The sequence below is a fragment of the Xiphophorus couchianus genome, chromosome 19 (assembly GCF_001444195.1).
Source record: "Xiphophorus couchianus chromosome 19, X_couchianus-1.0, whole genome shotgun sequence".
Taxonomy (NCBI): Eukaryota; Metazoa; Chordata; class Actinopteri; order Cyprinodontiformes; family Poeciliidae; genus Xiphophorus; species Xiphophorus couchianus.
This window is the reverse complement of record NC_040246.1, coordinates 8,447,745-8,552,500: the sequence shown is the minus strand read 5'-3', so window position 1 is coordinate 8,552,500 and position 104,756 is coordinate 8,447,745. Positions and strand designations below refer to the sequence as shown.

The following is a 104,756-nucleotide window of genomic DNA, read 5'->3' as shown; positions in this document are numbered from 1 at the left end:
AGAAAGATTTGCAGCTTTGATAAAAAAAAAAAATAAATCCCATCCTTGTGCTGAAGACATTAAATCATTGCAAAACAGGAGTTATGCCAGGAGATTCAGAAATGACAAAGATGAGTTGAACACCCCTTTGGCAGGGAATGGATTTGTAATCCAAGATTCCTTCATTGGGCAAAGATTCACTTTAATCCCAGCTGAAGGCAAAATACAGTTATTGGAAACTTTTCACCTCATCATAACCATGTTCAAGGAACACATAAAAGCTCCACTCGGCAATACAGACTCCTCAGCATTCCTCCTCAACAAAGGGGCTCGTCTTACCTTATGGTCTACTTATTGAATCCTTTGCCGCTCTGTGGTAGATATGCTATATGTAGTGAACAATGTAACATTGTTGTGAAGGTGCGCAGGTACTCTACCCTTGGGCTACTCTGTGAAGGAGCCTGATTTGAGTGACAGACAGTTTCTATGGGGGTAAGTAATAAAGTCAGTTTCAGAAGCAGTGCAGCAGCCTATCTGCCTTTCACCTCCTGCGTGGCTGCACAGAAATACAAGACATTCTCCTTCATTGTAGTCTGTGAGGCGGAAATAAATCTTTCTGGTTATAAGAGCATTTTATTAACAATAGATTGCAGTTAAGGTAGAAAGTAGTACCATAACAGCAATTTTCTTGCAATTTCAACCAAAATAAAAAGAAAAAAAATATTTGTTGTCAATTAAAAGTGCGTCAATTATAGTCTTCTACTTTCTGTTTTAGGAGGATGGGCATAGACTTTGCTTGATGTGATACAGTAATGGCATGCATGTGGAAAAATACACGCAGGCATGCTCTGACACACAGATGTACTCATCTCATCTTCTGTGTCCTGCATCTGGAAGTTGCTCCATGAAAAGTGGCTTCTTCCTGCTCTCGCTGGAAACATTTTCCAAGCAGTGGTATACGCTTCTTCTGGGAGCTGGCCTACATCCAGGAACACTCAGGCTTCACAGCTGTCTTACAGCACTTAAACGCAGCATATGGTACCCAAGTACCATTGTTTCACCACTAAAGACCATGTTTTTTTATCAAGGATGTGAGCCCATTTAATGTCAGCTTTACTTGGAGAGACGAAAGAAGTTCAGAAAAACAAGCTGGACCGCTGTGTGAAAGAGTGAAGTGATTTTTTTATTTTTTTATTTTTATTTTTTCTCAGACCATCACTAATTCTGGCAGTGATGACATTTTGATTCTCAGTCTGTGAGTTTGTGAAACAACACCATCTGTGTGCTTTCCTCTAATTAGGGTAATAGCCACAAATATTGCTGCAACAGTTCCTCATGACAAGCTGTTACATGCCAATGTGTGAAGACTTTTCTGGGTTTGATAGACGCAAGTTAGCAATTACACTGATGTAACTGGACAGCAATGTTGCATTTTGATGGCAAACAGGAGACCTCATATCAGTCTCATTTGGCTTTTTTTCCCCTTGAAGCAAATCATGTTGTTACATTATTTTAATTGCATTTTTATCTTTTATTTCTATACTTTCTGCGTCCATTTCTTCAGGGTCATGTGTCATAAAAAGATTTTAAAAAATAAGAATAACCTCCTTTTCTGAAAACAATAAAACCTTCGTGCTTTATTTGATGAGTGCATGACTGCAATTATCGAACTTCACCTGAAGTGCAACATGCTTCACACTACATCAAAAACAGAATCGTCTTCATCAAGCAAAGGCTGACAAAACGTTTCATTTCGGGACGTGCGGTGCATATCGTTATCTTCTCAATCTCCTCACTTCATTTTCTTTCGTACCATTTGAACCCAAAATCTGACATTAACAAATGGAAGTTAATTTGCCTCCCTCCGAAGCCGTTCTAATCAGTCTAAAGGTTAATGTTTCTGCTAATTTATAAATGCAGGATTGCTGTCAGCGTGAGGGGGGAAATGGTTTTGAAAAGGCTGACATTGTAAATTAAGCCTGTCAGATTGTCTCTCTGCGCCGACGGATCATAAGATGCCGCAGTCTATGATGTCAGACAGGCAGGCAAACAGCCCAGGGGGACAGACCTTGCTCCTTCACTTCCAAACACTGGAATCCCAGGAAATGTGTAGCTTTGGAGAGTTGGATGGATGAACAGCCATGGAGATGGTCTAATCTCTGTGGGCTTCACTTGATGGTCAGAACTGTGTGTGATGTTAGTGTATGATGGCATTGCTATTAATTTGGCAAGACAAACAGAGGCGGATCATTCAGATGAAGATGTCATGCTCTGCCAGTGCAGTGCATCATCGGAGTCAGTCAGTGTGTTCATGCTTGACGTTTACCTGCGTTCTTTTTGCTGTGTCATTGAAGTCAATGCCACCTTTTGGGGTTCTTGTTCAACTCAACCTCAAATCATATTTATTGCCTGAATAATCTGTTAATTTTGTGTAAGCAGAAAAATTAAAAATATTAATTACATTAAAAGCTCGAGTTTTACTCGGATTTGTCGTACAGTTGCATTTAGTTTCATTAGTTTACTTGAAATTGAAAATAAAAGAGAAAGAGACAGAAAAATATAGTCACAACATAATCAACAAACATTTACAGCTTAACAATTTAATTTTATGTACTAAATGGGGTGGGAAGGGTTTTAAGCTCATTACATCCAAACTCAGTACTCCAAAATCTAAGCTACTCTTGTTTCGTCATGTCGATGGATCCATCAGTATCCATTGATATTAGTCGTCTTTAACTTATGTCTTTCTCCAAAGTTAGCATCTATTTTTTCTTTTGTTTTTTTATCAATCTACTATGGTTTTGTGTACTTTTTAGCAGCTATTTGGATGTGTTCCAGAAGTTTGTTAAGTTTTTTTCTTGATTTCTGGAGTATTTAGCAAAGGTGACATATAGATGTCTCCCTGATTTGTGACTAGGTAACAGGTTCCTGCATTTATATCTTCCTCTTGGAGTCAACTCACACTGCAAAGATTAAAAATGGTGATGCCTCTATTTTCACATTACCAGTCTGAATATGAAGTGAAGACTTTCACCTAATGAATTACACAAGTTAAATCTCCTTTCTTTTGGTTATGAAACTGTTCATTTATATGACATCACTCATTTTTGTTTTAATATTCCTCTGATTGCCTACAACTACCCAAGCTCCTTTTCTCTGAAATCTCTTTATCGGTGGTGAGGATCACAGAGCATTTAAGGATAAGCACACCTGAGCAAATCAGATATTAGAGGCTTGTAACAAAGTTAGCAGAAAACATGTAAGCATCATTTGAGTCCTGTTGGTACATTATAGCCTTTAAATTATGGATTATCATAATTGGGGTAATTGGGGATTATCATAATTTCTGGGGTACAAACCCAGAAAAGAAAAAAGAAATGTTATTCTCCAGATCAAAAAATAAAAGTCATGACAAATATATCAATGTCCTACATATCTGTGGTTATCCGTGAAACTTTAAAAAAAAAAACTTTTTTCTCCACAGAAGCAGATTTTACTCAATTAAAATCCCTAAATCTCTTAATATAGCACAAATGACCAAAAGCAACTCTACAACAGACTCTTGTGCTCAAATTTCTCAAGCAATTGCAGCAGCTGCAAAGTCACCTACCCTACATTAAATAATGTACAGTGGTAGTGATTTCTGGAGTCTGCTATATGGACTAAAATGGTACAACACCTGATAGTTTCTCAAGTTTTCACCAAATGAAAAGCAAAAACAGCCGATATAAAGAACTCTTCTTCTGCCATTTGTGAGTTATTTCTCAAGGTGTCTGCTTTCCCTACAAACACTTTCCTTGTACAGTTTGGAAATAAATGAGTCATCAGTCTCTCCCTATTGCAAGTTTTAGGTTTGCTTGAGGTATGCATGCTCCTCTTAACAGTCAACTACATATTTTTAGTTCATTTTTTTGTCTCCTACAACCTACACTTGTCTAATTGTGTCTTTGAGATGACATTCTGGGCTGTCTGTCTGTCCCTGACGGGCTTGGCTGTGATGACCCCATGCTGAGGCTCCCAGGCCTCACTATTACAGCCTGAGGTGGTTCACCAGGGTGACCTATAGCTGTTCGGAAGAGAAAAAATGTTTATGCATTCAGACACACTTGTCCAGTTTCATGCACACTCAATCCCATACAGTCTTTACATTGAGCCACCGGTCAATTTATTGTTCAGAACTCATGCCTCAGATGAAAATTCAGTTAAAAGGAGCTTGGAAATAAAATACAACACAAAAGTTTTTCTTCTTCTCTAATCATAATGAAATGATCATAGCTGTATGATGTAATAAGCGTGACCCGATTATACAAGAGGATCATGAAGTTCAGCGCGGATGGCGTTTTCCTCTTAATAAATCATTTTCTCCATAACAGCAAGTGCACACACCTGCGTACACACATCTGGTCAGCCATTTACTCTGCTCCACTCTCGCGGCTCCACCCAGTGTAGAACAAGAAGTGCATGACGGTGCTCTCTTGGACATGAGGATTTAATAGGTGACCCTGTGCTGCACGCTGGGTCCCCTGCTGCCTGGGCTCATCCAGCCATAAAATGAGGCACAGGCAGGGCCTGGCTGGTAATGAGAACTGGCATTTTGCTCAGGATAACCTCGGGAAAATCGCTTCTATAAATACCTACTATAAATAAAGGTGCACCTCGGCCCAAGACTGCATAAAGGCTCCTCTCTCTGAAAAGGTCATCTGTTGCCCCAACTCTGCCACAACTCACCACACTCTTGTTTTCCTCTTTCTGTCTAAAATCCTGATTGTCTTCTTTCCTGCTACCTTTGAAAACTTCTTTGTGGGTTTGGCCGCAAGAAGTCTCTTTTTATCATTAAACAATTTAAATAATTATTATCTTAAAATGGACAAGGAGGGTAGTAGTAGCCAAGAAGCTTGTGGTAATTGTGGAGGAGCTTCTGAAATTCACAGCTCAGGTGGGAGATTTACATTTGCTAGGCCCTGTGTGCAGTGTACCTTCTTCTTAAAACATGTTAGAAGCACATATGTCAAAACATGCATCCTTTATTGAGCAACAGGAAAGAAATTATATCTAGAGTATAAAAAGAAATAGCAGGTAAAAGTGATACCTGGCAAACAATCTCAGGGAATTTTGTAAGAAAAAGAAAAACATGCTGGAGACTGAACAGTTTCCTGGGTTTGATACACTTGCACTGTGTTAATTACCCCCCTAAAGGCTTGTGTGAGTCTCTTTGTGTGTGTCGACACCATGGCCATGTCTCATTTGTCAGTGCCACGCCTAATCTGCTGGCTTTAATTGTACCCACTGTGCTCTCTGCTACCCACATTGAGCTGAAAATGTGTGCCATGTTTTCCAATGTAAATGTGATCTGCTTACTGATGATGAACTAAAATACTGAAAAATCTAAATGCACGTCGTTATAGCCGTTTAATGGAAGGTGGTTTAAATCAAGAAGATCACTCTATCTTAGTGTTTTTTTTATCTTTAAAACGTAATCATAAACTTTAGAGTTGGGTAGGACTGGTAAAAAAAAAATCCTCGGTTATGTCTAAGTGAGGGTGAAACTACACAAATATACTTTGCTGTATAATTAAATTCAATAATCTGACGCATTAAACTAAGCTTCCCTTTTTCATCCTCACTGTGGGAGCTTTCACTACACAGAGGGAGCCACGTACCCTCTCTGCAGGCCAGGTCACCACTTAAACTTCGCTTAGCCCCAATCCTGCTGCTTGTGGGTAACTTAAACTGATTAGCCTCGACCTTAAAGGACCAACTGACCTCCCATTGCATCCAGCACAACTCACTGATCAATAATCATATTGATCCAACTCTCTCCCCCCCCATGCTGGATCAAGAGCCAATGTTTTCATTGATTTTGCCAAATTAGGGAAGACTAAAGGTTTCCAAATCAGTTTAGATCCAACCTGCCAATGGGATATGACAGTAAGCTGCATGAGGATTAGCTCTGATGAGTGTTAACTGTGGAAATGATACAGCATGACTGTAGTGATCGGTAGCTAATCAAGTTATGCAGTATGTTAATGGAGTCATGCGTGCCCTTTAAATGCATAAGGTTATACCAATTGATCCAGCAAGCTGAACTCAACTTTAGAACAAAGGCCTTTCAATTCACTTATGAGTTATGGCTATACATAAACTGTAAATCCCAGTGCTTTGACAAGTTGCGCTAAATGTGATGATTTTCTTTGTTGGTGTGGAATCTTGGGAATACATCCTTCAGGCAAGTATTCCAAATAAATTCATCAAATTCAGCTTCCTCATATTAATTTATGATATAGATAATTCACAATTATTTCTTTGAAAGTTTCTTTAAATATTGCTATAACAGGAACTGACAGATGAATTGAAATGTATCTCCTCTGTTAGTGGGTGGAATATATTCTTACTTGAAAATTGTGTCATTGGTTTTAATGTGTCTAAAAAATTTATACATTTAAAAAACTGAAAGAATTTGAGGGAGTTTGACAAGGTGATGACTGAATGACTGGGTGTGCTTGTGAAACACCGGGATTCTTATAGCATATTAGTCTGTTGTGTGTGCTGCAGACACACACAACAGTCAGGAGACAAATGCTGGTCTTAATTCTCTGTGTTTGTAAGAGTCTGCACTGCGTAACTGCCAAGCTCTTGCATTTATGGAGAAATGTAATGTTTTTATGCAAAACGTAACTAAAATTTTACAAAAGCTGTAAATTTTACCCTTTACAGGTTTGTTTTTTCACATCAAAAGGGTTTTTAAATATCACTTGAGGGATCTGGACACAGTTAATCTTCATCATTTGAAAAATATATTTGGCATGCTCAGAATTCTCTGAAAAATAGCTTCAATACTCATAAACACACTCATTCTAAAGTAGTCATGCATGGCACTGCATAGCACTTAAACTTTAGAATGCTACAACAAGAACCTAATTTAATTAGTTTACTAACACCCCATCATTTATAATAAAAACAATACAGCAAAATTCTATTTAAATAAGATAGGCATAATTCATTTGTTGATGTGTGAACTTTTTCACTTCACACCAATTGCAATCTATTCCTTGTTTCAAATTCCATTGTTTTAGTTACTGAACTTGTGTCTGACAACATCTGCTTCACTGCATTTAGAGTTTGCGCACACTATATTTTCAATGCACACCATATCTTTTATTAAGCCAAGGCGAAGCATGCTTCCATCCCCATTAAATATTGATGTCCTGAGTGGGACAAAATGAGTGAATAAGTCATGAAAGGCTGACAACACAACACCAAAGGAAACAGAGACCGTACGTACATTTGCAATGTGTGATGTGTGAATGTTACCACAGAGAGTAAAAAGCAAGGGAGACAGAGGCACAGAATGAACGGAATGGATTGTAAGGTAAAATTATTTGTTGTCCAAATAAAAGCAGGTTTTAGGAAGGGGAAGTCACATTAAGGTCTTCAAGCCGTAGCGAACTAAGTGCCGGGCAAGCACTTCCTTTCTTAACCATTTTTTTCTGTTCAAATATTTCTCTAAGGGCTATAAAAATGGTTGCTTCTTTTCCGGAGTTTCTGAGGATGTCATTTTGTGGACATCATTCTTTTGGGTCAATGAGTTAATCCAAAAAATATGTGCTGCCAGAACCTTGCTGGTTATCTGGATGGGTATTATGTGTTAAGCTCAGCATGACTAATTCTCTCCGGGATGACCCTCTGCCAGGAAAGAGAGGTCTGATTGGCAAACTCACACATTATCACCGCAGTCATCTAATCCCCCTTTTTCTCTTATCCTTCCACATTATAATTCCAGGATTTCTTCGCAAGATCTAAAATTTGTAAGGCTTTAAGCACTGTATGCTTTCAAGATAAATTTGCACAGATGCATCGAACAAGTATTTACTTCCGTTAAATTTTGTGATTGTGTCTTATAGCCAATGATAACTCAAAATTCAAGTTATTTGAAAAATAAATATGGATTCTGTGCGGGGTTTGGGTCAGATGAGTCTGCTGGCTAATCAAGTGAAGTGATCACCAATACCATTAACCAGGTATTGGTGACTTTTGCAGTGTGGTCAGGTGCCAAGTCCAGTTGAAAAATTTATTCAGCATCTCTAAATTTTAGAGTATAACAAGTACTCTAAAATTTCCAGGTAGAGAGTAGTGCTGACTTTGAACTTGTAAATAGTTGATCAACACAAGTAGATTACGTGGGTCTCAAATAATCACTGACAATGGAAAATTGATGCTGTTAATCCCGTTGCCTGTGTAAGGTTTTCTACCACAATGTATCCTTCCACTCAACGTTCCAGTAATAAGCTTCTTCTAGCTTTTTTGTAGTGCACTGGGCTTGTGGAAGGTGGCAGTGACCGTCTGCTGGACAATGGTCAAGTCAGCAACCTTCCTCATGATTGTGTAGGCCATAAAATGACCCTAGCATGACATTTCTCAACTTAAGATCTACTGAAATATTCATATTTTCTGAAAAAAACTGAATTTGTGATGTTATCTGTAAGCCAATAAATGCTTCATATGCTCTTTCATGTCACAAGTCATTTAAAATGCTATCAGCTGCTATTATAATACACAATGTCATGATGTTTTAGCCTCTCCTCAGTATCCCTTCACATTTTCCAATTTGACCATTTTCAGCTCTTCTTGACACCCAAAAGAGAACTAAGCTGAAAGCCATTTAAGGTGTTCATACAAGGTCTATACCTCCACACAATAGCCTGCCCAAAGCAAAGTGTTTGTGCCTTTTTAGACCTTTTTGGAAGAAGAATTCATGGACCTGTCAAGAATACCACAAGGGTTGAATGTGGTCATTTATACAATGCCGACTGAAGCACAAAAAAACACGTAAGAGAAGTCATTTTGGTGCTGTCAGAGGGTTTTGTGGCTCTAAAAGGCTGTAGTGATGTGCTCTGACACTTAGGGTCTTGTATGGTGCTTTTAACAGCTCTGCATGGGCACTCTCAGCATCACACACTGCAGAGCAAGACAAAAACATACCTGTCACTTACCTACGCTTAACCATATTCCTGCATGCCAACAGAGTTTTTTCTGCGACTTTGTGAAATTTTTTTATGTATGATTATTTTTTTCTTCTGTGGAGCAAAAAAAGTTCTATTTTTTTATGTTTTGCAGAGAGGTTGGGCTTTGTTCTAAAAAATAAAAACTGCAATTGCAAAGCCTTGTATATGTTGTGTTTAACTTAAAAGAAAGAAACAAAAAAAAACCATGAGATTTTACTCCAATCGGGTTTGCTTTCTCTTCTGTCTCAGTGATGTGTCCTTCATGTGAAGCCGCTGCCTTGCAGGAAGGTCGCAGTGTTCAAAACAAACAAGGCAGAGGACAAAAGAGAGAGAGACAATCCTCCATTATGCCCCCATGATTTCCTTTCCTCTTTCTTTCCCTTCCCCTTATCCTCCTCTACCTTTATTTTCTGCCCTATTAACAACTGTTACTACAGCTTTAATTATGCCCCTGTGATCTCCGAGAGTGGCGGGCACGTGTCATCCCCTTCCCAGGGGAGCCTGGGTAATTACCAGCATCCATCCGAGAGCCGCGGCTCCTGTTCCTTGGCTCACCGCGGTGATAATCACGCCGCCTCTTCAAACATCTGCTCCTCGGGCGAGAAGTCCGAGGGCCCTAAGCCTGTCACGCCATTCCTTCCTGTGTCAGACTTGACCTCTGACCCCACTCGTGGTTCAATAGGGCTAAATTGTTTACTCCTAGACACAGAGAAATAATCAACTAAAATCCCATCAGATAGTATAACAGTGAAGGATTTTTTTTTGTGAAAATGTTCTCTGCACTACTGCTCTGTTGGGCCAGGTCTTGTTTGACTGTGTATAGAAAGGGCTGGTGTAATCTTTTTAGCTGTTGTTGTCCTTCAAGTAAAGAACAACTTTACGTGATTAGTGAAGCTCCAAGAGATGTTTCTGGAAGGAAGTTCTTTCGAAGAAAAGAACATGCATTCAAAACAAAGCTGGTCTCAACTCAGATTGCTAGAACAGGCCATGCATGCCAGATAAATGGAATGAATTTATTGGGTTCTTGATGCCTCTTGTCCAGCCTGTAGAGAGACCAATGGAACCAAGAGTCAGTGTTTTCTTTGATGATGACATATTTGTACAATAACATTTTTATATTTTGTGGCCTCCCTCCAGAATATGAAATTATCTAAAGGTTGAGAATGAGCAAATAGTAGAAAATCCTATGAAGGCACCTGGAATGTATTGCCGGTTAATCAGCTTCTCTATAATTGATAGAAGCTCTAAATTAAGAGGACCGAAACTGGATCAAAAGGTGCTTCAAGTAAAAGATTAGTTAACAGGTAAGCACAACTAAATGATCAGATTATTGAAAACATTTTGTCATTTTGTTATACTTTCCCTCTAACAGATGTGTTTGTTTTGAGTTGAATGGTAGAGGATGTAGGACAAATTAAAGGTGGAGAAAAAATATTCAACTTGTTCTCATCAACCAACAGTGGTGTGTATAGCTTTTGTTCTTTTGTGTTTTTTTTCATTACCTGTGAACTAAAAGTATAAAATACTGATGTAACATAAATTTCATAGTCTAGGCTTCTTAGATATGACTGAAACACACATAAGCGGAAAAAAGTGCAATTGTTGAGTTGTGGTTTTGATTGTTATTGTTCAGTCTCTTTTTCACTTTGCATTAGCCTCTTAGTAAGTCCAGTGACAATATTTTGTATTAGAAACTGCGACTGTAAAATAGCGTCTAATTCCAAGCATATCTTCTCATAACGCTTTCTCTGATCAGCGGCGGTTTGCAGTTTTCTGCCAAGTTTTCATGGGAATAGAAAAGGCCTACTCACAGAGCACGAGTCAAAGTTAAGGAGCAATCAGAACACAAATCCTCTGAGAATACAAAACCATTTCCCCCCCTTCTCACTGAGGAAGCCCTGCAGAAAGTTTCCCCCCTTCCTACAAACTTTTTCCATAATAGCAGCTCTTAGATATTTCTGACCACATTACTGCAGAAGGAAAAGTGGAAGGATTAACCAGCGTTGCCTCAGGTAAATGTAGCTACCAACTCCAAATGAAGATATATTGCGTTCTAGCAGCAGATGAGGTGGCAAAATATAAAGAAGCGAGGAGGCTTAAATAATGAAACGCTTTCTGATCAAAGGAATGGGAAAAGTGATGTATTTAAGCAGGTCAGACTCTTTAAAAGCTGTTTTATTTATGCGCTTTTTAAAAGAAAGTCATAGTCAATATTTGGCAGCTGTGACATTAACGAGCACCATTTTATAAGGGAGGGGGATTCATAAATATGCATAAAGATATTAGTGGGGTGTTAACAGTAAGCACCTGTCTACTTAAGCATGACAGAAGCTCTGTGAGTGACTTTACAGACCCCCCCTCCTTAGGAAGCCACATGTGTCCTTTGCTTAACGTCGCCCCTCTCTGCCTGTGACAGTCCTGCACACAATCCACATAGAAGAAAAAGAAAAAATATGTAAAAAGAGTTCATTTTCTAAGATGACAACCAGAGATGGTGAAAGCTCAAGGTTAGAGTTACCGGCTGGCACATGAACCAGCCTGCCCGCCTGTTTTCCGTTTGCTTTCTGTGAATAATGACTGTATGCACAGAGTGAAATTAATAAAGCCTTTTTTGTATCTTTTCTCTCATCTCGGCATGTGTGGAATAGTATAGCATCTGTCAAATTGACTTCTAAATCCAAAGTGCCACAAGTCAAAGGGCTTTTGAATTTCTTTTTCATGTTCTGGCAGCAAGAGGTGAAAAGCTGTCAGGGTTTTAGTTTGACAAACAAGTTACTCTCTGCAGATAAAATCAGAAAGAGCTTTGTTGGCTACGTTTGTGCCCACAAACAATAAATTCAGTTCAGCTGTGCCGTACAGGCTAAATAAAAGTATATATATATATATATATATATATATATATATATATATATATATATATATATATATAGTCCAGAAACAATCATTTGTGGACAAACAAATGTAACAAACATTGATCTGTTGAATGTTTTGTGGTGATTTTTTCATCTTTCTGTGGCAGTGTTACAGCGCCACTGATGACAGAGTTTTCTTAAATTGCTAGTGAAAGTTTATCGTGTTCATCTTCATGTGGACAAGGTCTTTGATTAGTGTGCTAGCTGACCATGAGGCAGAGAATTCACGTCTACCTTTTGAATAAAGCTACTATTAAAGAGTTACTATTTAATTTAGTTTGTGTTACTTAACCCGACATGTGTCTACTGACATCTTATGTGTTTGATTTTGATTAATTTGAGGTTTAAAATATTTAGCAGGTTGTTACAAGTAGATTCTCCTTGCTGCCATTGTTTCGCAGCTTTTGATTTTGTTAAAGTTCATTGGAGAATATAATTTGAACAGCAATCAACTTAGTTGTTCAATGTTCATTTTTGGCATAGTTCATAGTTGTTTTTTTACTTTTGTGTTGGGTAGTATGTTAGGTAGGAGCAAGACAATTATTTGTATTATTAATTGATGTAATTGTTATACCACTATAATGTTTGGCTTTTTGCACTGTTTTACTTTTACATTGAATAGTTATTCTGAATAGAAATGTTTGATATGTTCTGGATCTCAAAAGTGCTTCACCCAATGCAACTTTGAAGACACCTTAGCTTAAAGGCTCATAAAAGTATTTTTGCATAAACCATTAAAATAATGTTTTTGACATTGCAGTTGAGATTAGTCCTCTAGGACAAACTAATCTTCATTTATAATGAAGAAAGGTGACAAGACTTATACTGTAGGTTAGTCATACACTGTTGAAAAAACAACAAACTGAACTGTGCATTTAAAGTTACACCACAGTGACTAATCTGTTGACAAGAAATAGTGAAAGCAAAAAAAAAAAGAAAAAAAATCAAAGAAAGTGAAGGAGGAACACAAACAGAGGAGGTGATGACCAGAATGACTCAACATCTGTGTCAGAACCTGCTGAAAGCACCTCATGCATCTTTAACTGTCAGACACTGTAGGATGCCAGCCTCAGACTGAGGCAGGACAAAAGGTGCTGTTGTTTACCACTTTGTTTCTTCCCTCCTGCTCTCCTTTTACCCTCCCATACCCTATTTGCCTCAACAGGAGGCAGAACCCCCCCTCCTGTGTCAGTCAGGCAGGTGCTGCGCCGCTGATCTGAATGTGACGGCAGGGAGATGTGAGTGTGGGTGGGTTTTTGTGGAGCATGAGGGCTGCGGTGGGTCAGAACCCAACAAGCTGTGCAGGGAGGCTGTGCCATGTCTGTCTCTTCTTTCTTTCTTTCTTTTTTTTTTTTGTTTTCCAGGGCACCAGGTGGTTCAATGCCTGCTTCCACCTGCTCACCTAAAATGCCACTCCACCTCTCCTGGACAACAATATCTTGCCAAGAAAATTATTTACTAAGGGTAGGCGCTGAGGCGAACATGTGGGGGACAAAAAAGCTTAGTAAACATGTTTCATTTTGATTGCCACCTGACCTTACAGCTGATTTCTAATGTGCCTTTAAGATAACTTTGAAGAGATTAAAACCAATATTAAAGGCAGAAAAAGCGTCAATGTTATACTTTTTTCTTTCACTTGTTCTTTCCTTCCTCTTCAGCTATCCGCTCTATTTGCTTTTTCCTGTGTTTTGTGCGCTTAAAGGCAGAAAAATGTGAACCTTGTGAACCACCTGGGACCACTAAGAGACAACTTTTTTCCAACTTCTGGCTAACCTTCATGTTTGATCAATAATCCTCAGTGGAGGTTTCCTTTTTGCAGTTTGTTTCTGTTCTCCTGCTTGGCTTTCTGCTTACATCACAGCTAAGATGATGAAACTGATCAAACTTGAAGCTCTAAACCCAACAAGGACTACATCAATTCAGCAAGGAAAACAGTAATAAACCGAAAAGAGATTTCTTTTTGGTAGTAAACTACCAACCCACAGTAAAGTTGTGTGTTAAAATATAAATCTGTGTACAGTTGTAAGTGTAGCGCCTTATCTTGAATTTGTGTTCATTTTGTCACGGCATAACCGCCAATGTTTTAGTGGTACTTTTTAAAGTGATGGGCCAACACAAAGTAGTGTATATTTATGAAATTGGTGCAGAATGATTGCAAACACTTTTTGAAATGCAAATGAATAGAAACTGTGGCAGCTTTTGAATTCAGTTCCTTGAATTAAAATTTGTGAGTCTTTGCAATATGAACGTCTTTGATGACTTTGCAATTCTAACATACAAGAAATGTATTTTGATCTAAGTCGTCCCATTGTAACTCTCGCTGTATATTTAGGATTTGTCTTGCTGAAATGTAAACCCCTGTCTCAGTATTAAGACCTTTACAACCTCTAACAGGTTTTCTTCCAGGATTGTCTCATATGCTGCTCCAATTTTCTTTGAATTATCTCTGATTACTGATGAAGACCAACATCCCCATGCTATGATGTTAAGCCCCTCCGTCCACCTGAGTTGAGTGTAGGCCAGAAAGTGACATTTTGGTGTCATTGAAACAAAATATCCTCCTCTAAATATTTACTGTCCAGATTTAGCTTTTATTCCAACACGTCTTTCTTTTTCCCACTCTTCCGTACAGGCCAGATCTGTCACATATACAGAACTACTGGGAGATTTAGGGGCACCAGAAAAAGCAAATGCATGTCACGCTTTCCGTGTTTTTATCTGTAAACAAATTCATAAGCCATCTATAATTTACATTTTTAAATTTGTAATTACACACAGCTTTATCTTTGTCGTTCATACAAAATCCCAGTGAAATACATAGAAATTGTTGGTTGTGACAAAAAGTGAAATATCTACAGAACTATGAACACTTTGTTGGACCCCCTCTTTACTGCCAGCTATTTGATACCTAGCAAAAAAAAACAACAAAAAAAACATTTTACTGGAAGATGGATGGACCCCGGCTGCTTTGACAGAGGTCAATGATTTCCCTTCCCGTGTCCGCTGAGAAGTAAACACCAGGACACAGGCAGCCATTTCAGCTCAGTGTCTGGACCCCACGAGCACTGTTGTTAAGCTCAAGATCCCTATCTTGGTGAAGAAGAATGAACAACTCCCCTCCTCCTCCTCCTCACCAACCCGTCCTCTGTCCTGCTACTTTCATTATGCATTTTTTTTGTTTATGCTTGGGCGCAACTGTGGCTGCTCCTGATGGTTTGAGGTCAGGCGTGACTGGCCACGGGTTACTCTAAATAAATACACAAGGACTAGCCAGGAAGGAGCGGGTAGGCTCCGCTTGCTGCCGAATCACCCTTGATTAATCAGCTGGTAGATTCAGGGTGACTTTTTGTGTACACTCACCACCGCCACCATTCCTTCCCCCCATCTGAGCACCGGCTCCAAAGCCATGAAAGGTGATGGAATCGGGGCAGAGCATGCTGTGGCAATCCAGACAGCCGAGCAGATGGAGCATTGCAGCAGGGCCTTGCTCTGCAAAACACATACATATCTAATTTAGTCACACATGCTGGATATATGCACAAATGCACAACACAGTCCAGTAACCCTTCTGACCAACTACTTCAGCTTGTGCTCTCTGAACCAACTGACATAGTAGTTTAGTTTTAAGGCCTCAGTAGCGCCTGAGACACATGGCGTGCCATCACGCATTATGGAGCAGATATAGTATTACTTAAGTCGTTATTTTTAGTTCTTGCACAACTATTAATACTTTTTTATTTTTGTTAAATTATAACCCTCAGCTTAAATATGCATTTTTGGGGGCGGACTGGGTGTGCTAGTCTGACACAAAGCAAGACATCATTGAGAGGTGGGAGGAAAATTATACAAGATTTTTAAAATATGTTTTTGCAAAAGCAACTTTGCAAGCTGTTCAATGCATGCATTCAGGTCCTTGAATCGATGCTTTTCATAACTACCTTTTCCTGTGTCCTTGGATATCTGGAGACTGATAGTTCTGTCCAGTTTATGCACATTTGCTCTGTCTGATTCAATGGATTGAACCGCATTTTTCAAGTCTTGCCACAGATTCTCACCCAGATTCTGGTCTGAACTTTGAACATGGTATTTGAACTTGTATTTTGATCTGCAGTTGTGCTAAAAAAAGATACAGGAAAGAGGTATTTTTACCCTGGGTAATATTTACTGTGTCACCTTCCGTGTGCCTCTTTCTTTTCTCTTTGCAGCTCACGACAGCTTTGAAGACTCACATCAGGCCATGAGATCAACCATTAAAGCATCACTTATTTTATAAGCTTGAGATTAATAAAAGGAGATCAGCAGATATTGTTGTTTATAATTATTTGCTTAAATTAATACTTGAAGATCTTCAGTTGGACAAATGGTGGAGCAAGGACTTCTCAGAGAGAGGGCAGCATCTTAATTGGAATCTAATCCAGAGTAATGTCATTGTGGCTTCATAATCTTGTTCATCAAAAGACTCATTTAAACCAAATTCCAGGACAATTAAATAGTGGCGGTTTCTTGGCCTACCCTCAAAGAACACAATGCTCTCAGGGAGATACTAGTACATTTCATCATACTAGAAAATGTCCACCTTTGGCTACTTTTTGGTGAAGAGCTTCTGTCTAAAAGTAAAAGCAAATCCATGCAAATGTATTCCTAAAAAAAAATGTGCGTTGTTTTCTTTTCACTCCACAGCTGTGCAGTACTTTGAGTTAGTCTATCACATAAAAATCGCCATAAAACACTCTGAAGTTTGAGGGTGTAACATGATAAAATGTGAAAAAGTTCAAGGCGCAGGAATAATGATGTGCTGTTTGCTCAGCAAATAATGACTGTACAGCAGAAACTGTGAGAGGGTTTCCCCGGAGTTGATCTGATTTGAAACACCAGTATAAACAAAAGCTTTACACACACAGCTGGCTACAAGCTATAAAGCATCAATCTCCACAGTTCCTTGTCCAACTCGCGCCTCGTTTTCACCTCGCCATCCTTCTACTCCATCAAACCCACCTCACAATGTACGCACCATCTCCTCCTAACCCTCACCTTGGCTGCCATCATTAGGGGTGGAGCTGTTCTCTCACTTGTCAGCTCCACTACACCATGGATCAGTAGAGCTTCAGGCAGACTGAGCAGACCCCTGTCACGAATGTTGACCCTCTACCCTCGCCTTGGCTCCTCTGCTTTGCCCCTCACTGCTCTTAGCACCCCTCTTCCCCCCTTTCCACTGCCCTGGCCTTCAGGCTCACACAGCTGACGTCCAAGCATCCAGCCTGCTTCCCCAGCGCTCCTACCATGGTTCCACCTCTCAGCCCTGACTTAAGACCTAGCCCCCGGCCTTAGCCCCCCAGTTCCTGTGCCTTTCTTGCCCCCAGCATGGATTGACCTATCCTCAGGCAAGTTGTGGCCCCATGTGAGCCCGCCTGTCCAGAATACAGGTTATAAGCTCTGATCCCCACAATATACTTCTAGCTGAACCTGCTGCCCTGAGGGGGTGAGGAGATGGAGAAACTAAGAAGTGAGAGTAGTCTGAACACAGGAGGCAAGTGATGAGTGAGGAGAGGCGGAGAGGAAACAAAAAGAAAAGAGAATAGAGGGAGTGGGAATGGGGTGAAGTTCTGCCTAAAGGCAGGGATGAGGCAATGAGTACCCCTCAAAAACTAGCGGGCAGTTGGAGACCACCACAGGCATTTTTTACAAAGGAATAACATGGGGGCTTTCAGGTGTGTGTCAGACACTAAGCACCATTCCCTCTGTTCTCTGCTTCCTTTCCATGATGACATGCTTCAGCCAACCTGCAAAACATGCTCAAACATTAATTCAGAGAAAAACTGTTGCTGGGTTCTTTCTTTCTGTTCCTTTTTGTTAATCTTTTCTTTCATATCATCATGGTCTCTTAATCACTCCTTTTTGTTTAGTTTTCTCATTTATTTATCCAGTCATTCTAAATTACACTGAATGGATCTAAATATGCGACAGATTTCATATCTGTTGCTGGGCATGAAGTGTAAAACCCAAACCATATGCCACCAATTGGTGCAAATTGCCCCAGATTCAGATTATCAGTAGTAACAAAAAAGAAAAAAAAAAACCTGTGCGAGTTTAAAGCGTCATTAATCCACCAGCCGTTTTTGTTTTGCGCAGAGCTTGCCAACGGCTCATTGAGGCTCGGTTTGTTATCGTGGTCGCAGACATTGTAATCAGGCCTCAATAATCACACTTCCAGAAGCGGAATGTGCCTGGGGCCCACGCCAAGAGAGTCTAATGCGGGGCGCCACGGGCCGCTTGCCTGCAGACACACAGCGTTGGCAGATGGAGGTTGCTATTAAACACGGACAATCAGAGAACACAATCACTGAGCAATATGTTGCTTGTGCATGAAGAGGAAAAAGATGTGAAGGCTTATTCTGAATTTAGAGTAATTTAAGGGAATCCGAGGGATTTTTGATCATAGATAATAATAGAAGTTGGTTGGTTTATGATAAGTAATGCCAGATTTCTTTCTTTTAATCTTCAGTGGAATATCCTATGATTAGGCAAGTTAGTAGACAAATTTTAGTAGAAATTTTCATTTGGGGTTCCACTTTTAGCTAAACCCATCTCAGTTATTATAAATGTTGGAAAGAAGGACCGGACAGTGGAGATGAGGGTTTAGCTAAAACAATTGATTTATTGGTAGATACTTTTATTGATTTTTTAAAATCAAAATATAGTGTTTTGTAAATGATTGCTGCTTTTCTGTTATCGAAAGCTCAAGAAGAGAAATATGAGGGCAAAAATGGCTCTTTGGATTATAAAGCTTGCTGACCCATAAAGGCCAGTCTAGCTCTGTAATGACAGTCAGGATTTTATTTTATTTTATTTTTGTACTTGGCTACACTTCTCATTCATTTGTTTTGTCTCTAAGTATATTCCTTCACTTTTTTTCTGTTTTCCCTTCTGTCTCTCATTTCCTGTCCCTACGTTTCAGAACTTCAGGTTCCCGGAGTCTTGGAACATGAGGACCCTACAAGTGTTTCCCGTTTCACTTCCGTAGTGGAAAGACATACACAGATGCCGGTGGAAGCAGTGTTCGTGCTGGAAGCCTGTTCATTGCCAGAAAAACTCTGCCAACATGATCTAAATCAAACTGTGTGACTTCTATTAGTTCTGCTAGTGCCACTGGAAGGTTGCTACAGTGAACAAACAGAGAAGGACATGTTGGTCTCAGCACAGGATCAAAGAAGAAGTCAGAATAGAATCAGGCAAACATCTGGATGATGCCAGAGTGAACCTGGCTTTGTGCAGGACACAGACTCCTCTTCCAGAATGCACAGTCAGCACTTTCAAACCAGACTTTCAATTTCAAAATTAGCATCTTTTGAACTGTAAACGTTCCTCTCGAGAGCTGCAGGCTTTTCGTGCTTCCTTGTCTCTTTTTGTCTCTGAATCATAAACCTCTCGGGGAAGAGCTGGAAAGGATGTTGCCTAAAAGACATGGCAGCAAAGAGGTTATCCAGATACCACCAAATAAACACAATATAGTCCAGTCAATGAGGTCAGATGAGACAATGTGTGGGTTGGCAGAACTGCCTTTTGTGTCCACAAAAACAGCTTTTTAGAATCTCTATGGTTGTTTTCTTCTTCAATTTCAAAAAGAATTTATTTTAAACGAATCGCTGACTGTCATTGTGTTCGACACTGTTTTATATTTTACAATGTAGTCTGCTTCCTGTTCTCATTTGCTTGATGCAACGTGTTTCAGCACAATAACTATGACACATGACTGATTCAGCTCATTGTGGAAAATAACAATGGCATCAAACCACATCTTATCAGATCTATTTCTAGCAACCTGCAGGTCTTTATCATTTTTTTTCACCATATAAATAATGTTGCAAGGTTGTTTGTTTCATATGTTTAGATCTAAAGCCACAGTGACAACCAGCTGTGGGAAAGGGGAACAGAAAAAAAGACCTCTCACAATTAAATATCCTGTCTTAAGTGTTTTCAGGGAGTTTGTGTAAATAGAGCTCAGTCAGTACAGCAGTAAAAACCATTTCCTCCCACAGGCACAGAGGTGCGCTGATGAACATAAAGGGGAACTGCATCATATGCATCATTCCTTTGGGATGGTGACTGGCTTTACTGTGTTTCTTTCCATCAAGTGTTGAAGTCTATTTTTGAAAAAAAAAAAAGAAAAGTCTGAGTTAACAAAGCCTTTAAATAGATTTACTCTGAGTGTTCTGAAGTGGACGGTAATATCATCTTTAAATTTTAATCTCTATAGGAATAAAGAAACATCTTTGCGACTTGCATTTAATTTTGTGGAACAGGAGAGAATTTATGACTAATCTATTAAGCGTACCTTATTATTACTATAAATCATCTAAGAGCCCCGTAACAGAGACATAAATGATCTTAACTATTTCATTTAATCTAATTAAACTGAATGGACATTAAAAGTAATCATTTCTGTCTCTTTTTTTATAAGTCTGAATAGATATGAGCCATATTAGTGTTAAACACATACTGCGTACAGTATTGCAGAGTTAATGGGACAGATAATTGATAGTGAACCATAGGAGGTTAATAATAGATGCTTAATTGACTCCTATCAATTTCTTACATTTACCATCACTGTCTAAAGATGCTATTCATTTTCTCAGTAAAGACTTGTTTTTCTTTTTGTTTTTTTGTTGTCTTTTTTTTGTATTGGACTGCACATTTGGAACATGCAAAGCTACTAAAGAAATGCATTTTTCAAATAAAATAAAATATTGGTAATTATTATATATACAGTTAGCCACAGCTAGGGTATCAGAGGTGAACTGGAATTTGTTTTTGAATTGATTTATTAAAAAATTAGGTGAACTTATATGTAAATGTTTCACATGAAGTGGACTTCTAGCATGAATAGTTTGATCAAATTTGTTGAAATGGGCCAAGAAGAAGTTCCACCAAGTGTTTTTTACTTTATAGGTATTATAATTCTCTTAATGTCTATACCTAAGCAATTCCCTGAGTAGGCCAAAAGGAAAGTCTTGCCATGTCTTGTTCATGCAACCAGCAGCACAAAGTCTCCTAACTAGTCTCCATAAATGTGCAGCAAAATGTAATTAAAAATTATAGAAGACAGATTAATAGATTAGCAGAACTGAGGTAAGGGGAAATAAATGCATTTCTGGTGACAAAAATTTAAACTGTAGGATAATGAATTTCAAAGAGTTGTTGAATCAATTAAATAGGAATTACATTGTTTCTATTCCTTCAACAACCTCCTTGACTCAGAGCATTTTTTATGCTCTAGAGGCTGATCAACTCATAATCTGAATGGATGTAAATGGAGTGCAATGGAACACAGGATTTGCAGTATGCCATGCATCACTCAGAGAGTTTGAGCAAATTGGGAGCAAACTGATAGATGAACCTTGGTGAAGATATGTAGCCATATGGAGAAGGGAAGGTGATGGAAGGTTGGGAGTATTAATCATAGCAATTATTGAAAGTGTTTTTCGCTGACATCATCTTGTGGACCCATATATCAGTCGGGACCAGCAGTCTTATGACTTAGTGACACAGCCTAAGTGGAGGACACCGAGCAGTAAAAGTTAGCAAGTTATATGAAGTGAAAAATGGAGCCATCAGATGGCCATAAGCAGCTGGAGTCTGTTATTACAAAGATCTAGTTTAAGAAAGCAGCTTATTAGATGGCTTCCATGTTCTTTTTCTTTTTTCTTAAACACACCTGAGCAACTTCTGAACTCCGTTGGTTGTATTAGATTTTATTTAGTGGAATCAGAATACAAATATCTGCAACAATTTAAAATTTTTGTTCAGAAAAAAATAAATCTTGTTTATTTAGTGTACTATTTTGTCTTGGCTTAATCAAATAAAATCCAAAATACGTCAATGTTTAAAGACTTAACCAAGGCTAAGAAATGCTTACTAATATTTCACATACTCTTCAGAAAATTTAAGGTTTTTCTTCACTTATTCTGATATTTGTCATTTTCAGATGCAAATTAATGTCAGACTTGAATAAAAGTGGGGTAAATGATAAGTTCTGTATATTTTAATAGTGTTATACTGTATAATGGTGGGTCTCTGAACCTTATCTGTGTCACGTCTAGATGTATGGAAGCTTTTGCAAGGCACAGTACACTTAATTGTGTGACATGTAAAAGGGATGCACTGGATTTTATTTAGGTGTATCAAAGTAAGACTGCGTGTTACAAACTGATGCCAAGCATTTTATATTTTTCTGAAATAATGCAAAATTTTTCTTTCACATCAAACAACATTTTTTTTATCTATCACATCAAATCCTAAAACAGACTTAAATTCAAGTTAAAAAATGAAAAAAGAAATATTCAAAAAGTTCAATAGGGACGAGTTCTTTGGCAAGACACTATATTTTGGCCCACTGTGCAAGCATTGTTGCTTGGAGAATAAGTAGGCCACAAAGAAAGAACAGCTGAACAGGAAGGACAAAAAGAACAGACATAAATTGATAATGTCTAAGAATCCCACATAAACAAGACTAAGGAACGTTAAAAGTGTGAGTGTTTGTGTTCTCTTTGTTCTGTAGCAGAAACACATCCAGGAACTGTTCTCAAAGCTGAAATGAACTTTCTTCAGGGGAGTGGCTTTTCTATAGACACTGCCGAAGTTACCATTTTTAGAACAACTTAAACTGATGTAAGACATTCCTTTGAGCATTTTTCACTTTTTCCTCTGTAAACTCTCTCTTTATTTAGTCATTCTTCATTCCCTGGTCAAAATGAATCTCTTCAACTAGCTGTTAGTTTCAGAGAAAGTCATCTCTGGGTTCATCACTGTGATCATTTCTATTTGTTTGCATCTAACAAACAATAAAATTAGATTAGACCAACCATAAGTGTGCCAGTGCTATAAAAATGCAATTTACTGTGTGCATTGAAGAACTTTTGCAGAACTAAATGTGTATATCATTGTTCTATCTGCTGTGAAAAGGTCATACATTTTCTGACCTGACACTTATTTATACACTGCATCGCTCTTTCCTCATGCTCTGTATAATCCCGTGTGGCACTCCTTCCCTCCCTAAATTTAAGATGTTGTAAACACACTCGAGCCTTTCCCTCTTTGGAAACTCTCAGGAAGATCAGAGGGGTTCCTGGATCTCTTACGTCTCTTGGCTGCATCATTCCTCTGGGCAGTCACCCAATTGGCTGCAAATTCGCTGCCCTGACCCTGAACCTTGAGCAAGAGAGGTTAGCCAAGGGCCAGCACCAAGGCTGGGATTAGGTGTGGTGGCAGAGGTCAGGGTGGTGATGGCTTAGGGGGGGTGGAGCACAGACAGCCATTAAGCACAACAGAGGAAGGCAGATCAGGATATGTCTTTTGTAGCTGGCTGGTACTTGAAGGTATCACAAGTCACTCCCACAGATGAGAGACAAGAGTCCAGGCAACAGATGAATCCTGTAAGGGTTGAAAGGGTTGGGTCAGGGTATTTATGAGGTCAGGACTAGGTTAGGGAAGTGTCAGGGGTATAGTTTTGACTTGTCTTAGTTTTACTTTGGAAAGACTTTTTGTAGCATTGGTATAGTATTATTATGCTCTCAAAATTTGTTGGTGATCTTTTCCCTGTTTCTTCTTTGAGCCCTAGTTCAGCTTTTAAGTGTTTAATGCTTACTTTCTCTCAGTCTGCCTGTTTGTTTTCTTTCTCAGCTGTTACCAATCACCTGATTTCCTCGCCTGCATCCATTACCATTCTCCACTCCCCTCCTCAATGTACATTTATCTGTGTGGTTTTATTGTGCTTTACTGACTCATTCCGTGACATGATCCATTTTCCTTGCCCTTCTACTGTCAGTTCTTAGACCTGTAAGGTTTACATTATTGTTAACTAAAGAAAACACAAAATGATCAACCATGTTTCTCAGCTTACAGTTGTTTCATATTGTAACATTTTTTTGAGGATGGATTATATGAAACTTTGTTAGATTTTCAAAACCTGAATTATAGTTTTATAATTTAACTCTGCTTAAATTATATGTCCACAACCCTATTCCTGACCTTTCCGTCGTGTTCCTCGGTCTTCAGCGACCTATTTGCTTGCTAATGTACTCTGACAAATGTCTGTAGCTTTCACTCTCACTTCATATAAATCATAAAATAGGTTAAATACAATACATAAAAGTTCTTGTGTTGTCTTAATATCTTAAAGAGTGAATACTTTTGCATGGCACTGTATACAGAATAGCATGAAACTTGAGGCACCGCGACCATCGTACCCTCCAAATGACCCCATGCCTCCTATCGACACCTCCTACCTTCTACCCTTCCAGTCATCCAACCTCTCCACTGTTGCTTCCCTTGTTTCATTTTCATTACAACCCTCCTGTGGGGACTTGAACTTGTTGCCCTGTCTGAACTGAGGTGACAGCTCAGTAAATCACAACCTTTTAGTGGTTCTTTTTTATACACTTTAATCACTAGACTCCAGTTACCAGGAATATTAAGCCCAGTATGTGGAATTCTCCTCATAAAAGAAAAGGAGCGAGACACTGATGTGTATCCCTTGGCACAATCACTGCTAGAATTCATCTTGCTCCTGCTGAGACGGTGGGTCATGGTAGTAGCGGTGTGGAGTGGGGGCCCACTGGGTGGGAGAATGGTTGTTGGGGAGTGGGGGCTGGTTGATTCCAGTATGGGTGACAATCAATCGTTCAGCAGCAACAAGTTTTAGGCTATAAACATGAGGTCATCTCCCATCTTGGTGACAGTTTCTCATCTCGGGATGCATGTTTTGATGGTGGTAGTAGACCTTGGATTTTGTTTGTTATTTATGGTTAGTCACAGCTTCAGGAATGGGTTGGAATGATTGGAGGCTATCTTTCACATGCAGCCTGTAACAGCTCAAAAGTAAACACGCTCAGGAGTGGAGGAGCAAGAAAACAGTGAAAATATGGGTTCTTGCAAACATATTTTTATCCCTGGACATTTTTTTTTTTCATGTTACGATGAATTTTTATGTATTTTGTTGGGTTTTTATGTTGTTGACCAATATAAAGTAGTGCTTGATTGTTAAGTCGAGGGGAAAAGCTTACATTGGTAACATTTTTCAAGAATAGAAATCCCACTCTATGTGAAAACTGGTGGTGACACAGCATCATGCATGTTTTTTTCCTGGGCATGGACAAGGAAGCTGGCAGAATTCTTGGGACTTGGGTCAAGGTTCACCTTTTTTGAATAACAATAAACCTACAACAAGAAATTCACTTAATGGTTTAGGTCAAAGCATTTTGTGTTAGAATGGGCAGCTCAAAGTCAAAACCTAAATTCCAAAAGGAAAACTTTGGCAAGACTTGAAAATTAATGTTCAACTAACAAAGCTGGCAGAGACAAGAACTGCAACTATATTTGCAAAAAGTTTGACAAAGTGACATCAGAGGAGACGGATACAAATGCTTCCACACTTTTCAGATTAACATATGTCAAGAGTTGCTTTGTTTAATGTGGCCTTATCCTTTTACTTCATAATGACTAGTTTGTGTTGACCCATTTCATAACACCAAGATGAAACCTAGTGAAGTTTGTTATAATGTGACGCAATGAGATTTAATTTTATGATATAAAAACTCCCGCCAGGAACTGTAGAGTATTTTCAATAAGAGAGGATCTGTTTTTACTTTTTTGCTATTTAATACTCCAATAAGTTAGATGGATCTAAACTTGAACCAAATTATTTTTTCTTTAGCTTATTCTCCCATCTATATATTACTTACCTTCTTTGATCTATCACTCTTCTCAACACTCATCCTGACTCTGTCTTTTTTCTTCCCCCTCTTCTCCTTTTATTTCATCTCCAACTAAACATTAATCCTTATCCTCCCTGCGGAAGCCCACTCCGTGCAGCAGTGAGGGTATTTAGAGCCTGTGTTGATATTGGACGGCTAGTTAGATAAATATCCCCAACTCAAAACCACATGACAAATGGCAGACCTAAGCTCTCTGTGTTCTGGCAGAGGGTTTGCCGGTGTGGCTCAGCTGTGGCCAGCTCTCCAGCAATGGTGACGTCTTAGTATTTGAGTCAGTGACAGAAAATATGGGAGGCAAAGGGCAATGAAGAAAATGGGGCATCCTGCTGGTTGTTTTTCCAAGAATGTATTAAAATAGTTTCTCTATAAGAATAATTTAAATAAATTAAGCAAAACATGAAAAACAAAAAACTCCCAGTAACAACCAGGTGGTAGCTTTAATTATCGGTCCTCATGACATCATGTTGAAGTGGAAGTACACAGGCAGCCATCTCAACCAGTCAAGGCCACCTGACCTTGACAAGCTATCTACCCTCAATCAACACAAAAACCACATGTATACACACATACACACACAAAGATACTAGCCCACTCTGACAACCACCAAGTTGCTTTGGCATTGGTTGGACTTAAGCGGTCCAAGAAAAGCAAAGCAGACCCACGAGAGGGCTGGGGCTTTTGTGTTTGTGGAGTGTCACACTTCATCACGAGGGAAACCCATAACAGGCCCAGGAAGATCTTTGAAGCTCTGGGAGGGGGGTGTGTGGGAATCGCCTCTGTGGCTACCTCTGATGTCAGCTTCAATATTCTGATTGCATGCCATTTCCTGGATTAGGATTATGTTTGTCATCTGAAAGGGAAACTGTTGGGGGGATTGTATATCAGAGAGCATATGAGCTAATCACCGAATCCCACCAGACAATTTGCAAATTATAAACTATTTTCCCAACACTTGCCTCTGTTTGTATTTTCCAGTGGCATCCATGTAGGATGAAGCTTTGATACAGTTTTTTTTTGTTTTTTTGTTCAATCTTTAGATCAACTTTTTTTCAGTCTTTCTAAAAGTGTTCATATTTTTTAAAACTTAAAGAGCTCAACAGACTGGAAGACGTGTGGTTACTTTTGAGGATATATTTCATTTGGATTTGGATAAAACTACAAGTAAGCCATATATCCAAAGAGTTTGGATTTCTGAGAGTAGAATATCTTTGTAAACACATATGAAGAGCTGTTTTAAACAGCAGGGTCAGGTGAAATCAGTGTGCGCAGTTTGCTTTGGCTCCTTGGTAATTAGAGGAATGGTGGCACACCATAATAGACCACATCCTTTTGGCTGGAACTTCACAAGCTTCAACCACTAAAGCCCTGATTTCACTCTATGAGGCTAGAAGAAGGGAAGGACAATCAAATCAATTTGTACTCAGACTGTAAGGGATGGTTGACTGGCTTGGGTGATGGAAAGTTCCCATTTGTACTGCACTGCATGGATGAGAAAGAAGTGATTTCTTTAAGATTTATTTTTAAAGTCCTGGTTAATGCTAAGATTTGCCATTAGACTCCTAAAAAATACTTTGCTTATTTTTATACAAGCAGATAGAAACTTTGATGAAATCTACCAGTCCATTAGAGCAGGACTATTTCTTTTCCCTTAACCCCACCAATCCCTTTTACAGCATATTTATTTTTGCTTCTGCTGGATTTCTGACAATATGACTCATTCCTGCACATTCTGGTCATGCAGAAATAGTTTTAGTGATCATGTGCTTTCTCCCATCTTCCATAATAAAGAGAAAAACATATCCAGATGTAACATTAGCTTTGCATCTTAAGTTGCATCCCTCATAAGTAGGGAATGAAACAAGTTTTTTTGTGGCTGCTGAATTCTGCCTGAAAAAATTGCATCACGCAAACAAACCCATGCAATCCAAGTTCTAAAGCAGTTTTCTCCCTTGATTGGGCAACAAAGTGATTCCTGTTTAAATAATCTTAATGCAAACATGCTTCAGATAGATTTTTTAAAAAAAAAATATTGTGCACCACATTGGTGTTAACTTTTCTTAGTGCTTAGAGCTGCACAACTCCATCTAGTGTCTTGCAAAAGCTTTAAACTGAAACTGCACATTCCTCAGATCACGCCATGTCCACTGGGAGACACAGTGGCGGAAGAATCATGTTGTGGGAAATCATTTTCTTTGGCAGGAACAAGGAAGCTAGTCACAGTTGATGGCAAGATGGATCAAACTAAATACATGGGAATTGTTGAACAAGAAGAGGTTAGATGCTGAAAAAAAAGTTCTACTGGGACATCCATTAGGTTCAACTTGCAGCAGGATATCAGGATGGATTGATTACTGAAGAGGATCACAAAACTACACACCTGTTGGGTTGTGACCCAGTCCTATCTTTTTGAAACATTTCTCCAGCTACAAACTGGTAGAGGCATCTGTCTTCACTTCTCACGTTTTTGTAATGATCTATTGCACTATACATACAAAATAAGTCAACTCTCAGCAAGAATTATGGAACAATTCTGAAATTGACAGATGTTTTGGAATCCCAGTAGTTGGTTACAAAATTGTAACTTACAAAATTATAACCAACTACAAAATTGTAACCAACATCCAACAAAAAGTCCAACATTGCCTCTGTTCATCTAAGCTCTCATATATGGTCATCTATCTTTTAACTGTTATTAATAATTAAAAAAAATTAACTTTCATTACTAAGCTGGTGCCAAATACAAATGCTGCCGATCAAATCAGAACTGCAAGATAAATGAAAGCAGCATTCATTCAGTGTCACTTTAATAATTCTTCTCTCAGCAATCAGGCACTTTCCTTGCAAATACATTCTGAACACCCAACAAAAGTTAGACTACCAGTAAATTATCTCATGGCTTTCATGTAACAGCAGCAGCTTATGAAGCAAAACATTTTTCATCCAGTTTATTGTTTTTCTTTAGTTTATAAGCCAACTGAAACAGAAATACAAGCCAGATTTTTATTGGGCAATTTAGAAAAAGCGAGAAAAAAAAATCTCCCCTCAGTTACTGTTTGCAGGCTGGGGCTGTTGTTAAGGACGATGTCATGATCAAACACAATTTGGATCAAACCACGATCTTATTTCACATTCTCTCACATTTGCAATCAAGGACCGATTAGCCTCAGACATTAATGAGCCTACTAATCCATTTGGGCCCTCATGATAACAGTTAATTGTCTGTAAAAATGTGTACAGATCCCCGTTTGGGTTGTTTACTAACTGATTTGGATGTGGTTGGGCCCTAAAGAGGTATCATTAGGCTGATAGTTCTTTGGAAAATGAGCCCCTGATGGAGAAAACACAAGAGTGAAGTAGAGTTAAGAATACTCAGGGCTGCATTGAGCTATCACTCACTTGAGTGCAAATATATCACTCCTTCAGGATAACATTTGGCTGTCATCAGTGCTCATTCAACTTCATCTATGGTTAAAGGAAGTTTTCTGTCCTGCCCATTACACTTTAGAGAACAAAGTTAAGGAGCCGTTTCTTTTCTGTGACATTTTATTAATTCACTATAAACAGTCTGAATTAGAAGAGAAGAACCTGAATAACCAGACGTTTCAGAGCAAGGAATTGAAAAGCGTGACTTCTTTGCTGCCTGATTTGTGCTTGTGGCTTCTTTGAAGAATACTTTTAAATTGCCAGACCATTCAAACATGGTTAGTTACTCAAAATACACCTTGTAGATTGATTTTGACTCATCATATAAGGTTCTTGCCTACAACAAGAATTTAAGATGTTTTCTTAAATTAGGTACCAGTCATCAGCATATAGCATGGCTAAGTAGCATAAAGGCCCACCTTGCACAAAGCCAAAGAAACAATCCACTCTTGCTGTGATTTAACTCAGGTTCTGGATTATGCAAAAATATTATGTTCCAGTCTGGTGGATGAAAGAATACTGATCCATACACTAAAACAAAAACAACAACACCCAATTTAGATTGTTCCACAAACCAATTCCTGAGTAAAATATGGACTGAGACAACCAAGAGTTGTTTAAGCACAACCATGTCGTTTGATGGGTTTGACCCAGCATTTTGGGTTTGGTTTCTAATAGAAAATGTTGGCTAACATGATAAAACATTTACTGGATGTTAAGACCACCAGACTTTTGAAAAACAATCCACAAGTAGGTTATCAAATCATTGATACTTGAAAAGACTTTTACTGGCAAGCAATTTAATCTGGATGGAAAATATATAACTATGTAAAACATATTGGTTTTCTATGTTGACTTTATGAACAGTTCTTTGGTAAAGGTGTTAATGTTGCACATTGCTAGTTTTGGCTTGTTCCAGCTACTGGGCTGGTAAAATGAGAATTATCTGGCTGTAGACATTGTTCTCAGGGTCCCACCCTTCAAGTACCCTATGGAGCTAGAAAATATTTTACTTTCATGCTCTAATACCTAATTCCAGCTCTAACCTTCTCTCCTTTTTCACTAAACCTAACATGACCAATAACTTAATGTTACAAACCTGACATTGAGAGCAGTAATCAGAGAATCTGCCAGGAGGACCATGGTATTATCTCTGTGGAGATCCACAACTCAGGTAGAAAACACATGGGAACCCAAAGGAATACAAAAAAGTATGAGGTTGCAATGTGAAACAAAAACAAAACAGATTTATGTAAGCCATGCACTCATTGACCAAGTTTTATTAGTGTTATACAGGCTTGCTGTTTGTGAAATCCCCACACTTAATACAAGTTTAATTGTACTAAAAAAATACCTTTATATTCATATCAAAGGAAAAATAAATACATTTTTGTTACCTTGTTTTATTGATGTAATTATTTTTCTTTCTACAAATACTTGCAGAGCTCAGTTATGTGGAATGCATGATACACCAGAAATTATTTACTTGCTTTGTCATTTTCTTGAAGGCACGACTACCATGTTCATGAGTTTGTATTCTGGCCACTCAGCCTGCAACCTTGGCCGGCGTGTTCTGACACTCAATTTATTGTCTTGTGATTTCAGGCCTTTGTTTCTCATTACACCAAAGTTTTTGTGTCCTTGTGTGGCAAAAATTAGCTTGTGTCTCTGTGTAAATCACCTGTCGTATGTACATGCTCCTTTAAGGAAAGGCCAAGGGTGTCATTTGATTCCCGCTGCCTTGCTTTCATATTTATGCGTCTCATATTCACGTCTGCTGGCTGTGTCTCTGCTGAGCTATCCATCAAACACTTTTTATCCCCATCCCGCAAACAATGTAGACATAAAACGTTCCTTTACGTCAGCAGAAAATGCTGCCACAAATAAAGTGTGAACAACATACCTCTTTATTTGTCTTGGTAATAAACTAGATAGATTAAAAGTGATAAGTGACACAATTTGCATTAGTCAAATATTTTAGGCTTGGGCTTTAATGGATGTTACCTATGGGAAAGAGGCTGTAATGTAAAGTATAACTCAAGAATCGGAAGACATAGATGATATATTAACGAGTTCAGAAAACTGAAGGACAACCAGACCCAGGGGGATGTGTCCTGCTTTCTTGGGACAGGGATATTTTTCAAACTAATATGTTGAAGTAACATTTTGAAAACTATATCACTCATTGTATCGAAATAAATCTGTAAGTGAAGTAAAATAACACATTTATTTGCAGTTGTTTTGCCATTATGATGAATCAGATGTACTTTGGTTCACCTGAAATATTGTATCAAGGTAAACTACATGTAAGATGTTCATTGTAGAACAGGAATATGCTACTGGATTTTGTCAGGGAAAAAAAGTTACGGTATTAACTTCAAAGAGATTAAAAAAAAAATAAGAATTGAATTTAATAAATGAATTTTAGAAAGGTAAAGTGCAAATTCTTAACCAACACTGGCATTTAGCTAAAAATCTACACTTGGAAACAGTTCTTTTTAGTGTTTACTCAGGTTATCTCTTGGGTGATATCAAAATTTGTCTGATGGTCTGAAGTATAGTAAAAGCAGAAGAAAACTAACTGTAAGAGGGAAAATACTGTTTTCACAACTCTGTACTTTAGAGCTACTTTTTTTTAAATAAAGAAAGCTCTACTTTCAGCCTGTTCTGGTTGTGCCACAACTAAAATGATGTTCGTCTGCAGGTTGTTGATTTTGTCAATTATTCTACAAGAAAAAAAAAGAAAAAAATGCAAAAAGAAACAAAACAACAGCAAAAAAGGAATTTAGTTAAAAGCAATGGGATGAAAAGATGTCTCTCTCAATTTTGTACTCTCAGACGGAATCAGTTGCCTTTGGCCTGCTTAGGGGTAGAAGGTGAGGGAAGCGCACAAAAAGCAGTGCAATTATTCTGCTCTGGCACAACAACAGAGAGCAAAAGGAGCATCAAAGGCTTTCCTCTGAGCAAAATAGGGCTCCCTCAGAGGAAAAGCACAACCTGCGTGTGAATACCACTGCCTGGACTTTTTTGTCCTCTTTAAAAAAATGAGAAGTACAGTATCCACAGCTGTTGTAGCTTTAGTTTATATTAAACTTTGAAAATGTTTTTTCCCCCCTTGTTTGCACCATGTGTTTGCAAAAACAGAGTCAGACTACAGAATTTTCTATAGCCCTCTTCCTGATTGGACCAGTGATGAAATATAAAGCTACATGCTGCCATTCAACAGCTGGTTGTCTTTGTGGATTCATTGATAATTGTTAAACATTTTCGGGAAAACCTGGTCTGATAAACAGAGAGAGCATCCTTCCCAATTTGGACAAAGCAGCTCCTCTTCTATGGAATTTATCTGAATTTTTCAGTCCTCCATTGCACTAACAACCCAGAGTCATTGCACAATTCTCAGTAACTTAGTGACTCACCCATTACCCCACTGAGACAGTGTCTTACCCATAGCCAAAGTCAAATGGATTAAAGATTAAGCCCTAATAAACAAATCATGAAAATCCAAAAGAAAAATATGATGCTGGCAGAATGGAAAAATAAATCACAATTATTAGTTAATGACTTGATTTCTGATAATCCGATTGATCCAGATTTGTTTTATTTCACGGTAACATGGCTGCAGTAAGAGGATTATATTAGCATATATGAGTAAATTCCTTCTAATTATTAAAATGTTCACATTTATTGAACAATAAGGTGAGGTGGGGGAGTAGCAACCACTTTTCATCCAGATTTAACATTAAGCCCATACCTATAAATAGCTACAATTTTTTAAAACAACTAACCCTTACTTTTTCTCATCAAAATTGCACTAAAACCACTTCTGTCTGTTGTTTTGTATCAACCAACAGGTCCTTACACTCATTTTTTAACTCAGATATTTTTAGCTGATTTAGTGTTAAATATTGATCAAATTAATATGGTGGGGGATTTATTTCATTGTTGTTGGCACACATAAGTTACTATCACACATGGAAAGTGATTACCTACATGTATACTTTAATACCATCTTAGACTCAATTGACTTCACTCAAAAAATCCACAGACCTGTCTACTCCTATTGTGATACTTCAGACCTTGTGCTGACTGGCATTGAATGTGAAGCAATAACAGTACTTCCCCATAAGGGAACAAATTCTGAATATATTTTAGACCCTTACACATTTCTAGGTATGGTGAAGGATCAAATATCAGAAATGTTCAAATAACAACCTTTTTGTCAGACTCAGGTGTTGAAACAGAGACACATCTAAAAGTTGCAGGACACCAAAGTTTGTAGTGTATAACAGCTCTCTGCTTTTCGTTTGCAGAACTTTAAAACGAGCATCTTAAGGAGGCTGGCTTCATTCAGTATGTTCAAAGACAAGATATTTTGATGAAGCATTTGTAATAATCGTTGGTTAAAAATTACAAGTTCATCGGTGATCTAGAATAACAAATTTGCATAATTTTACAAGTTCTATTATTTTATTTCATGAGATTATAGTCCTTTTTTATGCTTGTGATGCTTCTTTAATTTTTTTATACAGCAAATGTTTCTTTGTCTGATATTTCTATGTCTACATTAGCCTTATACAACCCCAAAACCTTTGGTGATCTGCAATAAATTAAAATAAACCCATTTTCTCAAACGTTAAAAAGAAACAAGTTTTCATTCAGGCACATTGAAGGCCGTCTAACATTTCGAACGGGGTCCTCGTTAACCCGGAAGCTTCCTCTCACATGGTTTTGTGTACATTTACCGGTTGCTAAGAGCACTTATCTCACTGTCACAGTAGTTTCTGCTCCCTTTTTATAGCAACAGACTGAAAGACGGGTTATAAGAAGATGAAAGTGGTTGCGTTAATCAGGTAATAACAGCTCTCTGCTTTTCGTTTGCAGAACTTTAAAACGAGCATCTTAAGGAGGCTGGCTTCATTCAAACTTCGACTGTTTTCAACACACACCACTTACAATAATTTACAAGTTGTCATAAATGTCTATAGAAAAGTATAAATTACTACAAGCGTGATAGTTGCGTTTGCAACTCATTCCTTATAATAATAGATTCAGTCTTACTGCTGTAACTCTGCCTTTACCTTTCTACCTCTTTGTGATGCTGTGTGCAGTGGGGGCAAAGACAGCTGCTACAACATGATGCAGTGTGTTGCTGCTGGACACAAGATTGTGGCTCTGGCCAACCTGCGTCCCGCTCACACAGGTAAGGAAAATGTTCTGACGTAGCTTAATTGGATCCACAGTGGTCCTCATAGGCTACATGTTGTGTTTGGGACAGTCAGTACGTTTGTCGACATACATTTGTATATGCCACAGAAGTATTACAGTTTGCCCTTCTCTGTAATTAATAAGTTGTGTTAATTTTGCTTTTTTTAAAAAAATATTTTTTTGCTGCATTATTTTAGGAAATTCCCATTATTTAGAATTTTCTTTCTCTATCAAATATAAATATCATATGATAAGTAACGTCATCATTTCTATCAAGAAATAAGATGTAATACAGATATTTTGCATAAAATATCAGCTTTAAATTTCAATACAACTTTGGAGGTTTTTGTTTACTGTACTGAGAGATTTGGTTCAATTTACAGAGATAACAGCAACAATACTCTTTTCCTTTTTTATGTTTCACCGTTTCTCTATACCCAGATAAAAGGTAAAAGGATGGCTGGTTATTAAAAGCTGACAGGCAGGGTACACCTTTGCATATTGTCAGAACATTGCAGGGCAACACAGAGACGCACTGAACCAACAAACATGCACTCACACCCTCACCCGGTAATAACTGCGTGTTTTTGGATATGGGAGGAAGCTGGAATACCCAGAAAGTAACTTCACACACAAGGTGAACATGGGAACAATGTAACTATTATAAAATGGGATACACACCCTGGGCATTTATGCTATTGACCATCATCTGCTTTGTTCTTCACCCAATTCACTAGGAAGATTTCACTAAGTACATACAAATGTAAATATGCCAATCAAAACCAGAAGATGCTTTAATTTACATCAGTTTTTTTTTCAATCAAATCACAGTTCTGTCTCCAGCCTCATACAAAGCGTGTGCCAAATGATCAGATAAATGGTGAAAAATGTTTTATGAAACGGGGGTATTACGTAATTTTGACTTTTTGAGCTTTATATCATGCTATAATATTATTCCCTCATCAAACATACCTGGACTATCGCTTTGATTCTATCATGGAAGGTTAATCCTTCAGTGGTCTTAGTGAGACGGCCAGACCGTCAATTTCCACAAAAATCCACTGTAAAAATGCACACAGGGTCAGTGTGACCCCACCACACCCCGCACAGAGTAAAATGACCCTGTCTCGGTTAAGGAATCCTTGACTCTCCCATGGCAGCCACTTGACTCAACATGACTAAACCTTTGCTCCCACAAAGGTTTCACCTATTTCCACAAAAATCCTCCTCAGAGCTACATTCGCTAGCTGTGCTATTGCCTTACTGAGGACCCCTCTCCTGTTTCTCCTCTACTCAGCTCCACCAGACTAGCAGCAGCAGCAGCAATTAGTTGGAGTTTCTTAAAGAAACAGAGGTCCAATTTCAAGGCACCAAATTATGAAGTAACATTTCTTTTACATTTTACATTTGATATATATGTATTTTTATATCATCTGAACAGTTACTTGATTGTGCTAAAAATGGCACTGTGCCTGAAAAATACATTTTACTCCTTAGAAGGCAAGTCTCAGATTTGTAAGAACAACATGTGACTGCATCAGGATGGACCACCAAATATATTATAATTCTCTTTAAATTATTTCTTTTTATATGATGGTTTTCTGTAACAATGTTTGCATTAAGCCATGTTAAAATGGCATATTGCTAATTTACAGTAACTTAGCAATATACAATGGTCCTTAACTAAATTGGTAATTTTGCAGTGAGTTACTCCATTGCTTATTGCACATTTTGATGGACTTCTGCTAGCATCCTTTTTTATTTAAAAACACATCCTATGCACATCAGATATTGGGGTGACAGAGGTAGGAGTGTGTCCTGCAAACTGTGTCCATTGTTGTGGAGCTACAATCCATTAGCTTGCCATCATCAGCATGTGAATGGGAATGACTGATATCATTATAAAGCATCTTTGAGTGTCCTGAAAATGTGCCATATAAGTCCGATGTCATTTCATTCCATATATGCACTGCCATCAGATTTTGACTCCAAAACACTTTCCCTTATGCTATAGATGAATTGGATAGCTACATGTACCAGACGGTGGGTCATCAGGCAATAGAGCTGTACGCTGATGCAATGGAGTTGCCTCTTTATAGACGTACCATACAAGGCTCCAGCCTGGACACGAGCAGAAATTACAGTCAGACAGAAGGGGATGAGGTGGAAGACCTGTATCAGCTGCTGTACCTCGTTAAGGTAGGTTATATCTCAAGAAGAATTTATGGAATTTTTTTTCCTTCTTTGTTTTTTTACATCATCATCTGACAGTAAACTACTGCACAAAGAATTGAAACTACTGAAAAAAAAGGTTTAGAAATATTTTGTGTTGTACAATGGTAGTAAAAAAGATTAATGTTGTTACATGGTAACTGCAGCCCAATCAGTTTTAACTAATTGGAACAGGAAACCAGGCACAGCCACCTGAAGCCTGCAGCCTATACTGGAATGTTGATGAAGGTATCAGTTAATAAACACATCTATTTCCTTTAGAACTCCTTTTCATAGAGACTTGTGTCTGTATGGCCTTGGAGGAGGCTACTGTGGAACATCATTCTGCACTTCCCATTATGAATGATGGAGCTTGATATGGCCTTGATTTTTTTGTACAAGTACAAAACCGCTGTAGTGACATGGCTGTAGCATGTTAAGACCCTGAGTGCTGTGTGGAAGAGTCCTCACACCCAAACCTGATAGTGCTACGGATAATTAAATGTCAACAGGTGAGGTTCACGCCACTGCTAATTCAATGGTTTCCTGGGGTCTTGGTGCTACTGGACTTTCAGCCATAGAGAGACACACACATCTCCAAATTGCGCATGTAACCTGGTTGATCGAAGAGACCCTTTCAGAAACAAAAATACATTGCAGTATTTTGAAGTATTTCGTGCAGTATTAGAATATATTACAATATATTTCAAGTATGACATTGGTGAATATTATTTCCTTTTGTGAGCGGAGTTGTACATTTTTCGTGTTGCAGTTTTTAAAATTTTATTTCATTTTTGCTAATCTTTTGTGCAGGATCAGATGGCTTCGCTTTTTGCAGAAACTATCCTAATCTGCATTGCTGATAATTTAACCAAAACATTTATTGGTTTATTCCTTCACAACAAAGCTGAAAGTGGTGATGGACATGCAAAAACCTCCTATATGTAGGACAAATATGAAGATTGTAAAGAAAAATTATAGTGCATAAGGGATACCTATGGTGGTGGCATTATGGTTTAATCAAACGCTAAGAGAGCCCTATTGAATGATTCAAAAGATCTGAGAAAAAGAAGTTTACGTTTTCTGCAAATATTCATACTTAGTTTAGTGAAACTGAACTGCGAAGCAGGATTTGTGGCTTACGAAGTAACTTCTGTCTCAGCTTGGGGTTTGTTCAGTTTTATGAACTACATTCACTTCTTATCTGGGTCTGTAGCCGAGGCCCCGCAGGTCTTGACCCTGACATGTCTGATCTAGGATGTGCGGGCTGGTCTGCTTCCAGATGTCTCTTCAAGTTGCTGTGTTTTGCCAGGTATTGTTGCTCCACATGCTTTGCAAAATGCCTTTTTTAAGATTTGAAACGATTCCATATGTTCACCCTTTTCCTTCTTCTTGGTGACGCTTACTTCTTGCTACTCAAGAAGATTGAGTCTCATGTGCTATTTTTCAAACTCTTTCCATCCAGTTTTACTTTTTTCTCATTTTATTTGTTCACCAATAGGTCAAATTACTTTGGCATGTAGACATTTTCACTATACCGTACTTATAATTACAAATTAGCCTTTTATTTACTTTTAGTCTGGTTTTGCTAAGAAAAGGTGGTGTTTAAATGTGGTGGATGTGATGGAGTCTAACCATCTGTTTCCTCATACTGCCTTAAGGAGCTGCTACTTATGTTGTAGCATCAGCTGAGCTGCTGCACTCTTCATAACACCTGTTATCATCTGCATGTAGTCTGCTCAGAAGAGTAAAAAGTCATGTTTGTGCTTTTAGTCTGTCTCATTTAGTATGCTGTAACTTCACTTGTAAGTGTGGTAAGTTGCCTCTTCGTCTCACTCCGGAACAATAGTATGCATGCTGCATCAGTTGATCAAAGTTTTATGTGCAAAGTTGGAGAAAGGTGCCCTTCAACAATGGCTTTGCAGGAAAAGTTAAATTTTTAACTTTTAACTTTTAACTCAGTTGACTTTTAACTCAGTTGACAGAAGATCAGATGCAAAAATTAATCACTGAATGAATATTTCATCAAATAGCCCGTTTGCTAGGACGCTGAGAAAATATTCATTTGATGGCAAATTATGTATGAGGACCTCGGTGGTCCGGTGCGGTGCAGGGGTGGCTGACTGACAGCTTTGAGATAAGTGCATGTGTGGTTAACTCAGCGCTGCCTATCTGACCGCCTGCAGCCATGAGGAAGCTACCTGGACAGAAACTTCAACCGCGGCAAAAGCTCTTCCTGCTGTCAGCGCAAACAGTGTGCGGGGATTGATCCTGTGCAGTGTAACGCATTATTCCCGCTGCACCCGTACACAACCTCCTATTTTAGCCAGATACATCAAAATTTAAACGCCTCTTATGGGATTGTGGAGTTTGTTTTTCAGATGAGAGCTGGCTCGATGTGCTGGAAATAAGACAGATAGTGTTTTCTCATGGTCCTTTCTAAAGAGCTGATGTGGAGACATGTTTATCTGGAACGCAGGGCTGCTCTGGGGTTTCCGCATGTTCACACATTCAGACCTAGTGGCAAGGGCCAGTCAGACTGCCCGGGGGCATTTCAAACCTTCGGCCCGCCTTTTTTTTTTCTTTTTTATCATCTTCTAAATAAATCGCCCAGTTTTACACTTTTAAATCGAAAACCTCTTGATGTAGCCTTCGTGCTGTGATTATATGCAACTTCACACAGCCTGCTTTCTGTTTTTATGCCGTCTCGTAATCATTTACATTTAAATATTTCTGTTGCATGTGAGGCAATACCATCCTCGCCTGTGGCCATTTCTCTAATTGCAAAAGCCTGCTAATTTCCCATTTCCAGGGCTCTTCTGGCCTGACCTCTTCAGTCTGACTGGCCATAGATCAGGGCAGCTGGACTCCCATGGGGCCCTTGTAGGCCTGCAGAAACTCCAGTCATGTCCCCATTTACCCTTCTCACCGTCATCAACAATCCTTCACCATAAACAACAGGCTTCCTCTTTTGCTTACTGAGTGATGGCAACCATAAGAGTACAACTTGATGGCTCAGATTTCAGTTTCAGCTGCTGCTCTCTGAGGCTGTTTCCTAGTTGGATCTTGTGCTCTGCATACATATTGCTGTCAGTTGTATTTATATTGTCAACTTTCCTACAAAATTCAACTTTAACAAATTATTTACAGGTCTTAGGGTTATTTTTAGTGTTTTAAGGTTCATTGTTTTTCTTTTAAAAACAAAAAGAAAAAAAATATTTTTGGGTTTACAAAAATTTTAAATATTGCTGAGAGAATAGATTTTGATAAAACTAATAGTAAAAACATTTTTGCTATAAAATAAATTCAATAAACAATATAAATTAAAATGATAACTTAAAAGCAATCAATAATGTTTTATTATGATTCATAAAACACCTTTTATACAGAGAAATGAGATAAAGTGCTGTGCAGAGGTTAAAAGGGACATAAAACTAGGAAAATGCCACATTAAGCAAACAGTAACAAATAATAAAATGTATTGAAGAAACACTAGAAATAAATATCAAATAGAAATAAATGCAATAAATAAATAATAAACATTTTAAAGTTAGTCCTTAGAAGTTTGAATTAATTTCAAGTTACAAGCCTGTATCTGGCAAAGAACACTTGCATGTAGATGAAAGATTTTTTTTTTTCTCTTCCCAGATCCAAAGTTGATGACTTTTAAAAGCGGATATTCTTCCCCCCTCCTCCTTCTCTGTTTGTGAGGCTGGCAACGCAAACTTGTAGCATTAGCCAACAGTGCCATCTATGGATCATTCCCATTCTCTGCCCAAGAAAAGTTGTCTGAGAATGTTTTAAGCCATTCAGAAAATTCAAAGGAAGAGATCATATTCTTCAGAACCTTTGTTGATAGAGGGGGAAAAAACCCTCCAATTATATTAGAAAAAAGTGAGCTATCCTTTCCTTGGCAGTGGCAATATTGGCAGAATGACAATGTGGCTCTTTAGTTGGCCTCTTTGCTCTCATCGCTGGCTGTGCATGGCAGCGCTTCTTTGAAGTATGTAACCTGATCGACATGCAAGCCACGCCGTACCCTGTCCCATCCTGCTAGGTGCTGATCTTTGAACTCTTCCTTTGAGGAGCTGAAATAACAGTTTGGGTGAAGATTTTTTTTCTTTTCTTTTCTTTTTCTTTTTTTTTGCTTGAGGCTGCATTTTCACTGAATAAATTGCATCTTTGTGTCATCTGGGAAATAAATCTAAGACACTTGAATGCAGAAAGATATTTTTGTTGTGGTTTTAGGGTTTAGATACTCATATTTGCTTTCAAATGAAAGTGCTGTCACCGCAGAGGCGCATGAGTTACAAAATGTTATTTTGCAAGTTCTGTGCCCATACTTGACTGTGAGGTTGGTCTGCTCCGCTTTGTGTGATCCGCTCTGATGTGTGATACAGATCAACAGTGTCAGTCACCCCTGGCTGTAACGCCAGTCTCCACACTGCCCAAAGCTGGCAAAACCCCTCATATTAGTCATATCGCATCCCTCAAATCTTATATCCTTCTCTCTGTGTTCTGTGACCTGACACAGTGGCTCTTTGTGCCCCGTGACCCCTGTTGTGTGTCCATGTGTGTGTGCGTTACATGCACGCTTGTCTGTTCAAGGTCATTTCTAATCGGGGCCCCTGTTACATGATAACAGGTCTATCTCTGTTCTCATTGCACACCTTTCCACAAGCTTGGCCTCTTTCAGCACTCCAGGTTAGACAGAGGTGTTCTCACTCTTCTCAGTCATCCATGCACTCTGTTTCTTTTCCCTAGATCCAACTCCAAACATCGCAGATGCCATGGATTAGTAGCTCTTAGCTACATTTCTTTTTAGAAACGTAAACAATGTTTTTAGAAGGACGTCAACATGTACAGCACATTGCTAAAGTATTTTGGGTTTTTTTTCTGTAGAGACCCGGTTTGCCGCAACTACAGCTGCAAGTCAGTTAATCTTGCTTTGCATAACAAGAGAGTAACATTTTTGCCCGTTCTTTGCAAAATAGCTTAGACTAAGTAGGTTTAGGCTATATGTTAATTTAGGGTCCTGCTGGAAGATGAACCTCTGCCCCAGTCTGAAGTCTTTTGCAGCCTTTAACATGTTTTCTTCCAGAATTGTCCCATCTTTAGCTCTGTTAAAGAAATGCATCCCCACAGCAATATGCTGTCATCACCATGTTTTAAATTTGATGGGGAGTCTTAGTTTTCCACCATGCACAGTTGAATTTAGATCTAATCTTACCAGAGAATCTTCCACCTCATTGGGGCTTGAGACAAACTGCAAACATAAATTCACACAGCTTCATATCAACAATGACTTTTTCTTAACCCTCCTCCATAGATTTCCAGAGTTCAAAACTACTTGGCATACTGAAATACTCTTCCACCTGAACAATTAATCTTTGCTGCTCCACTAGACTTATCATAGGTATTTTGGATGCTTCTCTTGTTAATATTCTCCTTGTCTGACATGTCGGTTTAGGTAGATTTTCAGCTGCACCACTCTTCAAATGATGTTCACTCTTAACCCTTCTTTAAAACGCTCTTCAATTTTCTCCCCAACTTTCCTGATGTGTCTATTTGCCTTCATTTTTCACTGATGTTCTTAACAAACCTGTAAGTCCTTCACAGAATAGTTAGATTTGTGCTCAGCCTTAATTATACGTACTCTGTTTGCTACCGAGGCACCTTCTGAAGATAATCGATTGCAGTGGATTTTATGTAAAGCTTTTATATTAGAGGATGTTGAATTGATATCCAGTCCGACCCCTCAGACTACAATAGGTGAAAATGTTTGGTATTATGCACCATTTCACCCTAAAGTTTACAGTTGCAACATGACAAAATGTGGCAAAGTTTGAGGGGTATGAATACTTTTTTAAGACACTGTGAGATGTAGAAAACGAAAATGACTTTATCGCATCGACTCTGCAACCTTTGAGCTGATGAATAAAGACAAAGACATTTAAGCTCATTAGAGTGATGAGGAACAATAGATGATATCTATGCACATGTTCTATTCCGCCAGCTCTAATTAGCCGGGCTGTAACATCTCTGTCATAGCGAGACCCCGCTTACAGGAAGACGGAAATGTTACTTTCAAATCTAATTTTTTTTATCCTTTAATGTTTGACTTCTCAGAAATACAACTTTTAAAATAGTTTGTTCTGTTTAAATGGGTGATCTTTTTTCTTTCCAGAGGTGGAGGGGTGAGATGAGTTGGAAAAAAATCTTGAAGAGGCAGACTGAGACCTTTGGCCTTTATAGATTAAAAAATTCCCTCCCTCTCATGTGGGTTAAAACACCTTGTGTTTAGTGGGATAATCCTTCTCTTGAACTCACACACACTCTTTCCTCCTCTTCTCCATGTTTTCCCTGACCTTTATTAAATACACACTCCACTTCCCCCCACTGACGGTATGTTATTGACATCTGCACACAGGAGTGGGGCCCTTGGAGATTGTCAAGGCAGCCCATCCACAAGTCCAAAGAATTATCTTCTTTTAGCCTTCCCTCTTTCTTTCTACCTTTCCTCAACTTTTTCTTCCTTGTATTGTTGTCGCACTTTCATCCGGACTCTTCAGAAGCCGAGACACGTGCGTCCTGATTGAGGTGACTCCTGCTGTGAAGAGAGAAGGCAGAAGAACCAAAGGTAGTGGAGAATAATGGAGAACAGTGGTGAAGGGAGGTGGAGATGTCTTTGGTTGAACAAGGAGCCAAGCAGTATTGATTAGGCAGCCAAGGTGTTGTGAGACAAGATGTTGAGGTGCGGTGTGAACCATGAAAGGTGGAGGGAGGGGTGGGTCAGAATCAAACACCCGACTCTTCTCTGATTAGCAGCATGGTGCCGCATTAGACGTACATCGGGGGCTCAACAGGAAAATGGATTTCTTTAAAAAGCTGGTTAATACATAAATCATGACCTCTGGGGTCACCGTGAGGGTTTAGAAGGTCTGATCGATAATAAAGCTAATGCAGGCTTATTGTAGGTGGTTTGTGGTGCAAAGAGACATCTAAATGGTGTTATTGGAAGTCGCTCACAAGCAGTTTTGGGCCAACAGGCAATCATTTTTTTTAATTTTAAGTTTTTATTGTTAAGAGTTATTGTTTGAGATGCAGCTTAAGAAATCTTAAAATAATTAAAAAGTTTGAGTGTTTTAGTTTGTAAAGTGAAACAGGGCTAGAGTTATCACAGGGAATCTGTCATACATTATTGCAAGCTTTTATTTCAGTTCATTTCGATTATTATGACTTCAAACTAATGAAAAATCACAAAACATATGTTAACAGAATATTTAAATATTGTTTCAGATTACTGAAAAACATTTTAAATGCAGAAATGTCAGCATACTGAAAATGATGTTTATGTATTGTAAAATATATTCACTCAATACTTGACTGGGTCTCTTTTTGTATAAATTACTGAATCAGTGTGTTGTGGCATGGAGACGATCTGCCTGTGGTTGCTTTTATTGTAGACTTCAGCTCGTTTATGTTGTTGGATTTTTTTGTCTTCTGCTAAACAATATTCCATAGATGTTCTGTGGTCTTAATGTCAGTCCAGTTTACTGGCCCTTCTAGTAAAATGTCATTCAAGCAGGAATTGGTACTTTTGGCAGTTTCTGTAAGGGTTTTGCATTCATAATCTTCTTAAAGCTATAGCCATAACTGTTGATTTTCTACCACAGTTATTCCTGCCATTACATTTCTTTCTAGTATCGTCTTTTATTTCAGTTTCAAGTGGTCTAATTAAACCATATAAAATAGCACTCCTTGTACTGAATTTCAGAAATAAATAAACTTTTTTGGCATTCATTCAGGTAAGTTTAAGAATGTATTACAGTTCTCTCATAAAAGTTCCTTCAAGTAGCTGGATCTCCGGTGCCGCCTCTCTGTGATAGTCCTTGTTATCTTTTCCTCAGCTCTAAGATTCTTGTATTTGTGTTGGTCGACAGGCTTGTTTTGCACTTGAGGAAGGATAGCATTAGCGGTGAGATAATGGCGCTGTGTATTGTTCGCTTGGCCATGTGGAAATGGTGGGACAGGATCTATTAGATGCAGGCCCATTTCCCACCAGCTGACGCTACCGGGTAGCCGCAAACATTAGATAAAGAGCCGAGCCTCCCAGAGCCTTTGTAATTTGTTTGTGTTTTTCTGCTTAATGTACTTTGCTCAATCTTGTTTAGCGATGATGGAAGCTGATAGTCTTATCTTGCCTTGCCAAGGGCATGAGCCACCATAAACTGCTAGGTTTGAACATTGTCCCATTGAGGAACACAGTGGGTTTTTTTTTAATCTTTGTTTTCTGGTGCTATTTTGAAGCTATGTTAAAGACATCAAACTTCAGTGCAAAAAACTTGTTTGCACTGAAGTTTTTGGGATTGAATTGAGCCTATAAGAAAGTTACTATGATCAAAATGATATTCTCAAATTTCCCTTTTCTCTCTCTCTAGAAATTTCATCTCTAAATGTTTTAAACTTATGAGGTACGCACAGCTAGCTTAATGCTATCTGCCTCACACCATGCAATAAGTGAAGTCTTTCACCTCCCTGCCAATAATCTTCTCACATTTTAGATGGTTTTTTTTCTGTGAACCACTCTCCCCTCACGAAATATTTGTTTGAGGCTTCATCACCTCCCGCAGTTAAAGACCATCTATAGAAAAAAAATACAGTCTGGAGCTTGAAGAGTAAGTTTAAACCAGTATCAGTGCTGTAATTTCTTCTCTCTCTCTCTCTCTCTCTGGGGATTAGAGGAGGGGTCTTTGAGATCTCTGAAGGATGTAGGACAGGAGAGTTACAACCCTAAAAGCTGGGAATACAGTATAAGCTCAATGGAAAAACAAGAAAAAATTTTACAATTTGGAGGTTGTGTGTGTAAATGGACATGAGCACATGTACGCCTGTACACCCTGCGGACCAGGCGTTTGCTTTGGGCCATAAAAAACAACTGACATAGTTTGCCTCTCTGTGGCACTGGATTTTGCTCTTTGATTCTGTCCCTCTCACTTTCTGAAAGCAACTTCCTGTATCAAATGCTTTTTTCCTCCCTCCAGCCAAACGGGAATGTTGATATACAACAGCTCTGGGATCATAACTTTGTTTTTGTCTCCCAGAGAAAGCTCTTGCTGCAATGTTTACGACTTTGCAGCAAGAGCTGCAAAAATTATGAATTGATTAAAAGCAAACCTTTAGTGACAGTTTGATTGAAACCTGGTAACATGTAAGTTTGTTTGCTAAAGCTGCATAGATTCATCCATCCATATCTGTCTTCTGCTTCTCCATTTAGTTTTCACTGTGTGTTGATAAGGAAAGCCTCCTTGTCCTTTTCCTGCTGAAACAAAGACGTAGCGCTTGCTTTGGCCAAATACTCATTCCTCCCTGCCTGGCAACTGTCTGGGGGTGTGTTTACGTAGCCGTATATATGTTAATGAAAATCCACCAAATGTTAATCTCTCTACATTTCCAACCCCTAATGAATTTCTACATTTTCCAGCTGTGATGCATGGAAAATGTATTTGTCAAAAACAATTCGGTCACTGTTAAAAAAATAAATAAATAATACTTAGCAGGACAATATATTTGAAATTGAAATTTGTATTCTGTCATTTGAAATGAATGTGGTAGTAGTGGCAGTATTTATATGAAAAAACATTCTTATAAATTACATATGACAACAAAGTTGAACACAGTTTGGAGGTATCAAAATAAGGCTAATACCTCCAAATGGAGGCTGAAAGTACTTTTATGCTTTGCTTTGTGATGTTAGATAAAGTTTCAGTAAATTACTCCTTGCCTTAACATGCCCAAATACAACCTCAATAGAACAGAATGCCACCGTTGCACCTCCATAAATAAATTCAACATTTTTCCTTCTTTGTCAGCACACACTTGCTTGTCACTCCTCACATTTCTGGTTGATGAGCATAGCTCATTCATCGGCCTGAAGAGACAACGTGTCATGTCATATCCTCTGTTGGCTGGTCACACCTGCATCGCAGCCTAAGCGGAGGATTATGCTCTTCTGTGGTCTGCTTCTTCCCTCCACGTCTTCATGCTACATCATCATCTTTGGAAGTTTATGTGCAGCTGGCTTAGTGGGAACTTTGTTTTTATTGTTTCAGCAGTGTGCATGGTTGAGACCTGACACATGTTGAGTCATCTAGCCAGTCTGTCTGCTAGCGCAAAGGAAGAGCCCATCATTCAGCAGCTACTTCAAACACACAGCAACACCAGTGTACCATAGCGAATGTGTTTTTGAAAAGCTTTTTGAACAAGATTTGACCTAATATGTGTTTTAAGTAGACACCTGCTAAGCCTCCATGTCCTTTTACTGTTTTGTTGTAACTAAAACCCTCAGTAGATGCTCTTGTATCCAAATGGAAAAGGTTCAACTTTAAATGTTAACCGCTGCAACATAATTATAAACACTACCAAATATTTCTTGTATATGGTTTTCCATATGCTGTAGCCTGCCTCTTTCTGAACTCAGGTTGTCACTTTGGTTCATACAGAAAGGTAAAGAGAATCAAACAGCTGTGTTCTTCTTTGCTCAGACTGAGCTTCCTGTCATTTTAGTATGTCTAAGCTGTCAGGGCACCTTATCACGCCCCAGGACTTTGTCAGTATTCCATTAAACGAGATCGCTTGACCCCAACAGGCCCCAACTTTGCACTGCATCCACTTTAGATGCAACAGCAACCCCCATCCCAATATTCCAGTGGGGGCAAGCACAGGAGGACAATCCTATTAGATTAAAACGGGTCCAGAGTGCATCTAATGCAGACAACATTAAAACTGTGTCACATCCAGTCACTTACATGATGGATGCAGGGAAGGTGGGGCAGAGAGAAGGCTGGATGGAGTAGAATGTTGAAGACAAGGGGGTGTAGAATTTAAAGCTATGGGGTCAGACATGCTGATAATATGACATTGTGATTGCAGCTTTGGAGAGCAGTAGACAGGACTTCTGTGCCCTTGTGCAAACTGTCATTCAATGCACTTTAATTGAATTCCTCCACCTTCTTCAGTTTTCCACCAAACTGATATTACAGATAGAACACTACATAAAACACACAACATTTATGTAAAGCATTATGCCGTACATGTTCACCAATTTGCAATTTACAAAGAGGATTTATAATCAAGACATTCCGGAAAGTTTTGGAATTATATTTTGGTATTTTCCACTATGGGGAACAGCATTAAAAAGGTTTAAAGGTTTAAAGCATTAAACCTTAAAAAGGTTTAAACCTTAAAATTTTAAACCCTATATCATTGTTTACAGATCTGTAAACGAATGGAAATGGTTGCACTTTAAAGCTTTCTGCAGGTTCTATGTTTAAAGCCTGATACCTGTAGAACTTTCTGCCATGAATTCAAAGTCATCTTTCCTGTTTTGAGAAATACGCTATTCTTATACGTGTTTTATTTTAAAATGTCATTTTCTAGAATAAATTTTTGACATGAAAAATTCATAGGAACCCAGGGTGATAATTTGTTACTTTGAGTTTGTAATAGGTACAATCTGGGAGCTCTGGGCTCAGACTGAATCTGGCATTTTGGAAACCCACCATTCTGCAAATTGGAGCTTTGTATTGTTAGGGTGTATAATTAGAAGCTCATTGTGACAGCCATTGAGAGAGCATTAATGAGGGTTCTGATGTATTCCATATGAATATGAATATTGAATTTTTAATATTTTATGGCTTTCTAATTGCCTTGGTTGCTGTTAATAGCTTTGGCTGTTAAACATTTCCCTGACTGAATATCTACCCAAGTGAGGAGAGAATTGCAGCTTCCTTCAGATAAATTTTTGTATGTATCTTTAGTGCAGATAGATGTTGTGACTGAAGGCATGTCTGTGACTGTGAATACATTTGAACCAGTCTTTTGCTTCCTTCCAAAGACAAATGTACATATCATTACAAAATACATCACACGCTACCTGATATAGAGTTTAATGGCCGTGTCGTTTCTTTGTGGAGCATGTCTGCTGGCCTTAATCTTTTCCACAGCTGACATCTTAATAACTCAGGCCTCTCCATCTATTTCCACAGGAGACATCAGGATGTGGGGGAAGGATTAGTTTAATGAATTTGACAATTAGTAACAGAAGTTAATGACTGCATGGGGCTAAGTATCCTGATGGACATAGCTAGAGGGACTAAGGGCCTCCATTGCTGTGGGCCATAGATCCTCATTAATAGCTTCTCTGCCTGCTGGAGAATACATGGGAAGTCAGGTCATGCCTTTGTTTAGCCTGCCTTTGATGGAGCTTCTAGGGGTTTGGACAGTTGCACAACACCATGCCAGAATAGGCCTGGGCAGGAGTTGAATAAAACCCCAATGTCTGAACAAGGTTAGGGTCATTTCATGTCAAAAATAGCAAATTAAGAACAAAGTACAGGGACTTTCAAAAGTTTTCATACCCCATCATATTTTATCACACTTCAACCACAAATGTTTTTGTATTTTTTTATGCAGTAGACCAACAAAATTTTGTCAATGTGTTAGCATGGCCCAATCATAGTTCATAACTTAATCCAATTGAAAGTGTTGTTCACACAGCATTTCCAGTTTGACCATACTTGAACTATTTTGCTCTTCACAATTATGCACTATCTTGTGATGCTTTATCACATGAATTCACAATAACTATAAGGAAGTTTTTGGTTTGAATGTGGCAAAAGAAAAGGGCTTTTACAAATTGAGTTCTGACCCTCCTAAGAACCTTTGCGTTGATTATTAATATTACTTAGGTTTCACCTCTAACAGTCAAAGTATTGTTTTGTCAGAGAAGCTCTGGAAAAGATTCCATTTCATTCTGTGTTTTACTGAGCTACCTTGTTTTTATAATACCTTTACTTTTAACTATAAATTTCAGCTTTTCTAAAAACTACAAATTTGTTTTCATAGTAGTATGAATACCCAAAACATCAATCATTTCTAATCTATGGCTTATTCAAAATAATTCACCCTGAGTCTTGGACTAGATTTTGAAAAATAATCTCCAGAGCAGCGCTATCCCTCCTCATTCCAGCCTGTCTCCTGGCAATTCTGTAATGGCGACAAAAACACAGCCTCATCCAAAAATAATCATTTCCCAAAGCCACTGCCAAATGCTCCAGTAGCAAAAGTCTCCACTGCAAACAGAAAGGGATGTGTGAGAAATTCATCTCATGTTATAATTAGTGGCGAGTAGGCTGTAAGGCTGTGCGATGGGATGTAATGAGAGCCAGGGAAAAAAAGAGGTGCCATTTAATTAGACGAGGCAGAGTTGAACCTTTGAGGTCCAAGTACCCACAACCGCCTGCCTCCTGAGAGAGGGTAGATAGAGGGAGACAGACAGACTAAAATACACAAAGAAGCTCTTATTTGTTGTTGCTCTGGCGCTCTGATGCTCTTGTCAGGTCCTGCCAAGTTTAAAGCCGAGGGACTAAATTGGTGTTGATGTTGCACGCTCCTTTACAAACTCTCTCCTTTGTGAATCTTCTCAGCTTTCTGTCTGTCCTCCCTAATTCCACTCCGTGGCTCCTAATTTGCCTCTTTAGAGAGTGACAGTTGCATTTAGGCAAAAGGTTATCATTGTATTAGAGTGGTGTTTTCCTCGAGGCTTACCTAGAATTACATGACACCGCCTGCAGCCACCTTTCCCTCTATGCTGGCCTGAAATGTTATCAGTCTGACTTAATTACTGTCACCAGGCAATGGGATTGACTCTAATGTATGTTCTGGTCCTGGACTCTCTGGAGAGATTTTAGAACTTGAGGAATATCCCTTCTTAAGATATCTCTGTGTTTGACTGTATGCCTACAGTTTAATACCTCACATCCTCTGCTGCACAGTTAGCACAGTGCACATGCATGGAGCGCATCCTTTATCTGATTAGCTGGTGTGCCTATGTGGAGCTGTGCGTGCATGTTTGTTTGTGTGTCTGAGCTCAGCATCAAGCCCCAGGCAGGGCATGGATTTCATTTAGGAAAGTATCAAAGGTTTACACCATGTTCGCTTTAATCAGCATGTTTATCAGGCAGAGAAAAATTGCAGGAAGGGACCACAGGGAGAGGGAGGGGCAATGGAGGATGAGGAGGGGGTGGGGGGTTATCTTAAGGACCAGTAGCCAGGGAAATTGATAATGGCTACAAGGTAATTTACTGGAGACTTGGGCATCCCTCCACTGCTCCTACCCTTGCCTCTTATTCTAATTACAGCCCATGTAATGTTCTAATGAATCTGCAGGTGTGTGTGGGTAGAGGAGGGGGGTAGCATGGAGGCATTTATGAGGATGTATAACCATCAGCATGTGGTTCTTGCTCGTGATCGTGTGTGTATATGTGCGTGTTTGAGTGTGTCACTCTAGATCAAGCCTGTTTTTCTGTAAGAAGATTGAATGCATCTCAAGGCTGCGCCAGCATCTCTCAAGTGCATTGTTGTCCCACAGTTTTTGAAGTATGAATATGATATGAAGAGCAATTAGATATGCCTTTAGCAATATTAAAGATACATGCCACTCACAGATGGAAAGTTGCACTGGTGCTTCAAGTCGTCAGTGTGGCTCCATCTTATGGCTGGATGTGCAGAGGGTAGAAAATCTGGACCAGATGTTGATACAGTTGTTTCTAAGTAAACTAGAATGTTAACAATTTTATTATTTCAGAAATTCTCCTGGACTTCTTTCTGGTTTAACACAAGGAATGACACAATTTTAACCAATGTCTTGGATAAATTTGTGTAGAATGACTCTTGAATCTCTGATCCCAGTTTCACTCCTATTTGTCAAAGTCCCCAAACTTGAATTGAATTTGCTTCTCAATCTTCTCAAAGCTGTAATTATGGTTGTTGCTTGTGGACAATTTTCTGCCACACTTTTCCCTTGCCCTTAACTCTTCATTAATATACTGGTATACAGCATTATGCACACCCAGCTTTACATCAATGAATTGTAATGGCATACCCTCGTTTTGGCTTGCGTCAATGAATTTCTGCTTGTCAACTGTCAACGTATCATTCTTTCTCGTAATTGTCTTGGTTTTAGCATTTCTGTAATATTGGTGGACAGCCTGTAAGACACAGAATCTATCATTGGTAATGCCTGTGTACATGCATGCACAAACACACACTTAAGTTTTTAAGACAGTTCTCATCTCCCTTCATTGCTCTGTCTGGGATTTGTCCCTTTGAGTTAAATTTTTCAGGATGCTTTAATCTGAGCCATTCAGCAAATAGAAGCCAGACTTGTGAACGATGACATTGAGTTTCTGCATTGTTTTTGAATTGTAGTATATATGGTAGTAGTTTGACAACAGGAAGTGAACAAAGCCATTCAGTCCCTGTTACCCATGCTTCCGCATAATGAGCAGTTAAAGTTGGAGCAAGAGGAATGTTTAAGACATTTTATTGGGATGGTTGTTTAAAGCACATGCAATTTACATTAAGCTTCACGTGTAGCTCCCTTCATCGGCAGTACCAAGGAAACCTTAATAAGCCCAAAGTCTGAACAGCAAGGGAAATTTGGTTGCCATTTGCCATTTCTGTAGCACTTTTGGATTCCATTACAAATTCAAAAAGAATAGTTTACTCTAGGAGAATGTGACACCCCTGTTCGGTTACCAAGCAAGTTTTTGTCTTTTCTTTATAATAAAAAAACCCCAATGAACTATTATTGTTTCTTGTCCTCACAGGAAAAGGAGGCCGTTGAGGCAGTGTCTGTAGGAGCTATTCTATCCGATTACCAGAGGGTCCGTGTGGAAAATGTGTAAGTCAAACACTGGAGGTTTAGAACAGCAAAGCTTATTTGCTCCTCTGAACTCAAATAAGGCACAATCTGTGGCTCACCAAAGGAAAATGGTACATCTAGTTTTTCCCTCACTTGTGTGACTAAACTAAACTAAGACAGGGTTCTGTTTATTCGTACACAGTCACATGTACACACTTTTTGTTTTGCTTATGCCATTTGTATTTAGACATGTTTCATTCTAGGTAAGTAAGCTGAAATTCTCATCATTTTTAAGATTTTTTTGAACAAATCTTTAAACATAAAAGAATTTTAACAATAGAAAAACATTAGTTCTCTTTCCTTTTTTCTTTCCTTCAAGTTTCCGCCAGCTTAGTCTCTTTTTGTTTTCCAGACAGAGCACTAAAGATATTGTTTTAACAACACATACTAAATTTACTCACATGTATATGAAATAGAGACACAACCACATTTATTGGCGCCACTGATAAAAGATTATTTCAATAACAAAAATGTAAACTAAAAATCCAGCCCTTTGAGTCCCATTATTTAATAGAATAAGAAATCTATCATTAAGATGCATCTTTTATAAATGTGAAATTACATGGCACACTTACTAGCCTTTGTACTTTGTTTTTTGGCCATAGAAAGGACTTATCTTTTCTACCATAACATTATAAAACGTTAGACCAAACATTCATTGCACAATCTCTTGAGTCCACTAGATTACAGTCTTATTTAAAATGATCTGGTTCGTGATGCCATCCTTTATAACAAGGTCCCTGGGGTTCTTTGGCGAAGACTCAAGCCCATTGCATCATAGTATTTCACCATACTTGACAGTTTGCATAAATAAAATTCCCATTTTGATCAAACCAAACTGAATCTTGCTTGTTGCAAAACAGTTAAATTTTGGTCTAGAGTTTAACGAACAAGATTAGGATTTCTCATTAAGTATATTCAAATTAAAAGTTGTATTTTTTTTATTTTTTTTTCACTGTGAGATTATGCTACTGCTGCCACAACATGAGCTGAATTTCAACACATTTTTTAACAGCGATACCAATAAATATTTGTGCATGTGTAATAGACACAATGCTCCTCATCATTACGTTGATTGGTGGACATTTGTGAATATACAGTTTGACTCATGTTACCTCTGACTGCATGGTGTAATAAAAATCTTTAAATGGGGTTTTTTGTTTCCCATTAATAAGCTGTGACCTGTGGGCCTATCTGGGTGACAGCTTTCATGTAAATAGACAAGGTGCTATGCCAATATGAGGCTGTGACAATGTTCTGAAATGGGCAGATATTCAATAATAACTACTTTGCATCTCTTTCACTTGTTTCACAGATGTCTGCGGCTTGGTCTGCAGCCCCTGGCTTACCTGTGGCGCCGAGACCAAGAGTCGCTGCTCTCTGAGATGATATCATCTGACCTACATGCCATCCTCATCAAAGTTGCTGCTTTTGGTGAGTTCTTTGCTTGTCTTTTGTTTGTGCCCCAGCCAGTTAACCTCTGTTCTAGTTGCCTGTTTCCCTCCTTTTATTTCCTTCTTCTTGAGGTGCCAAGCTGGTCAGAAACACAAACTTTTTATAATGAAAGTTAGTGGAAAAAAGCGGTGTATCTAAAGGAAGACAAGGAGATGAGTGAAGTAATACCCAACCCATTAATCTGTGGCTTAGCGGCGGTGTTAAGACTTCCGCCAGCGGCAATGAATTGAACCAGAGAACAATATGAAAAGATAAGAAGCACAAAGGAGGAGGAGGGAGGTATTATTGTGGCGTTGTGTTAGGAGGGTGGGTGGAGAGATTGTTGGCAGTTGAGAAATACTCACAGGTGATTGCCCCTCACATTAATGCAAGCTGTCAATAACCGGCGCATGTCTGCACCGTGTAGGAGAGGCTCACCTATGCATAGCTCCATTTATACGGTCCGTGAAGTGAAGATTAAAATCTTGTTTCTCTCATTTGCAGTCTTCAACTGCTTCAGCTCTGAGAAAAGAGGTTACTATGGAGTCACATGCTCTCCTCTCATCTGTTTTGGAGCCTGAGGACAGAAAGATCAGATTACTGTAAAACAGTAGGGACAGAACAAAAGTTTTCCTTTATTCTTCTCTCAAGTACATGATGTCAGGATCCGTACCTGTATCTACTTGACAGTGCAGCTGGAGTCTTTTGGGCTGTTGCAGTGATAAATTATTATTATGGCTACAAATGGTTCTTTTTACTCTTAAATTACTTGCAGGGGGAGGTCATTATATACACACTGTTTACGTCCTGTTAAGTGCTTGTTGTCACCTTTGGAAGCAATCAGTCGGATCGGAGTCTGGAGCTGACTGATGAACTGTGAAACTGAGTATGTTTAGAATATTCTGCCCATCTTTCAACACTGCTTAAATAACCCCTTATGGCGTGCACTTGCAAAACCATTTATTATTGGTACTTAAGTTGCTGCAGCCAACACTCATTTTTTATGTTAATAATAAATAAAAGGGGTTTGACAATAAATATGATGGCCATCAAAGGAGAGATGTTTTCAAGATTTTATTTTCTCACTAAATTAACTGAGCAGGAGGAATTTTGCTTTAAAATCAATTAAAGACATGATACATTTAGTTTATCTTCTTTAGAATCAAATAGTTCAGACTGATGAGGGCTTCAGTAGAACTGTCAAATGTACTTTTGTACAAATGCAAAAGTTGTTCTTCGTCTTTCATTTATGGTCTAATCATGAAATTAAATGAAAGAAATGTTTTTAAGAAAACAACTCACTGAAGACGTGTCGCCTTATAACTCTCCTACCCTGCCAAGCTTTCTAATCCAAACACAACTTGATCTGAAAGCAAATTCCTAAAATTTTTTGAAAGATTATAATTAGAATAGAAGATCACCTCGGGTGCCTTATGCGTATGTTTTGGCGTCCAGGCTGTAGATGTTTGTGTGCGTACGTGTATGTGTGTGTTTTGGCTACAGGTAAAGCGAGCAGATCGTATCAGTCCTGACTTCTCACCTGTCCCAGGGCAGTAGTAATTAGAAAGGAGAGAATTGAATAGAGGGGCAAGCGCCAAAGGCATTTAGGCAGCCCCCCATAATTGCAGCTTTGGTGGGAGCAGGTCTGAGCAGTGAGGTGTGCTGCTTAGGGGAGATTGGGTAACAGAAGGGCGTACCTGGTGGGCTTTGGTTTTTGTGTGTGGCAGAGAAGGAAAACGAGTCTTTGAGGGATTTACTTGTGCAGACCTTTAGAAAAAGAGGGGGAAATAAACAACTTTCCTGGGGCAAAGGTTAAGTCTACGTCTGAAATCCCAACTGCAACAGCTTATGATAGTCTGTAGAAGTCTGAAATTGGTGTTTTTTTCCTCTGTTTGATTCTCAGAAATGAGAAGTCATTCAAGATTTACTTTCCATCATTAGCTTTTCTAGTCGACCAAAATTCCACCAAGACCAGAAATCCTTGAAGCGTATCTGTCTGAATGCTCAAAGTCGGTCTTCTTGAAAGCGTGTTTGTAAGCTGATGACTGCCTAAAACCTTTTTTTTTTTTTAAAGATGCCAACTGTCATAGAGGGGAGTAAGTTCAATCACCCAAGTTTATGCAAATGAATGCTAGGAAATGCTTCTAATTAAAGAAAAATGTGTTGTGTGGTTCTGAAGCTGTCTCTTTAAAATGCAATATCTCTTGAGCTGACCATGTTAATTGGCATTTCTAAAAGCTAGTATAAAATATTCATGTAATTAGATAATTGATTGATTAGTGCAGGTATGTATCAGGGCACAGGTTCAGCAATTAATTGGTCCTGCCAGGAGTAATTGGCACGTGCGAAATCAAGGTCTGTCTGCATGAACTTTAAACTACCAGAAAAATAATTTAATTTATCTTTCGGGACAATTAATAGTTGTGATAATGACTAGTAAAAGGTTTTCATGTTGAATAATTGAGTTCTTTTCCCCTCAGAGTTTTCTGTTTTCTGATTATTAGATACAAGCTTCAACTTGTATCTAATAAAGCTTAAATTTTAGAAGATAATTAAAATGACATTGACATTATATGTCTTATGTCTTATACTGTATGTCTTTATGTCTTTTGATTTATTCCTAATTAAAATCTTTTGAAATTGCTGTCACAGTAAGAAAAAGTTGTCAGTCTTTTTCTCAAAGCTCAAAAATAGTAAAATTATTAATCATCCTTTAACAAGTATATAAAAATACCAAAATTGATTTTTCTGAGTCAAATCTTATACACTTATTTATCATAAGTGCTGGTGATATAAAAGTATTACATTGTGAAGAATTAAACATTGAAAGGGGACCACTACCACTATAACTTGAAACATAATTGAATTTGTTGAATTAGGGATGCGAACCAATGAAAGCAAGTTACAAAAAAATCCAAGTGTTTTTCACCCTTTGTGGTGATGTGAGGTGAATGAGATAGTGGATTGTTTGCTGCAGTTTTCTGTGTTTCTGCTCAGGTGAGGGTCAGGTCTTTTTTTTTTTTTTTTAACACACATGGCCGTTTAACCAGTTTTTGGTACCTTTGGCAGTGTAGGCAGATGCCAAGTGGAGAAACACCCTACGGTTCCAGAAAAACCATTTATCCACTGTCGTAGATGGCCATGCTGGCTAGCCTGAGCATTCATGGTAGGCTCTGCTGTGGGGAAGGTGCTGCAGTGCTGCAGAGCTAAAGGAAGGGTGTGAGCAGCGTGTTTGCTAGCTTGATTGTCAGCGCCAAGCCCTTCCTCCATTGCTCTGACTGTTGTTATTTTCTGACGGTTGTTTTTGACCAAGAGTGGTGCATTTCTTCAGGTGTCAGTAGAAGGAGGCAGAGGAGTTTTTTTTTTTTTTTTTCAGAGGTCATCTGTCCCATATTATACTGTCAGGACAAGGTAACATTTTTAACAAATATGTGAAAAATATATTTTATAAATTTGTAGCTTCTGTAAAAGACAGATCTATGAAAGTTGTAGATTGCGTAAGTATGTGTGATATATTTTTGTCATATTTCCACCTCCATATGACGTATAACATAACTGACCAGATACAAGGGTACAAAAAGGTTAAGTGATGCCCACTTCACTGAAGGTTATTTCTTTTATTTTACTTTTTTTTTCTGAAAATGAGATTACATCCTGATGGAATTGTAGCAAAGTTTATGCTGTCTATTATGCTTCTCACACCAACAGAATTTCAGATAAGAGCTTGACAAATTTCACATATCCTGTTAATCCTACCATGCTTTATGCCATACCACTTCCCTCTCCTTCCTTATTTCATTTCTGTAATCATCTGTCTGCCTTGCAAAGATTAGGTGATAGTGAACAGCTTTTGTTTTGGCGAACAATCTTTTAAAACATTGTTTAAAGGCTGATGCGGCTCACCTATGAGGGAGGAGATGCTTATTTCACCCATTTAAAGGCTAAAATGTTACACATCATGAATCCAATTTTCTCTGCTATTTCTCTCTAAAGGCAGGGATTAAAGCGGAGCTGTCAGCTCGCTCACCAGATCTTAAGACAGCCTGCGGATGTCGGCAATACTGTGCTCAGCTCAGTTTAGACAGTATCTAGAATCTCGCAGCTTTTTAATTTGGCATTAGGCTCAGTAAGCAAAATCACAAGAAGTTTTAATTAAATAGGTAACCCAGTGCTGCTGGGCAACAAAAATCTACCTTCTCAAGGGTTGAAAGACTAATCGTGGTTTCTCAAAAGATATAGAGGATAGAGGCCTGGAGATAATTGTTTCTGACTTTAAGAAGGATAGAAGTGAGAGAAGCCTTTTCTCCCGAGTGAACGTCTGTTGAGTAAACAAAAGTTGCTTTTTCATTGTTTCCACTGGATCCAAGGTTTTTTCTTCCAAAGCTTTTCATGCATAAAGATAAAGTTTTATATCTTACTTTTTGACTTTATTAACTTCCCTTCTTTCCTCTTGGTCTCACAGAACATTCCTGGCCTGTTGGCTCATAGACAAAAGATATCTCTTGTGATATAATTAAGGTTGTGAAGCCAGGCTTTATGGATTCTTTGGGTTTGACTAGGCCTGTCGCGATAAACCGTAAATCGATTAATCGTACGATAAAAAAAACCTATCGACGTCATTTAATTTATCGTCCATATCGTCTCTGCTTGTATTTTTCTCTTTCTATTGATGACGCTGGATGTGTAGGCTCAACTCCGGCGCTTGTAGCCTGGTCAAACCGTTTGACCAGGCTACAAGTTGGTGCCCACAGTGTTTGCATCAGTTTTAATGAACATTAACGGTTTACAAAGGGACAGGTATTTATCATATTGTCTATCATAAGAAGCTGTATTTATCATTTTCATGATAAATTGAAATTGATAAATTGCAATTAATATATATTTTTACAAATTTTCCTTAGATTATTTTTATTATTTTCTCTGTTCAATGAGCGTATTAACAAATGCCAATACATTTGAAAATATGATTAAATGCAGTTACTGTGTGCATTTTAGTGATACAAAGGCTTTTTTATGTAACTGGTGTCCTAAAGAAGCATATTACAAATGTGTAAGGTTGTTGTAGACAATTATTTTATTGCTATGATTGCTGTTCCAATCAATTAGTCATAGTTACCTAAAAATATGTAATACATAGTTCTTATAGTCCATTTTATTCTTATTACAATACTATCACAAAATATCACAATAAAGCTTTAGATCAATGTTGCCCACCCCTGCGTAATTGTTTAGTACTGGAATTATATACGTTTTTGGTACTTGACTCACAATTCCTCAACGACACATTGTATTTCCGTCACCTATCTTGTTTTTAATGGGTTTTTTTCAAGCTCAGTTTAAGGAAACCTCAGTTTTTATCTGGTTTCCTTGTAAACTTTGTCTTCTTCTTGAATATTGCCCCCTAAATGCCATCTCGGTGCTTCTAAAAAATGCATTTAGTCATTACCGGACATTGAAGTTTTAAAGTTCACTGAATTTAACTGGACTTTTATGGGATAATAAGATGTAAAAGGCCCTTTTAAAAGAGAGTCATTCCTTTCAGTCTCTCTCAGGAAAGCTCGTGTCTCTCCAAAGAGTGGTCTTACTGTCTCTGGTGGCAGACTAATGGCAGCTTCTAGTGGGCTTATTTGGGTTTAATGTGGCATAATGAGGTTAGGTAATTGGGTTTAGGTCAAGTTGTAAAACAGGTTTAGAGGAGACAGAGATGTGGAGATCATGCAAATGAGTGGTGTTAGATCGCCAGTAGCCTGCACTGATGGCTTCTTTAGGAGTTTGCAAAGCATATATTGTACAAGTGCAGCCTCATCCCAGCTTCCTTCATGTACAAATGGTTTCAGTAACCTTAATTCCAACCAGAACATCAATTAGGAAAACACTCACACAAGTGCTAAGTGGTCTTTGGAGAAATAGTTCCACATTAATGCCATCTTAGTATGGTTTTATCACTCACTCCTGTCATCGTAGGTTTCAGTCATCCTGTTCTCTCCTTGTAAATATCAAATTATGTGTCATATATTATTTAAGAGCTGGGAAGTTAATGAACACATTAAAAAACGCTGCACCCACCCTTAGGAGCTCGGAGCCAATTTTCAAAATTTGTTAAAAGGCATGACTAATTAAAGAGGATATTTTAATTGGATTGAATTTTAATGCTTTTCTTCACCCTCCTTATTACCTTTGTGGCGGGGTTAAGATGAGAGGATGTTGAGATTAGATATTCTCACACTAATTAAGACTACAGATCCCCTGGGAGGAGAATAAGGGCCTGCTCATTCTATCCTTCCACACCCTGTCTACTCTGCTTCTTTCCCCTCCTTCCTCACTACCATGGCCCTCCATCTCTCCTCCCTGAAGCGCTGGACCACGGAGACCCACAGCAGAGACGCAGCTGGGATTAAGATGAACGCGGGATGGGATGCGACATCCCTCCTTCACATCTCCTTTCCATTTTCCTCTCGTCTTCCAGCCATCGCTCCTCATGGGGCCTGAAGATGACACATTAACCTTTGAGGTTGTCAGGCCATGAGAGACGAGAGATTCTCACATTAGGATTAACTTCATTTGTCTAATTAAACAGATGACCATGCCAATGAGCAGGACCACGTGATCTGTGCTAGTGGAGAAGCTATATTCGATTTTCGGTGGGAATTATGTGGCCATTTCAACAACTATCTTTATTACCGTGACATCACTGTCACCACTCTACGATTCACCCAGATAGGTCATCAGTTACTTGTTAATGGTTATGCCAGTCAGAGGAAAACCGTGTGGATAATGTACAGGTGCCTTGAAGTAAATTAAAATATCATTGAAATGTCATAAAAGTGAAGCTCGTATACTATAACGATTAGTCACACATACAAACGCTCAAGACTTTATTCCTGTTAATTTTGGTAAACTTGGCTCTAATGACCTGACTCAGGGTGGTTAGGCACCAAGATGAAGGCGATCCATCGTAGTCGGACTTTAAGCAGCCACAAAACACAGTCGTACCCTTTTTATAATGATTTGTTTAGATGATGTTTTTCTTTTCAGATTTCAACACTGAAAAGGTGCTAGGTTCAGGTTCAGCGTGCACTTCTGCCAAAACATAGAACAACTATCTAAAATATCGAAGAAACATACCTATTCAAAATTAAGCAGCCAAAACAATAACACATAGACTCCTCACAAACATGTACAGCATTGAATGTGTTCTCAAAGGTGCTTCACAGTAAAGGTGTGGCAGGTTGGGATAAGCAAAGAATGAAAACGGGTCAATCTGCATCATCCACCATCTCCTCCTGGGAAACCAGTCCAAATCTGTCCATCTTTTGGCTCCACCAATCAGGAGAGACACCTGACACCTGCAAACTCAAAATTAGATATTCAGAAAAAACAGCACCTATAGATAGCAGTTGTAACTGTATTGAAAACCCAACATAGTATATATTATAAAGAGCCAATTTTAATAAAGAATTATCAGCAAACTGATGTTCGTAATATACACTCTACTTGTCCTCTCAACATTGCTGTTATTCCAGATTATTGTGAAATGTTTTCTACAACACATTCTCCTTCCATTCTTTCCAACCAAAATGCCGTTTTTTTGGACTGATGCAGTACTCTAATCCTCTGAGAAACAGAACTTTGGGTTTTCATTCTCTGTCAGCAATAATCATTAGAAGTTAGAAAATTAAATCCTTGAAATAGATTACTCTGTGTTTAAAAAGCTATTCAAAATGAGTTTCCCTTTTTAAATTTAATTTTAGAAATATATTATCTAGAACATTTTTTTAATTCATTGAGATACTTCTGTAGAAAAATAAGAAAGCGATCATGAAAGACCACCAGCTGCACTTGTGTGGTTCCTGTGACTTTACAATCGTACTGTTATTTTTTTAACTGTAAAAGTAGGAAAAAGGGCAAATACTTAGTTTGGAATTTCCTCAAATTTAACATTTTATGTTCATGTCCTGTTATGTTTTTATTGTTCTATTCTTTGTCGTAAGCACCTGGTACTGTGAGCTTTGTTTTGTGTCTGAGCGGTGAAGTTGCTGTAGGAAATTGATGGCTGCACTTTCTTTCTGGGTGAGATGAAGTTCAACATTGAGGCCTCGAACTCCAGAGTCGAAAAGGCAAAGTCAGGACTTCACCGTCTCAAAGGAGCAAAACCCCTCCAGGGTTTAGGACATTGTTGATTGATTTATTCTACCTTTCATTTCTAAATTAAACCAGTCAGTCTGTTAATATGAATCTGAAGCAGCAGATTTTTATTGCTATAAACAGGAAGAGCGCATTTGTTTTTGTAAATGGTAAATTAAACGCTTTTGTCTTATTGTCTGGGGAGTGTGGGGGAGTGAGCCAGAGCATGCCACCACTCGGTATGCATGCAAAACTGACCGGGACCTCTTTCTTTCCCCTTCTTCTTTTCTCTCCCATGCCTGTGAGTCACTTCCATGCACCATTTCAGGGGAAGGGGAGAAAAAAGGCAAATAAACAAGATTTCTTTCCAGAGTTTATGTTCTCAAAGGGAGCTACATGTGCAGGGGGCAGGCGAGGGAGCACTGGGGGAGTTTGTGGCTTGCAATTGAAAATTGTTGCCTTTACAGAGAGAGATCTGTGTACACTACTTGCAAAGTCAAACAAATAGATCCAGGGTGCAGGTTTAGGAGAGTTTTTGTGAGACTGCCCGTAAACCTCCCTGCCTGTCATCTTCAATCACTAAGTCCGTTTCTGATCAGACCTTTTTTTCTCTCTCTCTCTCTCTCTCTTCTTGTCTGTGTGCACGGTGTTTGTGTGTGTGTATTTGTCTCTGTTTGTGTTGCTTTGTTAATGTTCTCCTGCATTTTCCATGCGGATGCCAGGCCTGGATCCAGAGAAGCACTTAGGAAAATCCCTGGCCGATATGCAGCCCTATTTGAAACAGGTCATACACTCTTAGATACCTTTCCAACAATCTGACCTCAGTACTTTGTGATATCTTAATGTGCACATACTTTTCTATTGAATACACATATGCTGTTCCAGTCAGAAGTTTACATACTTTATCAGTAGCCTAAATTTTAACACATTTTGAGTATTAAAGAGATATTGGAACTTTTCCTTTTTTCATCTTCAATGATTTCTAAAAACAAGCAAACATCCTGCCATTTTGGCCAAACAGCTCAAGCTTTGTCTTGCCTGAACATTTATCTACCAAAAGAATTTAGTTTGGCCTTGTGGACAGCTTCAAATTCAAACATTTGCATGTTGATTAGGAACAGATGGTTCTTAGTCAGCAACTTCTCAGTCTGTTGATGTCAAGCTTTCTTCGAAGTGGACAGTGACATTGGCATCTTCCAGCTTAAGATAGATTAATTAAATTAAATTTTAAATTGAACCAATTCAGTTGTTCAATTTACAATAGAAATTTTACCAGAAGCTTGTTGATTTCTACAAAAGCGTGATAAAGGTGCAACTTGCTAGGGGAGATTTGTTCAGGAGGGGATGCACATTTGTATTTGTGTAATTTCAATTTTGTGTCCACCAGAGAAAAACAACTATTTTAAACTCACCCCATCCTTGCTATCAAAATATCAGTAAGTTAATATGACATTTATGCCCATGTTGAGGTTTTAGAAATGTCTGACTGGAACTGTAAGTTACATAAATCTTTGTTTTTCCATTGGTTTGGATATTGTTGTATAAAGTTGTCAGCACTGAATCATTATTGTATATTAATGTACGATAGCACAAATGCTAAAATATCTGTAAACTGATCAGCATCATTTTGCAGAAAGTTTTCCATACTATGGCATATTACTAAAATAAAATATTTTGCTTTGCTCTGAGCAGCTCTCTGACAAGTATGGAGTCCATATTTGTGGTGAGGGAGGTGAATATGAAACCTTCACACTCGATTGTCCAATCTTCAAAAAGAAGATAACAATGTGAGTAAACCAGCACAACACTCAGTCGACAAAATTATTTTCTTCCTCCAGGTGTCTGGATGTTTTCTGTTTGTTTGCACAGAGATGAAGCCGAGACAGTGATTCACTCTGCAGATGCTTTTGCTCCAGTTGGCTACCTGCGCTTCACCAAAATGCATGCAGAGAACAAGCATAGCGTGAGTTTAATTTCTGTTAATTGAAGTTGATTCATATACAAAGTCAATCCCGTATCAATGGCTTTGCATGGAGAAGTTTGACTCTGTGGGGTTGATTACGTTCAAGCAGCTCTCAGGGCCAAACAGTATACTAGAACACAACCCTTTGGTGCTTGGTAACTTTGTCGAGGAGAGGGGAAAAACACAGCTCTGCAGGGTAGGATCCAGATCAACCTCCAGAAGGCCTTTCTAACTCTACTTCCACACATTCTAGCTCTTGGTCTCTCCTTTCATCTCCCGCTCTTGCTCCTCCAGCCCCACATGGCCTAGTTTGACGTCTGCAATATTCGCCGCAGCCTGAAACTAGACCCAGCTTAATAAACATGTCTGCTCGCATTAAGGCGCTTTGCATTCAGGTAGCTGGCTGAGCGGACACAAGCAAAGGGTTGTGGGGAAGGAGAAGAAATTGGCTTTTGGTAAATTGAAGGCTGAATTGGGCCTCAAATGCTAGAGGAGGACGACACATTTCCCTCTCCCTGCAGGAGTAGACAGCAAATTCTAACATTTCTTAAATTGTTCTTGAAAAGATTTAGTGAAGACAGATCATTTATGTATTTTTTTTCTGTTTGAAGTTCCCATGTGTATTTAAAATTATACTGAAGGATCAGTTTTCCTTTTCTGTGTTTACTGGGGTATTTTGTTGTCACACAGAATGATCAAGTATGTGATTTGAAGACACACACTGTGACATACACATGTCCCCTTAAATTTATATGTAGACATTTTTACATATGTACTGTATGTCTTTATTTTATATGGGGGAGGGGACTGTTATAGACAGAAAACATACCCCCATCCAACAACCTCTGCGACCCTCCAGCCTCACCCCCTTAAGCTATATATTTTTTCCTGCTCCCCTTGCAGCCGCTTCCACCCCCAACATGCAAATAGACACTGCATGCTCCTACAGCCCCTCTAGCCCCCCCTAGGTTGCTGGAGAAAGAGCAGGGAAAACCAGAGCCTGCAAGAGTAAGAAAGGGGAGGGAGAGCAAGAGGGGCAGTGGCGGTGGGGGGGACAACCAGGGGAGAACCTGCCCTGGTTCAGCTTTCTGAAGCTCTTCTCGTCAGGGTGACAGATCTGCGGTGACACCAGCACTAGAGGAAACTGCACCAAGCTCAGGGGGTGGGGATGGACCACCATCATTTGCCCTCAGTTAATGCTAGTCAAGCTATTTTTCATGCTGGCCAGGAGAGAGGGGCTGAAGTATAATTAATTTGATTATCATATGGCCTAATGCGGCTGACAGGAGACAAGGGGTGGGGGAGAGGGGGGGTGAAAGAGTATCAGGCGGCGTGAGGGTTGCGCCGAGGAAATATGAAATATGTATTTAAACGCGTGGCACCCTTGCAGGATTTGGCAGGTAATATGTATGCCTTAGAGAATGATAATGATTTGTTATTTAAAGAAGTAGCAGGGAGCAGAGGCAAAGTATAAGCAAACAGCTGCAAAAAAATTAAATAAATAAAGAAAATGGTGCAATCCAAAACATGTCTCACTGATCTAGTGTTGAGTCTTGACTGACAGCCACTATGATTGGATCTACAGTATCAGAAAACACCACACCCTGTTCGCCTGAACCACGAATATGTTAGCAAGTTGTTTCATATTCATTCACCTTGAAGTTATGCGCGTCTGGGTCCTTGTCATGTAAAACTGACGTGCACACACAGCCTGCTCGGCGGCGTACGTGGTGAGGGTGGCTAATTATACGGCGTTTTGTCTGCCATTGCAAACGGCTCTGCGTTCTTTGGTGGGCACTTGGCCTGATGTATTCCCCTGTGGTGCTTTATTGCAGGATGCGGTGGCGAGAGCTTTGCCCCATGGTAGTTGTCCTTGCCAGAGCGCCATTGACAAGATGACTGAGGAGGTGGAATATGCTGATCAAGCTGAAGACAACCAGCACAAATTTACATCAAACTGTGACCTTAGTTGTCACTGGGGCCACGGTGAGATTCATTTGTTGTGAGACGTGTGCATGCAGACATGCATGCATGAATGTGTATTTATGTCTGGGTGTGTCAAATGATATCTTTGTGTGGTGTGTGTTGCTCTGGATCGGAGTCATATGTGACCAGCATCATAATGCCAGAGCTTTTTGCATGGCGGTTTGACAAGAGTTGTCATTTGAGTAGTTTATTTGTGACAGCATCTGAATTAATTTCTTTGATGACATAAAATGAATATTTATGGCTTGTTTATGAAGGAACAAATATTTAAAGATGTTTTATACATTATGATGAACTAAGACCTATTTAATGGTGGGAATCCTAACTTCTTTGTTATCTCTTCCCCCAGACGAGCCTCCATCCTGCTCCAAAAGGTGTTCAAGGGGCTATCAGTGGATCTCAGGCATCAATGGACTTAGGAGCCAAGATCTTGGGATTGAGGGCCAGACACTGGCAGCTTTAGCTATGCTTCAAGGTAAAGGAAATGTCAACAAGAACCGAAAAATCCTTCATACTCTTTCAACTCATTAAACACCTCAGTTTGCTGATACCCCTAAATAAAATCCAACGCAGCCTTTTGCCACATCTGTGGGATTTAATGTCATTTGTTGAAAATTGAGGTTCACAGAAGCTCACTATCGAATCTGATGAATCTTGAGCTATTTTGCGAATAAGAATAGACAAAAATGTATGCTGTGCACATCTGACATATTGCGCCACCCAACAATGCCACTGTAATTGTAGCAAAAAGTTGTTCTACAAAATATTTAGTCAGGCAGGCTTAATAGAAATACACTGCATACTTTTCAAAACAACCAACTTTTTCATTCCTGCTTTCCAATTATGGACTAATTAGTGTTGATTTATCACTTGAAATCCAGACCTATATATACTTAATGTACTAAAAATTCTGATTTTGATATCTAAACAGAAGTTACTGTTCTGGTGAGATCTAAATAAATGTCTGTCTGTGTGGTGTTAACTGGACACAAAACAAGATAAACAGCAAACCTTTAAAACTACAGTTTGACTCAGCAGTACTTCTTAACTCCTCAGACAAACTCAGTGTCAAAGATTCTGTCAGTCAGATGAATGGAATATGTAGCTGGCCGCTGTACAAGGACAAGCATTGTAAGCCAACACAGAACCAACTGTTTTCAGACGCACACATGCGCACACAGTGCAACCATGTAGAGTTTATCATTTTTGCCCTGCAGAAGTTTTTAAAGTGCACACTTTTCCCCCACTGTATCTCTATTTTTTCTCTTTGTTTTTTTGATGGAGATGGAAGAGCAAAAGATGAAAAGCATATTTAATGTTTATGGTGGTGCTTGGCTGAGCAGCCCCTTCACAGAGACAATATTAAACAAGTTAATATTTAATGAACAACTTCTTTGTATGGGGGCAAAGTAGTGTGAGATGCTAGTGTTGGCAAAGGAAAAACAAACTTGAAGCTCTTTCAGATGATTGTTGGGAGAGAGAGAGGCCTTGCTTTGAGCCATGGAGCTTGTATTTGTATCCAAAGCCTCCAATATGCACACCGGATTGCTTTCAGTACTGCTCTCCAGTACTGCTGCTTTATACTTAAAGCCAGATACAAGTACTTTAGTTTGAGTGACTCAGGAATGTATTAAAATAAGAGCAGGAGTTAAAACAAAGATTTTTTTTACAAAACCGAGCATTAAAGCTAAGTACAAGTAAGACTTTTTGCCAGATGTTTAAAGACTTAGTTTGTTCAGTCTAGGCAAGATTTTCTGACTTTGTACTGTGCTATTGATAATATCTAAAAATCTTATGCATTTTATCAGATGAGTTGCACAACAAGGCTTGGAAAATGAAGGACATCGTCTTGGTTCATCTCTATGTGAGGAATATGGAGGATTTTGTTTCTCTCAATGCAGTTTACAAGAAATATTTCGACATAAATCCTCCAGCCAGGTAAAAGCTTCCCTTTCTTGCTTTATATGTTTACATTCTTCACTTTTTTCATATTTCTTTTGTTTTCTTATGTAGGGTTTGTGTCCAGGCGCCTCTGCCTGCTGGACAGCTACTGCAGATGGACTGTCTCCTCCATGACTGGACCGAACCTCTGGAGGAAGACTGTTTCCGCCACAAAGAAGCCCTTCATGTCCAGAGCCTCTCCCACTGGGCCCCCGCTAACATCGGGCCGTACAGCCAGGCCTTCAAGGTGAGGTTCAGGGACCTACATTGTGGATACATGTATGCAATGGTGACAGGATGCTTTTGAGGATAACAAGAAAGGAGAGTTTAGAATAAAGCGTTTATGGTTGAGTCACAGTTTTGATGTACAGTGGAAAATAATTCATAGTCCTGCCATATTTAGATACAAAATAATTTTCATGGTGATTTAGCTTGATTGAGATTTTTTTCTGACAAAGACAAAATTAAAATTGAGGATCTGTGGCTCCTTTTTGCATGTGAAAAAATGCAAAATAAAAAAAGATCTGCACCTACCAAGGTGGAACTCTGATGTAGGAAATTACAGACTGACATGCATCATTTATAGACACTGTTTCCTATTGAAAACATTTTTCCTGCCTTTTTATTCTTCCTCTTTATTCATATTTAAAAACCTCACTGATACTGAAAAAAGCTCGCTTCATATCTTCTTCCCTCAGTAAACACTTTCCTACCAAAGAGTGGTCTGGGAAGTGCAGCCTGATAATGCTCAGGTTACCATCTCTGTCTACTGTTCAGGAAACAAAAAAAAGTTATTTGGGGATAGTGATACTGAAGATTGGATCATTTTCCGATTTTTATTTTTATTTTTTAATGCTAGGTGCCTTTATTGGGCCCAATCAGAATCCTCAGGAAATGAGCCAGAAGAGAAGTGGAAAAGAAATGCAGCAACAGTCTCATTCATAGAAGTATTCCAAGTTCTACCTCTATGCCGCACACCATCCCACATTTCACTTATTGTGTGATGGATTTTTTACTTGAGTAGTTTTGTCTTTACCTTTTACCATGTGTCCTTTCTAAAATTGCTAATGTGTACCTACCCTTTGCACTTGTTTATAAAGCAGAAAGTCTTTGTCTCTCATATTGTTTCAAACCTTTAAAGAATGTGAAATTCAAAGGCCAAGCAGAGGAAGTGTGGGCCGCGGTTGCATGGTTGGCTTGGTGTTGTGTTTACCCAGTGTGTATTATATAGGATTACACTTGTCAAGGTACTGTCAACAAGGATAGTGTCCATCTCCTCCACACGTCCTTGATCCTTCAACCAAATCCATCTGTGAGTGAGAACATGTGTGGATTAGCCATTCGCTCGGGTCTTGACGGGCGTATTTCAGCGGTCTGTTGCTGAAGCTGAGTTTGGATTCCTGAGATCTAACCTAAAGAGTTTGGTTTGTTTTTAGCATGCCAGCAGTGCTTGAAATCTTCAGTGAAGCCTCATCGAGACATAAAATTGAAGTCAGCTGGGTGCAAGTACTTTTGCCACAAGAAAAAAAAGTCTAATCTCTCATTCATTTAATTATAATTAAAATTCGCCATAATTTGAGCAAACCACAAAGAGAGTGCTTACTCAGAGCTCTGCATGGCTCTTCACACGACCCCTGCACGGTCTCTCAATATGTCTACTCCCCTTTACGCAACAATGACTTAATTTGATCAAAAATGTATTAACAACTCTTCAGTGCAGTAGAGTTTTACATATTGATACAATTAGCCTCTTGCTGTGAGCAAGCACGCAGCTCACCCACCCCCACTGTCTCATCACGGCTCTGCTGTGATTGTCTCAATCTTAATGACAATTTTCCTCATTGCTCAGAGGAGCACAGGGACAGAAAAATTGTGGCCACATAAAACAGAAAGTACCTCCAGTCCACATATCTTATTTAGGACTTAAAGGTTTCAACTATACTCCAAAATTAATCTGTAATCTTAAGCCTATCTTAATAGTGTGTTCAGTTATGTGAAGATGATGTCATGAGTGAAACCTTAAGGGAGGAACAAATTGAGCTCCAGATTCCTTAGCTTGACAAGTTCTGGGTAATTGTTTACTTTATTATTTACCAGTCGGGGGGCTAACCAGTTGATTCAGCTAAGTAGGGCTTTAAGCACTATGTTTATTGTCCTTCTATATTGGGACCAGTCCATTCCTCTGCTTCTAATGATCTGAGAGCGAGCACATGGCTAGTGACAGAAAATGGCCCTGCAGAGTCTAACCACGGAGGACCGCCGCTGGTGGAGGGATAGAGGAAGTGCATATCGGATTGGCATGTGATGGATGCTGGACCTTCAAACCCCATCCATCCATTCATCTGTCTGCTTGGCTTGTCATGTCTCTCAGCGTCAGCTCTCGGAAATGGCAAGCTGACTCAACGTCGACTTGGTCTGGCAGTATGACAGATTCAGATCTGACTTGATTTAAGGAATTAGTTAACCTTTTTAATGTCAGAGCTGGGGGGGCTCTTGGTGTATTGTGCACTGATATATTGTAGCCCATCAGTTTACTTTAAAGCTGCAAGCGACAAAGATAAAAACTGTAATTTAATTTATGATTTGATTTTCACTCTGTCATATTGTTCTTCACATGACTGACAGTTGTTTTTATGTATCCCAATATAATTATATCAAATTATTTGCGAGTGTGAGATTACTGAAATTCTTGGCACAAATTTTTTGTTGTAGCAATAATTTACATGATCTAAGTATCTGTTTATAATTAATGTATTAGTCAAAAGATTTTGAGAATATTCAATGTTTTCAAGCTACCTATCAAGCAGTAGAGTAATTAATCATTCAAAGTAGTTTAAAAAGTTTCTATACATGGAAACCCAGCATCATCATGAACTTGCAACTTTCACTCCTCCTGGATGAAGACATAGTAACAATCGCCTAACAATTATTTAATACTTTAAATTATTTATATTTAAAGTTGTCTTGACACAATCCATATTATAGTATTCTTTCAAAGGAAAGTTTTGTGTTAGATTTAACGTTTGTGACTGAAGCCAGCTTTTGTTTTTTGTGGAGGGTGGGAGGACAAGCCATTCTGCTTTTTACCAATAAAATTTATTTAGAGTAATTATTAATGATTGCTCCTATAAGTAGGTAGATTAATTAAACTGGTTTATCATGTACTAAAGCCAGAGTTGACGACAAGAATCTTAAGCTGCACACATCCCTCCATGTCTATTTAAATTGATTCTGCCTATTTGGTCACATTCCCTTTGGAGGCACATTTACAGAGGTGAACACAATAGCCCAGACAGGACTGAATAGAAGGACTATCAGTTGAATGGTTGTTAAACATCTCCTCTTTCCTGTTAAGGCAAGTGGTTCACCCTTGGGATATTTGCTGGGAAATTATACTCACTGATCACATTCTGCGGGGTGCGTTTAGGGAGCTGACTGCACCAGCCTCAGGTTGCTATAGTGCCTACCAATGCTTTTGCCGGGGTCTCCTAATTGTGAGTGACAGTCAATACTGTGGGATATGGTCTTGAGCAAGCCGCTGATAGGATTTGCATTGGGTTTTGAAAATTGTCAAAATGGACTGCGAGGCATCAGCAGTTATGTGGATCTGACGCTGCCTATTAACATCAAAGGGAGGGGTGCGTTGAGGGAGGTGGTGGAATTTGAATAATCTTCTCATAGAAGTCTAAATATCTGAAAACAAATTAAATAAACTTTGTCTGGCCTTGTAGAAGTTGAGAGGTCAAACTGAGTGATGGTGGGCCACCCATTCTGGAGAGGAGAGCATGCTTGAAAGGAAACGATGTGTGGAAGTTTCTGTCCTGGTTAAACCCAAGGTTTATTTACATAAAGACAGAGACAAATTAAATAGCAAAGAGGCCTAATGAGCCTTAAAATAAATAAACATTTTACATAGCATAATGTCACACTGAAAAATGTTAAAAATCCAACCTTTAATTTGAGTGCAACATACAAGTATTAATATCCCTAACACTATCCTTCAAAATAAGTGCAATATTTTAATTTATACTTTCATTTTTTGAGTTGGGCAGATTGTCCAAGAACTTGTAATTAGTAATCCAGGACTTTATAAATATGACATGACACAGAGGCCTTTTTTTTTTTTTTTTTTTTTTTTAGCCTCCAGCGACAAGACTGCATGAAAAGCCATGTCTGTGGTACCATCATGCATAGTGAGGAAATGAGGAAAACTTTAAAGCTGACTGTGAAAGAAGTGCAACAAGCATCTTCCAGTTACCAAGTCTCCATAGCAACCATTAGATGCTGTTTACATGCCCGCCAGTGTTATGGAAGTATCACTAACATAATTATGCGACTTTTGCTAAACTCTGCTGGAACTCTAACTGGAACCATGAGCTGGATTGTTTTGGAAGAGAAACAGGCTCATGGCATGAAGGTTCTTCATCATACCTAACAGTGAGCATAAGGGACTTCTTCCACATGTTTATGTGTTAGGGATTTGGTCAGAAAAGGCTTTTTGTTGGCATCATTTCCAAAGAAATGGTTGGCATGTAGATAATGGTTATTGTCTACATGCCAAAATAACCAATGGTAATGGTTATTTTTTGCCAGTTTTTGCTTCAATTCTCTAACAGTGAGCTTTAGAGATTTTGTTGTTTCTACAGCTGTGTCCATTTTTCTATCTGAGATGAAAATGTGAAAAATCCCATGTGCTGCCTGTTAAGTATGGTGAAAGATTTGTGATGCTCTGGGTCTGTTTATCCTCCAAAGGCCATGGGAACCTAGAAATACCCAGAGGTTTTACAGAACGGGAATCTGGTCACTGTAACAGAAGACTGGTATTGGGTTCTCACAAAACCTTTCAGCAGGATACCAATCAAAAATGTATAGCCAAATCAACACAGAAATGGTTCAGGTAGACAAAAATTCTACCGTCTTCCATTGTCTTTTCATTCTCTGGGCTGAAATCTGATAGAAACCTCTGGGGTGAGATGAAGAGAAGAACATAAGAAAGAACCCAAGTTTTGGGACAGGACAATAAGCAAAAAAAATGCTGGTCACAGATGCTTCTCTTTCTTTATGTTTCAACCTTGTGAAATGTTACAGGAGAAAACAAAGTGTGGTTCTATTTGCAAAAAAAGAGAGATGCACCTTATTAACCCCATGAGTTTCCCTAATTGAAGCATCAAAGAATTTCTTAAGGCAATTAACTTCCGCTAAGGAAATTTTCTCAAATTAAATTCTCTAAAATGTTCAGTGTCAGATTACCCTACTGCAATATAGTTTAAACCATGTTATATATCTTTACAAGGGGTTCAACAAATAAAATGTATCTGTGCCTATAATCTTACTAATGGACAAAATGTACCAGCCAACCTACATTTACATTTAGTGAGTCAGTACTTATCACAATTTGCACTATCACAATTCAGCATTTTCAAGTCTAATTGTATACAAAAAAGAACAACAATGAATAGCAGAATTTTAATGTATTAGTTTAGTTTGATGGTTTGAATGTTCTGCTGAAAAACAGCAACACTTTTTCTACCACCAGCTCATCAAACCTCCCCCTCCCACACACACACCTTGTCCTCTTCTCCCCAAACTTCCTCAGCCCACATCTAAAGTCTACATCTACTTCAATTATCACAGAAGAGTAATTAGCTAAAAAACTGCGTGTGCATGCATCTGCGTTCAGGGGCACGAACAGATTAATTAGGACATTTAACTTCATTTCTAATACAACAAAATTAATCCAATAAAGTATGAGGCATCTCAGAGGAGGTGCCTGTCAGCATCTGATGCCTCTCCCCTGTTTGCCATAATCTATTAAAACCTTGCTTTTATCTCACCTCTTCCTTGTCATATTTTATGGATTTTTTTCATAAACCCGACCCATACTTCATAAATGTCTCAATTTTCTAGTCTATTAACATTACTTCAAATGCGCTTGATAAAAGAGGAGGGCATGCGTGAAATAATGCACCAATAATACAAAATGCTGGAGGCTAAAAACAGTAGGGGCGCCTCTCCAGCACGCTCAGACAATGCAAGGGGATGTTATCAGGTTTAATAAAAGAACAAATGATCACTTCCAACTGAGGAGGAGGGGAGATAAGGCAGGGGAAGAAGGAGTGGGCTGAGGAGGAGAACAGTTGTTGAGTAATTGAGCTGATGAAAAATGAGGTCTTGAAGGCTCAGCGGTTTGAGAAGTTGGGAGATTGAAGGCTACTCAAAGCTGCGGTGTTCTTTAGCACGTGTAGTCACTTGCTCCAATTCGCAGCAGAGGAAGTAACCCAAATTTGTTTTTCCCCTTTTCTTTTCATTGGAAACATAAGCAGAATTTCTCGTTGTTTCATTCCTGAGTGCCTGAATTGTCCGCTGCTCTGTCTGGGGAGAACCCGGAGATGTTTTGACTGACAGTCAGGCTTCACCTCAAAGCTTTTCCACAGCGAGCATTGATTTAGTTTCTTTCGCTGCGCATCACCTCTGTAGTATCTCTGTAAGTTTGTTCCCAAACAACAGGGTCAGCTGTCTTTACTTGAATTAGACAAATAGGAAACAGTCTGATCAAACCAGTTAGACCTGAGCACAGAGACTTGAGTCTGCTTCAAGGCCTCTGGCAAAATGTTTCAGAGAGACAGTCGGACACACACCCATGGTCTTTGGGAAAAGATATGTGTGACAAGCTCTGTTTTTTTGTTGGGTTTTTTTCTGTTAAAATTGTGTACCTATCGGAAAAAATGTGTTTTTATTTTCACAATACAAATAGTTTTCCAAGATCTCAAGCTGTGTTTTTAACAATAACTATTCTCTGTAGAATTATCTGGTTTAGATTTGATGAGTTTAAAGGGCAACACATGCCAGAAGCAATATTTATTTATTTTAAGCAATCCACTACCTTTGCTTCCATTTGGTGGCCGATTCTTCATGGTGCTGTGTCCAGTTTGTTATTCCTTTAGAAGCAATACATTTTATCATAATCCAACTATGACGTAAAGTGCTTCACATGATTCATTAGAGGCTAGTGTGTTTTCCCTTTCAGTGTCTTACATTTTGAGCTAAATATAATCAAAGCATCCTAGATTGATTAAAAAACTGAGAAACAGTTTTTTAGGTTAGTGTCATTAGGAAGTTCAAAGCAGATACCTTAGGACCGTTAGCAGCTGCAGCTGTGTGGTCTTTGTCACTATCTTACTTTTGTGTTTTTTTACTGGGTACCAAAATTGCTGCAAGATAAATAGCTTAAAATTTTTAAAGGCTTTTTTAATTCTAAAGCAACTAAACGTGGTCAGCCAACTCAAGTTTTTCTTTGTGGACTCTGTCAGCACAACAGATACTTCAAAATAAGAGTCTGAAAGAAATATACAACCGGGTGTCAGACTTAAATCTCTCAACTTCACACCCAGGGCTGATAATAGAAATGTTTGCTGAGACTTATTTCTCCAGAAGAAATCACCCGCTGATCAGCTGGATAGTACTTTGTGAGACGGGCATTAACAAGAATTATCATGACATTTTAATATCACAAGATATTGTTACATCCTAACATAATCCATGCAGTCACATCACTTCAAACAAAAACAGGCACAACATATTTTTTATATTAATTTATACGTAAATATTTAGAATATTTGAAACCTTTATTCGATGTACTGACACGAATGTTTCCCTCGCTCTCTTTTGGTAAGTCTTAAGAAATGTATTTCTGTTTAAACATGTGGTCTTTGCCTTGAAACAGTTCTGGATCAGTTTAACTTGGGTTTGGAATTTTGTGCCTCAAAATGCAGACATCTATGAAAAAGGTCAAACCACAACACCTTTTTAATCTGATGAGGGGCAGTTTTATGTGAAGTGGTAGACAGCAGCAAGGATAATTATTTTGCTTCCAACCAATATCCTCTGAGCCTCCCAGCCCACTTCTCTCTTTCCTCTCCTGCTGTGACGGCATGAAGGCTGACCCGGCTTGGCAGTCATCATTTTCAGAAAACATTACCTCCTTTTTTTTTCCTTGTTGTTTTTGGTACAATATCCTGCCATTGCTGCAGCTCCATCATGGGCGCAGGCTGGTATCAGCTTGTACCAGGCGAGGACAGGGGAAGGACTGGATCTGTCAGAGTGCATCGGCTCTCAGGCTGCGGCGTTCGCCTGTGCTGTGCCTCCGCCTCGGCCCCTGCCACACTCCGACTCATTAATGGGTCTGGCCTTGACAACTGATCCTAATTGTCTTTGAACAGCTCTTCATGTATTATTGGTGCCTGACTGCCTTGGTTCATGTCAACAGACCATAGGAAGTTAGGACAGGATAGCTATCGTGCCTTTCTCTTTTGCACGTAGAAGACAGACAAAAACAATGAGATACGCACTGTGTATGTGTGGACAATTTAGGCTTCTTGAAAGTGAGAATTGGATGGCACCTACATAAGGATTGTGCACGGGGACAATTACTGGCATGGATGTATTGAAGGTCTTAAAAAGTTTCGATTTTAAAACCACTTGATTGTTCTAACAGTTTAAGCTATTTTCAGCGAGATACCAATCAATCAATCAATCAATCAATCAGTTTGTTCACCCGATTTAACAAATTTCATCATTAATTTACAAACATGTTCTCTTATAACACTTACTATATACAAGCAGGAAGAAGAAAAATAAGAAAAAAAATGATAGGGTTGCCAGAATTTTTTCCAGTTCTGCCCCTCTCTCACCTATTACTGTGGACTGCAAGTCAGCTGACTAAAAAGTAGACATAATTGTGTGTTTGGGGAATATTTTTACCCCCGACCTGTTGCTGGGGGCTGCCTGTCAGCTGAGTGAATGAAGGTATGTTCCTCTTGTTTACAAGAAAGACATTTTTCTTTTAGGAATAATTCTGCCTGTGGAAAAAAAAAGAATGGATAGTCATGGTTTCAAAACTAAATCAGTGCCACCCATCAATTAAAGTAGCATATTGAGAAATTAATTGATTAATCTTTTTAACCTAAAAGGTTATATTACCTTATTAAGAGCAGAACATCAAGATAAGAATTTTAGAAATAACATAATTAATAATAAATATGCTATATTTTGCAAAAGTAGAAATGATAATTCATTTCCTGTCTTAAATAAAAGCAAATAAATAATTTTTGTCTTTACATTTTTCTGATAAGTGTATATATGTATGTAGATATGTTTACTTAAGATTATGATTCTTTGATAATCACCTTCTCATAAATACCCACAGTTTGTATAAAAGGGATTATTGTCTTCATTCATGAAGAGATTGCACCAAAACATTCAATTATATTTTGATTAATGCAATCAATTACAGTGTTTGAATATAATTACATTTGATAAATGATCGACACTGCTTTTTAATCTGAGGAGAGCGCATGTCGCATTGGTGTGTGCGAGAGCGTGTGTTTGAGAAGATCCTTGTTTGCTTCTCACTTTGTCACTGCTGATGAGCTGTGGGGAGGGGGGCAATGGTTCAGAGATATCAAGAAGGCATCTGAAAAGCATCATGTAAAGATCCCACCACCGCAGACATCTGCCAAGACACTCACGCTATTACAATTGCAATCGCAAACACTCAGTCAAAACACATCAATTATTTGTAGTCCCGTTTGTGAATTATTACTCCTTACCCAACTATTTACTTCCCATTTCAACCCTGTGATTCGGATCCAGTAAAAGGAGCGGTGGGATGGCTCTGTGTTTTTTTTATTTTTTTTTTATTTGTACAATGTAATAACCGAATACCAGATGCATAGATAAAAAGCATAGCAGCGTGTCCTGTCCACTCCCATCAATGTCTCAGAATGGAGAGATGTATGACCATCCCATTACTATGGTAACTAGCCACTATATTCAGAGCTGCCCGGGTGTGTTTCTTCCCCCTGCAGTGACGAGAGGGCATAGCTGACAGGGCCTGCCTACACACATATGCATGCACACGCACACCCCTACACAGTAACAAACAAATAAAGACGATCTCCAAGAGCTTTCTACATGTTTGTCACATATAGACAAAACAATATCAACTCCTACACAAATAATTTTGCAGACATATAGAGTTTAATCTGAGGTACCAATGGAAATGTTTTATTTCTATTGTCTTGAAAAAACGTAGCTGAAACTAAAAACAGACAACAGCCAAATGTTTTTATTTTTAGTAGTTTATTAATGTGCTGTTAATTTTTAAGAAAAAATAAATCTTGGTAAATGGTTATGAGGAAAAACTAGGGTTATAGCTGCATACAGTCATTACTTTAAACTAAAGAATGTTTCCTATTGCTGGTGAATTCAGTGTCTCTTTCACAGTCACAAGTGCTTTTATGGATAACTCCTGTAATTACATCAGCACTTCGACAAATTCCTCGAGTTATAAATTTTAACCATCTATTAGCATTTTGCTCCAACATATTACTACCAAAAATTACAGTATCAAATTGCCACCTTCATAAATTAATGTATATAAATATATTTTTACCTCGACTACAGATGATTCAGGAGAACGTAAGTGTTGATGTTTCATTGAGCCTCTCGCTTCACAATTAATTCCATGTAAAGCGGTTCTTCAGAGTATTAAATTTTAACTTGGGTTATTCACGTTTCAAATGCTGTTGTCATCAAAGCATCCCTTGCTGCGGTAAAATAAAGATGCTGCAGATGAATGATTTGCTGCCTGCTATTTTTTTCCTCCCAATATACCAGCGCATTCACTTTTAACATAAATTTATCATTCATGCTATACATTTGTAATAAACAGGAAGTTTAGTGTAGCCTGTAATGTTATGAAGTAGAGATGTTAAGGGCAAGGGCTTATTCTCCTGTTATGGACTAGACAATATTTACTACATGTCAAAATTTATTGAGCTGAATCTGATGCACTGAGGCAAATGTTAATATTTGCTGTATTTTTCATATGGGATTCAGTGCATTATAGGAACACTACTATATCACTTTGCTGTTGTTGGAATATTGTTAGATTTTATTGTATTATAAATTATGTATTACAAGAAAAATGTACAAATTAAATTTATAAATTATTGTTTTAAGTCTTATCTTTCTTTACTTATTTGTTGTTGGGTTTGTTTTTTTTTAAAATATATGTTATTTACTGATTTCATCCCTGCCAATGTTTTTTTCTGTATGAATTTACAAAAAAAAAGAAAAACACATGTACTGTATATTTATTTTACCAGAATCAAAAAGGTATTATTAGGCATTACATTTTTTATATGATTTCCAGTGGACTTTCTAATGTCTCATTTCTTTTTAGAATGCTATATATTTATGTATTTTAGGATTTTCCCTCCAAAAAACAAACCAAACAATAAAATAATGGAAGTGAATCCAAAGGGATTGTTGATGCTCTCTGGTCAACCTCCCCTATGTTTACGCTGTATTCTGTGCAGCTTTTTAATGTAGTCATACTGCCATCTGTTGATCAGAAAAGGAAATGCATGTCTCTGCTGACACTGTATGTACTGTATTGTTGTCACTCTTTGCATTATTGATTATGTTTTTAGGCTGTTTATCTTTTCCTAGTGAGGTTTGGACTAAACACTTTGTCCACTAAAATGGTGTGACAAAAGGACACTGGGACAAGGTTAGAGAGTGTGTCTGTTTATGTCTTAATTTATTTTAAATGCAGGCCAGAACAAACTAATTCATTAGATGAGTAGCTAAATATTTTTTTTTATCAACTTTGGATTTACATTTTCCAGAATCTCATATTGTCCCTCACATGTAATTTAGCTTTTGAACATTCTTTAATCAGGCTGTTATGGCTTTACTTCTCTGATTTTGTTTGAGATTATTTATTTGTGTCCAGATCAAATTGACATTTTTTCCTACTGGTCAGGCAAAGAGACAGAGCCTCACAAAAAAGGGGGGAAAAATCAGAAAAGACAGAAGAGAGGAGATGGTCACAGCTGGGAAGGGAGACAGAACGGGGGATGAGGGTTGCAGTTTCAGCATCATTCAATCAGACAACATGCCCCTCAGCTGAAACAGCGAGAGACCCTCCCCGATTCTCTCGAATTAGGGAGATTAGCGGGGGAAAGCGCATAATGCAGGATGATGGAATTTGTCATAATTTGCATTGTCCTGGAAAGATTCGGCTTGATAGAGCGATGCGTGCAGGGGGCTTGTCATGTCCCACGGGCAGGTCATAGAGGAAGCTTGGCAGAACTGATTTTTGCGATATGTGCATCAGTCGTAAAAGCCTCACAACCAATTTGTCAAAAAATGTGCGGCCAGGACAGTTGAAGGCAGCGGGGCATTTTGCCTAACCCGATGAAAAAGCATGCCCCTCCATCACTCTACGTTCACAGCCCTGACTCTGTTGTGGCACTGTGCTGCAATGCAAAAGCCAATTTCATTACGTCCGCCTCGGGTAGTTCGAGTTTCATTTTGCTGTTTGCTAAACGTTATATGCACGCAGCAAAATGCAGAAACAAATATTGTTTCAAACCTAGTTGCTTTTATTTTATTTTTTATCTATCGAAGCAGAAAATGTATTTTCTTCTGTTTATTTATGCTGTATTCCTTGCAGACACATCTCTGAGCATTCAGTAGGCAGCTCCCCTCTGACCTTGGCTATAGTACTGAATGGCAGCTTCTGACCAGCATAAAGTTGACCAGAGCTGACAGTGCAGGGTTACAGCTCTGCACAGTTCAATGTCTACAGAGTGGACATGTCGAGGCCAAACATAGGAAGCAGAAAAAAAACATGCAAGCTTTAAAAACTTGGGGGGAGAGGGAATAGCTTCTGTCCCCCACACTGACCACACATTGTCTCCACTGCAGCTCCTTAAATCTCTTGACTTTTATGTACTTCTAAATTTGCCAGTTTTGTCCTTTTTTTTTTTACTTATTAATGTGTGCTTCTGGTTTGTTTCCTGATCATTTGTACAATTTTAGACAAGCAAAAATCAGCTGAGAAATGTCTTATATTTGTCTTTTTCTTGTGCACTTTATACGGCTATTTATGTCACCGTTTAAAGAACGCTAATGTTTTGTGACAGATGAGCATACAGGGGTTAGACTCAAACTAGAGCACGAACAGCAAGAAGAAGAGAGGGAGCGAGAGAGAACGGGGGAAAAAGAGGAAGGAATAATAAGAAAATGGCTAATATCTTTTTCCTTTCCAATCCAATGTACAAAGTTAAAGGTTCTGTCGGAGAAAGAAAGGTTGTGCCTCTCCTGAAAGGTTTGCATTTGTAGAAATGAGGTGTCAGAGGAGGCAGGATTTCCTCAGGGCGCGGCACAACAAGAGCCCGTTTCTTATCATTTCCCAGTCCCAGACGTGATCTGCTTTGAATTCGCTAATGCTGAAAGAACCCCACAGACTCGAAGCCGGTTCAAGATGGAATCACGGCACACATCCCTGACAAACTGCCATCCACTGCATAAGGATTAAACAGTGACTGCTTTTCAAATCCCTATAAGGAACTAATATATGCACTTAAATGCATGCAACAAAACTTCAGCCTCAGTTTTTTGATCCGCACATTTTGGGGTGTTTTGAGCTGTTTGTCAAGCCTGAAATATTCAGGTAAAAAGGAGGAAATTGCGGAATCTAGAAAGACATCTTGAAAATGGAAGTAATTTTATTCCTTAAATGTTAATTATGATGTATTCACACCTCTTGAACTTTTTCAAACTTTGACAATTTTGTATCTTATTGGGATTTTATATGACAGAGCAATACAAAGTAGTTATAAATGTGAAATGGTAGGAAAATGATACAGGATGATTTCAGGGGTTAAAAATCAGTACAGTGTGATTGATTGTTTTTTCTCAAGCTCCTTCAATCTGATACCCCCAAATAAAATCCATTGTGACCTACACATCATGAAAGTGCATGATGGAAACCAACAAGCACAACAGTTTGGTTTAAAAACATGATTAAATAATGAACCTGAAAATGTAAAGCACAGCTACAGACCTACAGACACATGGCTGCACAGCTCCAGTCAGATGTGAACAAAATCGAACACTTTGACCATGCAAAATGCTGTCTTACTAAAACTGCACCTCTCCATCCGCAATGAAGTGGTGGCAGTATCATGCTGTTGGAATGCTTTTTCTTAGCAAGGCAGGGAAGCTGGTCAGAGCTGATGGTAAGATAAATGGAATTAAAACTCGTTATAACAGACCAGTAAAAACCTTCACTGCCAGTGGGACAAAGAGAGCAGACATATAGCCAGAGCTACAATGGAATGTATTGATTAAAGCATATGTGTGTCTTAGGATGACCTAAGTCTAGACTTAACTGCAGCATTGAGTCTTAAAGATTACTCTTTAAGATTACTCTTTAAGACTTGACAACATATGAAAATGTGAAAGGGGTATGAATACTGCAAGGCATTGTGAAAGTGTAATATAGATCTGATGAAAGGCTTTACATCTTGTAACATATAAATAGTGCTCACACATGAGAAAAGATAATAGGTCCTTTAAAGATACTTTTTCCTCTTACGTCTATAATGCATTTATTTGCTAGACATTTTGTAACATTAAAATAAATAGATTAATTACAAACAATAAATTAGTTTTGATTTTAGGTGTTGCGTTGCATTAATAATCCTTTTAAAGTCATATTAATCCAAATAGTTTTACACACATTTTCCTTGCTGAATTATGTATAAGGTCTCAACGGGGAGAAATGTGACCATTAGCATATCTGATAGGAATGTTGGAGCCATTTTCCACCTCTCTCTGTCCTTGGAACTAGGCAGGGGGGAAAAAAACCTGACTGTTCGTCAATACCAGGTCATTTTATCCAAGCCTGGCTAGTTAATCTACACCATTCTAAAGTTTTGGTAATGACACTCTGAGGCGTCCTCGGTGTGATGGGAGCACCCAGAGGGCTCCAACACCAATATGAATATAGTCTCGCACTGTCTGGTCAACCCAGGAATCCTTTTGATTAAAAAAAAAACTGTAATTAGTAACACCTCAGATGTACCAATCTGAAATGAGACACCAGCAAGTTCCTTTTGAGAGCATTTAATTATGTTACTGTCTGCACCTCAAGAATAGAAGAAATGTCATTAGGGCATTGACCTTTTGTCACTTCAAAGTTTGTTAGAAAAATAATGCAGTTTTTAACTACGATGTAAAGAAATATGAGTTATAATGTAAATGCACAGGTCACATTGAAAAATCATAAAAAGGGAACAGTGTTTTAACTGTAAGCCTATTTAGTGTAAAAGAGAGTAATATGGCTGTTCAAAAATTTTTGCTGCTCTGTTGCATTTTATTCAAACATTGTGGATAAAAAATATACTATTCTGAAATTAGCTTTCAATCAGCCAAATGACAAATATAACCCAACAGGAACACGTTGCATTCATTTCCTATCCCCCACATAAAGTCCTTTTCTCTCAGGGCCGTTTGGAGAGCTAAGGCCACCATTTGAAAAATACTTACCTTGTTAAAAGAAAGTTAATGTCATATGCAATTATTTGACCCTTATGAATATTAAAGGTTCCCATCTCTGGCCTATTAAAAATGCATGTGGCATTGTGGTTGTTGATCACATTTAGAACGGCCATGCAAATTGGACTGTCTTCGCTGTCAAGGCCTCAGATGAATAATGTAGTTGTGTTGTATATTCAGGGACACACCATTGACAGTCAATTAACAAGTTTGATTGGTGTGTGAACTCATTCTTTTGAACTGTTAATTTTATGTAAATAGTATTCGCTCTTCCCTTCCGCGGTCTCTTCCCCCCATCCACGACCTGCATGGAAACGGCAAAACCCAAGATCCCCAATTCCACCTCCCACTAAGAGTAACCAGAGTGGGATCCTTAATAATTGATTATCACACACCTGCTCGGTAGACGCTATGGGAATCTACCTTTAACAGTCAAGAGCCCCCATGCTTTCACCTTTTGATATTCAAATTGACAAATGATAGTTGGTCTTTATGAATTCAAAATGCAGCAAGCACTTTTTCATAGAAGAGGTTGTTAAAAGACTCTAGCCACACGTCCAACCTGATGGACCTCCTCTTTGTTGGAGTGGATATGATGGCATTTGATGGCTCATAAATGGAATGCCAATTGACAATTTGTTGTTGATGTGTGGGAGTCTGGCTTTTATTTTAGGCAGTCTCCGTAATGCAGGCTCTTGGGCAGATCGTGCTAGCAGGTAAATGATCCGGTGATTGATCCAAATGGTTGAAAGCAGCGAGGGCCCTATCTTCCCTTTCACTCACACGTGCTTCTCTAATTCAGCTTCCCTCCATCTCCTGTCTCATATACTGTCCCAGTAATTTGCAGCAGCAGAGATGGAAACTAAAGCTTCATCAAAGCTGACAAGTGAACCCAAGAGCTGAGGATAATGGTTAACCCATTCAATTATGGAAATACCAATGAAAGTGTCTGCTCTTTAGCAAAACACTTGTGTTGCTAACATCTTGTTCTGTAAGTATTTTATTAGGAAAAAAAAGCAAAAAACAACTTGTATCACTATATTTCAGAGTGATAAATCAGAGCATCTTGAAAGTATTAAATAATTGCCTTTAACATTGTAAGTAATTGTACAACACTGTTTTCTGAAGTAAAAGGAAGCACGGCTCCATAAATGGATGATGATGCTGTGTCTGTAATGCCACCGTCTGGAAATTTCTTGATGCTCTTTAGTCTTCTTGGCAAAAATTATCTTTTTAATATTAATATGTGGGATGGATGTTGATCTGCTTATTGACATTACAGAAGAAGGGTGATCCTGATGATTTTGCAACCAAACAAGACAACAGAGTGGCGTGCTATAGGTATGCTAAGAGTTTATTTGAATACAAAATACAAGATATACAAGCTTTGGACTTTTACTACAAACTCATGTTGGTGATAAGACAAAATTCCAAGTTCTGGAATAACAGGAGTATCACAAGCTGATATTAATTGGCTTATCATTTTTGCTATTAACCTTGGTAACTGGCTTGCAGTCAGTTGCTTAACAGACATAGATTAAGTATCTTATTGTTTGTTAAATCGCTTTGGATTTACTTTTTTGTCTTTTATCTGTCAAATAAAGGCCACTAGTGTGACAAAATAAAGAAAGAAAAACATTAAAACAAAGAAAAACTTCCTTTTAATCAATCCATGCCCTAATTTTAAAAGTATTTTTATATATGCTAACCCTGCTAATACCACTTAAAAGTCTAAGCTCCTTGGTGGGGTCTGACATCTTACTTGTTCAAGCAGAGGAAGGTAACAGTAAATAGCCTTGTTCATGTATCAGTTTATCCCTGATAGAGATTTGCATGTGCTTGGCAGTCTCTGCAACTCTTAGCATACCTATAGCATCCATTTGCATTGTCCAGTACCTAGTGTCCAGCTGTAACGCTGTCCAACCTCAAATGCTGCCGATCTACTGTGTCTCTAAAGACCTGACCTCCCCTTATGCCGACTCGTCTGTCTGCATTAAGCAGATAGATTTTTTCAGCTTCCATTATTCAGGGAGCTTAATTCTAACAGAGGCATTTAATGGAGAATTGAGCTTATTATCACATGGTTAATTATGCTTATGAATAACAGCGACACCACTAAGGTATATTGGCAAGCATCTAACAGAATACTTGCTTGTATTAGACTTGTGAAATATGAGTTGCTGGTGATAAGATGCTGACAAATGAGAGAAGGAACCTGATAATTAATGTACTGCTAATGAAACATAGGTTTATAATTAATGTTAATTCGGTTATGCCACATCTGTGAATGGTGTATTTTTGTTTTCTAAAACAAAGACAGTTTTTTTTAGTTTCCAGGTTAAATTGTATGTTAATTAGAAAAAAAGGAATACTACTCTGACATCTTACTTGTTCAAGCAGAGGAAAGAAGTTTGAATCTTTTACTTGAATTGAATTTCTTCTGAAAATATCACATATTTACCTCAGTAGTTAACACAAAAGATAACTTTTCATGTTTTTATTTATATTGGCCCATTAGCAATGTTATCATACTCCAACCAGTGATTGTTGAATTAACAATTTTTATCATTTTCCAAACAATCTTGAATTGTTTTGATCCAGGTTTTGGGGTTGATTTTCCGATTTTCCTCCATGTTTTGAAAGAGTTAAAAATCTGCGCATTACAGGATTTCAACTTTGCTTTAAGAACTTTATTTAACAATGTTCAAAATATTCAGCCTCCTTCCTTTGAGATATTATTAATTATGTTTGTATTTGAATTTAAAATTGGCCACTGTCAATTGGTTTAGGCTTAAAATATAAAGTGTAAAGCCTTTATTTCATTTGTTCCAATAAAAACGAAGCAATAAATAGATCCAACTGACAAACCCTTTGATTCCAGTCATAAGCTGATTTTTCATTGTGTCTCTAAGAATTTGTTTATCTCAACTCAGTTTTATGGGTTCAGTGTCAGCTGTTCCACTTCTTTTAATTTTTCTTGTCCAGGTAGATGAGTTGGTGTTCTGTGCAGGACAAATTCCTTTGGTCCCCTGCACCATGTCTCTGGTGAAAGCTGCCACCTCCGTAGAAGCTCAGCTGTCCTTCAGCCACATGAAGAAGGTACTGGAAGCTGTGATCCCCAACTTGACCCTGGCCCACGTTGTCCAGGCCCACTGCTACATCACCAGACACCGAGACATTGCAACCATCAGAGCTGTGTGGGAGAGCATGCTGAAGGCTACAGAGGAAGAGAAGGTCAGTCGCTGCCAATAGAAGGTTTTCACCATCAAATGTACAACTGTGGCTAAGCAGGGGATAAACGACTGTTTTATTATAGATGCAGAGGAAATATTGATCATACTATACACTCATATAGGATGAGTTCATGTTTAATAGATTAAAAGATAAATAAAACCATTCATCAAATAATAAATAAAAGAAGATAAACTTGCTGTGAAAACCAAGTTTTTCAGAGACGCCTTTCAGAATTGTGTTTTATAGCGGGGGCATGTTTGACGCCCCTCTCTGCTCCCGCGAGACCCAAGCCATTGCTACTGATATTTACCAGTGAGTGCGCTCATGAAAAGTTGATGATGTGGGAAACACTGGTGTCTTTGATAATGCAGAGCTTGGCACAGAAGCAGATGTCTTCCTCAGAGCCCTGCTAATCCTTTGCCCCCACACACCATTTTGGAGCAGCGTTCAAGTCTCAGAGCAGCTTATCCCCCCTCCTCCTTGCTCGACTCCTCTGCCACCACCCTCCACCCTTTGCTCCGTTCTCCCGCGCTGGCTTACAACCCTTGCTCCGTACTTCTAATAGGGGCTTCAGTCTCCCTTGGCAGCCATTCTCCTCCCACAATAATCTGTCTAACCATGGGAATAGGACCTCTGGGAGAGATGCAGGAGCCCACCTCCAACATGTGGTTTGTTGCAGCGCAGAATACTGCTGAAGACTAGGGGGAGAATGTCAACTTTATGTCACTTCTTAGCACATAATCAAGTTAAACTATATGTAAAACTGTAATCATATTTAAAGTTAGTAATCATATTCACACAGCTTTGACATGTTTGATGGAAATTTCTGCGTTTCAAAACACGTGTGCGCTTCATATACTGGTATGGTTAGGAGATTTGACATATTTTGCCACACTGCAAATTACAGTTGGATAAAAAAAATATATATCAAAACCCTCGTTGGTGCAGATCAGATTTAACATATAAATGCAAAAATATTCATACTTCTTGAACTGTTTCATAATGTTTTCACATTTCAAACTAAATTTGAGTGTATTTTGCAGAGCTTCTGGATGATATAGACCAATAGAAACTAGTACATAATTTTGAAGTGGAAGGAAATTTATTTTTTTTAAAACAAATAAAAATAAGAAATGTCTCTTTGAGATTTACACATGTAGACACTCTGCAGTTTTTGAGTAGAGCTGAGTAACAACTTAAGCTCTGGGAGATTAGATGGATGGTGTCTTTGAACAGCAAGTCCAACCAAAGATTCTCTATTGTATTTAGGTCTAGATCTTGATTGGACCATTCAAACACATGGATATTGCTTCATTTAGATCATGTCATTCTGACTCACGCAATGAGGTTTTTGTCCTGCTAAAAGTTGAACATCTATTCAACTTTTTCATCCAGTGTCAGTTTTGTGCAGCAAAATGTTTTACATGTAGTCTGAACAGTTTGGTCTCATCAGACCAAAGTTCCTTTTTCCTTATGCTTTTTGTGTTCCATGCATGACTTGTGGTACACTTAAAATAAGACTTATTGAGGATTGAATGCTGCAGTTTGTGGATGGTATGTGATAAAGTGCGTTAAGAGGTCAATGGGTGTGAATACTGTCTGACTTATTCTATTTAAAAAAAAGAACTCAGATTAACCTTTGGCAATTCATGTTCATCCCAGAGGCCAAATATAATGGCAACAATGCCCGTCTGTTGGGCTTCCCTGCAGTCTGTCACAACAGTTTAAAATATTTATTTAAATGACCCTGGATTGCTACCAAGAGACCATGTCTGAGGAAGTAGTTCTAATTGACAGCTCGAAGTCTAACCTGTAATCAAGCTTCTGAACAAGTTAGGACTTTTTTTTCTTCTTCTTGGGTCTAAAACTTTTGCCCATCGTCTTGTTCAAGGGCACATCAAATGTGAGAGCAGCCGCTGTTTCATGGCAGCTTTTCACAAAGCTTTGTTCCAGCTTTAGGCATTAGTTATTCCTTAAATTTTTAATTGTGTTTAGGTCAAGCAATTTCAAAAGGGTATCATTAGCCTGCTTTATCAGCTCCAAAATCAATCCTGTTATACAAGTTAGGATCATTCTCCTACTGGAACAATTAATTGTGTTTAAGTTTTAACCATCTTACTCAAACTGTCACACTCAGATAGAAAGACGGCGGTTTTAATGTCAGGAAAAAATTTAAAGAGCATCAAGGCACAAGCTGGTTATAAACCGAAAACTATAATCAGTTTGATGTTTTCAAACCTAAGAAAAACTACCTGGTAGCATAATTTTGATGGAACTGTGGAATAATGAGACTGGGAGATTAGCTCCAAATTTTTAAAATTTTTCCCCATCAGCAAGATAGTCTAAATGTGGAAATGTTCCAGTGAATTCCAGTGATCCCAATAACATCAACCCTGGTTTTGGAATAGATAAAGTAGAAAAAAAAATATTTCTAGAATGGTCTTCCCATAATCCCACCACAATCCCGATGAAAATTTGTGAGCTGTGCTTAAAAAACTACTTAAAACAACTACACCTTATTATCAAATTGTTTGCATTTTATATATTTCTTATGCATATTTTTGTTATTTTTCTCTACTTGTTTTGTCTACATGATGTATGCTACTGGCTGTCTTGGCAAGGTCACCATTGTGGAAGAGGTTTTTATCTGGTTAATAAAAGGTTTAATTAAAAAAAATTATAAATAAAAATAAATAAATGAAAGCCAAATCAGTATCACCAGAATTGATTCATCACAGTTAATCTGAACTAAGAAAAGTGGTCAAATATTCAACCAGGATACGTCAGAAGTAGTCAAATATTACAAAATATGAACTTCTTTGTAAAATATTCACAATTAGACAAAACCCACAAATAATTGAAACTCTCACGCCTCATTTTCTTTATGAAATGCATTAAACATGATTATTTTCTAATTATTGTACCGTAAAAAGAAGAATTATTCAAATAAATAACTCCAAATACAAAATTAATTTGACATCCATGTTCATGGCTAGTATATTTAAACTTTTGAGAGGAACTGGCAATGCATCAAGTTATTTGGATCATTGAGAAATTAAAAAAACTATGGCCTGTGCATGTAACACTTACTTAGAATATCAGAAAGCAAACATATTCCAGACAGCGTCTCTGTGAGGATGATGTTTAGAACAGAAATGCCTGGCTTGTCTTTGAAGCCACAGGGTTCCATAGTTGTTGTGCGTTGATAATTTCTCTAATCAGGTGGATGAAGAAGCTTGCAGGGTTAATTGGGAGCATACTGGAGTCGCTACATGTGTGAAATTGTATTTACGCTGCATTAAACCACAAAGAGCCTGTTTGTCAGCATGCATACAAGAATGTTTGATGAAACAGAGGATATGCATGTATGTAAAAGCCAATAAATGTTTTACCTCCATCCCCTTTTGAAGGTCTAAATCAGATGTTAAAAATACCACATTCTTTCATTCCAAAACAAATCACCTTTTCTTTATGGGTTTGCGCTAAAATTAAGTATAAAGTTTCTTTTCTGAATAGACAGCAACACTAGTTATTTCTGCAACATAAAAATGGCCACATAATTATAAGCTCTTTTACACCCCACTGGCATCTGTGCGTTTCATTTACACAAACAATCTAACAAGCCTCAGAGTGGAATCTGAGAAAAGCCAGTGAATAAAAGAGTGAATTGGGGAGGAAGGGGGGTTGTATTATAGCAGACTGACAGCACTACAGTAAGTGCTGAGACATAAGAAGCACATGCTGAAGGCATCCTGCTGGGCAGGAAATGTAGGGGAACTGGCTAAGCTGTGCAGCCCCATCAGCTCCCTGCTGTTCCCCTCCTTTACACCACTTCCTTATTACCGTGTTTACCGTTCGGCTTTCATGCCTATCGGCCCTCCGACCCACCACACGCTCCAGGCACATGGGCACAAGTTGGAGGGAAGGATTGGGTAGGTGGGAGGTGGGGGCGCGAGGAAAAGGAAAACAAACATAAAGAGAAGCAGGTCACGCCCCATCAGGGTAGGGAGCTGATGGGGCAGATTCAGACTGTATGTGCTTTTACCTTGCTACCTACAGAGTGAGGCAGAGCACAGGGAGAATGGTGCATGCCCTGGAACTGAAGTGGCATGAAGTAATGAGATGGATTGTGTTAAGTGGCTGGCGAGGAGTAGAACAGAGCTCTTTGAATGCACACACACACACGCACACCCCGGCGCACACCCTTGCCACCTTCCAGCCCTCGCAACTTGCCTCTCCAGCACTCAGGCTCCATCATATATCAAACTCTGCGTTTTGTCAGATTATTTAATTAATGATGTCCGATCGGGTAGGAATGAAAGTTGTTTTTTTCTTCCTTTTTCATAAACTTTGATACATAGAGTAACAGAACTGTGTACACCGATCCATGGGCGCACACGGAAATGCTATTAATTCTGAAAATCATTCCTTCAAATATTTAAACTCTTATTGATTTATCACACATAGTGATGTAGTTCAAAAAGTTTTTTTTCTTTTAATGTTTGTGATAACAGCTTATAGCAAATAAAAACCTAAGATTTTGTTTTTCAGAAATTTCCTTTATTACATAGGACCATTAAAACTTTTTATTTAATTCAGAAATATTATATAATGGCCTACACAATCACGGGACAGACTGATGGTGTGACAGTTTCCCACCAGACAGTCATCAACACCCTTCACAAATTAACTGACCCTTCAGGGTGCTGTAGCAAAGCATATAAATGGAAAGTCATGTGATAGGAAAAACTGTAGTATAAAAATATTCACAACCATGGATAACCACATTCTTGAAAGAATCGTGAAGTGAGAGAGAATCAGTGGTTTCAGTTCTCTAATAACCACTACAGACAAATGTATCCAGGAGATGGACTACATTCATTTCTTATGTCAAGTCACTCCTGAACTAGAGACAATGTCAGAAGGATCTTACCTGTACAAAAGGCAGAAAAGACTGGATTGCAAAATAAGCCCCGATCGACTAGAGTGTATATTGTACAGTGTAAGAACAAGCTTTGTAGTCAGCTGAGTTTTCTGTATTAAAATCTTTTTATTATGCAGTATTGTAGTTATCTTATTGTTGCACTTTTGTGTCAAATAATCTAACTTTTTGATGATATTCTGATTCACTGAGATGCACCTAGGACATTTCGATTCACAGAACTGTTGGGTGAACTTCCCACCTCATGTTGAATCGCGGAAGGTAGGGGGTAAAAAAAAAAAAAAGAAAGACAGAAACGAGAACTGATGTAAGCTTATCCGACAGCTCTTATAAAAAGTCAGCAACTGTGCTGTGGCAATAAAATCCTGCCAGAGGCTGAAGCACTATGCTGAAGTCCTCAAATCCCCCTCACAGGCTGCCGGTCGGGTATAGTACCCTGGCACTCAAGGCCTGCAGGGTGGCCTTTAAGCCTGGCTGAGCAAGAACTCCCCGTCCTGTCACTTCTCCCACTACTTTGCACTCTGTTCCACGTTCAATCACTATTGACAAGGGCTGGAGCTGTTCCCTCCAGGAGAATACCTAGACGGTGCCAGAAGTGCTAATATAACATTTATCAAAGCGCTAGACACGTATATGTGTTGTCACTCTGCCTGACACGCAGACCAGTCGGTGCTGACATGGCTATTGTTGTGGGCTTCTTTGATTCCACTACAAACGAGTTCTCTTCAAAAAACAGCCAAGTACAGATAGTCCTCAGCAAGCCCATTCTTACATGCTCATTAAAAACACACTGATTTCTGTTTTTGTTCTTTTAGTTTTGCCAGGGTTTGCTTAAGTTTAATCTGAAGCTAAGTGCTGCTTCGGCAGCAGATTGGGTCATGACGAGCCTCCGTCTCGTGAAGGGACAAAGGGGCCATCATCTGGTCTTGTTAATGATTTCTTTATTTTTTTGTGTGTGTGCGTGCGAGTATCAAAATAAAATGTAAGTAACCTGTTATTATTCTGCACTTACGAAGTAGGGTGTAAGTGGATGAAAATTGATCCAGCAAATTGAAAACGGGGTTAAGTGTTTTTGCCCTATCGACTCCGATTGGAATGACAGTTACATAAAACACTCATTTCTCTCCCATTAGCAGATGAAGCCGCAGCCAAGTATCATTAGAAGGCCACGTTGTAACACTGCTCTAAGACATTTTGTTTTTGATAATGGCTCTTCCATCCAGAGGAGAAGAAAGAAAATAAAGATATTTCACCCCCAATTGATGAAATTGAGCGTCTAAATGTGTGTGATGAAACATGTTGTGAATGATCTTCTCAAAAAGGTGAGAAGTCATCTCGGAGAATATGTAATTTTGCCAAATGCACCTAAGAAGAGAATTGCGTTTTGTTTGTGGTTGCAGACGCTGGATTCTTTTTGTATTGTTTGCACACTATCATTACCAAGGGTCATTTCACAGTCACACGTTAATTGATAGGCTGTCAATCTGTCAAGCAAAAAGCCTGTCTTAGTGCTGTGTGGCAGTGTTTTTCTGATGGGCTTTATATTAAAGCTGATGGGTTAGTGCTTATGTTCAGAAACTGCAACATGCGTCTCAGCAGGAGGGTCTTGCATTTGATTGATTGTAGTGCGGTAAAACACGGTAAAACACACAGTATGTAATTTCCCATGAGGTTAATTTGAATACCATCTGTCTACTTGCAGGAGTTGCTGTGGGAATCTGAGATCAAACTTGCACCACTTCTGATCGTTGTGATACCTGCCTTACCCAAAGATGCAGCTGTTGAGCTTCATGTGACTGCAGTGAATGACGATCCCTCCAGAAGAACTTCCCAGCATGTTACAACAAAGACGGTGTGCGGATCCATACAGTGCCACACCATGTTGTCTGCTGACCGTAGTAGCGCTTCACTATCACTTTCGATGGTCGCCTGTGAGGGCGACCTGGGAATTGCTGACGTGAAAAGCATCACAGAAGAACTTGGCACGGCTTTCATGAAGGCCACAAAGGCGATAGAGGCCAAACTGGTACCGCAGTGTGCAAGGGTGTTCTACAAGTGCAGCCCCTCACCAATTCAGCAGATAGTTCAAGGTATGCCTCTAACGACACTACCACCACGCAGCCATAACATAAAAGGTGCAGTCATGGTGGGGAAACTACAGTACAGGGCCACCACCCAATGTCAATGTTTCCAAAGTTAATGCTGGTGCAATATGGCATAAAATAAAAATCTCAGATTTTAATTTATTTATTTTTCTGTCACTTTTTTTCCTTAAAAAAGATAACAATTACAGAAAATTGTAAGCTTAAAAATCACTTGAAACTATAGAAACCTGAGAAGTGCATTGGTGAAGGAAATTTGATTAATCAATAAAATCAATTTATCGCCTGGTGATAAATTTTAAACTATTTTGTGCAAAAATATATATAATATATTTTCTCAGTTTGAAGCCTGTAGGATAATGTGATTTCTTCAATTTATTTTTTTTGATGGAGTAGGGGCAACACTTCTTGACTACATGCTCCATACAGTCAGGAGAAAAACTTCAATGAAATGAGACGTTTCTTTGCACTCTTATTAAAATAGACTTTAAAGAGGAGTAAATGTTGAAACCATAACTTATAAAACCTCAACATACCTTCATATAAGCAACTGGTCCATTCATTATGTTGACCTTTTGCTGTCAGAATTTTTTGTTGTGTGTGAGCCTTAAACTTTGGTCAGTGGGTCTCAACCAGCATAGGCATAAACCCACTGTTCCATGAATTCAAGAAAAAAGTTCAATAAAGTTTAAGAGTTTACTTTTAAATAAGGAAAAAAAATAACAATTGAAATATATACAATAATAACAATATATTGCCATAAATGTTTTGATTTCATGCACATAAATTAATTTCTATCACATTCTATTACACAAAGGTTTTTACAGTGTTATGCCTTTTTCTGGTGAATTCTCTGTTAAGATTTAGGAGTGTGTTTATGTAAAATTTTTGATCATTCTTCCAGGAGAATATTTGTGAGGTCAGACACTGATGTTGGACGAAAAAGCTTGGCCCAAATTCTCCATCCTAATTCATCCCATTTTGTTGTATTGGATTGACTCTGTGCAAACTAGTCAAGTTTCTAATCTCCAGATTTGCTCATTCATGTCCTTAATTAAACAACTTGTACTGTTCACATGTTTCTGCTGAAGGTGGCACAATTGCTTATTGGTTACAATTCAGTTATCTGAGTCACCCTAAACCTCCAATGTGTGTTATAACACTGTAAAGGCTGAATGAGATTTGATTAATTTTAGATCCCTATTTATTGCTGTAAACTGTCTGATTGAAGAGATCACCTTGAAACAAAGCAATTTTTATGCAGAGTTGGATCAAGTCCCACCTAGTTGAAGGGAACTAGGGTGGGGCTGTAATTTAGCACTTGTAATCTTTATGTTTTGGTTGGAGGTTTAAAAAATACAATGAAAGTTGACAGAGACTTTGTAAACTTGAACCACAGGGAGTGATCGGATTTCCTTGGGTCAAAAACGGAGGACCAGAAATATAAGTTTGCACCTCAACTTTTAAAAATGGTGCAGCAGCTGTTCCACTTGCAACCCATTGTTTATAAGTATTTGCAGCATGATGAGGTGCTTGACTTCAAACACTCATGAAAGTGTTTGGAAAACCTGAATTCACTTTTGATAATAGGTTGTATATAGATCTAGTTTCTTAACACATCCCTACAGATTTTGGGTCACATCAGCAAGTTACACTTCCATCTGTTGGATGGGCACTGTGACATGCTAAACCACAAACAGTTTTGTACTTAGTTAAATACAAACATGTGTATGAATACAAGGACAGAAGGTTTTCCAGTTGAGCTTTAAATTGCAACATCATTATTTTCTTCACCTGTTGGTGATTTATTATCTATGATTTTTGTACATGCCAGATTTAAAGTGATCTAATGCTTTCACTTACAGAGAGGATTAATCCCCTAGAAGACTTCCTGTTAAATATAACACTCATGACATGTTCTGGTTTTGCAAGTTGAGCTCCATAACACTCTTTTAATGGAAGCGACGTGACAGCCTCTCTTGCTCTGTGTTCTGTTTTCAAAAAAAGTTTGAGCCAACATTAGTTAAGCCATCATAAAGTATTCAAGGAAACAGTCTCCCCAGAGGATCTCCTCTTCTTCCTGTGTTTAATTATTGTAAGCCATTTGTTGTGTCTTCAGTGTGTACAGTAACCCAGGCAGCTGGCACAGTCTTTTGTCATCATTACACTTTTATACGCCGCCGTCTCCGGCTCCCAGGATTCTAGGATCTCGTCGAGGCAAAACGCAGAGCGGTGTTTGTTTTATCCTGAAAGATGTTCTCTGTGAGAGGAAAGGGCGATGAACACATCGATCACATGAGCTCAGCTGTCAGACCGTCACCAAAGCAGTCAATTAGCATTTCTGAATCTTTGCCAAACCAGATGCCTTTCAGTCATTTTTAACTTTGACATAATTTTTCATTCTCACAACGTTGAATTATGGTAACCAATAGTGAATAGAAGAAGGTCAGCGTGCTCAGAATGTGTCTTTAAATGCATGACAGTGAGTCGGTGCTATTTATGTTGTTGACTAATTATATTCCTGCTTCTGAGCATTTATGATGCTTGTCAATCTTTTTCCTCAGACATTCACAACAGGAGATTTTCAGCAAACATATTATTACAATGTTTCCTTTTTAAACCCATATTTATACATTATACTGCTTTAAATCAGTTTTTTTTGTTTTAACAGCCATAACCTAATCCTTCACATGTATGTTTCTTGGATTATGGACTGCACAGAAAGCTCCCCTAAAACCATTTATTGACTCATTGCTGAGATGAAATCGGTTACCTTCTGATGCTTACACAGCCAGACCCTGCGAGCGTACCCGCTGGCATCTTTATGGGTCAAAGCTGATGCTCATTGGGTGATAAATCCAAAAAGTCAAAGGGGGAAAAGTAACACCTCTGGCGCCAGCAGTCACTGCCTTACTATTGTCGCTGTCAGTGCAGGGACGTACAGCGGAGCGAAATGTGACTGCACAACCCCGCCTTGTTTTGCTCGCTGTAGGATTCACAGTTGATAGACGTGGCATATGGCTCAAATTAAACCTTTAAACATCTTGTCTCAACTTGTTATTTACGATAGAAAGGTTTTTTTTCCCCAGATATGACCCCACAGCTTAATAAAGTCTTCAGCAATTTTTTTGAATAAATGATCAAAATAATACCTTGTGATTATTATAGAAGTTTATACATAGATGAGAAATACAAAATTATTTTGTGTTCTAAAAGATTTAATAACTAAATTTCCTTGCAAAACTACAGTGTATCTTATTGGGAGTTTATGTGACAGAGAAACATAAGGTGAAAAGTGAAATGTCAGTCAGTATGAAGGCCTCAGAGGTTTTTAGAGAATGGTCAGAAGAGCATACCCAGATATGTAAAGCATAAACAACTGGAGAGACCGCAAGGAGAGTCAAGTTATAAAGCAATACCAGTAACTCTGGAGGAGCTACTTAGATTGACAGCCTAGGTGGAAGCATGTGTTGACAGGATATTTATTAGTCCTACATTAAGCGAATCTGGCTTTTATTGAAAAGTGGTATGAATGAAACCTTCATTGAAAGAAAGTCATAAAAATCTTGTTTTGGCTTTGCCACGAGCTGTGTAGGAGACGCAGCAAATATGGAAGAAGGTAATCTGGTCAAATGAGACCAAAACTGAACTTTTACACCTATATATAAAGCCCTATATGTGGCGAACAACTGCGTTTGCACGTCATCCTGAACACACCATCCCCACAGTAAAACATGGTGGTGGCCAGGTCATGCTGGGAGGGAAGTTTTTCTTCAGGTTGGACCGGGAGACTGGTCAGAGTTAATAGAAAAACTCTCACTAGTTAAATACTGGACAACCCTGAACAAAAGCCAGTTAACGGCTGCAAGAGACTCAAACCTGGAGACTCATACTTGTTGGACAATGACACTAAGCTTACAGCCAGTGCGCTAGAAGCGTACGTATAAATGAAAGAAAATTTGCAGATGAGATTATAGTGAAAAGTGGTTCTGTGAATTATTCACTCACGGGAGCTAAATACAAATGTATACCACACTTTTCAGATCTTTGATTTTAAAACAAAAACTTTTGTTTTTGCTGGCTAGCCATTAATACATAATGGATAACCTAAACCCTTCAAACCTCTAATTTTTGTGCAGACTATCCATACAAAATGGTTACATTGTTAGTCCCAAACAATATTAGTACAGAAAACATCAGTAGAAATCAATGGATAATATATGTAAATGTTGGTTTCAGACTGATTAGAAAAGATAAAATAATAAAGAACGAAGACAAGCTGTTCCTTGCATGTTTATGCTTACATTAATTTGAAATGTTGTTTTATTTTAACAACATACTGCTTTAAGGAAGGTTATACATTTTCAAGTGTTTCAATCAGTGCACCACACCCCCAGAGCAGTCTTTTCTTTTTTTTTTCTCTCTCTCTTTGGCCCATACTGCTATAAGCCTAAACCTGCTAATTATTATTTAGGTCAGTGGATTATATGACCTGTCCAGAAATCAGTATATCACAATTATAACCTCTGGCTCCTAACCATACCCATTAGTAAAAGAGCACATAGAGTACATTTGAGTGTAAATCGAGCACATCATTGCGAGAGGTTTAAAAAAGAGAGCTGCCGTTCCTCTAATTTCACTAATAAAGATTGTAAAAAAGGAAACAATAACACAAAATTGCATGGCCATTCATGTCACCTTCACCCCTCTCGTTGTCTCCCTTTTATAAACACGGACCTGCCGGTGAGTACAGTCACTGAAAGTACCTCAAAGAGAGAGCAATTATTTCCCATCCGGTAGTACAAAGATTAAAACATTCAGACATTAAACAGGCTTAGTGCGCAAGGTGTGATGAAGGGTTTGTTTCTTCTCCTAATAAAACCATCCCCAGTCTGTGATCTCTGCGGCCTGCTCTGTTGTCAGCCAACTTTATAAAGAGGACCCCACTTCCCCTGGCGCTCTGATAACACATATTTAGGCTTTTTATACCTTCCAAAAAGGCCCATGTTCAGTGGGGGCATTTTAAGCCATGGTGCGTATTAGCTAATTAGGGTTTTGGGTTCTTTGTGAGGGAATTCGCCATGCTGTGTGTGCATCAAATGAGAGAGAGTGAGGCTTATTAACAACCTAACTGCTCCTGTAACCTCCATGTGCTGACTTTACTTTCTGAAAGTTCACACAAATGTCATAAAGTAGGACAGAGTAACAAAGAATTGTATTAGAAATTTGTTGCTTCTTTGCCTTTTAAGATTATAATAGAGATTATTGCAGCTTGATGTTACTTACAATGTAGAGTCACATCCAAGTCTTGTCCAACATGTTAGAAGAAAAGAAAGGCGGCTGGACAGGAGACGGCGAGGCTCTTGTGACCAATTAGAGCAACATCCCAGCTGCCTGCTGCTAAACAGACAGACTGTCATCAGGCTTGGCTCTGATGTGCTCAGTGAATTCTCAAAAGTCCACAGCCCAATAGTCCGGCTGCAGACACAATAACATGTTAACAAACAGAGAATCAGTTGTACTGGCTTCCCCCAACATTCACTACAGAGAGATGATTTAGTGGAGAGTAAAAGGTAGCCATTCGCCTTTTAAACCTGAACTTAATGCTACCTATCTGGTTGAAGGTTACACTGCCTTGAACATTTTCATATTTTGTTACCTTGCTCCAGAACATTACTTGCTTTTATGTACAGACCAACAGAAAGTACATTAATGTGAAATGCTATAGTGTGATTTTTTACAAACAAATCCTGAAAAGTGTGTTCCATTCAGCCCTCCTGAGTTAATAGTTTGTAGAAGAACCTTTTATTCCAATTAAAGACATAAGTTGAGGTATCTCTACCAGATTGAATGCGGTAGACCATTTATCTTCTCTAACAGAATTTCCCATTACGCCTGATGAAAAACCTTCCCACTGTATGATGTTGTCTCTGATGGGATGATGTGTTCAAGGTGACGTGCAACATTAGTATCGTTTCACATGTACTGCTTTGCGTCAAGCACAAAAATTTAGTTTTAGTCTCATTTGACCGGAGCACCATTTTCCACTTGTTTGCTGCCTCATACCTGGAGTGTGGCGAACTTTAGTGGGATTTCTTAGGGGGTTCGTTGAACAATGGCTGGAATGCGTGACTAATGGTGGTCCTGTTGACAGATTCTCCCACCTGAGCAGTGGATCTCAGCTCCTCTTCAAGAGTCACTAAGGGGCTCTTTACCACTTCTCTAAATATTCTTCTCCTCAACTGGTCTGTCAATTTAGGTTGCCTTACATGTCCTGTGTCATACTCTTTATTTTTGAACAAGAGATGAGCAGTTCTCTATAAAATGTTCAAAGCTTGGGTTATTAAATGAAAACTAACCCATCTTTAAGCTTCTTCACTAGTGTATCCTCGTCTGCTGTGTTCTTTGGCCTTCAAGATGCTCTTTCTTCACTGATGTTTAAGAAAAGTGGTGATATATTGACTTGAGTGGATTCTGTGAACTAATTAAGTGACTTCTGAATATAATTGACTTTCCTGGATCTCATTTAGGGGTATCAAATTCAATACAAATGTCAACATAAATTGTGTATTGTTTCCCTTCCATTTAACAATAATGCAGGTTTAAGTTAGGTTCCCGTGATTTCTGTCTTTCACCTTCTCTCTTCTGTGCTATTTATATCTTACAGGACTTGAAGAAAGTCTACAGAACAGCTTAGGAGAATCCAGTCCATCTGTGGCCTTGGTTCCTGTCCTGGCTCTGCCCGACTCCCAGATCCTCCACTTGTCCTGCTGGCTCAGTTTATGAAAACACACCTGTAGTCAAGGGGAAGACTCCCCCAATCCACATATGATTCAGAGACACTTTTCTGGAAAAGTTACTGGATTACTTTAGACTTAAAGAAGAACATAAATGAAGGGGGGAATGTAAATTTCCCTTTAGTCTTGACAGTGTTGCTGTTTGGAGTGTCTTTAATCTAAAGGTGCATACCAGAAAACTTCTTTCATTCCAGCAGGCCATAAACTCCGTTCCATGATATCTTACTGCTTCTGGTGGAATTTCTCTGACACCGCTCATCACAGCTGAGCTTCACCTCTGACACTGCCTGTGTCGGTTGCAGACCTATAGATTTACTGTGTCATAGCTTTGGAGATGTGTGTAATGTATTTGTATGAGGTGAGCGAGTTTCTCTCTCATGCTCTACAGGGCACAGGGTGTGTTATTATTGTGTAATAGGCAATCAGTGCCAAGCACCTTAAAAGATTAAGCCTCTTTATGTTTTCTATTGATTCCAAGGCAGCCTGGTTAATAGAAGGACACTAGGACACAAAGCTGCAGGGCAAGTGTGTGTCCTCTGTGTGTTGAGGGGGATATCAACGGATGAGTTGTAACCATGTTGAAAGAAAATAACACCATTAACCATTGCGTCTGAAGCATTTTTTTTCTCTTGAAGATCATGAATTGTATTGATAATCTAAGTTTGAATGAATCTTCACTCTGGCAATTCGCTCCAATGTGCTCTCAAAGTGGAGCAGGCTATTGATCTTTACCCACTACAGTGTTGCTTTGATTGTTGTCATCAAAAATTGAACAATAGAGGTAGCCAATAGAGCCTTCAGACTTTTATTGAGGGTTGGAAAAATACAAACAAGCAATTATTTATGGGAGCACGCATTCTAGTCCTATATCTATCCCACCACTTTACTATGTATGTTTAAATTGTCTGTGCATTGTGAGCAAAATCAAATTTCTTAGTGTGCACCAACTTAGCCAAATAAAACTGATTCTTATTGTGTTTGTTCTATGATGTTTTATAGTTCCAGAGTAAAATCCGATATTGTATTCTTGACAGAAGCTGCTATTAATTCCACATAAATATACATAAAGAAAACAGAAATATGTCTGCTTACTTTTAGGAGATTTTACTTAATGTTGCACCTAAACAGCCCAACAAATAGACTTCAACATACTCTTCACATTTTAGCATTGTTTACCTATTGCACAAATTTTATTGTTGAATTACTACCTTTATGGAACCTCGATTGTTGTTCAATTTCAATGTTCTTTATATTAATTTGGATGACGTTTAAGTTTACAGCATTTGAATCCATATGACTTCCAGTGTCCTACATGTTTTGGATATGACTGTGCCAATAACATCTGATGGAAATGGCTTTAATACTTCCTTATTGTGGTTTCAAGTTCTGCAGAGGTTCTGTCAAGGCTTGGTTTCAAAACCACTATATGAAGAGAGAGTTTTAAATCTGGAAAACATGTAAAACCTGTAGAACACCGTATCAAGGGCTGAACAAGAGATAGAACTGCTGCCACCACCGTACTTAACATTTGGCAAAAACTTCTTCTAGTTTGTCCATGTAATGAGCTGCATGTTTTATTTCTCCATGAAGATGTTGATTTTGCAACAGCACCTTCTTATTTTGGGTCATTGCAAACAGTGCGTCTGATGTTCTAGGAGTTAGAGTTAGAGGTAGGAGTAGGGTTAGGGTTTGGAGAGACATGCACCAGTTGATTGAACATTGTTGGATGTTGAAAGAGAACAATCTCTCAAAAATGCATTAAAAGTAATTGTGGAATGGACAAAACCAGGCTTGCCTTAAACCTAACTAACCAGTTGAGATAAACTCCACCCTTCCGGCAAAGATGCCTGGTGAAATATCAAGCCGGAATAGTGACAGGACTATGTTGATGGTCTAAAAGCAGCTGTTCGGGATGCATCTTGCTAAAACAGATAAACCAAATATTTGTAAGGGTATATCTATAAATTTAACATTTTAATTATGTAGATTAGAAAAAAATCATTACTATTTAAATGTATGCATGCAGTTGTAAAAAAAAAAACAAAAAAAACTCAGAACACAAAATGAACATAAGTTTATGAAGAATAGATGTGCATGTCTGATTAGAGCTCTGCAAAGAAAACAAACAGGATTTTATTGTCCTTTTAAAAACCTGGTTTTAATTGTTTGCTAGTTCAGATCCCTTCCACAATCCCAGTCATGATGTGTCAAGAAAGTGCAAACATGCATGTAAGAAATTTTTTCAATATTCCTCATTAAATATTTTTTAACTCCAAGTTTGGTTTTTGTGGGGGGTGGGAGGTTGTAACTAATAAAGTTTGAGAGTAAATATCACTTCTTGAAAATCTGAAGCAAAATTAATTGGTTGTTTCTTTAATTTTTTAACTTTAAATCTGTGACTAGAATCAAAAGTCACAGATCTTTACAAATAGACTTTTGTATTATAGCACAGCAACAGTGGCAGATTCTAGATTTTTTTTTTCTTTTTTACCATTCAGAACTTCAAAATAATCACTCTTCCTTCACGTACTCGCCCTTCTAATCTGTCTTTTATTAGATGTGTTTTCATACACACACTGGCAAAACCACAACTACGTCTTCACATCCTCATCTCCGCCAATGTGATGGCCCATGGCAGACGTGCGTTTTTGTGTCCTCACCACTGGGCTGCTTTACAAAATGAATAAAGACAGGGTGACATTTATCCTTTTTTTCATGTGCTTTGTCAAACGTACATTTTCTACCAAGCTGACCTGCAACCACTCCACAATGAAACAGACTTTTGTAGCTAATACTGTCCTTTGTGTGGAGTGTACCAGCCTGCGGCCCTTGTCATTGTGGCCTTGCACATGGACTTTAACTGTGTTTCTACCTCCAGGCAAACCATGCTGATGTCTGTGACTGTTTTTCCCCTTCCCCTACACCAGTAGGCTGCAATAGGGTTCCCTAGCTCTGGAGTGGCCTTGTCACACCATGAAATGCCTTCTCCTCACATTGTGGTCCTCTTGCCTCAGTGATTGCGGTTTTGTTTGTGTTCAAGTTGGAATCCCTTGTGTTTCGTAATCGTTGTTTTCCAAGCTAGAACTGTTGTACGGCATGTCTTAACAGTCGCAGCATTCGCTTGATGAAACTTTGCTGAACCCGCTGGCAACCTCATGCTGTTTGGTGGTGTATGCTTCCCTCATGTGGTCACTTGAAGTACTGCGGTTATAACATGCTAGAGCAAACGGTTTTTAATATTTTTCATAAAAATGACTCTAAAAAAAATTATTAAAAAAAATATATTTTTTTGAAGATTCAGATTGTATATTTTGTATGTCACCAAAGACATAGGAAAACAGATTTGGGTTGTATCTCTTTATTATAATTTTTTTCAAACTTCTAAAAGGCTTTTTAAAAAATAGTTGGATAAGAGAAAATGGACAATAAATTCAACTTGAACACCTACTTCTTGTTTGTAAATCATACTTATTTATTGTTTGATGATTTCACTGGAAGAAGAACAGTTTGAATAAAATCATTGCCATGTTGAGTACATGTATCAGAACTATGTATGCCACTTAAATAAACAATGATAAACTGGTATTACATCCATTCCTTTGGTTTAATAATTTTTTAAAGTGAATATTTAGCTTTCAGGTTGCACATTTATTTATTTATTTTTCCTCTGTTTTTGGTATAACAAGCTATTTTTGTTTAGGCTTTCTCACATTTTTTATGACCATTACTTCTAGTTCATGTAATGTTTGGTAGATTTCTTTTCTGTGAAGTTGTGACTTGTAACTGCTCAAATAAGGAGAATATGTATATTTGACAATAGGTGAAAGACACTTAAGCACAATATATGGCCATTAACATCAGTACTGGCCGTTGTTGGTCATTTTTCAGGTAAAACTGGACTTATATAATAATTACTGTTTGACCAGGACTTTGTATTTCCGATTTATGATCTTTATTTGCACAATGATATGTCAACTAAATGCTTCACTTTGTCAGTCTTATATAAAGATGTTAAACTAGTTTAAAATCAGTATTTTATGTTGGTTAACTCAGCATCTGAATGTTATATCAGTGTTGAAAAAGCAAAGGTACAGTTGTTTCAGAGAAAAGCACTGTGCTAAATCACTCATTAATAATTAAACACACAATATCCAAAGATGAGAAGAAACATTGAAGATGTTTTTGTTATAAATCTCTAAGCTGCTAATTTACATTTTCAGTACACCTTTAGTGATGCAAGCACTTTCTTTGACATTAATTTCTTAATCTATTGAGCCAAAAAGAATGTGTTAAGTTCCTGTAAACCTTGTGTTAGCTTCTAAACATTAGTTTATACTAAATTTGACCTTATTAAAAGTATCATGCAATTTTAAAAGACCATCCTACATTTGCTCTAAGTATTATGCTGACACACTCATTGCATTTCTGAAAGTTGTTTTTTAATTCTTAAAATTATTTTTGCAGGAATTTTGCCTTTACAATACAGAATGTTATTTGTTTATCAGAAATTATATTTTACTTCCCCGACATGCTCCTCTAAATACCAGTT

At 38.4% G+C, this 104,756-nt stretch overlaps 1 protein-coding gene across 1 annotated transcript; it reads left to right on the top strand.

Annotated features, from left to right (window-relative positions):
• The first annotated feature begins 33,783 nt into the window (after nt 1-33,783).
• Nucleotides 33,784-101,280, top strand: dph6 (diphthamine biosynthesis 6). The gene is made up of 15 exons (XM_028001529.1): nt 33,784-33,938; nt 34,197-34,288; nt 36,308-36,492; nt 52,176-52,249; nt 53,586-53,704; nt 62,551-62,612; nt 63,521-63,615; nt 63,698-63,791; nt 65,627-65,777; nt 66,127-66,252; nt 67,586-67,715; nt 67,791-67,965; nt 86,118-86,366; nt 93,011-93,398; nt 100,078-101,280. The coding sequence occupies exons 1-15, from the start codon at nt 33,916-33,918 to the stop codon at nt 100,194-100,196; spliced, it is 2,082 nt and encodes a 693-aa protein (XP_027857330.1). The 5' UTR covers nt 33,784-33,915; the 3' UTR covers nt 100,197-101,280.
• The last annotated feature ends 3,476 nt before the right edge of the window (nt 101,281-104,756 follow it).

Excerpts from the sequence above, each read along its gene's own strand:
- dph6 (XM_028001529.1), top strand. The coding sequence starts at position 33,916 with ATGAAAGTGGTTGCGTTAATCAG. Across the intron at positions 36,493-52,175 it reads AGCTGCTGTACCTCGTTAAG|GAAAAGGAGGCCGTTGAGGC; the intron begins GTAGGTTATATC and ends TTGTCCTCACAG. Across the intron at positions 53,705-62,550 it reads CATCAAAGTTGCTGCTTTTG|GCCTGGATCCAGAGAAGCAC; the intron begins GTGAGTTCTTTG and ends TGCGGATGCCAG.